Here is a 144179-nt window from a genome sequence, read left to right as displayed (position 1 = left end):
AGCTGTATACGCCCATAAATATTTCCTAGATAGGTCCGCGCAGCCATATTTGTCAGACAGTAGATTTAAACTTATTTGCCAGATAGCAACTTATTTGCGCGTTAGGTAACTCCAAACTTATCTGCAAGTTAGGTAGAAACGTATTAGTAAGTTACGAAGGCCCTACCTTATTGGCCAGACTAGTTATACGCTAAACAGGTAACTGGAAAAATATTTGGCAAATCAATAGGTCCAACATTATTTACAAGTCAGGTAGGTACAAACGTATTTCCAAGTCAGGTAGGACCAAACTGATTTGCAAAACAGCTGTCTCCCTGAATCACCCCCAAATCATCTTTTAACAGCTTATGACTCAACCAAGGCTGTTCTCCTGTACCTAATGTGACATCATTGTACAGCCATGTCAAAGATAGGGCAGGATATGTGAATCTACGACTCCATGTTGCGTTGTGCTCCACTCCGTAGACTTTGACAAGTTTCTAATTTCTTTACCACCTTTTAAAACTTCTTTTTGTTTCTCGACTGATGCAATTAGGTCCCTAGACGAAGTACAGATGTATACACGTACAGTGTAGCATCGTTATGATCTTCAGAGACTACCACAACAACATTACCGCGTAAAAGTCAAGTTGTCCACGGGCAGATGGTTAACAACTTTTGTTACTAAGTTGTACAATAGGCGGAAGGAGCGCCCTTTTACACCGCAGCCAAGTTTATGTTAGTTTGGGAACAGTTACCAGAATTGCGGCAATGTTCGTCCGATCATTTTCTTCAGATCGATAAGGGATACGGGAAGAAATGAAAGAGAAAGGTTTGGAGGCTGTTTCGGTTATCTTTCGCAAACATTCGCGTGCAACACGATTGCAAGATAGCGCCAAAACCGCAACCGCAGCAAGGAGACGGCATACTTTCCCAGTAGCTGAGGAACAGCCAAAAAGTTCGCGTTATATACTGTTTTCTACACACATTGTATTTTTCGTTGCGCTCGGAAATGTTAAATGTGCAGTCTATTAGACTCGTAGACAATCTTGTGTGAGAATTTTGTAATGAATTAAAATCTGCTGTTCCAGATTCCAAGAGGGGAGGAATACAGTCTAGATCAGGTCTCCTAAAGCGGCAATGTTGGTTCAGTCAAGGAAAACTTCGCAACGTCCAGCGGAGTACCCTTCGTTCTTTGTGAGTACTGATACTAATTCTTTGTATAGATAGTGATGAGTAAGAAAACAGATGGCGCGTGTGTTCCCGCTTAGCCTGATCAGACAACTTAACGACACGAGAAAGTGTGTGGTTTTCCCTACAACACAAATGTAATTACTGAAATGGAAAAACGCTTTCAGTCTCAGTTCATAAGTACAAGGACAGGCCTTAGCGAATGAGATACAGCATGAAGAGAAACTACTGAAAACGAAATGTGGCACTGAGCATTTTAATACTGATACACTTGTAGAATTATTTAGGGGGATCGTGGTCAGGAAGAAAACAGACGTTCATGAGTAAAGTCCTAATCCAATGTTCGGACACCAACGGGTGACGGAGAAGGAGTTAAAACGAGAAATTGTGCAGCTGATATAGTTAATATTTTCGCAGTAAAAGAAAATAGAAGAATTGATCTCTGACTCTGTGGCGTGGGCACGTACACTGATGAGCTGGAGTGCTATGAATCAAGACGTTAGGGGATTAGCTGCCATTGGGCACGATTTATACCAATCAGGCAAGTTGAAAATTTGTACCACAGCGAGTTTCGAACCCGGATCTCCTGACTACGCCGACCACTACGCCATCCAGACACAGTGGTCACCACAACTGCTCGGACTACCCTGGAGCGCCTCCTGTCAGATTTGTACCAAGCGCTATTGACGTAGTGCCGCTGTTCATTAGCCTCATTTCTCGCGGCACCTCGCCGATTGCCGTAAGTGGTCGAGCTCGGTCGAGGGGCACTACATCGGTACTGTGTGGCATAAATAGAGAATATACGTCTGACCGAAGGCACGCTAGGGTAGTCCGTGCAGTTGAGGTGACCTCTCTGTTCAAACGGCGTAGAGGTCAACGCATCTCCCTAGTGAGCAGGAGACCCGCGTTGGAATCCAGGTCTGGCACAGATTTTCAACTTGCCCCATCGATATAAATCAAAGGCACTGTCAGCTAACGTCTTAAATTCCTGTGTGTCTCGATTCATACTAGTTGCAGGATCAAAATGGCGTCTGTTCTTTCGCGATACTGAACGCCGCTTGGTGACGTTGCGACGAAGTGGAGCGGTAAGGAAAGTGTATAAGCTGAGCAGAGGTGACTGGAGAATAATTCTAGTGACGATGCGAGAGGCAAACGGGGAAACCCACTGACATGAGGAACTTGGACAAACTGCAGACTGTCACGGCCGAGCGCCTCGGAACGGCAGCTCGCAGTCGGCGAAGCTGGTCGCTGCCCGCTCTGTGCAGCAGGATGGTCGGCGACCCGCGGCTGGCGACGGAGCACAACGCCGGTGCGGCCACGAGCGCTCCGGAGCACGCTGTCCAACGCACATCCTCGAACGAGGGGTTCCGCAGCAGACGAGCTTTACGCCCTGCCGTGCTGATCCAACGATATCGTCAAGTACGACTGCACAGAATCATAGGTACCGGACCGTAAATCTATGGAAACGTGTCACCTGGTCGGATGAATCATATTGCTTATTAGATAAGGTAGATGGTCATGTCCGGATACGGCGCTAAACATGCACCCTCCCTCGGACGGCGAAGGCAGTAATATGCTAAGGGAGACCTTCACCCGCGCTTCCATCCGACCTGTGGTAAGAGTCGAAGGCACCGTGACAGACTGGAGTACACGAGCGTTATTGTGGACCACGTGCAGGTCCTCGCGCTTGATACCCTCCCCGAAGGCGGTGGCATTTTTCAGCAGGATAACTGCCCCCTTCACAAACCAGATTCGTGATACAGTGGTCTTGGGAGCACGATAGCGAACTGAAGTTGACTTCTTGGCCACCAAACTCGTCTGATATGAACCCTACGGAACACATCTGCAACGCTATGGGAGCCAGTTACGCTCCCACGAAGCAGCGAAGTGCAATTTACGGGAATTGTGTACCGTATGTGTAGACATATGGCGCCATACACTTACTAAGGACTTGTCGAATGCACACCACGCATAATCACTGCTGCATTGCTTCCCATACGTGCACCAACACGCTACTGAGGAGGTCATAATGTTTTCGCTCATCACTGTATACTGACTGCTTGTCCAATAGACTATATTGTTCCAAATTTTAACGTATCAACTGTTAATGAAAACAGCATTAATGTTGTTTGGGTTTCTCTTGTTTCAGTAACTGAACTTATCTGAATGTTGGTTTTATGTTCCCACCACCACACACATATTAAGATTCGCGTGGCTATGTCGAGGTTTCAAATGGTTCAGATGGCTCTGAGCACTATGGGACTTAACATCGGAGGTCATCAGTCCCCTAGAACTTAGAACTACTTAAACCTAACTAACCTAAGGACATCACAGACATCCATTCGCGAGGCAGGATTCGAACATGCGACCGTAGCAGCAGCGCGGTTCCGGACTGAAGCACCTAGAACCGCTCGTCCACAGCGGCCGGCATACGGAAGGATGTGAACATATTTTACAGCACTGTGTACTGTGTACAGTAGAGGAACAGACCGAGGACTGTTATTGTTTGTCTCCGTTTCATAATGCATCATGTCATAAAGCAACATCTGCGAAGCAATGGTTTCTGGACAAAAACATTCCTCAGTCCCTGTCTGAACCGCATGGAACCCCTTCGAGATGAGTTAGGATGTTGACTTCGACCCAGACCCTGCGCACAACATCGCTAGCCTCTCTAATTTGGGCTCTTGAGGAAGAATGGCTTATGCTCCGAGTGTGCCAGGTAGAGATCAAGAGATCAAGCCGTTATGAAAGCAGTGGGTGGTGTCCGGCGCTGCTGTCGTCTTGCTTCCCTCTGCCGTCGAACAGTGGACGACTTACTTCCCACTTTAAACAAATTCGCCGAACAGTGACGTCCACGTTGACTCCGCCCACTGTCGGCAGGCGGCGCCACGCTGGCCCAGTCCACCGCTGCGCAGACACGTCAGTCAGTGCACTGAGTGTGGGCGATGGAGGCTGGTGCAGGCGCGAGTGAAAAGGCCGACAAACTGTTGGGGACAGCCTATTACAAATTCTGTTCCCCTAAGTGTCTCGTCGATGGGGTTGATAGATGCAAGTGTAAGAGGAGAACGCGTACGTCTTTTGTGAAATTAAATTTTTTGTCTTGTGGTTCGCAATTAGTCCGTAATAATGAAGAGGATGAGTGTGGTGCATTAAACCGGCAGAGAGGCAGTGATATTGTGAAGAAAAAGGCTGGTGAAACTTTGTGTGAGTGCCCCTCCTGACTTCCACGCTTCGAGTTAGCTAATGACACACTCACAACTCAGGAATAAGAAAAAATAATAATGCCCCTCGATCAAGCAAACTTACGAAGTTTTCCAATAACTTACCGGAGCTACATGAAGCACTGGCGAGAAACAGGGGAGGATTTTATTGATAAGCGTCTCTGAAAACAATACTGAGGGTTTCACACGTTAAAGCAATTTGAGTTTCCTGAGGGAGTTTGGGGCTTTATTTATAGATGGGACCTTCAGAAGTTGTCCTAACCTGTTCCACCAAATATTGATAATTCATAAGTGGAAATGGAAAAACTATTTTCCGTTGGTATTTTTTTGCTCCCAAAACAAAAATATGAAACATATAAGGAACCTTTGTCCTTAATTGCAAATAACACCAACCGGAAGTTATATACATTGACTTTGAGACGGCCATTCACCAGGCAATTGCTTGCATTTCCAAACGAAAATAAAATGCTGCAGATTTCATCTTGGGCAGACATGGTCGGTAAAAATTCAGTCCTTGGGACTGTAAAATTATTTTAAGTCAAAGGAATCTGATATGGTACGTCTTCTGAAAACTTGGTTTGGACTGCCTCTCCTGCCCTCTGGCCACACTCAAGACTGCTTCGTCGAAGGCCTAAGTCCTGCAGGTCTGGATGAAGGTTTTCATTATTTACTTCATACGCATGTTTCTGCTGATAATGACATTCTACCCATTATGTGGGCCGAATTTGGTAGTAGTTCTGAACGGACTTCCCCATTGTCATTGTATACACGTAACAGGAGAAAAATATCTGTAAATGAGTCTGTATTTATTTGGCTTAAAGGAAAAATTCTAAGTCCGAATCAAGGTCACGCGCTATCGCGCTTCTATAAAAGCGAGCGAGCACCGCGAAGCGGATCACTCGCGCTGCTGCTGCTGCTGCACAGGCAACTGCATTGAACGCTGCCAAGATGCCATACAGACGCTACCGTCGTCGTTCCAGACACACAATTTACAAAACTATTGAGAACATCGAATTCACAACATCTGCTGCAGACAAGAAGAAGAATACTGTGAAGAACACTGCTGCTACTGCACTTGTTGATGGTCCGTGTGTTTTCTGTGGATGTAGACTTAATTTTAGCATTGACATTAACGATTCCTTTACGCATGGCAATGGTTGGCTTACTGTAGCCATTGTACGTGGAGGTACAGGAGTACCTACTGTTCCAGGACTTGAAAGTTTTGTAGACAGAGACATTATCGCCTATCGTACCTACCATATTGGAGAACTTGCAAATAAAGACTTTGGTAAATCTGTGTATATGTCCCCTTCCCCATTGTCATTGTATACACCTGCTGTGAGGCATTCCACTCTAAACTGAAGGCTCAGTTCTATTCTTCCCATCCCAACACATTCCATCGGCTAGAGACATTAAAATGCTTTAAAACTGAAACTTAACGTTGAAATGAGAAGCGAAAAGAAAACTATTCCCACAAAATTCGGGAAAAACAAAACTATGTAAAACAACAAATGCATAATGTGTGTCATTCAACCATTACCCGGTCTGACTATCTTCTGCTACAAGTTTCTCCCACCTACACAGTTTTATTACTTTTGCTTGACAACTGCAGCTTTGCTCGTACTGTACTCACATAATGAGAATGTCGAAAAGCCAAACTTTTTACGCATACCTACTGCATGTAGAGACTCCTACGTCAGCATAAAATCAACTTAAAGGTCGGGCAACCACAGATAAAAAACTTGTAGATAATATGAAGGACACTCAAACGATTTAAAATCAGAGACGATAAAATATTCTATATTAAACAGAGTGTAAGTGCAAATCCGCAATAGCTGTTTATTGTGTTTTCACTGTATGACGACCGGTTTATACCTTAGAGGTATATCTTCACATCACATAAAACTAATACTTCATGTGCCACGAATTCCAAGGTACAAGTGAGCTAAAAACATGTCACTCCTCGGTAAAACCTTGGATGAAACGGCAGATGGTTCGTATCGGATGTCCATCTGTTTTTTCATCCCAGTCGTTTACGAGTAACGTTGTTACCAAAAACCTAAAGCTTCCTAACTATTTTTCTAGAAATTTTTCCACGATATTGTAATGAAAATGTAGACGGACATGGGCTGCATATTTATATTGTGTATATTGAACTGGGGACCTAGAAACGACGGAGAGGCTCCGTCCCGCCGTAGCCCTCAGTGGTTCACAACCCCATAACAGGCCGCAGCAGTCCACCCACCCCACACCGAATGCAGGGTTACTGTGCGCCCCCCCCCCCCCCTCCCCTCACCCCGGCTAGACACGAGTGTAACCCCAAATGTTTGCGTGGTAGAGTAATGGTGGTGTACGGCTACGTGGAGACAATGTTTGCTCAGCAATCGCCGACACAGTGTAACTGAGGCGGAATAACGGGAACCAGCCCGCATTCGCCGCCTTAAAAACCGTCCACAGGCTGGCCGGCACACCGGACCTCCACACTAAGCCGCCGGGCGGATTCGTGCCGGAGACCGACACGCCAACCCGCTCGGGAAGCAACGCCGTAGACCGCGCGGCTAGCCGGGCAGGCAGTCTAGATTTATTAAAATTTTTACACGATACACTAATAAACATTTGGGTGGACAAAATAGGCTATAAATGTTTTAACGATAATGTACAGATTTTCTGTTAAAACAGCAAAGTTGTGTCTATCGCTTATAATTACAGTACCATTACAGATTCTCAATAGTCCGAAACTTTGTAATCCTACCCTTTCACAGATTAAAACTATACGAAATACTGCCATTGGAGCTGTGATCCCCACAGATGTAGCAGCTGGAGGGGCCTCTTTCAAGCCCTGTATACCAGTGATCCCCTCGAATGTAACTATTTATTTTAGGCGACTTCTGTCCCCAGTCAGGGTTTCGTCTGCAATAACAATAAGTAAGGCTCACGGTCCTCTAGAGGGCAGAAGAGGAAAGTGCAAGGAGGGGGGAAGGGGAGGAAAGAACACAGATTGGTGGAAGGAGGGGATGTACAGAAGGGGAGGAGATGGAGAGAGTGGAGGGAGGAGGAGATGGGCAGAGATAAGGTTGAGGAGGTGATGTACAGTGAGATGATGGGAGGAATTGAAAATGAGAAGAGGAAGGAAGAGATGGACAGGGAGAGAAGGGAAGGAATTTAGAATGTATACCCAGTATCCCATACATACGAGCAGGCGTTCAATAAGTAATACAATACATTTTTTTTTTGCTGAAAGCAGGTCGGTTTTATTCTGGATTTCTGTAGACCATATTATTTCCCACTCTTCTGGTTGGAAAACCGTGTCTTTCAACAAAATCGCCCTTCAGTGCGACGGCTGTCCGCTACTGTACTGTGTTTGCCCTCCTGGGACCACTCTACTGGTCGACGTCGGAGCCAACGCCTTGCTGCATCAGTAACCTCCCAGATGAAGTCTTAATGCGCGAGATTCGGACTCTAGGGTGGACGACGAAGACAGTCCAGTGAAGTTTCGTGAGCTCCTCTCGGGTGAGCAGACAAGTGTGAGGCCTTGCATTGTGAAGGAGAAGGAGAAGTTCGTTCGCATTTTTGTGCTGGCGAACACGTTGAAGCCTACATGGGATGACGGTGAAGTCGTTTCTTCAATTTGCTGAGGACAGTATAATACAGTTCAGAGATGATCGTTGCACCTTGCGTGTGGGCATCAAACAGAATAACCACTTCAGAGACCCAGAAGCGCGTCGTCTTGAATTTATCGGTTGAGGGTGGGGCTTTTAACTACTTCTTCGGAGGAGGGGAGGTGTGGCGCGACTCCACGGTCTGGTTTGGAGTGATGAACCCATGCTTTATAGCCTGTAACTATTTTCAACAAACACTTGTTACGATCATCCTCGTAACACGCAAGCAAGCAGTTTCTATTTAGGGTCTTCTGTTAAGCGGCGACCAACTAAGTGGGCCACATCTTTGAGCACCCCAGCTGCTCGACGGGTGTGTCAACACCACTTGCAAAGACATCCAACTGAGCAGCAAGATGTCTGATTGTGATCCTTCGATCACTGCCAATGAGAGTGTCCGCACGCTCCAACATTGCACGAGTCACAGCTGTGAGTAGCCGGCCGACACGCAGGAGATCGGGCAGGTTTACGCGACTTTGTTGCGATGATGACTGACGCCTCGCCCAACGACTGATCGTCCTCTTGTTCACCGCCAGGTCTCCGTAGATACACTGCAAGCCTGCGATGCTCTGATTTTCCCCCCAAAAGGGCTCAGCGGCAGCTCTCTGCCCGGATCTTACCTCCTGTACAGCCGCCTGAGGTGTCGGGTCAGAGGCGTGTTCTGAACACAAAGCAGCTCAATAGGCTGTGAAGTGGAAGGGTTAGGCTAGCAATAGAACAGTGCATCACCATTGACTAGACACTCATTTATTGAACACATAACTCAGGTATTACCCGAAAGGAACAATCAGTACAAATTACAAAATAATGTTCCTTTCCTTTAAGTCACTCAAACATTTAAACAGGCAAACAGCAATCATTTAACTGAAAGCCTTTTAAGAAAGCAAGACTAGAAAATTTGAATAACGAGTTAAAATCATATTTAAATAGGCTCTGACCGAGCACATATTTTAAAACGAAATACTTCCTTTAAGGAACCAGCGATCAAAATTAATTACGTAATCCTATACAACCATATTACATCCAAGAAATTTAGGATTAAACAGTAATATATAACATCAGAGAGCCGCAGTCCCAAGTTTTAAGCAGCACGTTTCAGATGGACTGCACTGCAACAGTACAATACAAGTCCCTCAGTGGATCTCCCCACACAGGAAGCTATTGCCGCAATCGACAAAATATCAACATCGTTCCATGTACAGACCTAAAACAAACTAAAAGCTCTCTTAAGTTTGGTACAGTTAATTGCCTTTCAACATAACATACATCATAAGTCTAGCCCTAGGACGCCACCGACACCCCGCAATTTAGCACGCGAAGAACTATAGCGATGCACTCATCACGTATCCTTACAAAATCCGAGAACAGAGAGCCGGTTCCCCAATAGCGGAACATTTAACCACGCGCAGCGTGCGGGTTTGCGGGATGCTGGTCTCGCCCTTAACCTCAACACCAGTTCAAATACTAGTCAGCCTACAATCTTGAACCACCATACACATTCCTTCAGTTACTGCATATAAGCCAATGTGATAGGCAAACACGCCAGCATATGATAAAAGCTTATGCAATTTCCTTACTAGACAACCCTTATGAATAGTAGCCGTAATTTTTTTTTAAACGTGAGCACACCCGCAATCAAAAGACAAATAACGCCAATCATAAGGACAGTAGCACATAAGCAAGTAGTAATGGTAACTTCTGCTTAGATTGGTTACAAATCAGCGCGTCATTTAACACACCAGAGAACAGTCTTTACAACATAACCATCAATACAATAGTAAATTACTCACACGTGTACTCCCCCATGATCTCGATTCGCAAAGCCATAGACAAAACGTGGAGCACGTATCACTTAGACCAACATAATGGTGCTCCCTCAGTTACCCCAAATAACTGACTCCCTTAGTTGGACAGCAAAGAACCGGACCTAATGAAACCACCACAGTTTTCGCCTCTAAATTGTCACAGTACAAGTGAGACTCAATCACGAATGTAATTTTACATCAGCAATTCCCGTATAGTGAATTCAAGCGCCTGATTTCCACCCGTTTATAACGGCAGGCAGCAACATCGTACGGAAAAGAGCGAAGACACAAGCTCTTACGAATTCTCTTCTCCGAAAGCAGCCGCCGCAACTCTCGGGAACCACTCGGACATCCAATGCAAAAACCGTTACTCCTTCACACAAATTACAGGACGCCCGCTTCCCGCTGCTTGCTACGGCGCCTTCCGTTCAGAGCCAACTTGTATATCTCCGTGCGATAGGTGCGGTGCCACACTCGCTGCGTCAACCCGACAACCGCCTTGCACCACGTCCCGGAGCACATCCCCCACAGGACCTCGCCTCGCTACTCCTCGCGTAGGCCCCAGAGGGCGCTGCTTACCGCCCTGACCGTGCCAGCAAAGATAAACCACCAGAGTGGCGCTATCGATATGAGCCGCCACGGCTCAACGCCATTTTAGAGGCTGCGTACAGTGCTACCACCTACCGTATCCTCATGAAACTATAGGGGCTGAGCGGAAATATTCCACGGTATTCCACAGCAAATTCCGCATATTATGAATCGCAATTGGTCGAGAAAATAAGTGTTCCATTACTTATTGAACGCTACTCGTATTGTACAGTAAATGGTATGACGCCATTAATAAATATAGACCTTAATCAGAAGCATATAGCTAAGGTAGAATATTCCAAATTTTTAGGTGTGTGAGATTAAACTGGAAGAAACACATTGATGATCTGCTGAAACGTTTGAGTTCAGCTACTTATGCAATAAGGGTCATTGCAAATTTTGGTGATAAACATCTTAGTAAATTAGCTTACTACGCCTATTTTCACTCACTGCTTGCATATGGCATCACATTTTGAGGTAATTCATCATTGAGGAATAAAGTATTTATTGCACAAAAGCGTGTAATCAGAATAATAACTGGAGTCCACCCAAGATCATCCTGCAGACATTTATTTAAGGATGTAGGGATATTCACAGTAGCTTCTCAGTATATATATTCTTTGTTATTAACAACCAAACCCAATTGAGAAGTAATAGCAGTGTGCATAACTACAATACTAGGAGAAAGGATGATCTTCACTATTGAAGACTAAATCTAACTTTGGCACAGAAAGGGGTGAATTATACTGGCACTAAACTCTTTGGTCACTTACCAAATAGTATCAAAAGTCTGACAGATAACCAACAAGTATTTAAGAAGAAATTAAAAGAATTTCTGAATGACAGCTCCTTCCACTCCATAGAGGAATGTTTAGATATAAATTAAGAAAAAAAAAGTTGTTATATTAACTTAATTATGTTGTTAAATTAACTTAATTACGTCATGTATTGGAAAATTTGACTCGTTCCACATCATTAGGAAATATCGTATTCATGATCCATGGAACTATAGTTCAATTCTTTTATCTTGGCGGCTCGCGCATGCCCGCCCAGACGCGGGAGATTGCTGCGTTGCCAGTTGCACACGACGCACGCGGCAATAGAAACAGCGCCATAGTATAGCATAGTTCGCAAGCTTACGTTTAGGGGGGGAGCGCGCAGTTCATGAAGTAAAGCCACCACGGCCGCATTAACCCTTTCGCTGCTACAAAGACGTGCTCCTTGCATTCCGCGCTGTGCACTATTTTGTCACTGCACTGCTCGCCTGTGCAGACACATCGTGTTCCAACTGCTTTGACACTCTTATTTTATATGAAATTTAGGTATCTTGTCCACATTTCATTCTCAACATTGTGGCAACTAAAATCGACCATACGGAAAGTATACGCTATGGACTTCTACCTCTGCAAACTCTTCAAAATTTCGTGCAATGTGATGTTTAAAGCTTTCCCGGCGTACTGATTGTTCCAGTTCTCCCGTGTTTTTCGTGCAATGGTTTACTACATTTAATGCTGCATAATAACTGCTTTGAACATCGAAACAAAATTAAGTCATTTATGGGGGGGAAGGTATGAGTCAAGAAGACGTGTAAAAATCTAATTTTTGGGCCAAATCGTTTTTGTGAAATCGAATGATAAGTGTGTCAACGGAGTGGGAACACCATGTGTCTGCACAGGCGAGCAGTGCAGTGATGACAAAATCGCGCACAGCGCGGAATGCGGCGAGCACGTGTGTGCAGCAGCGAAAGGGTTAATGAAGAGACAAAGCACTAGAAATTTCAAAAAATTGCATTCAAACGAATATAATTCGTGAAGTAAGGCACTTCGATATTGATTTTAAACAATGAAAATATTAACCACCGCAGAAGATTTGAACTCATGACCTTTCGCGTAGCAGCCCAACATCTTAACCATTACGCTAACGCACGTCGTCCGACTATACATCCCCATGAGGAGTATAACACGTCACGTAAAATACTGACAAATACTGTTGGTATGACTATGATTTACTCACGCTTCGTGGAAGTACAATAGGAAATAAATAATTACCGCTGTTATTTATTGCGAAAAAGCTGTTCGTGAGAGTGATACAAACACCTTTCCTTGCTATCACCTGAATTAGGAGTCTTATTGCTTGTTTGGTTTAATTAATAGAATATGAAGCAATTGGTATAAAGAATGCTTTTTCCAAACTTTCTATAAAAGAATGTCTGCTATCAAGACATTGCTTTTGTTCTATTACTTTATTTATGACTGAACGTTTCGAAAACTGAAGACACTCGTCCATGCTCTGCACTGCAGTCGAGATGTGGCAACGTCGTTCTCTGTTCATTGGCTGACTGTGTTTTGTGACGTCAGATGCGCAGAACGAACCTAAACTCGGCCGCCAACATAAATGACGCGCACTTTAGTATTAATCTAATCTAGTGTAATCTCTAATCATCAATTGTGAAGCAGCGCCAGGTTCGCTAGAGTAAAGATATGGAGCTCAGAAGGAGCTACTCTGAACTGAGGCTTTCGTTGTCAGACCGGAAGTGTTCTCGTTGAGGAACTGCATAAGGCGTGGACCACAGTTGCCCGTCAGCAGGAGCCGGGAGGTGGAGTCTGGCGACCGCGGCTGCCCTGCCCTGGCCTGCCCTGCCCCGACCTGTTCCGCTGCGCTCCGCAGCCCCGGCTGGCCCGCTGCCCGGAGCCCGCTGGACGCCGGCCGCGCCGCCAGTGCGCCTCTGGAGAGCGCGCCGACTCCAGCACGCGCCGCGCCGCCCGCCTGCGCAGCCCTCCCGTCCCTGCTCAGCCACGGCGTCTCTCTCTCAGGTAGGCCAACGGCGCTCGCTGCCTCCTGCCTCCTTCCGTTCCAAAATTTTCCCTCGTCGTGACTACAAAGACATCTCTTATATCTTCTCACTAATTTCTCCTATGATTGCCGGCACATCTTCCGGCGACACACCTACTCTCACCAAAGACTGCGCGCGGACAATAAGCGGTCTCCCTCTACGATTTTTACCCTCCACGCTGCCCTCCAATGCTAAATTTGTGATCCCTTGATGCCTCAGAACATGTCCTACCAACCCGTCCCTTCTTCTTGTCAAGTTGTGCCACAAACTCCTCTTCTCCTCTATTCTGTACAATACCTCCTCATTAGTTACGTGATCTACCCATCTACTCTTCAGCAGTCTACTGTAGCACCACATTTCGAAAGCTTCTATTCTCTTCTTGTCTTAACTATTCATTGACAACGTTTCACTTCCATACATGGCTACACTCCATACAAATACTTTCAGAAACGACTTTCTAACACTTAAATCTATACTCGAAGTCAACAAATTTCTCTTCTTCAGAAACGCTTTCCTTGCCATTGCCAGTCTACATTTTATACCCTCTTTACTTCGACCATCATCAGTTATTTTGCTGCCCAAATAGCAAAACTCTCTCATTTCCTAACCTAATTCCCTCAGCATCACCCGACTTCATTCGACTACATTCCATTATCCTCGTTTTTCTTTTGTTGATGTTCATCTTATACCCTCCTTTCAAGACACTGTCCATTCCATTTAACTGCTCTTCCAACTTCTTTGCTGTCTCTGACAGAATTACAATGTCATCGGCGAACCTCAAACTTTTTATTTCTTCTCTATGGATTTTAATACCTACTCCGAATTTTTCTTTTCTCTCCCTTACTGCTTGCTCAATATACAGATTGAATAGCATCGGGGAGAGGCTACAACCCTGTCTCACTCCGTTCCCAACGACTGCTTCCGTTTCATGCCCCTCGACATCCATAGTACGTATGAATTCTAGAAATAGACCTGTTTCAGTCTGTTGGGCATTGGGCACAGTTGGCTGCGTGTCTCGATCTTTATTTCTTCCATTTAGTCCAGAAAACAGATTCATACAGTTTCAATGATTGACTCTAGACCTCCCAAAAATTTGGAAATGTTTTTAGGGCTTTTTCATCTACACCTATTTTGGGTAAATCATTACAAACTACGTGCTTCGCGTAGATGCCATTGTGCCAATTATGAAGTATCTTTCTCGTTCTTTTTACGTATGGAGAAGAGGGAGAATAACATTTTATATCACACTGAGTAATTTCTCTCCTCATTCTGATCCCCAATGGAACGATTCTTGACTGAAAACTGATTGTTGCCAATTTCTCAGTCACCTTTTGTGGTACCATAAGGGTGTGTATTTTAGCGTTTAGCTTCATCTTTTCTATATAGTCAAAGAAATACCTCTCAGCGCACATGGCTATCCCTGCTCCTATCACCTTTACGTGTGCTCCCATAGAGTCGAGAAAATTACCAGCGATTGTCTTAAAAGTGTTTTTACAGCCAGTCTCCTTTCCAATAGGGTATCAATGAAATGAACTGCCACTTGCTACACACACGACCGGCTCTCTGGTTCCATTGTGCGCTGCCATGCGTTGTTAATTCCACATACAAAGGGACTGTGACACTGACTCATTATTCCTGCACTCAAAGATTACTGCATTTGTACGTTTCATGGAGTATGAAAGCTAAGCAGTTACAGAGTCTCGAGACGTGCAGAAGTTAAGCCCTGACAAGGCTTTCGTGAGGTATGCACGTGAGGCATAACAATGTTTGTACCTGTTTCGTTAACGTTCCTGCATTTAATCAGATCTACTACATGTACCCTCTTCATTGCCACATAAACATGTTGAGTCTCTGTGTTAATGGAAACACGAAACCAACATTCGGATAAACTTATTACTGTAACAGGAGAAGCCTAAACAGATTAACATACTTTTCCTTAACACTTTTCACCTTATAATGTCGACCCACTCAGTCTAGTGACGGAACAATAAATGTGCTCACGTCACGGAATATGACTGTATAAAAATTTCTCCGTCAATTCTGGATAAAAACTCGATCTTTCCGCCATTACTGCCATCCGCTTCGTCAGGAGTAACTGTCATCGAAAGTTTGATGCTTTATCCAGAAGTGATACGACAAGAAGACCGAGGATGTTTTGTACAAGACTGTTGTCGCAAGAAAAAAGGAAAACGTTCTCACAGAATAAGAGGTAACTACGTCAGCTAGCCCAGTATTGGTTTTACGTCTCTTGCCGTTACTCATGTACGAGTATATATTCCTACATTGCCGAATCTCACTCCTTACATTGTATTATGCCGCTACCCCACGAAAGTCTGCTTGATCCTTTACCTTAATTCCCAAAATCCTCCACAAGTCTCTCAACACCAAAATGGCTGATACTACACATTATTTTAATTACTTGTTATCATACTGTAATTTTGACTCACGCGCTAAGATATGCTTTTTGTTCTTTTATGAACTGAGATACAAAAGATTTTTCCATTTCAGTAATTACTTTTGTATTTCGAGCAAGATCACACACTTCCGCGGCGCATTAAGTCGTCTTCTCGTTTTCTCGGCCATTGTGTTGTCTGCAGTCAATACGCCACAGGTTAAGAGAGGTGCCCCAGCTGAGAGTGCGTAGTTCGAGTTACGATGACTGAATCCGCATTTAGCGCTTTAGGCGGTGAGACGTTTACAGCACTCTACGAAGAGTCCCCGTGTCAACGGCCTGCCACGTAAGACCAGTCTCTGCAACGAGGGCATGGCAGGCGCCGGTAGCGCTACCAACGTCAGATACTTTGGCGCCTCTTGGTTCGATTATTTTGCACTTTTGCGCTCCATTTCTTTCTTTGTCTCAATTTTCTTCGTGTCCTCAGTCACGAACAAGTTAATCAGCACAGTGCCTCGCTTCAACCAGTCACGCCTGTCTCACCACTGACTACTAGTGTCAGACACATACGGTTACTGTCAACAAGTATGGGCCTGAAGATCATGTTGTAACAACATCGAAACTAGTTGCCAATAAAACCAACACCTTAATACAGCTGGACGAATTTCATTATTTTTTAACATACAGATTTTATTTGCTGACGGCTTGGGCAGGTTATTCTTGTAACCGATATATTCAGATCTGAATATGGTTCGCATAGATCCGTAACACGTGCAATCCAAACAGGCAATAGTACCTGTTGTACCCCCATATGGTGCCAATTTTTTCCTAAAACGACAGTATGTTAATTTTTGCAATATGCAATGGGTGGCGGACGACGCAGCGGCGTTTAATCCTTAAGAGGTATCCTGCAAGCAAGTACAACGGTACAGTTAAGTATATGCACGAAACAGGTTTGACGGCAGCATGAAAACTGTTCACCGGACAGCATCTGCCTAGCAACGATGGTCTCGCAAACCTGAAACAAGTTTTGCGACTGGTGCTTGATGTGCCCCATCTGTTGGGCAACTGACCGCAGGCTGAAAACGTCTGAACCGTCTTTAGGTTCGAGTCCCATCTTTTGTATGGAAGCGAGACATGAGTGCTGAAACGCAGAGATGAACCGCAAATGCAGTCAGCAGAAGTGAGGTTCCTACGTGCAGCTGTGGGATGCTCCAAAAGAGAACAAATAAGAAATGAGTTTATCAGAAAGGAATTACGCGTCTACTCTTTACGAGGCAAAATCAATAGAAATCAATATAAAAAAAAGGAAAACATGACCGCAAGGAAGATGCAACATGACTTCATTCAACCAGTAACTTCGACAGTATTACCATCGTCAGGGCTAATGAAAACGAGTCACAGTGGCTAATTGACGAGGAGGACACCCCAAGTGCCATAACCAGATTTCCCAGAAACTTCGCTCAGTGGAAGACGAGCAAAAATAAGCGAACTCGTGTCTCGACTTATTCGTAGATAATCGACCGTTTCCGAGAAAACGACGACCTGGTTATTGTTTTGTTTATTTTTAATTTTCTTTCATTTTTCTACTTATGTTCGTAGAAGATTACTGCCAAAACTCTTCATCTGTTTTCAAGAAGTTAGCGGACAATTTGGTGTTTGAGTGCAGCAAGAGATGAACCAACAAGTGGAACAAGATTCGAACGTGTACGCAACACCCACAAAATCCGGGAAGCTGCCAAAAGAAACATACAGTCAATTGTTGGATAAAGTTATGCAATCGTATGCTAAAACGTAGCCATTCTTATTTATTATTGACCCGTTGGAAATTTGTGGTAAGGTCTTATGGGACCAAACACTGATCCATTGGGTAGACAGACCGATCCTTAGTTATACAACGAGAAATACCTAAATGAAGATGGAATACCAGACTGTTCGTTGGAAGTAAAGTAATCACAACTAGACGCGTCGCAATAAAAATCCTCGCATTGATTCATAATCAACTGGAAGTGCCACTTCTCGGGAAAATGATCCTTTATGCGCGATTTGCCGCGAAACAATTGCCAACGCGTGAGATCTTCAGGCGACCACGTACCACATTAGAAGGTATGTAGAAGTAGAAAATGCAAGAGGTGGACTAAAGGAGGACTACGTTTGACAAACCGATCTGGGCGACGGTAAACTTGAATTCCGTGTAAGTGAAAACTGGCGGACAACTGCACAGGACGGAAAATTGCTACAGATTATTCCTGGGGTAGATAAACAGCGGCCGACTGGTACTACTAAATCAATAAGAACTAGCTTGTAAAGTATTTTTTGATTCGTCGATGGAAAGTGATGAAAGTCAGAGTTTAGTGTACCGTCGACGACGATTCATTAGCGACGAGCATAAGCTCGAACAGGGAAGGACGGGAAGTAAATAGTGACCGTGTCCTGCTCAGGTGAACCATCGCGACATTTCTCCTTAGTTTAGAGAAGTAACAGGAAACCCAAATTTGGGTTGCCAGAGGGGAATTGAATCCCGCTCTTCCGAAATGCGAGCCAAGTGTGCTAACCTGCGCCTGTGGTGTATCGAGAGGTTGTAACAATGGAAAATTGTACTGAAATGCAGGAGGATCTGCAGCGAATTGACGCATGGTGCAGGGAATGGCAACTGAATCTCAATGTAGACAAGTGTAATGTGCTGCGAATACACAGAAAGATAGATCCTTTATCATTTAGCTACAAAATAGCAGGTCAGCAACTGGAAGCAGTTAATACCATAAATTATCTGGGAGTACGCATTAGGAGTGATTTAAAATGGAATGATCATATAATGTTGATTGTCGGTAAAGCAGATGCCAGACAGATTCATTGGAAGAATCCTAAGGAAATGCAATCCGAAAACAAAGGAAGTAGGTTACAGTACGCTTGTTCGCCCACTGCTTGAATACTGCTCAGCAGTGTGGGATCCGTACCAGATAGGGTTGATACAAGACATAGAGAAGATCCAACGGAGAGCAGCGCGCTTCGTTACAGGATCATTTAGTAATCGCGAAAGCGTTACGGAGATGATAGATAAACTCCAGTGGAAGACTCTGCAGGAGAGACGCTCAGTAGCTCGGTACGGGCTTTTGTCAAAGTTTCGTGAACATACCTTCACCGAAGAGTCAAGCAGTATATTGCTCCCTCCTACGTATATATCGCGAAGAGACCGTGAGGATAAAATCAGAGGGATTAGAGCCCACACAGAGGCATACCGACAATCCTTCTTTCCACGAACAATACGAGACTGGAATAGAAGGGAGAACCGATAGAGGTACTGAAGGTACCCTCCGCCACACACCGTCAGGTGGCTTGCGGAGTATGGATGTAGATGTAGATGTAGAAGATTTTCTGTAGTTGCTCCCATACCGTCCGTTTCCCGACACATGTTCGTAGGACCTTCTCTCCGCCATTTACGGTCAGAAATCCGTCCCTGCAGCCTGTCGGTTGTTAATGTTCACCCTGTATTTGTTACTCATTCTGTTATTTCCATCACTACTAAAGAATTGCATGTTAAAAGAAAAAAAAAAAGCTACAATGCGGGCTGCTAGTTTCTGTGTTCGAGTCCCAGTCCGACACACAGATTTTATGTGCCAGGAAGTTCAAACTGTCGCTTGCTTTAGACGCGAAAGCACGTGTGAGGTCGTTCAGCGCCGAAGAGGACAGCAGCAGAGGGCAGGCCACGCACCAGCTGGGGGCGCCCACGCCCGTAAAGTCGGTCGGCCGGCAGGTGGCGGCGGCCCGAATAGCGCGCCCGCCGGCGTCACGCGCACACCTGACCGCAGCTGCCCGCACATCCGCGTGCGCGCCTCTCCACAGGCATCTGCAAACACTGGGGCGTGTGGCGGCTACCACAGGGATCGATTCACGCACATCCGTGACGGAGACAACAGTACTGTGATCGTCACGGTACCCTGACTGTCTAAGGAACGATACGCGACGGCTGTAATATAAACTGAAGAGCCAAAGAAACTGGTAAACGTGTCTAATATCGTGTAGGGCCCCCGCGAGCATGCAGAAGTGCCGCAACACCACACGGTATCGACTCGAATAATGTCTGAACAAAGCTTTCGACAATGTTGACTGGAATACTCTCTTTCAAATTCTGATGGTGGCAGGGGTAAAATACAGGGAGCGAAAGGCTATTTACAATTTGTACAGAAACCAGACGGCAGTTATAAGAGTCGAGAGACATGAAAGGGAAGCAGTGGTTGGGAAAGGAGTGAGACAGGATTGTAGCCTCTCTCCAATGCTATTCAATCTGTATATTGAGCAAGCAGTAAAGGAAACAAACGAAAAGTTCGGAGTAGGTATTAAAATGCATGGAGAAGAAATAAAAACTTTGAGGTTCGCCGATGACATTGTAAGGACTTGGAAGAGCAGTTGAATGGGATGGACAGTGTCTTGAAAGGAAGATATAAGATGAACATCAACAAAAGAAAAACGAGGATAATCGAATGTAGTCGAATTAAGTCGGGTGATGCCGAGGGAATTAGATTAGGAAATGAGACACTTAAAGTAGTAAAGGAGCTTTCCATTTTATGGAGCAAAATAACTGATGATGGTCGAAGTAGAGAGGATACAAAATGTAGACTGGCAATGGCAAGGAAAGCGTTTCTGAAGAACAGGAATTTGTTGACATCGAGTATTGATTTAAGTGTCAGGAAGTCGTTTCGGAAAGTATTTCTACGGAGTGTAGCCATGTAAGGAAGTGAAACGTGGACGATAAATAGTTTAGACAAGAAGAGAATAGAAGCTTTCGAAATGTGGTGCTACAGAAGAATGCTGAAGATTAGATGGGTAGATCACATAACTAATGAGGAGGTGTTGAATAGGATTGGGGAGAAGAGAAGTTTGTGGCACAACTTGATTGGAAGAAGGGATCGGTTGGTAGGACATGTTCTGAGGCATCAAGGGATCACCAATTTAGTACTGGATGGTAAAAATCGTAGAGGGAGACCAAGAGATGAATACACTAAGCAGATTCAGAAGGATGTAGGCTGCAGTAGGTACTGGGAGATGAAGAAGCGTACACAGGATAGAGTAGCATGGAGAGCTGCATCAAAGCAGTCTCAGGACTGACGACCACAACAACAACAACAACAACAACAATGTCTGAAGGAGTGCTGGAGGAAACTGACACCATGAATCCTGCAGGGCTGTTCGTAATTCCGTAAGAGTACGAGGGGCTGGAGATCTCTTCTGAACACCATGTTGCGAGGCATCGCGATATGCTCAATAAAGTTCACGTCTGGGGAGTTTGTTGGCCAGGGGAGTGTTTAAACTCAGAAGAGTGTTTCTGCCGCCACTCTGTGGCAACAGTGGACGTGTGGGTGTCGCATTGTCCTGCAGGAATTGCTCAAGTCCGTCGGAATGCACAGTGGACATGAATGGATGCAGCTGACCGGACTGGATGCTTACGTACGTGTCACCTGTCAGAGACGGATCTAGACGTATCAGGGATTCCATATCTCTCTAATTGCACGCGCTCCACACCGTTATAGAGCCTCCACCAACTTGAACAGACCTTTGCTGAAACGCAGGGTCCGTGGATTCGTGAGCTTGGCTCCGTGCACGTACACGTCCACCCGCTTGATACACTGTGAGACGAGCCTCGTCCGACCAGGCAACGTGTTTCCAGTCATCACCACTCCAGTGCCGACGTTGACGGTCCCGGGCGGGACGTAAAGCTTTGTGTCGTGCAGTCATCGAGGGTACACGAGTGGGCCTTCGGGCCCGAAAGTCCATATCGACGACATTTCGTTCAATGGTTCGCACGCTGTGGCTTGTCGATGGCCCAGCATTGAAGTCTGCAGCAATTTGTGGAAGAGTTGCACTTCTGTCACGGTGAACGCTTCTCTTCACCTGTCGTTGGTCCCTTTCTTGCAGGATCTTTTTCCGGCCGCAGCGAAGCCGGAGATTTGATGTTTTACCGAATTCCTGATATTCGCGGTACACTCGTGAAATGGTCATACGGGACAATTCCCACTTCATGGCCACCTCGGAGATGCTGTGTCCCATTGCTCGTGCGCCGAATATAACACCAAGTTCAAAATCACTTAAATGTTGATAACTCTGCATTGTAGCAGCAGTAACCTGCCTGCTTACATATATCTGTATTTGAATACGCATGCGTGTACCAGTTCCTTTGGCGCTTCTGCGTAATTTTAGAGTTTACATTTGATACTTGTCTTCTAAACTTTGATAGTGGGCTTTCACGGAGTAATTGGCGTCTGCCTTCGAGTGCTTGCCAATTCAGGACTTCCAGCATGTCAGTCGCGATGCCGGGAATCAAACAAACCTTACATAGGTCTAGTATGTTCTGTAGGTCCCATTTGGTGTGGGTCGAACACACCAGAGCAATATTCGAAGGTGGGACGCACAGTGTGTGCAGTCTCCTTTGTTGGCCGACTGCATTTTCCCAGAATTCTACCAATTAGTCGATGTCAGTCGTCTATTTTACCTGCTATTGAGCTATGCGATCATTTCATTTCATATCAATACAAACTTTACACCTAGCTATTTGCATCAATTGACTGATTTTAATTATGACTCACTGATATTTAAGTCATACGACGCAATATTTCTGCATGCTGACGGCTGTATAATTTCTGGATAAGGGTAGCAATGGACGTCAATTTTTGAGACACGGCCGTCACCTTCAAGAGGGTTCTCTCAACCTCATGCCGCAAACTGGACGCATATATAAAACGAGAGTGACAACGCGAATGGAAGCCTGGGAATATTTCATCACCGCATGTGTGTGCGTGTGTGTTTGTACAGTGTGTCTTCTTTTGCCTCCACACTTCAGTGCCGGACTTGCTACGCAACCAAAGAGAGGTGATATGTCGCATTTCCCTGTAGACACACACCATCTCCACCTGAGCGTGTCAGAAAGGGATGCATGTCTGTAACACTGCTCATATAACGTGCACCTGTCACTGGCCCCTGCAGACAGACAGTGGCGATTACTTGCGACCATGAGAACGCAGCCCAGACCATACCTGGACCGCTTTCTCCCCGAACATATACACAAGAACTGTAGCTTCTGGGGCGTATGGTAGATACTCGTGCCCACACCAGGTCGATGCAACTGCAGTCGGGATCCCCCGGACCACGCTGAGGCCACTACTGTTGCGTGGTCCAGCGACGACGTTGGCAGCTGTTCACCTCCGTGTCGAGCCGTCACCAAAGGAACACCTGACGGTCGGCGGCTGGTGAAGCCTGGGCGATGACTTTCTCTCCGTACATTCCTGGTACAAATAAATTCCTGGCGCCCCAAATTCAAACCGACGGTGACCTGCCTTGCAGTAGACCACGCTCTGCGGAAGCGACATGACGTTTGTTCGTCAAACACTTCGTGGTCGCCCTGTGCGGCGATTTACGTGTTTGGAAACAGTGTCTCTGCTATGGTGAGAATTTACTCTACACCCTGCTGATCTCATAAATACGATTTTTTTTGTCATCTTCGATATGCTAAGATCCATGCGTCTTGCTCACGTTATTGTCTCGCGTTCAAAGGTGGTAACTTCGCGACGTGCTGTAATAATCACTACATACCCATCTGTAACAAACTGTTCAGATATCACGTCTACACTCGTGCCATACCCGTCATCTAGCCACAATATTCGGCCGTCATAAACAGTACATCTTCAACTTGGGCAACCGTTCTCCTGATTTTTGGGAAGACAGTTCATTTCGAAGAATAGTTTCGGCATTCTACTGGTAAAATGTTATGTGCCTACACGAGACCTTTGTCGGGATTTCCGAAATGAAATTTCAGTCCGTGTCTCCAGCAAACGTATCCAGTATCTTACCCTGTATCCTGTCAGTGATAGTATCTGTGTAGTTATTCAGTGGGATGAATATAAGAGACGAGTTCAATGAGTAATGGAACACATTTTTCTTCTGACAGGAAGTTGATTTTATTCACGATTCCAATACACCGTATTATTTCCCAATACTTTGGCTACAAAACCGTATTTTCCAAGGTAATCTCTCCTTAATGCAACATCCTTACGCCACCATACTGGGAGGGCCTGTATGCCGGCACGGTACCACTCTACTGGTCGACGTCGGAGCCAACGTCTCGGTGCATCAGTAACCTTCCCATCGTCCGATATTGCTTCCGGTGGAGTGCGTCCCTCACTATGCCAAATAGATGGAAATCCGAAGGTTCGGGATCCGGGCTGTATGATGGATGAAGAAAAAAAAAAAAACAGCCCAACGAAGTTTTGTGAGCCCCACTTGGGTGCACAGACTTGGAAAAGGAGAAGTTCGTTTGCATTTTTTTCGACGACGAACGCCCTGAAGTCGTTTCTTCGGTATTCTGAGGGTAGCACAGTACACTTCAGAGTTGATCGTTGCACCACGAAGAAGAAGATAAAACGGAGTAACCCCTTCAGAGATCCAGGAGACCGTTGCCATGACTTTACCGGCTGACGGGGCGGCTTTGAGCTAATTCTTCGGAGGATGTGGCACCACCCCGTGGACTGCCGTTTTGTTTCCGGTTCGGAGTGGTGAACCCACGGGTCGTCGCCTGTGACGACGTTCGACAAAAAATTGTCACGATCAGCCTCGTAACGCGCGAGATGGTCCTTCGTTGCTCCTATGCTCTTCTGTCAGGCGGCGAGGAACAAAGGGGGCACACACTGAGTACCCCACCCCAGCCGGTGGACGGGTGTGTCAGCACTACCTCCAGAGACGTCCCATTGTCCAGCGAAGTATTTCGACTGTGACCAGTCCATCAGTCGAATGAGGTGGTCCGTACGTTCCACCACTGCAGGAGCCACAACTGTGAGCGGCCGGCGTGCGAGCGGGAGATCGGGCAGGTTAGCAGGACCGAGGTGCGAAGATGGCAGACGCCTCGCCCAACGACTCGTTGTGCTTTTGCTCACTGAATGGCCTCCGTAGACATGTCGCAAGCGTCTACGAATATCTGTGACGCTCTGCTCTTCCGCCAAAAGAGATTCAACGACGGCTCTCTGCTGTGAACGCACCTACGTTAGGGACGCTATTTTGAAGGCTACGTGTAGCTCCGTCACCAGTCAGGACTTCGTGAGACTACGGGCGCTGAAGCGGGAATATTCCACTGTGTCCGCAATTTTTCAACCGAAATTGGCCGAGAAGAAAATGTACGGCGTGGCTTATTGAACGCCCCTCGTATTTGTGCACGTGTTTATGGAGCGTATGGTTTTGGGAGAGGAATGGCGGATGGAGCTGGAGGCAGGGTGACGAAAGTATCCGAAGCTCCCAACGGCGACCTCTGGTTGCGACCGGCAGGCTGCGAGCGGAATACCGGTCCAGGGAACCGGGTCGGCCAGCCGCCCGCTACTGGCACGGGGCCCTCGCCTTGGCCGAGGTCGAGGCGGCCTCGTTCCGCACGCGAATCACGTGGGGCTGCCGTACCGTGCAGCCGAATGGGAATATCTTAATGAAAATAAAAGCCGTTGTCTGAAACAGAGTTACGTCCTACAGCGTCGAGGGGCATCTTACAAAGAAGAAGCGTAATAAATGACAACACAGTTTAATGTTATTATGTCAAATTACTACATTATTTGATAACTGTTGCCCCTAATTGTTGCCCCAATAGCTAATACAAGTGTGTCACACCACGTGTTGCATCTCGATAATTTTATCCCATTAAGCGCGAATAATAAGGAAGAACACTTCGAATGAATGAAATTAATGTGAATTACAAAGCCTATGTTTACCCGGTGTTTGATCATTTATCGTTTAATGATACGAGAAATGTTGGACAACTCTTTACAACAAACATACACTGAGATGGCAAAAGTCGTGGGACGCCTCCTAATATCGTGTCGCACCTCATTTTGCAGCAACACCACGTGGCATAGGTTCAACAAGTCGTTGGAAGTTTCCGCAAAATATTGAGCCATGCTCCCTCTACAGTCGTCCATCATTGTGAAAATGTTGGTGGTGAAGGATTTTGTGCGCGAACTGACCTCGCGATTACGTCCCGTAAATGTTCCATGCGGTTCATGTCAGGCGATCTGTGTGGTCAGATCATTCGCTCCAATTATACAGTATGTTCGCCAAACCAAACGCGACAACTGTGGTCCGGTGACATAGCGTATTGTCATCCATAAAAACTCCGTCGTCGTTTGGGAACATGAATTTCGTGATCAGTGATCGGTTCGGTGTTACCAGAGGACCCAGTCCATTCCATGTAAACACAGTCCACACTATTATGGAACACAGCCGAACATAACCATCCCCACTCAATGGAACGGTTCGGGATCACCAGAGGACCCACGCCATTCCAAGCAAACACTGTCCACACCATTATGGAGCCACCACCAGCTTTCGAAGTGCCTCGTTGACAGCTTGGGTCCGTGGCTTCGTGGGCCACACTCAAACCCTACCATCATCTCTTACCAACTGCAATCTGGACTCAACTGACTAGGCGAACGAAAAAACTTAGTAAGTTCCAACAAACTCCGGAAAAAAGTTTATCGCTTACTATATTTTCGCTGTTCATGCAGGAAAACTTCTGCATCAGAAGTGAAGTTTTAAATTATTTTTTATTTACTGCTAAATCTAGTCGCAATAAATTTTGCAGGCTGTATCCGGATGCTCCACTGAATGTACCAGCAAAATTACGTCATTCTCGAACAAACAACTCCGGGGATATGGTGCCATGAACGCTGAGATGTACGGAACGGATTTTTGTACGTGGGAAGGCGACCCTTTAAAGAACAGGTGGGGTTCGGAACCAAGTGCACTGATTTTCAGGGCGAGTGCCTTCAGATACTCGTTGCAGAAAAAGTTCTAAAAATTCTGTCAGGAAGTGGGACCTTACAGAAACTCTGTTGGCGGCAGAAGGGAATGGACAATGATAAAGCCTGCATTCTGCTGCGCATTTCATATTGGCTGGAAGGCCTAAATATAAAAGATTTTTATGCAGTGATCTAGAGCTCGCGAAGTCGAAGAATCGGCCGGCAGACCACTTGGGATGTAGAAACCGTCTCTCCTCTGAGACGGAGGTGCTGCTCTCGTTGCGCACTTATGAAGTATTTCGGGATGAACCAGGCTGTTTAGTGCTGTACGGAAGACAGAGAGAATACGAAGTGCGTTCCTGGGCGCCGGCGTGGAATTCTGTTTAGGCGCTTTCCCGTTTTTAGCGGCAACTGTTGCTGATTGGGGAGATGATATCGAGGCAAGTGGCCGTGGGATAGAAAAGCAACTGAAATCACTCAACAAAGGGAAGGCATACGCAACTAACGAGATACCAACACGATCCTACACTAAGTACGGCGTTCTTCTGGCAGCAGTGGCCTCGAGATCTCTAGGTGGGCGAAGTGCTCTTGATGATTGAAAAATAAAGTACAGCTCACTGCCGTATTCAAGAAGGGTCGTCTAACAAACGGACAAGTTATAGGTCTATAACGACGACGTCGGTCTGTGTAGAATTTTGGGTCATATTGTATACTCGCGTATTTCCGCTGTAGGAATCAACATGTGTTCCTAAAGCAACGATCGCATGAAACCAACTCGCTCTGTTAGTCCGAGACCCAGAGAGCAGTAGATACAGACGCCGTTGTAGATATTGTGTTCCTTGACCTCCGGGAGGCGTTTGGTACAGTTACGCACTGCCACCTAATGTACAGTATACGGAAGAACGGAATATCAGACCAACTGTGTGCATATATAGAAAAATTTTCTAACAAACAGACGGCATAATGTCATTCTTAGCGGAGAGAAATCTTCAGACGTAAAAGTAATTTCGGGTGAACCCCAGGGGAGTGTTATAGGTCCATTTCACAGCATACAACATCCGAAGTTCCATGAGACTTTTCGCGAATGATGCTGCTTTATGTAGAGAAATAGCAACGCTACGAAGACCTTCAGAGGTTCGAATCTTGGTGCATGGACTGGTAACTGATCCGCCACACAAACAAATGTAACAAATACGTAAACAGAAAGACCCATTCGTGTATGATTACAAGATTGCAGAACAATCACCGAAATCAGCTGCTTCCATAAAATATTTGAGAGTATGCGTACGGAGGGACCTGAAGTGGAACGATCACATAAAAGTAATCGCAGGAAAGGCAGGGGCCAGATTTAGATTCATACGAAGAATCCTCAAAAATGTAGTCTGTCAACAAAAGAGTTAGCTTACAGAAGCTTCGTTCGACCAATAGTTGCTGAGATCATTGGTTGGCAAATGTCCACATCATTTACGGAACTGTGCCGATTTTATCAACAGACTGGAGGCTCTTCACCTGAGTAGTTCGTACCTTCTAGTGAGTTTTCATGTAGTATCTCTTTTTACAGAGGTACCTCTTGCTGATTCCTTGGCGTTAATTGGTAAACAGTTTCAGTCTGACATACCGCTTTGTTACGACACGCTCTTTCCTCAACCTATTTTATGTTTAACGAGGAATATTTTGAAGAGACTTACGGCGCCGCCAGGGGCAGCCCCTTGTCTCCCCTAGTGGCTAACTTCTTTATGGAGGATTTGGAGGAAAGAGCATTTCAATGAGCGGTTTCTGAACCACCTGGATGCGTGGATGATACTTTCGTAGTGTGGCCCCACGGAGAAGATAAGTTAATGGAGTTTTTACATAATCTTAACTCCATTCATGAGAACATTCGATTTACTATGGAATTAGAGAAAAATGGTACTTTCTCATTCCTGGATATTCTTGTTAAACGGTAGAGTGAAGGCTCTTTGGGACATTCTGTTTACCGTAAGCCCACTCACACTGATTTGTACTTGCACCCTTCAAGTTGCCATCACCAATACCAAACCACGAGTATGCCTAAAATCCTTGTACACAGGGCCCATACAGTGTCGGATGCAAAGAGTTTACCTAAAGAGCTCTCACATTTAAGGACACAGTTCAGAAACAATGGATACACGACCCGGCAAATTAACAGGGCATTCTCAGCTAAGACCAAGAACCGGGAAGCGGATAAAGAGAAGAAAGCTCCAGCAAAGTCCCTAGCTTTTCCTCTCTTCGTTGGAAATATTTCCTTCAAAATAGCAAGAATCCTTAATAATTTTCATGTGAAAGCGATATTCTGCACACCATCCAAGATTTCGGACCTGCTGGGATCAGTGAAGGATAATTTGTTATCGCGGAAGGCGGGAATTTACAAAGTACCTTGCCAGTGTGGTACGGCTTATATAGGACAAACAACACGCACAGTGGAAGAAGGTTGCGCAGAACATAAACGTTGCACTCATTCCGCAAACCAGCAAGTCTGCAGTTGCGGAACATTGTGTCTCCAACGGACATTCAATGGAGTATGACAAAACATTAAGTTTGACCATAGGAATATCATTTTGGAATTGTGTTAAAAAATAATCCGTTGAAATACGCATCGCAGAAAATCTAATGAACCGCGACGGCGGCTACCAGCTGCACAATGTGTGGAATCCCGCCGCCTCCGGGATTTGCTCCAGACAAAGACGCCAGTATACTCCTGTAACTGCGGCGAGAAGTTCCACCAGCGAGGGCGCTGCCGCCGGGCGGCGTGGTCCTCCTCTCACAGTGAGTCTGACGCATGCGCGGCAGTACTGTGTAAGGCGGAGCGGAGAGCGTCTTGGTCAGTCTTCGATGGCTCACCCGAGGATAATTGACAGGTGGCCAGTTGAAATATCGTGGAATGTAGTTTACAATGACCGGCTGCAATCTCGGAATCTCTTCGAACATTTAATCCATCGGGAAAATTTTAAATTTCACATGAATACTGCTCGTCAGTATGGGATCCGTACCATATAGGACCGATAGAGGAAATTGAGAAGATCCAAAGATGGGTAGCTGGTTTCGTTCCAGTTTCAATTATTAGGTACCACGCGTCACGGGGATGCTCAGTCAACGCTGCGAGGGAGGCAGACAGAGGACTGTCTACTGTTGAAGCTCCGAGAAGTCTCAACAGATATTTTGGTCTCTCCTATATGTGTCTCGCGAAAAGACCGTGAAGGCAAAATTAGAAAGATTCGAGCCCATACAGATGCTTACCAGAAATCGCTCTATTCGTTTTCCATTGGCGACCAGAACAGGAAAGGAGGGAAAGCGACACACCGCAAGTTGACTTCTGTCTATAGATGTAGAAGTAGAAGTAGAATTGCTCACTACGAAGAGAAACCTCAGCTTAATTGTGGTGATTACCGGTGCAGACTTCCTAGTGTGCATACCAACTGTTAGCGGTGTGCAGATTCCAGTCCACCGGTAGCATCTTGGAATCTTTCCGAAAGCTGGATCGCTACAAGTATCTTAATTATTGGCTTTGGAGTTGTGAACCCTGTCTCGCCCGCGACCGCTACTTAAACTGACTTTACATGTGTAGCACTCCAGAGAATTTATCTAGATCACCAATAAACGTTTCCCAGTAAATCTATAAAACATGAAGAAGCTAAAGAACTGGCAACATTCATGCACACAAATAAGACAACTGACGCCAGGAGCACGAATATTTTTGCTTCATAAGCCACAATAGTTTTCGTGATACTTCGTGGCCAAATGAAAAATGGAAAGTTGAACGATACAATGAATGCAGATTAAAGCTTCAGGAAAAAGATAAACGATAGAACAACAAAATGTACGCGAATATACCGAAAACGTTCGTAAGTGCGAGATTGCAACCGTGAGGACATTGAGAAAAATCGCCACGATGTGTAATATCAACTGTAATTATCGTCTCATTTGATATAAAAATCAGGATGCGGTTTTTTAAAACATCTACAATCAACGTCGATAAAACCCAAAATGTTTAACATTTCGGACGACACAGTGCAGATGCCTTTGACATAAAAGGTGAAATATGTTTGAGACAAGAAAGATCGACATCGGAGCACGAAAAATGCGTTTTACTGACACTGAGGTGACAAAAGTAATGAGATAGCAATACGCACATACGCAAACGGCGGTAATGTTGCATACACAAGGGCAGTGCACTGGTGCAACTGCCATTTGTACTAAGGCGATTCACTGGAACACGGTTCTGACGTGGATTACGGCCGCACCACAGGAATTAACAGACTCTGAACGTTGCAGCTAGACGCATAAGACATTCTATTTTGGAAATCGTTAGAGAATTCAGTATTCTGAGATCTACAGTGTCAACGGAGCGTCGAGCATAACAAATTTCAGGCATCACCTGTCACCACGGACGACGCAGTGGCCGACAGTCTTCACTTAACGACGGAGAGTAGCGGTGTTTGCGTAGAGTCGTCAGTAGTAACAGACAAGCAACACGGCGTGAAATCAACGTGGGACGTACGTTTAATCCCTGCAGAGCTCTCCTGCGCACGTGAGCATATCGATTGGACCCTAGACCACTGGATAACCGTGCTCTGGTCAGATGAATCCCGTTTTCAGCTGGTGAGAGCTGATGGAAGCGTTCGGGAGTGACGCAGACCCGACGAAGCCGTAGACCCAAGTTATTCAACAAGGCACCGTGCAAGCTGATGGTGCTTCTGTAATCGCGTGGACTGTGTTTACATGGAATGCACTGGGTCCTGTGGTCCAGCTGAACCGATAACTGACTGAAAAATGGTGACGTTCGACTACTTGCACGCCATTTCCAGTCAATGCGCCAAGTCAGCGGGCCACAATTGTTCGCGGTTCGTTTGAAGAACATTGTAGACATTTCGAGCGAATGATTTGACCACCCAGATCGCTCGATAGAAATCCCTTCAGACATTTATGGAACGTGATCCTGCACCGCCAACACTTTCGCCATTATGGCCGGCTATAGAGGCAGCACGGCTCAATATCTCTGCGCGGGGCTTGCAGCGACTTTTTGAGTCCACGCCACGTCGAGCTGCTGCACTAAGCCGGGCAAAATGAGGTCAGACAAGATGTTAGGAGGTGTCGCATGACTCTCGTTACCTCAGCTTATAGACGAATAAACAACTAACCGTTTTCGTCATGTGCTTTTTTGCTCACTCCAGTCTTCCAGTCTGCTTTAAATTGTTCTATCGCCCCCGAAGACTGTAGAGCACCTTACATACCGCGTGCGTTGTTCTCGGATATCAGGCTGGAGAACGTAATGTACGTTATGAGCAACCGAGTAGGGGTATTAGCAACTGGACAGAGGGGAGTTTCCGCAGGCGGCTTACCTCTGACGATGGTGGGTACCAGGTGGAACATGGCAGCCCGCCGCCGGCCCTGCTCGCCAGACGCACACTGCCTCCGCCCACGCGGCACCTCCCGTGTGGAGTCGGAGCTTTATGGACGGCCGCGCATTACGGATGCCACGCGCGGAGCTGCCGGTAATCGGTATGGGCGCCACGTGCCGTTAAAGCGAGTCGCCGGCCGACGACCGCCAGCAGTCCTTGAGGAGCGCCGACACGGAGATGCACACGTACGTGAGCGGACACGCACGTCGCTGCCCCAGGCGCCGCGCTCCGCCCAACCACGTGGCGGCTGCGGTGGTGGCCGCTGCCCACCTCCATTTGCCAACTGAACTTACTTCAGTGACATTAAACGGACGCAGCTCATCAGAAAGAAAGAAATGAAATAGTACGAAATGAAATTAAATTGGTGACGTACGCTATCTCATCAGAGGTGTTCGGACACCTATTGGCTGGCGTTAATATGTGGTCTGTTAACCCTTCGCCTTTATGACGGCTTGAACTCTGCTTGGGATGTTTTCAAAAAGGTGTCTCAATACGTCTCGGGGAATAGCAGCCCGTTCATCCTCAAGAGCCGAAACCAGAGAAGACAGTGATGTTGGACGCTGGGAGCCTGCAGGGAATTCGACATTCTAACTCATTCCAAAGGTGTTCCCTGCGTTTAGATGGGGAATGTTGTTGTCCAACACCCACTGTCTCACAGATTCTGTTTTACGACAGGGTACATACTCGTACTGATACAGTCAATCGTCATTCAAAAAGTGTTCCTCTGCTTTACACAGTATACAATACCGTAAAATGTCCTCTTATCTTTCTGGGTTTAGCGTTGTCTTGAGCAAAATACGGGGACCACACCTTAACCACCGCCATACCGTAACACCACCTCCTCCGTATTTCACTGTTGGGTTTGGTAGGTAACATTCTCCAGGCATTCGCCAAACCCAAACTTTTCCTTTGGATTGCTATAGCGCACAGCTCGATTCGTCACTTCACTCGTTTCCATTCCCCAGTGGCGTCGCTCCTTATACCACCTCAAGCGTCACTTACCATTGATTACAAAAATGTTTGGCGTATGAGAAGTTGCTCGACCATTGTACCCCATACTTTTGAATCCCCCACGCACAGTCACTGTGGTACCTGGACTGCTGGTGACACTTTGGAACTCACGACTGATTCCTTCCTCTGAGTTCATGCGATTGTTTACAGTCACCCTCCGCAATGTTCGGCGGTCCCTTTCTCTCGGTACATGAGGTCTGCTCGGTCTTAGGTAAGCTGCGGTTATTCCTCCGCCTTTCCACTTCACAACCACGTCACCACAGCTTTAGAACTGTTAAAATCTGCGTGATGGGTGTGTTACTCAGTCGACATTCGACGACCAGTCCAAGTCAGAGGTTACTGAGCTCTTCTGGCCGGCCCATTCTGCTGTTCCTCCTCCTCTACCGAAAACACAGTTCTCCCCGCCTCCTAATATAGTGGCTTCTATACTAGCGGGTCCCTCTCTCTAGATATCTAGTGGTCAGTTCCGCGTTGCATTGGGTATTTGCATACTTTTGATCGAATAGTGTACGTATCAGGTCGGGAGTGAGCTACCCTTCCACACCCGTGGGGTTCTTTTTTCAGCACAGGAAGCTTAAAAGAGTTCATAAGCGAGTTCGTGGGCTCGCGCGTAGAATTCTAATTAGACAGGAGTGAGTGCGGAGGAGACCTCGGCAGGCTGAGGCACCGTATCAGATCGCGGACCCGCTATTTGATGAGCGAGGCGGAGTTGCCCAAGTATGAGTGAAGCCATTAAATTCCATTCAGTTCCAGGGAAACTTAGGTATCATACTTTTACACTACTATTGATGTTTATTACGAATTTATCCTGTATCGTATGCTAACTACATTCAGTGCTTCCACGGTAAGATAAGAAGTGTGATTTCATCACCATAGCGCTTTTTGCACTCGCCGTCCGAGACCAACTAGTTGCACTGTTCCGGGGAAACATGGATAGGTCGAGGTGGACCACTTGCTCAGCCGCCAAGGTCTCCGAATTTGATTCCTTGGCTTTACATGAAAAGCCTGGTCTCACGAGAGCCCCAAACTGTCAGAAGAAGGCTGGACGAATAGAGTATGGAAGCGGCAGAAATGATGCACCATACACCATATAGTTTGGACAGAAAGTATCAGATTGACTGCGGAAAAAGAATTCGTGTACCGAACATTTTCATCATATGGATCAATTTCTTGTGGTTGTCCACGAAACCTCAACATAAGAGCGAGAGTTAAAAACCTGAGTTGGTTTGTTTTCTCTTGCATGGCCGGAACCTGGCTCTGCTGAAGTTGTCAGGTCGGATCCTGAGTGATGCCAGCAGGGCCCAGTCGGTAATGGTGCTGTTCCTCGCTCGAGTCCCGGTTCGCTACACACTACTAATCTGTCGCAAAATTTCCAAACAGCGCACACACTTATACTGAATGAAAGATTCTTTCTAATGAAAACTGATCGCTTGCAGGCACATGTCCCTATACACGAGTTAATTTACTCTCTCCTCTACAGCACTGAGCAGTTACCTCACATTAACCGGACTGGGAAAAAACCCGCCAAGGTTGTTAAAAAGGTGCGTTTCTCCCGAGGCCGTTGAAACGTCTGGAGATTTATATGAGACCTTGAGCCAAGAGTACAATCGCACATATTTCAAGCGTTTGAGAAAATCCGTACTGCGGTTTCTATCTGTTATATGTCACGTATGCAAGCAATGAATGAAGAAACGGTGAACTGCATAAAATCCAAAAGTCCGAGTTCTTTCAAAATTAGAAGCAAAGTTTAAATCAGACAGTTCATCGCTACCTTATACCTTTTTAAAATGACGTTTTATGTGAAAGTAGAGCGACCCACCGCGAAAATGTTCTGTTATTTCTATGGCGTTAACGGTGCTAAAAAAAAAAATATATGAAAATTCAAGAACAAAAAGAAATTATTGTTGTGCGCTAGTATTTAATGATGATGTTGCACAAATAACCGAGCTATTGATCACATTTTCAATGAGAATATATTAACAGTCACGTGTTTTGAGACTGTGATAGCATTCAAGATCAATTATCAACTGTGGTGAAATATGAGGAACGGGCAGATCTCCACAGCATATGAATTAAAAAATACATGTCAACCAATCAATTGCTTGGCGATCGCTGAAACTGAAGAATGATTTACAAAATATTACACTTAAAAACGAAGATGGCAATACGGAAAAATATTCAGGAGTATACTTACATTCATATATGAAGTGTATGCTGCTCGGAAGCAGTTTATGTGTAATGGATTGTAACTGGAAAGAATTCATCTGTGTTACTGATGAGTCACATTATGGGACTTGGTCTAATCGAAGTCCAGGGATTAAATCGATATCGCCTACTCTAAAGACGACGTTTATGACACCATTCGAGATTTGAATTACTTTTAAAATAATTTCAAGTTCTGTGGAGCCAAGGAACTGCTGTCTCTTTCCAAATCATCTGTAACGTAAACGGAGACAAATGTCGATTCTTAGAAATACTTTTAGAAGCGAAAACCATGGATTGTACTGTTCATTTGAGAGTTTAAGAACTGGAGCCCTTAATATGGAAAAATTCTGGTGCCTGTCATCTGAACTACGGCGAGCATGATGACGGATTATCGTAGTTCCCTGTTGAGGCAGCTGAAGTGAACATCGAGCTATGTTACAGCTAGTAAACTTTAAACTCGTGGGGGGCTATGCCGTCACTTTAGTACTGCAGCGAGTATTATTCTGTCTGTGGTGTTTGCGCGGCTCTGTTCCAGATTTAAGCAGATGAACGTGACACATTTCAACACTCTCGTTTGAAATAAATATGATTCACAAAACGTTTTACAGAATCTCTCTCTCTCTCTCTCTCTCTCTCTCTCTCTCTCTCTCTCTCTCACAGACACACACACACACACACACACACACACACACACACGCACACCTGGATATCGACTGACTGTTACTCTTTTATGCACCAAACTACCAAATGCGCCTTTGTCTGAAGATTCATCTGTAGTTGTTTGAAGACGACACGAGGAATCCAAAGCAGTTTGGCCAAACCGGGGTGGCAACACAGCCGTCTCAGCTATGGTGGAGGCGAGACGATCACCCGTGGTGCTGACCAACATAAGCATGTTTCTCTGGCACACCTACTGACTCCTTTTCTACATAGACTAATGTGTGTTTCACGGACTTACTTAGCATGCAGATAACGCTTACGAAGTACAAAGCGTAAAAGTTGTCTAACCTTTTGTTGTGCATACATATTCCACCCACTCTTACACAACAGTATTTTCCAATATGTCAACGAGTACCGGAGATTACCCCGAAATACTTCGAAATTCGTCGAGAGCCGTTTATGCACTAATTCTCCAGGTAGCAGACGAATAACGAGCCATGTACTCTAACACAACGCTAATGCGTATTGAACACTGAGAACCTTTGGAATAGGATTTATGCTCTATTAGTAAAAAGTAGCATTCCTTAGGAAGTGAACTTCTTTCGGTTTAACTTTAAAAAAACTTTGACGTTTAGACCAGATGAGAACAAGCACTAAATAAGCTCTCATATGACAAAGTGTTTACCCATTATTTTCTTCTTCAGACTATCCCGTCGTTTGTCTCCATTTACGTAAGAACCTATTAAGGAATTGGAATTTAAGAGCGTGCGAAGTACTGTTTAACGATCGAAAGCTGCTTTCATGCAGTGCAGTCAGTGGTGTGAAGTACTCCACTTCCATGGATTTCGTTCCATCATCTCAAGTGAAATGACACAAACTCGACTCACAGAAGAGGCAGAAAAACATCAGCTGCGTCAGGTCTCACTAAAGGGGCAGTCGAACGTATCATTTCATTTCCATATGCTTAAGTGGAGGACGCTGAATTCTGTTGTCCTCACTGTCTGACAGAACAGAACAGCTGTATACGACCTGTGGTTGGTTTCCTTTCGATCTCCGCGATCGTGAAAGCAGATGGTGGGTGGCCCACACACGTCTCGTACGTTACTACGACTGCAGCCAGCATGTTTGGTCTACGCGGAGCTTTGAGTCCGTTATGCACAGTAAACCACGCGAAATGTGTTGTATAAAGTTAGTCGCAAACCAATACATGAAGTGCATGATGGCAGAAAACGTTACACATTTCAGTACAGTATATGTAGAGCATACATAGCACCTTCCACTGCTGAAGTTTAAGTCACTGTTTCACCACTGCTGCAAGACGGCAACTAACCTTCACTCCACGGCAGCGACTGAATGGTTGACACGAACACTTTTCATAATCTTGCCATTGATGCAATCGACAAACGTGATCAGTAAAGTGCAAGAGAATGAAATCCACTACATGATGATGTCTTGACTATCGAAAAGCGTGGTGAGCGTAAATAACAACTGGCAGAGACAATCGATGCTGTTTATGTATTTTGGTTCATGTTATCAAGAGAAAGGTTATACGATAAATAGTGATAAAATAGATCCAGAAGAAGGCAAAGCACAGCGGTGAAAGGCTCTTCTGAATATCTGAAATTTCTGGCAGATATAACCCACGAAACAGCCAATTATTCCGAGAGTTCCGAGGAATATGAGTCTCTGCGAGATCATGCATACTAAATTTAGTGTGTACCAGAAGATAAATGACTGTGTGTCTCACTAATTACGAATCATCACAATCCCATTTCTTAAACCATTTTACAAAACAGGTCTCATAGCCAATTATGAGACAGACCTATGGTGTTACGTGCCTTTGGAATCACAGTACAATTATGTACGAGTATACCTGGCAAAATAGAACAGTGATAGACGATAGCCTGTTCAGTGGCAGAAAAAGTAGAAATAGGTAACAAGGAGGCCACGCCTTGTCTTCATCATCGATCTCGTGCAAATTTATGGAATATACCACAAACGAAAGTGCCATAAGTGGGAGCTCCAGTTGGCCAAACGTTTAGAAATGAACTGCGTTCTTGGCGGAGGTGGGCGATGCATGAGCCATTTCCACTGAGTTGAGAAAAGTCACGAGACAACGATGCGCACGAATACAGATCGCGTACACGAGGTGGAAAAGAGTCTTGCACTGACAGAGCTGCCATCTGCACTCACGCGGTTCATGTGAAAAGCTTTACGAGGGATTGTAGTCTCACAATCTTTGAACGCACAATCGTAGACGAACGGGACATTCAGCTCCGGAAATTCAGTACTCAGTGTCAAGCGTGTGCCGAGGATGCTGAGTCTCAGGCGTTACATTTCGCCATGAATTCCGCAGTGACCGACGGGCTGCACTTGACGACCGAAAGCAGCGGTGTTTGCGGTGTTTCTAACAAAGAAGCAACACTGCGTGAAATCAGTGTGGGGTGTTTTTAACGGGTCGTGGCAGCGGACGACGGACGCGAGTGCCCCTGCTAACAGCACGGCGTGGCCCGCAGCACTTCTCGTGGGCTCGTGACCACAGCGGTTGGACCCCCAGACGACTGGAGAACTGTGACCTGGCGAGCTGAGTACGGAACCACCCCCAGCCAACTGCCACCGCCCTCAATGCACTCGCTAGTGCAACTCTGCGACGCGGCATTTTTATCATCAGGTAAAGAATTTGATCAAAAAACTTCAGAACTGCTCTCAGCTCATCAAAAGAGAAAAAGAAATCACTTTCCGAAAAGATCGCACTAAAATACATTCTGTTGCCATTATTTGGAGCAATGGTACGTTACGCGGGGTTTGCTTCCGGACTGTGATGAGAGAGAACCTTCTCTGAATATAAATCAGGTTTGTTTTTGTATACAGACTTTAAATTTACCATGTAAAAATGTGGCGTTTATAACGTGAAAATTAATGATACTGCTGTTTTCACGATGAATATCACCCCCAGCGCGATTAAATCATCAACTGTACAATGAATAGTGTATCTAACTTTATATACGATGTTCTCGTGTAAGCTTACAGTCCCTTTCTGGAAATTTATTGACAACCTCAGATGTTCCTTAAGCTTCCCTTTTCACGCATTTTTATGAAAATAATAACAAACACAATCATAATTTCGGTTGCTTTCAGTATTAGTAATGTAAAAATTGAAAATAGAGACTCGATCCCAAGACCCTCGGATTACCCTTCCGAGATCTTACCTCTGCGCCAACAGCTGCCTCCAAACTACGCTATCATACATGACTCATACCTCGCCCGACCTGTGCCAAAAGTGCTGTTTTGTTTCCTAAATGCCTGGCCATCTGAAGCTCCCACTTATAACACTTTCATTTCTGGCCAAGCCATGAGTACACCACAAAGATGGACAATATCGGTGATGACGAGTAGCTGACGACCCCTTATAAGTCTCTAACCCAAAATACCTTATTGATTAAGCGTGACAGTAACACAGAACCTGCTAGATGAACGAAACTAAACAGCCGGTTACATAAATGCATGGTGCCTTTTCTCTCGAATATGTTTGAAAGCGCAGGAACGCCGCATTCATATAATGCATTCGCCTCGATGAGCAATGAATCCACCACTTTCAGTGCAGATACACAATTACAGTCGACCTCCCGCGGGAATCACAGAGTAGCGAGCGTGGAGGATGTGGTTGGGGACAGCGGACTGGTGGCGCTAGGTGGGAGGTGCGTGGAGGATTTGGTTGGGGACAGCGGACTGGTGGCGCTAGGTGGGAGGTGCGTGGAGGATGTGGTTGGGGACAGCGGACTGGTGGCGCAAGGTGGGAGGTGCGTGGAGGATGTGGTTGGGGACAGCGGACTGGTGGCGCTAGGTGGGAGGTGCGTGGAGGATGTGGTTGGGGACAGCGGACTGGTGACGCTAGGTGGGAGGTGCGTGGAGGATGTGGTTGGCGACAGCGGACTGGTGGCGCTAGGTGGGAGGTGCGTGGAGGATGTGGTTGGGGACAGTGGACTGGTGGCGCTAGGTGGGAGGTGCGTGGAGGATGTGGTTGGGGACAGCGGAATGGTGGCGCTAGGTGGGAGGTGCGTGGAGAATGTGGTTGGGGACAGCGGACTGGTGGCGCTAGGTGGGAGGTGCGTGGAGGATGTGGTTGGGGACAGCGGACTGGTGGCGCTAGGTGGGAGGTGCGTGGAGGATGTGGTTGGGGACAGCGGACTGGTGGCGCTAGGTGGGAGGTGCGTGGAGGATGTGGTTGGGGACAGCGGACTGGTGGCGCAAGGTGGGAGGCGCGTGGAGGATGTGGTTGGGGACAGCGGACTGGTGGCACTAGGTGGGAGGTGCGTGGAGGATGTGGTTGGGGACAGCGGACTGGTGGCGCTAGGTGGGAGGTGCGTGGAGAATGTGGTTGGGGACAGCGGACTGGTGGCGCTAGGTGGGAGGCACGTGGAGGATGTGGTTGGGGACAGCGGACTGGTGGCGCTAGGTGGGAGGCGCGTGGAGGATGTGGTTGGGGACAACGGACTGGTGGCGCTAGGTGGGAGGTGCGTGGAGGATGTGGTTGGGGACAGCGGACTGGTGGCGCTAGGTGGGAGGTGCGTGGAGAATGTGGTTGGGGACAGCGGACTGGTGGCGCTAGGTGGGAGGCGCGCCTCGGCCAGGAGGCGTGCCGAGGTAGTCCGCGAAACTGCGATTAACACCGTGTCCAGGTTGTGTAGTGGTTAACGCAACTGCCATATTAGCAGGCGATCCCGGCTTCGAGACCCGGCCCGGCACACATTTTCACTCGTCGCCGCTGATTCCGCATTAAGACATCAATAGTTCCTCCCCCTTCCATCCTCAATGTACATACTAAATGATGTAGCCTATTTCCACATTAGCTGTGCTCTACGTTATTCTGTTTTGGCCCCACTAAGCTATTGTGGCGGCGGAATTTCAGGTGCACCAGACCTACAGTCATGTATCTCATCATCATCATCATCATCATCCTCATTTAAGACTGATTATGCCTTTCAGCGTTCAGTCTGGAGCATAGCCCCCCTTATACAGTTCCTCCATGATCCCCTATTCAGTGCTAACATTGGTGCCTCTTCTGACCCTCTACTGCTGAATCCATGAGTCTCTTGGGTAACCTTGCTTCTCCCACGCGTGTAACATGACCCCACCATCTAAGCCTGTTCGCCCTGACTGCTACATCTATAGAGTTCACTCCCAGTTTTTCTTTGATTTCCTCATTGTGGACACCCTCCTGCCATTGTTCCCATCTACTAGTACCTGCAATCACCCTAGCTACTTTCATATCCGTAACCTCAACCTTGTTGATAAGGTAACCTGAATCCACCCAGCTTTCGCTCCCATACAACAAAGTTGGTCGAAAGATTGAACGGTGCACAGATAACTTAGTCTTGGTACTGACTTCCTTCTTGCAGAAGAGAGTAGATCGTAGCTGAGCGCTCACTGCATTAGCTTTGCTACATCTCGCTTCCAGTTCTTTCACTATGTTGCCATCCTGTGAGAATATGCATCCTAAGTACTTGAAACCGTCCACCTGTTCTAACTTTGTTCCTCCTATTTGGAACTCAATCCGTTTATATTTCTTTCCTACTGACATTACTTTCGTTTTGGAGATGCTAATCTTCATACCATAGTCCTTACATTTCTGATCTAGCTCTGAAATATTACTTTGCAAACTTTCAATCGAATCTGCCATCACAACTAAGTCATCCGCATATGCAAGACTGCTTATTTTGTGTTCACATATCTTAATCGCACCCAGCCAGTCTATTGTTTTCAACATATGATCCATAAATAATATGAACAATAGTGGAGACAGGTTGCAGCCTCGTCTTACCCCTGAAACCACTCTGAACCATGAACTCAATTTACCGTCAACTCTAACTGCTGCCTGACTATCCATGTAAAGACCTTTAATTGCTTGCAAAAGTTTGCCTCCTATTCCATAATCTTGTAGAACAGACAATAACTTCTTCCTAGGAACCCAGTCATATGCCTTTTCTAGATCTATAAAGCATAGATACAATTCCCTGTTCCACTCATAACATTTCTCCATTATTTGCCGTAAGCTAAAGATCTGGTCCTGACAACCTCTAAGAGGCCTAAACCCACACTGATTTTCATTCAATTGGTCCTCAACTAATACTCGCACTTTCCTTTCAACAATACCTGCGAAGATTTTACCCAAAACGCTGATTAAAGAGATACCTCTGTAGTTGTTACAATCTTTTCTGTTTCCATGTTTAAAGATTGGTGTGATTACTGCTTTTGTCCAGTCTGATTGAACCTGTCCCGACTCCCAGGCCATTTCAATTATCCTGCGTAGCCATTTAAGACCTGACAATCTACTGTATTTGATGAGTTCCGACTTAATTTCATCCACCCCAGCCGCTTTATTGCACTGCAATCTATTGACCATTTTTTCCACTTCCTCAAATGTGATCCTATTTCCATCAACATTACTATCCCATTCTACCTCGAAATCTGAAACATTATTGATCGCATTTTCACCTACATTGAGCAACTCTTCAAAATATTCCCTCCATCTGCCCAAGGCATCCACAGGATTCACCAGCAGTTTTCCTGACCTGTCCAAAATACTTGTCATTTCCTTCTTACCTCCCTTTCGAAGACTGCTAGTTACACTCCAGAATGGTTTTCCAGCAGCTTGACCCATAGTCTCCAACCTGTTTCCAAAGTCTTCCCACGATTTCTTCTTGGATGCTGCAATTATCTGTTTAGCTATGTTTCTTTCTTCAACATAACTTTCTCTGTCTACCTGGGTTCTGGTATGTAGCCATTTTTGATACGCCTTATTTTCCTTTCACAGGCTGCCTTGACTGTATCATTCCACCAAGCTGTTTGCTTCATCCTACTTTTACACACTACTGTTCCAAGACATTCTTTAGCCACTTCTAGTACTGTGTCCCTGTACCTTGTCCATTCCTTTTCCAATGACTGTAATTGACTACATTCAACTAACTGGTACCTTTCCGAGATCGCTGTTATGTACTTGTGCCTGATTTCCTTATCCTGAAGTTTCTCCACTCTTATCCTCCTACATATGGACCTGACCTCCTGCACTTTCGGCCTCACAATCCCAATTTCACTGCAGATTAAATAATGATCAGTGTCATCAAAGAATCCCCTGAATACACGTGTGTCCCTCACAGCCTTCCTGAATTCCTGATCTGTTATTATATAGTCAATGACAGATCTGGTTCCCCTGCCTTCCCAAGTATACCGGTGAATGTTCTTATGTTTAAAAAAGGAGTTTGTGATTACTAAGCCCATACTGGCACAGAAATCCAAGAGTTGTTTTCCGTTCCTGTTGGCCTCCATATCCTCTCCAAATTTACCCATAACCTTTTCATACCCTTCTGTTCGATTTCCAATCCTGGCGTTAAAATCACCCATGAGCAGAACACTGTCCTTGTCCTTTACTCTAACAACTACATCACTGAGTGCCTCATAAAAACTATCCATCTTATCTTGATCTGTCCCTTCACAATGCAAATATACTGACACAATCCTAATTTTCTTGCTAGACACTGTCAAATCTATCCACATCAGTCGTTCGTTTGCATACCTTATTGTAACTACGCTGGGTTCCATTTCTTTCCTGATGTAAAGCCCTACACCCCATTGTGCTATTCCTGCTTTGACTCCTGACAGGTAGACCTTGTATTCTCCCACTTCCTCTTCTTTCTCACCCCTTACCCGAATGTCACTAACAGCTAAAACGTCCAGCCCCATCTTACTTGCAGCCTCTGCCAGCTCTGCCTTCTTCCCAGAGTAGCCCCCTTTGATATTAACAGCTCCCCATCTCATTACCATTTGTTTGCCAAGTCGTATCTTAGGAGTCCCTGGTTTGTCAGTTAGAGGTGGGACTCCGTCACCTCCAAAGGTCCGAGGCATTTTGCTCTGATTGTTGCCAGCATCATATTTAAAGTACCAGGGAAGCAGGTTGCTAGTCTTACTTGCCCCGAGTCCCATTGGGTTTTACCTCTAACGGTTGAGGGACTAACCTGTGGATTTGGTAGTCTTTGCCGTATGAGCACAAAGGTGACCACGACTCAGAATATGTCCGAGATGCCCAGCCTTATTCCAAAGTAACTGGTATCCCGACTGTCGGGACCACTTACTTGGCCACTCATACGTTGCCCGTGGTTCATGAACTAGGACATGACTACAGGAACCCACACCATGAACCACAGTCATGTATCTACAAACAAAAAATTAATTACCTACTTTCTGGTTCCAGTTGACAGTTAAAAGTTAATGACGACCCCTCTTAGTGTAATAGCGCTTCCGTTAATGGGAAAGTGGTTGAATTTCCACAGTCAGCAGTTAAATAATTCCAAGTATTGTATAAACTGACGTCCAACCTCGTGATGATAGTACTAATACTTTCGATACTGTAAATTACACGCCACTCGGATAGTCTGTGGTCGTCAGACACGTGCTTTTAACTTATGAACTCTTCCTTCTTTTTGAGAAGTTTTCTAGACCAAGCGGCGTCTCTCGCATCCAAGTTTCCATCTCCTTCTATCTTGCCAGTCCTCCTCTTGCATGGCTCTGTCCTGCATCGCACGCTTCACTCCGTCGTTACAGTATATCCAGCTTCTCCCTCTTTTCTGTCTCGTGGAGGTCTCCAGCGCCATATTTTAGAAGGCCATCATTCCTCAAGCATTGTTCTAAGATATCCATACGATGTTAGGTGTTTTTCTTCAATCGTGTCTAAAATATCCGGTTATTCCATCCGTTCTTGAAGGACTTCATTTCTTATTTTGTTTCTTCTTGTTACTTCACAACTTCGTCTCCAATACTTCATTTCCACTGCCTTTACTTTCTTCTCATTGACTCTCTAGACTTCCCACAGTTCAGCACCATACAGAGCAATGCTCTCAAATATAGTTTTTGAATATCCCCTTTTTCAGCTTGTTTGAAGTATTTTTATTCCAAATAATAGAATGTAATTGCTTGAATGCGACCTTCCTTTCCCTCTCCTGTTCTATAATGTATATTCTCGATGTTTTTTACTTCCTTTTCTAATTTTTCAGTGCTACGTTCAGAAATAGTTTAGAGGGTAGGGACTAAGAAACATCCTTGTCTCAGTGCTAATCCTAAGTTTCTGTGAGAGTAGCTTCTCAACCTTAATACAACAAGCATTTTATGAATATAGCTTTCTAAAAGTTGTAAAAAACGCTTATGAATGTTATTCGTTACTTGCCAAATGCTAGAAGATGGTACACTGTCATAGGGCTTTTGCAAGTCTACAAAACCCACGTTATGTGCCGTTCTCTCGTCAGTCGGCTGTCTAATGCTGCAGGTATTATCGACACAAGACCTCCCTGCCTGAAAACCACTCTCTTCTCCTTCCTTAACTTCTCTCTCAGTTCTAGTTGTAACTGTGATCCCTAAAAAATTTGCGTAGTCATTCTTACTTCCCTTTTGAAATATGTTTGTAATGAACCCTTCTCGCAAGTCGACAGTGATTTCCTTTCCACTAAGACAGAGATTAAATAGCTTCGCGAAAAGTTCAAGCAATATGTTTGAACCGGCCCTCAACTTCTTCGTATATACAGTTCCAAGTACTGGTGTTTTGTCATTTTTGACTTGTTTAACTGTTTCTTGTTCCTCCGGAATGTAATCTCCTGGACTTCTGTGTCGTTTTCGTTTCCTGCAAAGGAGCATATATCTTCAAATTCGGATCGATATTCCTAAAACAGTTTTTCATAGTATGTCTTCCATCTGTCTACCCATATCATCTTCAAGTTCATACTATTTCTGTTGTTTGTTCTTATCTGTTGTATCACCTGCCATGTATCTTTAGACTTTGAACTCCCTATGCACTACCTATTTTCTTCACATCCAAAGTCCCACATAACATTTTTTGCTCTAATTACTGCTTTTTTGCCTCTGCTCTCCGTCTTACCTACCTACTAGTACAACTGCCCTATTACTCATAAGCCAACTGCTGTAGACCTTTTTATTCTTCAACTTTGCTGCAATATCATCATTCCACCAATCACTTCTGAATTTGCCAGACGTGTTCTAAACTACTCCGAGACTATCATAGGGTGCTTCATGAACAGTGCAAGTTAAGTTTACTGCAAGATCCTTCAATTGCCATCTTGTACAAGTGGGAAGCTAAATCTGAATGATGATACGACAGTGTATATAGTGTGTAAGACGTGAGCGTTTTAATTACAATTTCCCCTGCTGGTATTATGAGGAAGAAAGGGATTTAGCAGTCGTCGCATGATCAACATTCATTTTACTGGAAGAAGCTGATCATCAGAAAAAGAAGAAGAAGAGGAAACAACGCTGGTGGACGACCTCTTTTTTAAAAAGTAGGGAGCAGTCTGGTAAGACGAAATTAATCTGAAAGCTAAATTGGAATATGGACTATTTCATCTTTTTCGAATTTTTACTGAACAGTGTAGGCCCTAAGTTTCCAAAGATGACACTTTTAAGAGAGCTGTACCTGCAGCGGAAAGTTGGTAGTCACTCCTAGTTTTGTTTGTTTCCCTTTGTCGTTCACGGTGAAAAAATGTCAACAAATACACCATTTTCTTTTTGATATCTTGCATATCGCTTTCTAATAGCTGAATTATTTCCCTCGAAGCATCTAACCTTTTCACTTTATTTTTGTAATCGCAATTCGTAGAGGTCGATAAACACTCCCGTTCACGATAGATCTCTACCAGCTTCCATGCTCTCTCCATACTCTACTCTATACTCCGGTATTTTTAAACACAATAAGTACACATCCTTAGGCACTGCCTGCAGGAGAAACAGCTACCGTAGAAATTAAGTTTATCAGGACATCCACAAGTTGCACTCTGAATGTTTTTCTGACTGATTTCGCTTTTTAATGTAACAGCCAACTACTGTACTAAAGACCGTAAATTCCAGAGTTTCTGGTGAGGCTCTTGTGAAATTAATGACCGAAACTGGTCAATAAAATATGCTAAGTGCGACTTGTGACTGTCTTGTAAAACGTAGATACGCAGCCGTTCTAGAGACACAACAAATCACTACTGAACCGACGAACATTCGGCGCGGCGTTCGCACTAGGAGAGGAGTCTCGCGGCCAATCGACCGCCAACGCTTTCATATTACCGACTGCAGGCCGACCCACGACCGACGCCAACCGCTTCGTCAGCTCCAGTTTGTCGCCCCTAGACGATGTGATGATGATGATGATGATGATGATGATGATGATGATGATGATGATTGGTTTGTGGGGCGCTCAACTGCGCGGATATCAGCACCAGTACAAATTCCCAATCTTTACACAGTCCAATCTCGCCACTTTCACGAATGACGGTGATGAAATGACGAGGACAACACAACCACCCGGTCCCCGGGAGGAGAAAATTCCCAACCCCGCCGGGAATCGAACCCGTGACCCCTCGATGCTGCCCGTACACAACGAGCGAATCTCGGTGAATGAAGAGGTCAGCTGTCGTTCGTCGGTCCAGTGGGTGGACGATGGGCCCGTGGCTGAGCGGCGCGCTGTGTGTGGTGTGCCGGCAGGCCATGTCGGCGCCGTGCCGCTTCGAGGACACGGCGGTGCTGGGGGCGTCGTGCGGCGCCGGCTTCGCGCTCTTCATGTCGCTGGTGGAGGCGGTGCTGCGCTCGCGCCCCGACGTGTCCGACGCCTGCCGGCGCGCCGGCCGCGACGCGGCCGAGGCGCTGCGCGACGGCGACGCCGCCGACTACGTGGTGGTGGGCGCCGGCGTCGCGGGGCCCGTCGTCGCCGCCCGCCTCGCCGAGCAGCCCGGCGTCTCCGTGCTGCTGCTGGAGGCGGGGCCGGAGGAGCCCACCAGCACGCAGGTACGGGCCGCCCCGCCCCGCCCCCTGCGCCACCTCACTGCCGCAGCTTCTTACCGTCACGTTAGAATTTCGAGGCAAGTCGTGACGTGCAAATAAATGCTCGTATTTGTAACCTATCACTATCGTCTCCACCAGAAACAGGAAACGGAGGAAGGAGATGTTCTACAGCTGAGTTGGTCTTTTCCTAGTCCTCCAGAATGGCTGCGGCTGCAACACACGTGGCTGCCATACAGATTTTGGATTTCCCACTTTTTTTTCTTTCTTTTTTGTGGTTTTAGGGCGCACAACTACAGTGGTCGGTACATTCAGACACACACTCCTGGAAATGGAAAAAAGAACACATTGACACCGGTGTGTCAGACCCACCATACTTGCTCCGGACACTGCGAGAGGGCTGTACAAGCAATGACCACACGCACGGCACAGCGGACACACCAGGAACCGCGGTGTTGGCCGTCGAATGGCGCTAGCTGCGCAGCATTTGTGCACCGCCGCCGTCAGTGTCAGCCAGTTTGCCGTGGCATACGGAGCTCCATCGCAGTCTTTAACACTGGTAGCATGCCGCGACAGCGTGGACGTGAACCGTATGTGCAGTTGACGGACTTTGAGCGAGGGCGTATAGTGGGCATGCGGGAGGCCGGGTGGACGTACCGCCGAATTGCTCAACACGTGCGGCGTGAGGTCTCCACAGTACATCGATGTTGTCGCCAGTGGTCGGCGGAAGGTGCACGTGCCCGTCGACCTGGGACCGGACCGCAGCGACGCACGGATGCACGCCAAGACCGTAGGATCCTACGCAGTGCCGTAGGGGACCGCACCGCCACTTCCCACCAAATTAGGGACACTGTTGCTCCTGGGGTATCGGCGAGGACCATTCGCAACCGTCTCCATGAAGCTGGGCTACGGTCCCGCACACCGTTAGGCCGTCTTCCGCTCACGCCCCAACATCGTGCAGCCCGCCTCCAGTGGTGTCGCGACAGGCGTGAATGGAGGGACGAATGGAGACGTGTCGTCTTCAGCGATGAGAGTCGCTTCTGCCTTGGTGCCAATGATGGTCGTATGCGTGTTTGACGCCGTGCAGGTGAGCGCCACAATCAGGACTGCATACGACCGAGGCACACAGGGCCAACACCCGGCATCATGGTGTGGGGAGCGATCTCCTACACTGGCCGTACACCACTGGTGATCGTCGAGGGGACACTGAATAGTGCACGGTACATCCAAACCGTCATCGAACCCAGCGTTCTACCATTCCTAGACCGGCAAGGGAACTTGCTGTTCCAACAGGACAATGCACGTCCGCATGTATCCCGTGCCACCCAACGTGCTCTAGAAGGTGTAAGTCAACTACCCTGGCCAGCAAGATCTCCGGATCTGTCCCCCATTGAGCATGTTTGGGACTGGATGAAGCGTCGTCTCACGCGGTCTGCACGTCCAGCACGAACGCTGGTCCAACTGAGGCGCCAGGTGGAAATGGCATGGCAAGCCGTTCCACAGGACTACATCCAGCATCTCTACGATCGTCTCCATGGGAGAATAGCAGCCTGCATTGCTGCGAAAGGTGGATATACACTGTACTAGTGCCGACATTGTGCATGCTCTGTTGCCTGTGTCTATGTGCCTGTGGTTCTGTCAGTGTGATCATTTGATGTATCTGACCCCAGGAATGTGTCAATAAAGTTTCCCCTTCCTGGGACAATGAATTCACGGTGTTCTTATTTCAATTTCCAGGAGTGTATGTTACAGATAAACTTGTACAACTTCTGCCAGAACCTTTTACAGAGACTGTATTAGCGGGAGCAGGAAATGAAAATGCCTACATTCTGCTGGTGATAGACTGCCTGCAGTGCCTAACGGTTAACTATTTTCGTAGACCGTTCTAGGGGCCTTGCGAAGTCGAGGAGTCGTCGACAGAATTCGTGTGACCTCAGGGGCGGAGGCGCTGTTTTCTCAGTGTACTTCAGACGTCGGGAGGAAGTGATCCTTCGTGATCATCCGCGTTATTCTTTACATTCGGAGATCTCGAAAGTGCGTTCCCTTGAGCGGCCGCGGAATTCGTGTAAACTATTCCGGTTTTGCTGTTTCGCCAGTGTACCGACATTCTGCAGGCAGAACCCTCACATTAGGCTACGGAGCCAAGTAGATAGATGGACGGTGGTATTAAATCTTGATAACCTGCCACTGTTGCAGCATTAACCGATCTAACAAATGCGCCAGACATTTGTTGTCTGGAGCGGCGTATTCTGCCTGTTTACATACCTCTGTATTTCAATACGCATGCCAATGGCAGTTTCTTTGGGGCTTCAATGTATATCTCAAAGCACAGGAATAAATTTAATTTAATGCACAAAAAAATAATTCTTTCATTTATTTTGGAAATGTAAATGTGTCTTCTCTGTATATGTTTATTTGCATACAAAGACGAAAGAGGCATTGCAGCGCTTGCCACCGTTTGAAAGTAACAGATAAAATAAATATTAATAAAGTAACCCGTTGCGCTCCCAGGAGAAGTGGTCAATATTCAGGGATATGGCAGAAACGAATCTCTCGCAGCAGAGCGTCTCTAGTATGCATACCGTAAGTGTTAAAGAGCTGTGCGCACTACTTTATCTTCGATGAAATGAAACAAATTTCTTCTACTGCGAGCTTTTAGCTTTCCATATTTTGGGAGGAGGTAACATGGGGCGTGGCCAGTACACGGATGGGTGACCTTTCTGGAACGCCGTGTGTGTTCACAAATTTCCCTTTGCCTTTACGGCAGAGCGGGACAGGAGGGATGACGGTGTCAAGTCTCTTAGTACCAGGGTCTCCACCAATGGCCAGGATTAAATTCCGAACCTGTCCGCAGTGTTTCGTGAAAGCGAATGCGACACTGTTGGCTGTGATGCGGCCGTCGCACGGGGACTTGAAGCTCGGTGGCTCCCTCGGTGCTATCGAGAGGTGTGGGCCACGTGCTGCCGCCAAGTTTTCCACACTACATATGGCGCACGTCCTTCATCACACGGTCACCTACTCTTAACATGTACAGCTACCCACAGCCTTTCAAAAGAAAGGTGCCTGCTGGCGCGAAGAATAGGGAGAACGTTTCCAATTAGGAGGCTGCACCTGTCCTTCCGAGTCTTCCAGCTGTTCGTGCCACACGACTTTACTTATCCAAGTTTACTGGGTATGTTTTTATTCTTTTGGTCCATACTACCTCCACACAAAATGTGGAAAGCTAAGAGTTTAGAGTAGAAGAGATTTGTTTCACAGTATTGAAGATGAAGAGGTGTTTATATTTCTTAAGGTATATACACTCCTGGAAATTGAAATAAGAACACCGTGAATTCATTGTCCCAGGAAGGGGAAACTTTACTGACACATTCCTGGGGTCAGATACATCACATGATCACACTGACAGAACCACAGGCACATAGACACAGGCAACAGAGCATGCACAATGTCGGCACTAGTACAGTGTATATCCACCTTTCGCAGCAATGCAGGCTGCTATTCTCCCATGGAGACGATCGTAGAGATGCTGGATGTAGTCCTGTGGAACGGCTTGCCATGCCATTTCCACCTGGCGCCTCACTTGGACCAGCGTTCGTGCTGGACGTGCAGACCGCGTGAGACGACGCTTCATCCAGTCCCAAACATGCTCAATGGGGGACAGATCCGGAGATCTTGCTGGCCACGGTAGTTGACTTACACCTTCTAGAGCACGTTGGGTGGCACGGGATACATGCGGACGTGCATTCTCCTGTTGGAACAGCAAGTTCCCTTGCCGGTCTAGGAATGGTAGAACGATGGGTTCGATGACGGTTTGGATGTACCGTGCACTATTCAGTGTCCCCTCGACGATCACCAGTGGTGTACGGCCAGTGTAGGAGATCGCTCCCCACACCATGATGCCTGGTGTTGGCCCTGTGTGCCTCGGTCGTATGCAGTCCTGATTGTGGCGCTCACCTGCACGGCGCCAAACACGCATACGACCACCATTGGCACCAAGGCAGAAGCGACTCTCATCGCTGAAGACGACGCGTCTCCATTCGTCCCTCCATTCACGCCTGTCGCGACACCACTGGAGGCGGGCTGCACGATGTTGGGGCGTGAGCGGAAGACGGCCTAACGGTGTGCGGGACCGTAGCCCAGCTTCATGGAGACGGTTGCGAATGGTCCTCGCCGATACCCCAGGAGCAACAGTGTCCCTAATTTGCTGGGAAGTGGCGGTGCGGTCCCCTACGGCACTGCGTAGGATCCTACGGTCTTGGCGTGCATCCGTGCGTCGCTGCGGTCCGGTCCCAGGTCGACGGGCACGTGCACCTTCCGCCGACCACTGGCGACAACATCGATGTACTGTGGAGACCTCACGCCCCACGTGTTGAGCAATTCGGCGGTACGTCCACCCGGCCTCCCGCTTGCCCACTATACGCCCTCGCTCAAAGTCCGTCAACTGCACTTACGGTTCACGTCCACGCTGTCGCGGCATGCTACCAGTGTTAAAGACTGCGATGGAGCTCCGTATGCCACGGCAAACTGGCTGACACTGACGGCGGCGGTGCACAAATGCTGCGCAGCTAGCGGCATTCGACGGCCAACACCGCGGTTCCTGGTGTATCCGCTGTGCCGTGCGTGTGATCATTGCTTGTGCAGCCCTCTCGCAGTGTCCGGAGCAAGTATGGTGGGTCTGACACACCGGTGTCAATGTGTTCTTTTTTCCATTTCCAGGAGTGTATTTTAGAGGCAATGTCTACTAGACTTTTTGCTGTGTACGACTTTGTATACAATGGTAAGCAGAGGTGGGCCACTTAATGGTGCGACAGCTGTCATCGTAGGAAAGCTGGACTGGAGCCGAAATGATCAGCGAGCAAGTTAACAAACAGACGATTTACTCGAATTTCTCCAAGAGAACGAAGCCCGATTACAAAGAAGCAGCAAGAACTAGAGTTCTAGTTGTTACAACTAGGATAAGACTCGCTGCCCTAATGGCGAACGAGGGAGTTGTAGCGTAGTGGCTCGGAGCGGGAGTGGTCCGAGAGGCCGCCTTTCGCGGCGGCAGAGGGCGCTCGTGGTGGAGAGCCGCCGGGCCCGCCACACCCCGCGCCGTCGCTGTAGGCGGCACTGATACGTGACACCACTCTCTTTTGCTTCGAACCATCCCTGAATAGTGACCACTCGTCCTGGGACCCCTGCACAGACAAAATACTGATAGAAAACGACCGGTGGTGGGAATAAAGACGCAGGGTGATCAGGACGGTGAGCGCGCGCCTGTGTGCAGGTGCCGTGCTTCGCGACGCACGCGGTGGGCACGTCGCTGGACTGGAACTTCACGACGACGCGGCAGGCGCACGCGTGCCTGTCGACGGGCGGCGTGTGCCGCTGGCCGCGCGGCAAGATGGTGGCGGGCACGGGCGGCATGCACGGCATGATGTACACGCGCGGCCACCGCGACTGCTACGACGCGTGGGCGCGCGCCGGCAACCCGGGCTGGGGCTACGACGACGTGCTGCCCTACTTCAAGAGGGCCGAGCGCAACCTCGACCCCGACCAGGTGCGCAGCGCGGCTCGCGTCGCAAAAGAACAGTGGTGGGGGCGGCAGTAGGCCGGTCTCAAAGCGGACCGTGGGGGGAGTCTGTGGCGGGGACAGAGGAGCAGAGAGCTGGGGGCAACAGCCGCCGTAACAGATGTACCGACAGGGTGAAGGGGTGGGAGAACAGCAGAGCAGTCAGTGTGAAAGTTGGGGTGAGAGAAAGGGAAATACCGGGGGGGGGGCGCAAAGGGAACACCCCAACTTCAAACTAGTACGATTACTAAATGAATACAAAGCAGCCAACCAGTTGCATCAAAAGGTGTTTTTTTTTCAACCTTCAACCATATTTTCCACAGATGTAAACTCGTCTTCTTCAATAATACGTGTACCGTAAAGAAAGTGTAATTACAATAACTACAAACCCGGAAACATACATCTAAAAATCACCCGCCACACAGGACTAGATCCCCACAAAGCCGTGGGAATATCCCAATATCATAGAACGTAATCAAAAGAATAAAAATTAGTACTTACTAAAATTTCGCATTGGAAAAACACCAAATAATGAAGCGACCTGAAAATATGCTGTCAGCGCACGTCCTTGCATACAAATGTGCTGGTCTCTCTGACCCGCGCTTGCCAAAGAAGAATAGTTAAAACAGAGGAATAAAACCATTCGAATAAAATATCAGGTCACATTTTGGGCTGCACGCCGACTGACAGGGAAGGGAGAGCGTGGACACCAGGAAAACAAGGCAGGCGGCGCGTTCGCCGATACCGAAGTACGGCTAATACGTGGAAATACACTGGGGGCGGAGTGACAGAACAGTGACAAAATAACGAATGTTGAAGGACGTTATCGTACAGTAAAATATGCTAACTTACGTTAATACCTTTATATAATAACACAAGTACATTACCGTACGAACAGTAACAAAGTTAATGCCTGAACGCTACCAATGTCTTCACAAAATACAAAACGGGGGAACGAACGCCTATGCACAAATAATGTATGCTAGAATTTTGAGGAATAAGCGACTCGCAGAGGGTGCTGGCAACTGTATGAAGATTTTACGCACAGTATAGCTCTGAAGCCTTAAAAAAAATTCTGAAAGCAAGATGCAGCTGGACATTCAGTAAATTTCCGTCCCTGAGCTCCAGATGTTTAAAGATTTCTGTTTCTTCCTTAAGGTCCAAATTTTGCTCTTCGACTTCTCTGAGTAAAATAACTATGTCTTCCAAATTTTTCGGGGTATGCTAAGCAATCAGTAAATGTTCGGCAAACGTAGAATTATGTACATTCACTCCTTTCTCTTCTAACAGATGCTCAATATATCTTGTCTTGACAGCTCTACCTATTTGATCGAGGTAATAACGTGGGCAATCATTACAGTCATTGGAAAACCAGTCGCCAGTATTTTCCAGTGCGTGCAAAAGCTTTCTTCTTTAAATTGCTGTCTGTAAAGAAGGAAATATTACATTGATAATCTTTCACTAGGAGACGCTTAATCCTGTAAAAAACATTTCTACAAAATTGAAGAGAGACGAATTTGCTAGAACGTTTGTTATTATTAGAAGCAGTGTTGTTGCTCAATGTCGAGGATTTTTGAGATGTTTCATTACTGATGATGTAATCTGCAACGCCCTCGTCATATCCGTTGTTGACTGTGATAGATTTAATCACATTAAGCTCATTTTGCTCAGTGCCAAGAAATAAAAAAAGAAGCAGCACATTTAATAATGTAATCAATGATGTGCGCTGGCAGCATATTTTAATTCGAAAAATGTCGGATCGCTTCATTATTTCCTGTTTTCCAACGTGAAATTTTAGTAAGTACTAGTTTTTATTCTTCTGGTTAGGTTTTATGATATACGGATATTCTCACTCCTTTGTTGGGATCTAGTCTCTTTATGACGCTTGATTTTTGACATGTATGTTTCCGGGTTTGTAGTTATTGTAGTTACACTGTCTTCAGGTTACATGTATTTCTGAAGAACAAGGGTTTACATCCGTTTGAACTGTGGTCAGACATTGCATGAAACCACATTTTGTTGCAACTAGTTGGGTGCTTTGGATTCATTTACTAATCTATAACCGCTGTTGAAGCCCAACCATGTTCAAAATGCTATTATTAGGTTTATTTTGATCACTTATCAAATGTATTTCCACCAATACAGCCTGTAAATGACCCAGTTTGAGAATTTCAATTATTTTCAAAAATAACGTAGGAAACATGACGACGCTCTTCGTGCACACACATTTAAGATGTTTCTTTCAAGTTCTATTAAAGGGTCCTCCGAAAGAGCAATAATTTCTTGACGTATTGCAATCTTCAGATCGTTAAGTGAACCAGGTTTGTGGCACCAAACTTTGCATTTCAAATGACCCCATACGAAGAAGTCGCAAATGCACAGATCTGGTGATAGTGCTGGGCGGTGGAGATCGCCGAAACGTGAGGTCCAGTGTTGAGGAAACATTTCTCGTAAAACTGCCATAGATGGATTAGCCGCGTGGACTGCGGCTCCATCTTGTTGCAAGCACATTTCACCCGTGTTCACTCCCAAAGCCTGAAGTTGTGTCCGCAGAAAATTGCGTAGCACTGGAACGTAATATTCAGAATTTACTGTTACAGTAGCGCCTCCTGCTTATTGTCTGAAAAAAAAAGAAAAAAACGGTCCCCAGTTTGGAAACTCCACATCACATGGTCACTTTAGCACTGTACAGTGGTGTATGACGCAATTCTTTTGGGATGTCTTTTGCCCAATAGCGACGTAGCGACAGTTTTCTTTCTTTACAAACTGTCCTAGTGAAAGTCATTTCCATCGCTCATCATTAAACGAACATTATCAGTAGCAAAAACATCATGAAGTCTCTCACAAAGCAGTGTCCGTTCGTGAAGCTTCTAAACGGCCATAATTTTATGTAGATGGAAGTGTGGATGCGCTGCAGCGAGCGGCGGCATGTAACCGGACTCGTGGGGCGCCGCCAAGTGGAGCAGCGAGACCTCTGCCGACGTTTTCTGGAGTCAGCGCCGTACGAGGACGACCAGTCCATTTTTTTCTCTTCATAACTGATCCAGCTGTGCGAAAAGAGTTAACCCATCAACGTCCAGTGCTGCGATTAGGTATCGAACCACTCGCTCGACATAGAACAGTGTACGGAAAAGCTGTTGAACGGTGATAAACAGATTCATTCATTTTGAAAAAACGCTCAGCAATGAAAACACGATGCTGAACAGCCCACTGCGCCAGTGTTACTGAAAGCTACGCAACTCTAATCTATGCGTTCATTTTGCGCCACTCTGTGCTAAATAAAAGCGAAAAAGGTAAGTCAGAAATGAAACGTAAATTGGAAAAATGAGAGAACCGTTGAAACTGGATCATTGTTACAACCGACAGTATGCAAGTACGCAAGCAAAACAGGGCGTGAAAATAAACTCAAATGATGAGAAAAATGCAGCCAGTAGAGATACGGATGTGAAATGAGCGAGGTGAAAAGAGGAAGAGGGCATTATAAAAATAAAACAGAGCGTTTGAACAAAATGAAAATGTGAGCGTAATACAGATGAGGACAAAGTAAAATGTCAGCAGAATATGAAAAAAAGCCAGAAGGAAATGAACTTTTTAGTTTACGGAAAGAAATGAAGCAATAACCAGAGTACAAATGCCTAGGTTTGGTAATACGATTTAAGAAAATCATCTTGGACTTCCAGAAGCATCAAGTGGTTCACACTTTCTGAGCTTTTGGTCAAGCACACTCTGCCATTATCAGGTTGCAGACTTGTTAGGTCACCTGACTGGCAGTGAATGTCAGTTCGCACTTGATAGTGTCCTGCAGGTACATCGGCAAAAGCTTGTCGAGTTGGAACTACACTCCTGGAAATGGAAAAAAGAACACATTGACACCGGTGTGTCAGACCCACCATACTTGCTCCGGACACTGCGAGAGGGCTGTACAAGCAATGATCACACGCACGGCACAGCGGACATACCAGGAACCGCGCTGTTGGCCGTCGAATGGCGCTAGCTGCGCAGCATTTGTGCACCGCCGCCGTCAGTGTCAGCCAGTTTGCCGTGGCATACGGAGCTCCATCGCAGTCTTTAACACTGGTAGCATGCCGCGACAGCGTGGACGTGAACCGTATGTGCAGTTGACGGACTTTGAGCGAGGGCGTATAGTGGGCATGCGGGAGGCCGGGTGGACGTACCGCCGAATTGCTCAACACGTGGGGCGTGAGGTCTCCACAGTACATCGATGTTGTCGCCAGTGGTCGGCGGAAGGTGCACGTGCCCGTCAACCTGGGACCGGACCGCAGCGACGCACGGATGCACGCCAAGACCGTAGGATCCTACGCAGTGCCGTAGGGGACCGCACCGCCACTTCCCAGCAAATTAGGGACACTGTTGCTCCTGGGGTATCGGCGAGGACCATTCGCAACCGTCTCCATGAAGCTGGGCTACGGTCCCGCACACCGTTAGGCCGTCTTCCGCTCACGCCCCAACATCGCGCAGCCCGCCTCCAGTGGTGTCGCGACAGGCGTGAATGGAGGGACGAATGGAGACGTGTCGTCTTCAGCGATGAGAGTCGCTTCTGCCTTGGTGCCAATGATGGTCGTATGCGTGTTTGGCGCCGTGCAGGTGAGCGCCACAATCAGGACTGCATACGACCGAGGCACACAGGGCCAACACCCGGCATCATGGTGTGGGGAGCGATCTCCTACACTGGCCGTACACCACTGGTGATCGTCGAGGGGACACTGAATAGTGCACGGTACATCCAAACCGTCATCGAACCCATCGTTCTACCATTCCTAGACCGGCAAGAGAACTTGCTGTTCCAACAGGACAATGCACGTCCGCATGTATCCCGTGCCACCCAACGTGCTCTAGAAGGTGTAAGTCAACTACCCTGGCCAGCAAGATCTCCGGATCTGTCCCCCATTGAGCATGTTTGGGACTGGATGAAGCGTCGTCTCACGCGGTCTGCACGTCCAGCACGAACGCTGGTCCAACTGAGGCGCCAGGTGGGAATGGCATGGCAAGCCGTTCCACAGGACTACATCCAGCATCTCTACGATCGTCTCCATGGGAGAATAGCAGCCTGCATTGCTGCGAAAGGTGGATATACACTGTACTAGTGCCGACATTGTGCATGCTCTGTTGCCTGTGTCTATGTGCCTGTGGTTCTGTCAGGGTGATCATGTGATGTATCTGACCCCAGGAATGTGTCAATAAAGTTTCCCCTTCCTGGGACAATGAATGCACGGTGTTCTTATTTCAATTTCCAGGAGTGTACATGATAACGCACAAAAAATAAGACATAGTGGCGCCTGGGGTAAGGGATGGATCCCTAGTCACTGCAAAGGGATAGTGAGAGAGAAGAGTATAGGAAGAGAGCAGATACGGTCCTGTATGCCTTGTCAATAAGAGTCATGAACAGCTCTGAATAATGATTATTACCATGTAAGAAAATGCGAGAAAAGAGAGCAGAGGAGAAGAAAGAGGACTAAAAAGTGAATATAAGGAAGGAAGATTAGAGTTTAACGTCCTGTCCGATACTGAAATAAGTGCAAACAGGCAAAAGCAAGAACGCATGTGCATTAAGAAATGCATCATGGGGAAGGAAAAAGGCGGAAAGATGATAATGAGAAATAAAATGATATTCACAAGAGAATGTAACAATGATATACAAATAATAGCTGAAGGGTTAGGTGTAGTCGGTGATCAAACAGGTAGAAAGCACAGTAGATTTATCAGGCAGAAAAATCGTAGCAAAGAAAAAAAAAATGGAAAGAAAAAATGAATAATACAGTAGATCAAGAACAAAAAGATCATATATGACATGTATAGAAAGTTGTTTCAAGGGGAAACGTTTAGGAGTATAGAAATCTCATTGCAGTGCTCATTCACGACAGTTAAAAATAACCTCTTCGTTTTACTAATATCATCATTCCCTGTCTCTTATCGTCTACTGCTACAGATTCCACGCCTTGTACGTATTAACATTTTCCACACCCACCATCTTCTCTTTTTAATTTTGCAATCTTTCCGTGTGAACGTTTTCTTCTCAACTGATCCTTCCAATACCGAGTAGATTAGTACCAGATACCAAGGAAGTTGTACCATTAATCTGACCATTCTGGGCCACGCGGTTGTAGGCGCCATGTCACGGATTGCGCGGCTCCTCCCTTCGAAGGTTCGAGCCCTCCTTCGGGTATGGGTGTGTGAGTTGTTCTTAGCGTAAGTTAGTTTAAGTAGTGTGTAAGTCTAGGGACCGATGACCTCAGCAGTTTGGTCCCTTAGGAATTCACAGACATCTGAACATTTGGCCATTCCGGTAGAGATTTCCCAGTGTACATGTTTCTCTGGCATATTCCTATTAGTGTCTTTTCCTTAAGCGGTCCTCACACGGGACGAGGCGACTAACGTTGACGTGGACGCGTACGGCACATCTGACCTCACGAGAGACAGCGGCGTCGGCACACGGGGTGAGGGCGAGCTGGATAACATTTTGCGCTCTACAGCGGCCGTTTTCGGTTTTATTTGGCTCGCAAACCACACTTTTTTTTTACGAAAATGGACGCGCTTGAAATGCCTACTTTCACACTGTTAACGACTGTCGAAGAAGAGCGGGGAAAATCGAGAAGGTTCCTGAGTCGTCGATGACATGAACAAAGAACTTCTGCTCCATGAAAATTACATAATGCTGTACAGCGATCTGAGATACAAACTTGTAGAAGTTATTCGTTAACTCAGCTGAAACTTAATCCAATTTTCTGTTTGAAATTGTGTACAGTTAAGGTTTCAATCACCAGTTGTCTCCTCCGATTGAGAAAACATTTCGTGATGGCTGGGTGTTGTGTGATGTCCTTAAGTTAGTTAGGTTTAAGTAGTTCTAAGTTCTAGGGGACTGATGACCATAGATGTTAAGTCCCATAGTGCTCAGAGCCATTTGAACCATTTTTTGGGAGAAAACATTCTGTTGGCACCTAAGTACATAGGGAGAAATCATCATCACGATAAAATAAGAGAAATCAGGGCTCGCGCAGAAAAATTTAAGTGCTCTTTTTACCGCGAGCCATTCGAGAGTGGAACGGTAGAGATAGCTCAAAGTTGGTTCGTTCAACCCTCTGCCAGACACTTAATTGTGAATAACAGAGTAATCACGTAGATGTAGATGTAGAAGGTATAGCGTCTAACGTCAGTTCGTGCGTGCATAATGTCCATGTTCTCGATGTTGCATTTACTACGAACACTCTGAAATAACGTACTTCATCACACAGATTCAATGATCGAGATTCGTTTCGTAATTTTATTCTAATGGAAGAGGAGAGTTTTCCGAAGCTGCTCATCATTGAAAAATATATTTACGGGCGAGATACAAACATGAGCCATCCATTAACCAAGAAATAGGTATACACTTTACAGAAAGTTTCATAATAGCAACCCTTCCATTGTGAAACTTGTGTTTGCTTTCAGACATTGATTGTCACTCACGTTAAGATTTCTGGCCACTGGGGAAATATTTCAGTCGTCGGCATCTGCAAGAAAAATTGCCGCAAATATATTATTTATAATAAATAACATCGAATTTTGAGATAATGCTTCTATTAAGTGAATAAGAAAGACCTACAATCTCTTAGAAAAGGAAAAGTGAAAAAAAGTTAGAAGGCGGATGTGAATCTGCAACATTACTCTACACATGTCAGAGCTCAGGGCGCTATCAACTGCGCTACAACTCCGACATAGAAATTCCCCCTGTCGATATGGCCTACAATGTTTCAAGACAGTGTCTACAAGTGTCATTATTGCAAACTGTATAAGAAAGACGCTCTTCTGATAGGTTATCAGTGTACCGTAGCGCTGAAACGGTATAGACCTCTTTTGGTAGCACACACGTTGTGATACTAAAAACATCAGCTAAACAAGTCTATACCTACCGATATGTAGTTTTCTGTCATTCTGTTATAATAAATCGTAGCTAAAACGACGCACTTTTGCGACATCATCAATTTACTGGAGCTTTGAAATATATACTCTATGAGAAAGAAAACCCACCAAATACGCTATTCAACACAATACAGTATTCATTTCACTGGCCACGTTCATCTCCTCGAGGCAAAAGCGTGACACGCCAGATCCTTTATTTGACGCTCCGCAGTGTAGCGGAACGTGGAATCACATTCTGTGACGTCACCAGTCCCACGCGCGTTTTCGCGTCCCGCGAGAGGACGGCCTTCCGTAAGACACACGCACATTTAAATTGCAAGATACAGGGTTATTACAAATGATTGAAGCGATTTCACAGCTCTACAATATCTTTATTATTTGAGATATTTTCACAATGCTTTGCACACACATACAAAAACTCAAAAAGTTTTTTTAGGCATTCACAAATGTTCGATATGTGCCCCTTTAGTGATTCGGCAGACATCAAGCCGATAATCAAGTTCCTCCCACACTCGGCGCAGCATCTCCCCATCAATGAGTTCGAAAGCATCGTTGATGCGAGCTCGCAGTTCTGGCACGTTTGTTGGTAGAGGATGTTTAAACACTGAATCTTTCACATAACCCCACAGAAAGAAATCGCATGGGGTTAAGTCGGGAGAGCGTGGAGGCCATGACATGAATTGCTGATCATGATCTCCACCACGACCGATCCATCGGTTTTCCAATCTCCTGTTTAGGAAATGCCGAACATCATGATGGAAGTGCGGTGGATCATCATCCTGTTGAAAGATGAAGTCGGCGCTGTCGGTCTCCAGTTGTGGCATGAGCCAATTTTCCGCGGGCTACGCGTGAAACTTGCCCGCACGCGTTCAACCGTTTCTTCGCTCACTGCAGGCCGACCCGTTGATTTCCCCTTACAGAGGCATCGAGAAGTTTTAAACTGCGCATACCATCGCCGAATGGAGTTAGCAGTTGGTGGATCTTTGTTGAACTTCGTCCTGAAGTGTCGTTGCACTGTTATGACTGACTGATGTGAATGCATTTCAAGCACGACATACGCTTTCTCGGCTCCTGTCGCCATTTTGTCTCACTGCGCTCTCGAGCGCTCTGACGGCACAAACCTGAAGCGCGGCTTCAGCCGAACAAAACTTTATGAGTTTTTCTACGTATCTGTAGTGTGTCGTGACCATATGTCAATGTATGGAGCTACAGTGAATTTATGAAATCGCTTCAGTCATTTGTAATAGCCCTGTACTTCCGTAGCACTGCGTTTCGGATCTCGAGCGCAGCTAGCGGCTGGTGTGTTGGTGACGGGTGATGCGGCAGCGCAGATGGAGATGGAGTTCCACGGCGCGGAGGGCGCGATGCCGGTGCAGCAGTTCCCGCACCGGCCGGCCATGGCCGAGGTGATCGTGGCGGCGCTGCAGAGCCTGGGCTACCGGCGCGGCGACCTCAACGGCGCCAACCAGACGGGCGTCGCCGTGGCGCAGATGATGGTGCAGGACGGGCTGCGCGCCTCCACGCCGCGCGTCTACCTGCGCCCGCTGCACAACTGCACCCGGCTGCGCGTCGCCATACGCGCGCACGTCACCAGGTACGTCGCAGGTCGCCCCAAGGAACGCGGCGGCTGCTTCCACTAACGTGCAGAACGCGGACACAGCTAGCGTACGATCTGATTCACTTTGTCCGGTTCCAGTCGTCAGAAGAGAGTATCATCAACTGCGCTCGCGTCCGTGTCTGCTGAGCGCTCCCACTTCACCCTCGACTCCATTCCCAGAATGAACAAGAACAAGAATGAAGGGGGCAGGGGGAAGACTACAGACCAGTAACAGACAGAAAATTTGAAATAAACCAAAGTACATTGTTCGTCTAAAACAGAATAAATGCGAGCTGGTCTTGTTACACAGCTGGAACGAAATCAACCCACAATTCTGGATTATTTAGGTTGCAGCTGTCTATCTGTACGACAAGAAAAATACATGGAAAACATGATAACTCGTGCAGTCCCTAGAAAAAGGTATTTAGAAATCTAAAATGAACTCTTCCCCGTAAATACCGAGAAAGAAAAGTGCCTGCCGTGAGGGGTTACAGATAAAAATTCAAAGACAAGCGCAGGGTGACAGCCGGCCGCTGTGGCCGAGTGGTTCTAGGCGCTCGAGTCCGGAACCGCGCTGCTGCTACGGTCGCAGGTTCGAATCCTGCCTCGGGCACGGATGTGTGTGATGTTCTTAGGTTAGTTAAGTAGTTCTAAGTCTAGGGGACTAATGACCTCAGATGTTAAGTCCCATGGTGGTCAGAGCCATTGAGCAGCGTGGCAATATTTACAACGTCAGTATTGACGAAATAAAGACTCGCTACGCAAGCGGCGTAATCACTTAGTAACAACAATCCAACTTGCCAGGAACATTCTATCCCGAAGTACCCTTACGAAATGTTCAAATGTGTGTGAATTCCTACGGGACCAAACTCCTTAGCTCATCGATCCATAGACTTACACACTACTTAAACCAAGTTAAACTAACGTAGGCTAGGAACAACACACTCACCCGTGCCCGAGGGAGGACTCGAACCTCCGCCGGCAGCAGCCGCGCAGTCCGCGACGTGGCGCCTCAAACCGCGCGGCTCTCCCTGACTACAAGCGACTGGTTTTGCACAACACAGCTCGTGTGCAATAGAGTGGCGAAGGCTCTCGCACTGCTAGCAGCAACGAAGTGAGACCCTCTGAGACCTGGAGCCGTATGGGGCTAGGCGAGGGCCTCGCCACGGTTTTCTAAACTTTGACGCAGCACAGTATTTTGCCTCCTCTCAGTGAACAAGGTTTCGTAATCAACTTTAGGGCTAAGCAGACACGAAATTGTAGAGCTGCACATGAACAAGGCTCTTGGTCAGAAAATTCGCTCAGGTTTGCCTCGTGACAATAAACCAAAATTCGACCAGAGTTGCCTCGTACCTAACACGGACTGTGTGGTGGGACCTTGCAGCCACCACGTGACACAAATACCGTCACCTCGTTACAAGTCTCATCCCTGCACTCTGATCAAGACATTCGTCTATCTCCGCCTTGAAGCTACTTTCTCCCCTCTCTATTCTCCGCCTTAATACTCTCGTAAACCATATTCTGCTCACGGAGCTTCTTCAAAAAGCACAATCCACCAACGGCGAGGCGTGTGAAATGTTTTTCCGGTAACAGTTTATTGTTTTCAGTGCCTGGTACTGCCTCCCTCCAGCAGACGAGCAATCGTTTTCACCAATCCTCTCTATTGCGCCCTCCGGTACAAGCCTCGACGTCACAGTCAGTTTGCCAATCGACACACAGATTCACCAGTCACGCGCGAACACTGGCGTGGGAGCCAACACGTCCCTCAAAAAATGCAGCAGCTGTTGGAATTGCAGTGCAGCAGATGTCAAGCCGCGCCGACCCATTACGGTGACCGTAACCGACACGGCATTCCTAGGTAACCCAACGGAAGAAACATTGTCAAGGCTACCAGCGAACGCTGATGTTTACTCTCTCCTCTTCAGGGATCAGTTACGAGTGTCCCCTTTTGATGTGATCCTGCGAAGGAGCCATAAAACGCAGACACCGGCCTCTCCACAGAGATGTCCAGTGTCCCAGTAAACGCTCGTTCCTGCGGTACAGTGGGAAACCCACTGCTGCTAAGCCCCGTCCACCACAGTACCACCCAAACTGGGAAGCGGTGACCGAGACTCCTCGCCCATCACCCCACTGCATCTGAGCTCAGTCCTCGACATTCTCTAAATTCTCAGCAACAAAGTAGCTGCTCTGCAGTCTACTCCGATGACTACGACCAGCAGCAGCCTTAGCTATTCACGAGGAAGACGTGCTTCCTACATGAGCACATTTTCTTAACATCAAAACACTGCATGCGAAATTACATTACAATCGACGCCGTGCCTAATCACAGTCGATTTCCCCCCTCCCCAAGTATGAACTCTAGGGATCGATCGATGAGAGGATACGGAACAAAAAAGGTCTAGTGAACTTATTTCCGGAAACGCATGGTTTCCATGCTAGAGACCACTCATTGAATCATACTTTGGTACAGAGACTGCGGTCTAATAAGCGCTGTACCATGCAGCCACAGTTACAGTATGCATGATTTCCTCCTAAAGCGTAGTAATGTTTCTCATACGTAATGCCCTAGCGCTCTCTCCTGCCATAGTAATTGGTAACGTTGTGTCCGATTCACTTCTCTGGCTGACTCATTTCGTAGTGGATGTCACACAGCGTTGTACACAATGGTTCCGTATTTGCCGGCATGGTGTTTTCTTACGAAAGGCAAATGGCAACGAGCGGCGGGCACAAGGTTGTATCAGGAGACCTCTCCCCGCCGACAACGACCACAGCATTCAATGTTTGCAACAGTGTTTCGCCGTTTGTCTGAGACAGAGTCGTTTCAGGAAGCAGGAAATCACGAAGGACGTACCCGAAATGTACGGACACCAGACCTGGAGGAAAACGTGATTAACACTGTGGAAGGCGACCGCCGTGTCAGCACCAGGCAGTTGGCCCACCACTACACAGTAAGTCAGATGACCTTATGGAACATTCTCCATGACAATTGTTACCACCCTTACCACTTAAAGCGTGTGCAGGGCTGACTAGCGACAGAGTTTCCACATCGGGAGCAGTTTTGTCACTGGTTTCTTCACCAGGCAACTAAGATTCCGGGATTTGTGTCATCCATCCTATTCACAGATGAGGCCCCCTCTACGCGGAGTGGTTTCTTCAACTTTTGTAACAGTCATCTGTCGGAATGTATGCAAAACCCCCATGGTAAAGTGAAAATGAACCATAACCATCGGTGTAGCCGGAATGGGTGGTGCTGGATAATTGGCGATCGTATTTTGAGACCAGTCTTCCTTCCACGTCCCCTAAGAGTCGTTTCTTGAGGGTGACTTTGCCCCCCCCCCCCTCCCCTGCTGGAAGAAGTGCCATTGATGTTTCGAAGGGAAGGATTATGTAGCTGTTACATGATGGTGCTCCAGCTCACTTCGCCGTTAACGTCCGGACGCATCCGAATCGTGTCTTCCCTAGTCGATGGATCCAACGAAGGGAGTCCAGTTGCACGGTCTGCTCGTTCACCGAGTCTCAACCTGTGCGATTTCTGGTTATGGGCCCATCTAAAGAAATATGGTGTATGAAGAGCCCATTCTAGATGTGGGGACCCTGGAGCATCGTATTCGTGCCGCCTTTGACACTGTTCGGACGCAGTCTGGCTGATGTGAACGTGTGAGACAGGACATGGTACGGTGGGTACACGCACGCGTTAAAGCACGTCGAAACCATTTTCAGCACACACTGTAGCTGTGGCTGCATCGTACAGCACGTGCCTGTAACAATGTAAAATGGTCTCCAGCACGGAAACCATGCATTTGCGGACACAAGTTCATTAGACCTTGCGACCGAACCGCTGAATCTTTCCATCAGTAAATGGGGTATGTTCTCCACTGACTCGGTTGTTTTAACCCCCTCCACTGACGGAATGACCCACTTCCCAATTCCGTATGTATAAAACCAATACGAACTTGTAGCTGTCACGCCTTTGCGCTTACTGCTACGTATTTTAACTGTAAATAGCTCAGTCCCAATGGTAAGAGGCAGTAGTGAATTCACGTTGTTAATATTTGAATCCAGCAAAGCTGCCACAAGCTCAGCTCACTTTTACTCCACTCCTACCATTGCACCACATTAACTAGGCGCTACGTGGACCTTGCTAAATTGACTTGCGTATACATTTTTGACCGTTACTCGCCAGTATTTACCTAATGATTAGTACACTCCTAACCGGACTATTTCCCTAAGAGCTGTGATGATTGAACGGGTTCGATCCACGGCCTACAGTGCCCTACAGTTCACACGGTAACACTGCCTACCTGACCCACTTAACTTGGTAGTGAGCTTATGTATCCAATCACCACTGCTAGCAGCAGTGGATAATCCTATCAGCACGACGAGAGCAGCAGACTTACCGTCGAATCCTCCTGAAAATACTTATAACTATGGCCGCCAGCTCTGAAGGAGCAAAAGAATAAATCAATTTTTGGGCTCGTTTCAAAGTGAAATGGCTTGAGTTGAATTTAAACTTAATTCTGAATATTACTATTTCTGATCATTCTAGATGATTCTACAAAGCAAATACTCTCTCAATTTCTGTGAGTTGGCTTGGTAATTACTACCAAGACAGGTTATGCAACTTCGGTTAACAAAATTCTATCCTTCAACTTATTTAATGATTTTGGATATTACTCTTTGGACCATTGATACAGAATTAGTTAAGTGACTTTACTTGAAAGGCTGCTCAGAAAAATTTAAGTAACTATAAATAGGCGACTCATTCTGGTGTGACCATTGCTCTTTTCAACATTCTTATACGCTACAGTATTCTACAACCAAAAGAATTGTAAATGAAAGAGGCGATGGTGGCCTCAGTCTGATTTCACTATACTATGTTTGAGGTTACTACACTTTACAATGAACAACATGCGTCGTAATTTTACTCATTACTATATTCTGTCCTCTGCACTTGCATAAAAGGAAACTGGTATTCTCCTTTTACATGTATACAAAGTTCGACTTAACAATTGCAAGCAGTCTTGCCTTGGGTAGACGTGTCGGTGCTGGTGGTGAGATGCATGTGGCTAACGCAGCTCTTCACGCCTCATGCCCTTAATGGCGGCTGGAACTATGAGCTGTAGCACTCGTATAAGCTACTGCATGTCCGCCATAAAATCTGGGCACAGGAACTCTTACAATCAGCCCCAGTGGCATAAAGGCGGCTTCAACAACCATTCGTCGCGTTTTACTCCAAAAACGGCGACGACATTCGCCTCTTCTCTGTTGCACAATCACTTTTGCCTGAGCACAGTTACACACGTCCGATCACGTCAACACTCCCCAGGCCATTCCATTGTTCAGTCCCTGTGTCTCCAGCTACCCCTAGCTACGCTCGTATCACCAAGAGTGGGGGCGTTCCCCTACCACCTTTTTACCGAAATCATTTAGTATTTAAGAATATTTATATTTACTACCCTGGAGTTCATACCAGTCATAATAATTTACTACTAGCGCTTTACAACATTAAATTATACAGTAATAACTTATAATTACCAAGAAAAAGAATACACTTGACTCCGAGAGCTTAGTGCATTGTCTGACAGGCAGCGCTAATTCCCAGTTTCGCCAATAGATGGCATCAGGGTGCACTCCCTGGCAGTCTCACACAAGCGCGCCCGTTTCCGACGCGCGGGCTCCAAATTACTGTCAGCCCACCATCATTTCAGTTCCGTTACAACCTTTTTTGTTCTGTATCCTCTCATCGATCAGTCCCTAGACATTCTACACGGCGGAAAAAATCGCCTTGTATATAGTCCAATGGATTGGTGACTCTGCCTCCCTAACGGAAGACGAATGGCCTAATCGACATACGTTTCATAATTGTCATCAACCAGGTGAAAGGGAAACGCGCACAAAGAACTAGCCACCTTTCAAACTCAATAAGGATTGTTCCTCCTCAAATGCGGAATACGAGATACTGCACGAACTCCACTTTGTCAATGAGCTGCGCTGTTACGTTTCAGCTCCTCTAGTGGCAAACTACCGTAATGTATAGTGGGGATTTCGACGTCTTACTCAATTACAGACAAGTACCTGAAAAGAAAGAAAGAATTACCTGCGTACCTTAATTTTTTTGTAAACATTTAACAGTTCATTAGTCGGTTGTCTGGAGAAGGTAACGCAGCTGTTTGATTCGAAACGGTCAAACCTGACGGTGGCAGGAAATGCTGAAAACCCCGTCGTCAGCCGAGTGCCGTGCCCGCAGGGTGCTGATCGACCCGGCGAGCCGGCGCGCGCTCGGCGTGCAGTACGTGGACGCCGCGGGCGCCACGAGGCGGGCGCTGGCGCGGCGCGAGGTCATCCTGAGCGCGGGCGCCATCGGCTCGCCGCAGCTGCTGCTGCTGTCCGGCGTGGGGCCCAGCGAGCACCTCACCGCCCTCGGCATCAAGGTAGGTCTGCCCTGCCCTGCCCTGCCTTCCCGACACCCCTTCTCACTACGCACTGTCATCACTAAATCCGTGCAGCTGACGGCAGAGTGAGCACACTGGTTTATCGACTCGGACAATACAAAAATCCGACTCTTCAGTTTGTCTCGTATTTGTCGACAAGAGAATAACTCTCGGTCACACGGCCGGTTCTCGGTGTCCTGTTTTGGCAGACGACCACACACTTCCACCGTCGCATATACTATGTTCGCCTGTTGAAACATTGTGCCCGTTGGACATCAGGATCCGGTCGTGCGCTCGAGAATCATTCTCTCGAGACAAAAATCGATACGCGCTATCTTTCGCCGATGACAATGTGTTTGGCCAACACCAGAGCGAATATTATCCTCATTTTACTTCGTTTGTGCATAATTTTGAGTAGACTAATCACTTAATGAGGAAAAGTAGATTACTGGAATAGTCAGTTTTGGTTTCTAACAAATACACGCCAACAAAATTCATTATGTTGCCTGCAATGTTGTTATTTCAAATCCGTGGCATGAAGCTCTTTTCCAATAATTTATCCAGCTCAAATTACATCGTATGAACGAAAGAAATGAAAACACAGAAAAAGATAACGTCAACGATTCGCTGTCCGAAAGCTATAGTCCGGAACGAGTTTGTGTCACGAAAGCCTTAAAGCAGAAATTTATAAACATTTTTCCAGGGGGCTCGATAGAGGTAATCAAATAAAACATGCACACACGCACACACGCCCGAAAATACGCAATCGAGATTAAGTTTAATTTTCTCATTTGGATGACCACCTTTCGCAAGAACTATTATACCGTATAATAGTGATTATTGGGATACGCCAATTGTAGTAGATTTTAGACAGGGAAAGCCAAATATTGTTGTTAAAGTAGGATGAAGAAAAAATCAGCCAACGAGTTGCGTGACACACGTTTATTAGAACCCTTGACTAGGTTTTCATAGTTATAAAATTATCTTCTTCGGAAAAAGATGTAACGCACGGAAACTACTCATTGGCTAGAAAAGGTTCAACAAAACCCGAAGTAACAAATCCGGATAAAATACTAAAAGCCAAGAGTACACACTTATTTGTTACATCTTGTATTGACAACTTATGTTAAAATAAGGACGTTTGGCTCTTGCCAGTAAAAATTCACATCGAAACCGTAAAATAACATGTTAAGGCCATCAGGTAACAGCAGTGTGAACTTCACGGATAATACTTGTCAGATGACTAATGCAGCAGGCTGTTACGTTGGTCAGTTGACTAGTTTTGTCCGTGAAGTTGGCGCTCATCGGAAGTCGAGGTTCTGGGTTCGAGTCCACATCTGGCACATAGCTTTAATATGTCAGGAAATGTCAAAATGGCACATACCCCTCTGGAAAGCGACAGCATCATTTGCGAGTAGCATGCAGCTTGTTGTCGAATTACCATATCTAGTGTGGCGGTGACGGTACGATGTAGTGTGGTGTGGTGTGGTGTGTTTATGGGACAGACGGTGCGCGACCTGCCCGTGGGGGAGAACCTGCACAACCACGTGTCGGCCGGCCTGGGGTTCTGGGTTCGGTCCCCGGGGCCCGGCCGGCGCGCCCTCAACGCCGACACGCTGGACGCCTTCCTGCGCACGCGTGACGGGCCCATGGCCAGCACGGGGCTGACGCAGACCACCGCCTTCGTGCTGTCACAGTACGCCAAGGACGGCGTGCCTGACCTGCAGGTATTCTACTCTCCGTTCTTGTCCCACGTGATCGTGCTAGCTTTATAGGTCAAACTGAAAATCTCTATACATTCCAGTCTGCAGCTGAGACGATGTCATTTTACACGATGTCTCGACAGTTACTTACCTTTCTTCCTCTTGTATGAAACGTGACGAATCTGTAGGGGACAGAGCAAATAACAATACTGGTTTGTTGGAAGAATTGCAGGTGCTGCTGCTATGTTTGTCACTCTTCTTAGCTAAGCAGAACAGCAGACATCTGAACGAATTCTGAGGCGCGGTGCTAGGGTCGTAATAGGGCGGTACTTTCCGTACAGTAGTGTACCTCAGGTGCTTACAGAACTTACATGGGAATACTAGAAAGAAATGCGACATTGTTCCTGCAGACCCTCTCTGCTAAATGTAGAAAACCCATATTTTAGCATAACTACGAGAAAATTGTGCTATCTGCGCCACAAATCTCTCCGAGCGATTATGAGAAAAAGATAAGAGTGATTTAATCTCGATCGCACTACTCAGCAAGCAGAGTGGCCGCACAGTAATGCTGGTGTCTCTGTATTTCATTTCACGCACACGCGTGAGGCAGCGCCGGCTGCGTCTGACTGGCTACGTGAGCCGAGGGTTCTCTGTTCCACAGACCTACACCGCCCACTCACATTAATGCGACCACCGCCTGATTTCAACGTCGACGTGCAGTAACCACCCACAGACGGCAGGTTGCAGCGCTAGGAGTGGAGGGCATATAAAGTGTGTCGTGGAGACGCGGAAACAGAGCCCTCGTTCTCGTAATGTGGCACACGAGCAATTTATCTGACACCAAAAAGGGCACGACCATTGGGGCCAAGGATAGAATCATTTCAGAAACGGCGACGTTTGCAAACTGATCGCGTATCGTCGTAGTTAAAGTATACCGTGCATGGCAAAATGACGCTGTTCAAAACAGGCGTCGAGGCAATTGCGTTGCACCACGGTTCACAGGTGAGAGAGGTGAATGGCGGTCGTGGAGTCGTGTACGGGCTAATAGAAGTGCAATTGTTGAAGACGACCGCCCGTATCAACCGAGACGTTACCAACAGCTTCGGCTCAACGAGCGTCGAGCGAACGTTGCTGGGCACGAGCCTCGTGGTTCACGCACCCCTGCTGACTGCTGTTCAGCTCAAGTTTGTACGCCGATACTGCAGCTTGACGTCCAGTGAATCGCGTCATGCTCCACCGGTGGCGTGTACGGCGTGAAACACCCGAAAGCAAACACTCTGCAATAAAAGTCGGAAGTGTTGAGGCCAGAGGACATCCCTCGGGGATCTCGTCATTCCGTAACTCGCAGTGGATCAACACAAGTATGCATCTACCCTCGGGGACTATGTCCAATACAGTCTGGAACCGGGCGACCGCTACGGTCGCAGGTTCGAATCCTGCCTCGGGCATGGATGTGTGTGATGTCCTTAGGTTAGTTAGGTTTAATTAGTTCTAAGTTCTAGGCGACTGATGACCTCAGAAGTTAAGTTGCATAGTGCTCAGAGCCATTTGAACCATCTGAACTATGTCCAACCCGCACAAGCAGTTTGTCTTTCCTCGGCACAACGGCATCTACCAGCTCGACAGTGGGACGTGACACACAGCTCGACAGAGGAACGTGCGCGGTCCGAAGAGCACCACCACGAGTTTGCCGTACTTCCCAGGCCACCGAACCACCGGGATTTAAAACCGACAGAGAACCTGTGGTCGGGATGTCGCTGCAGCCTCCTGGCGCTGGGACCGGCGCGGCTGCACACCCCACACCCCTGCCGGTACGTTCCACAGCCTCGCCGGCCCTCTTCCTGCACGCCTGGCAGCGGTCTGCTACTCGGGCTCCTGACGGGAGGTCACGTTAACGCGGCTGCACAGTGCAGCCCGAGCACAACACGTGCCACATTGGCACGGCGTGCGGAAACCTCAGTCGTATCCAGGTGCCTAGACTATATCAAGTCAGCATTGCCTGCGGAAGAAACCGACACCTAGGGAGAAGATGCAAAAGTGCCTCAAGGATCGCGAGACTATTCGCAAAATAGGGTGTCCAATGTATGTTCACACCACACGTTTTGGGTCCGGTTGATTTCGGGGGAAGAGACCAAACTGCGAGGTCGTCGGTCTCATCAGATTAGGGAAGGATAGGGAAGGAAGTCGGCCGTGCCCTTTCAAAGGAACCATCCCGGCATTTGCCTGAAGCGATTTAGGGAACACACGTTTTGGAATGTTGTGTTAAAAATGATTTACATACTGAGAACATGAAATACCCCAGGAACAAATAAATGCTTCCGCTAGCAAAAACCAACAGTACCTGTAGAAGCTAAAAAATCTTTCTTACATTCATTGTGCCATCTCCCATGCAACCTTGTTGTTTCAAATGGTTCAAATGGCTCTGAGCACTATGGGACTTAACATCTGAGGTCATCAGTCCCCTAGACTTAGAACTACTTAAAACTAACTAACCTAAGGATATCATACACATCCATGGCAGAGGCAGGATTCGAACCTGCGACCTTAGACCTCGCGCGGTTCCACATTGTAGCGCCTAGAACGGCACGGGCACCGCGGCCGACTTTTACCAGTGGATCTGAAGAAATTGTCTGCCAACAAATCCTGCATCCACAAAACGTTGCCAACGATAGGGAGGCGCTGAATATCGTAGGCATTGCCATCAATGTGTGTCATTTGTCGCAGAAATGCCGGGAGGATACCCGCCCTGTTTGCAAAGCGCCCCCACGTGTTGGCTCCTTCAGTTGTGTAATGTGGCTGACGTCGCATTGACTGAGGTCTGGTGATTAGGGTGGGTGGGGGAGCATTTGCCACAAAAATGGTTCAAATGGCTCTGAGCACTGTGAAACTTAACAGCTGTGGTCATCAGTCCCCTAGAACTTAGAACTACGTAAACCTAACTAACCTAAGGACATCAGACACATCCATGTCCGAGGCAGGATTCGAACCTGCGACCGTAGCAGTCGCGCGGTTCCGGACTGAGCGCCTAGAACCGCTAGACCACCGCGGCCGGCGAGCATTTCCCACGTCCACCGTTATATACAGTTATTTACGACGCCTGTAATGTGGACTGTAGCGTTATCATGGAGTGTGACTACATTACCCAACAATGGCTGACGTTTTCGCCGAAGTGTACATCGCAAATGGTACAGCAGGAAGTTTCGTGGGCATTGAGAGTGTGGGCGTCCGTAACAGAGTGACATTCCAGAATACCGTGGCTGTCATACGCGGGAAGGAGCCTGAAATTCGTGGTTTATGCTCTGTCATCCACAGCTGCTCGTAGATTAGATCAGATTAGATTAGATTCAGTTTTCGTTCCACAGAGCCAAAAAATGACATGATTCTCGTGGGTGTGGAACATATCAGGAAGTATGACATAAAAACATAAAACATTTGAATATAACACTACCCTGATCATTTGTCAGGAGATAGTCGAAAATAAGATAATACAAAGCAGTAAACTGGGACAGCTAACATCTACAGAATTAACACATTGTCAGAATGAAACACTGTTATTCACTATTCATAAATTTATCATACCGAAAAACGTAATCTTGACTGTTGCGGCCAAGTGTTGTGAAAACTGAAATCAAACAGATATTTTTGCTTAAGCTGACTTAATAGTCTCTGTTAAGATTTTCATCCACGGAGTAGAAGGAGTTGCCCATCAAAAAGTCTTTGAAACTGTGTTTAAACCGTGCTTTATCTGAAAGCAAGTTTCCGCACGGCACTAAATGCCAGCGAGAAAGGCTATTTTGACGCATGCCCGCTGTTCCGCTCTGCTTACATTCATCTCGTAGCACGACAAAGCCCACACTGAACGTTGCTGGCGCTGGTACCCAGCCATCCTCGCATGCGTTCGCAGGCTGTCGGTTGATTTCGACACTGTTTGCCGCGATCTTTCGAGTGTACACCGAGGAGGAGCGTTTCTACATGTGAAATATGACGGCTATTCAAATTTCGCTGCAGTCGCATAAGAGTGGCGCTAGGAGCACCAGTATGAGGATGCAAATCAGTTTTGCTTTAAATATACGCTGTAACGGTCACGAGCGTTAGATACGTTTCAGATTGGACGCGGCGAGTTGCAGTTAGGCAAGAATGCCTTTAGACTACAAAGAAGCCATTACGAACAACTCACTGAATTTGAACGAGGTCGTGTAATAGCTATATGTTTCTTCTACGATACTGCAGAAAGAACTGGGAGGAATGCAGCCTCTGTACATAATTATCTTCAGCGGTGGTCGCGAGTATGTTCGATCCCAAGAAGCTCCGAAAGGGCCACGTGCCAGTACCGACAGGGAAGAGCATCGTGTCCGGCACTTCGTACTGCACTTGTAGCAGCAATCTGAGCAGCAGTTGCCGTCAGAATGGCTCAACGAACTGTTACAAATCGGTTATTTTTTGTAATAGCTTCGAGCCAGAGGTTGTGTAGCGTGGACTTTGTGCCTCGGTGCCAGCGACGGCCGTGTGCTGGCTGGGAGGGGGCCGGCTGAGGACCTGTCTGCGTGCCACCCACACACACACACACACTCTGGAGCTATGGTCTGGGGCGCGACTCCACGTGACACCATGGACACACCCTCGTGGTTATCCCACCCACCCTCAGTCTGGTGATTTGTCCCGTTCTGCTGCCGTTCACGAGCAGCATCCCGGCAGGTATTTTGCAGCAGGGTAACGCTCGCCCACACACCGCTGTTGTAACCCGACATGTCGCCTCGGCCTGCTCGAACACCAGACCAGTGTTCAGCCGAGCAGACACGGGACGTCATCGGACGCCGACTCCCGCGCCACCCACTGACAGCACTAACCGTCCCTGCATTGACCGACCAAACACACCGAGTATGCAAGTCCACTCCACAAACTAACATCTGGCACTTGTACAACACAAACATTCTGCCTGTTACACCTGTTATTAATATACTAGCATTTCACATTTGGAACTGTTCATCTCGTACTTATATTGGCTTGTGATCTTGTAATGTTAAACACTTTAAATGTATTCCCAAAAGTTGATTAATATGCGTTAAATATTTTCCGGCGTTGAAATTTTTTCCGTAAGTTTATTTATTGTGGTTATGGTGATGCCACATTTTCGCATGATATACCATGGCTGCCGTGACTTGTGAAATGGTCTTCGTGTGTAGTGAGCATCTTCAAAATTTAGTGTTAATTATACCATATATTAATGTCCATCGAAACTTGGTTAACATATCTTTGTAAAATTACATTTGATTAACTGTTTATTGGAACGTCTGTATCATCTGCAAAAAAGTAAAGACCTAACGTGAAACATTGTGGCACAGTACATACACTACTGCCATTAAAGTTTGCTTAACCACGAAGATGACGTGCTACAGGTTCGAAATTTAACCGACAGGAAGAAGATGGTGTGATATGCAAATGATTAGCTTTTCAGAGCATTCACACAAGGTTGGCGCCGGTGGCGACACCTACAACGTGCTGACATGAGGAACGTTTCCAACCGATCTCTCATACACAAACAGCAGTTGACCGGCGTTGCCTGGCGATACGTTGTGATGCCTCGTGCAAAGAGGAGAAATGCGTACCATCACGTTTCCGACTTTGATAAAGGTCGGATTGTAGCCTATAGTGATTGCGGTTTATTGTATCGCGACATTGCTGCTCGCGTTGGTCGAGATCCAATGACTGTTAGCAGGATATGGAATCGGTGGGTTCAGGAGGGTAATACGGAACGCCGTGCTGGATCCCAACGGCCTCGTATCATTAGCACTCGAGATGACGGGCATCTTATCCGCACGGCTGCAACCACGTCTCGATCCCTGAGTCAACCGATGGGGACGTTTGCAAGACAACAACTATCTGCACGAACAGTTCGACGACGTTTGGAACAGCTCGGAGACCACGGCTGCGGTTACCCTTGACGCTCCATCACATACAGGAGCGCCTGCGATGGTGTACTCGACGACGAACCTGGGTGCACGAATTCCAAAACGTCATTTAACAGCATCACGATGGTCGCATCCGTGTTTGGAGACATCGCGGTGAACGCACATTGGAATCGTGTATTCGACATCGCCATACTGACGTATCACCCGGTGTGATTGTATGGGATGCCGTCGGTTGCACGTCTCGGGCACCTCTTGTTCGCACTGACGGCACTTTGAACAGTGGACGTTACATTACAGGTTGTATTACGACCCGTGGCTCTACCCTTCATTGGATCCCTGCGAAACCCTACATTTCAGCAGGATAATGCACGACCGCATGTTGCAGGTTCTGTACGGGCCTTTCTCGATACAGAAAATGTTCGACTGCTGCCCTGGCCGGCACAGTCTCCAGATCTCTCACCGATTGAAAACGTCTGGTCAATGGTGGCCTTGCAACTGGCTCGTCAGCATACGCCAGTCCCTACTCTCGATGAACTGCGGTATCCTGTTGAAGCTGCACCTGTACACGCCATCCGAGCTCTGTTTGTCTCAATGCCCAGTCATATCGAGGCCGTTATTACGGCCAGAGGTGGTTGTTCTGGGTACTGATTTCTGAGGATCTATGCACCCAAATTGCGTGAAATTGTAATCACATGTCAGTTCTAGTATAGTATATTTGTCCAATGAATACCCGTTAATCATCTGCATTTCTTCTCGGTGTAGCAATTTTAATGGCCAGTAGTGTAGAATTAGCTACTATTCCAATGAAGACTAATTTCTTACGACAGAACTCTGTCCTCGTTTTACGCTACATAGGAATAAAACGAAGGCTGAAACGTTCGGAATGCGATACAGATATTCTTCGACGGCTTCTCGGCGCGGTGCTCGCGCACGGGCGAGGCGGGCGAGTGCGAGTCGGACGCGTGCGGGCCGGCCTACGTGTACGCGCGGCCCACGGCGGTGCGCGTGCAGAGCCGCGGCCGGCTGCGGCTGCGCAGCGCCGACCCGCGCGCGCCGCCGCTGCTCGACCCGCGCTACCTGTCGCGGCCGCGCGACCTGGACGTGCTGGTGGACGGGCTGCGGCTGGTGGCGCGCGCCGCCCGCACGCCGCCCATGCGCGCCTGGGGCGTCGCCGTGGACGACGCGCCGCGGCCCGGCTGCCGCCACCTGCCCTTCGCCTCCGACGAGTACTGGCGCTGCGTCGTGCGCGTCCACACCGGGCCCGAGAACCACCAGGTACTGCGGCCGCACTGCCAAAATGACTGAAACCTCTGTAGGGGGCGCGTTAACTGCGTACGGCTTTACGCAGTTGTTGTTGTTGTTGCGGTCTTCAGTCCTGAGACTGGTTTGATGCAACTCTCCATGCTCCTCTATCCTGTGCAAGCTGCTTCATCTCCCAGTACTTACTACACCCTACATCCTCCTGAATCTGCTTAGTGCATTCATCTCTCGGTCTCCCTCTACGATTATTACCCTCCACGCTGCCCTCCAGTACTAAATTGGTGATCCCTTGATGCCTCAGAACATGTCCTACTAACCGGTCCCTTCTTTTTGTCGAGTTGTGCCACAAACTTCTCTTCTCCCCAATCCCATTCAGTACCTCCTCATTAGTTATGTGATCTACCCATCTAATCTTCAGCATTCTTCTGTAGCACCACATTTCGAAAGCTTCTATTCTCTTCTTATCTAAACTATTTATCGTCCATGTTTCACTTCCATACATGGCTACACTCAATACAAATACTTTCAGAAATGACTTCCTAACACTTAAATCTATACTCGATCTTAACAAATTTTTCTTCTTCAGAAACGCTTTCCTTGCCATTGCCAGCCTACATTTTATATCCTCTCTACTTCGACCATCATCAGTTATTTTGCTCCCCAAATAGCAAAACTCCTTTACTACTTCAAGTGTCTCATTTCCTAATCTAATTCCCTCAGCATCACCCGACTTAATTTGACTACATTCTATTATCCTCGTTTTGCTTTTGTTGATGTTCATCTTATATCCTCCTTTCAAGACACTGTCCATTCCGTTCAACTGCTCTTCCAAGTCCTTTGCTGTCTCTGACAGACTTACAGTGTCATCGGCGAACCTCAAAGTTTTTACTTCTTCTCCATGGATTTTAATACCTACTCCGAACTTTTCTTTTGTTTCCTTTATTGCTTGCTCAATATACAGATTGAATAACAGCAGGGAGAGGCTACAACCCTGCCTCATTCCCTTCCCAACCACTGCTTCCCTTTCATACCCCTTGACTCTTATAACTGCCATCTGGTTTCTGTACAAATTGTAAATAGCCTTTCGCTCCCTGTATTTTACCCCTGCCAGCTTCAGAATTTGAAAGAGAGTATTCCAGTCAACATTGTGAAAAGCTTTCTCTAAGTCTACAAATGCTAGAAACGTAGGTTTGCCTTTCCTTAATCTTTCTTCTAAGATAAGTCGTAAGGTCAGTATTGCCTCACGTGTTCCAATATTTCTACGGAATCCAAACTGATCTTCCCCAAGATTGGCTTCTACTAGTTTTTCCATTCGTCAGTAAAGAATTCGCGTTAGTATTTTGCAGCTGTGGCCTATTAAACTGATAGTTCCGTAATTTTCACATCTGTCAACACCTGCTTTTTTTGGGACTGGAATTACTCAGGGTGAACATTAATAAAACCGACGAAGTACAGGGACGGATTCCTGACTGGAAATGCATCAAATAAGGTCCTACGAATGTGTGTCCGGCATCGGACGGTGTGCTTGCAGCGACAACAAATCGTTCCGGAACACAGTACAGTGTCGTGACGCATTCGCGTCGTTCAAAGTGACCTCCGTCATATTGCACGTGATAGGGATAGTAGCGGTTGCCGTGCGGGATACACATTATCCTACTGTGGCTTACACCGTGTTCTCGGGCCATTAGGCTGCAGTTTGTGCTAGGGTTCGCCTCAGTGTCCCGTAGATCCTGGTCCTCCACATCTGGTGTACGCACAGACCGCCGCCTCCCAGCACCTTCGTCTGTCTGAAAGGATCCGCGATGACACAAACGTCCACAACGGCCTGAAATGTTGTACGAAGTGGTCGGTGTCAATGAGAGCAGTTGTTATCGTATAGCCGTGCTGCCTCTCGACCTTTCCCATCTGCTTGGCAGTACACGAACACAATTTCAGCTTGTTCCGGACACGAAAGTCGGACCAGTCTGCTGCTTACACTACGCTGCGTCAATTTCGCAGCTTTGACTACGCGAGGAACACCCGGCACACGGTCTGAGGGACTGTCACTCGTCAGCGCCGTAGCAATGATGCGTTTCCGGACACACGTTCGTACCACTTTCCTCCATTTCCAGTCAGTAACCCCTCCCCGCAGATTATCGGCTTTGCTAATGCTCCTCCTATATAGGGTGATTCAAAGGTAACTGTAAGGTGTGTGCAGTGGATGCATCCAAATAAGAGTAAAAGTTTTTCTGAAATTTCTTTATTTCTGAGTTTTGATGCATAACCTCATTTTTGGTAGGCATTACATCATGGGCCAGTACAGGCTTTTGGCGTCTCGCGCTCGCCTTCAAATCGACCGATGTTGCCTCGTACATCCCTCTACACTGATCGCTCGACTGTGGCACGAAATACCTTCCGTTACCTGACTTCGATGTCGTATGACGTATTCTATGGCTCTACTGTAGTGTAGCGGCACCAGACGTATTCGGCGCGACAGAATGTCAGTCCCAAGGGCCCGGGTTCGATTCCTGCCTGGATCGGAGATTTCCTCCGCTCAGGGGCTGGCTGTTGTGTTGTCCTAATCATCATCATTCCATCCCGATCGACGCGCAAGTCGCCGAAGTGACGTCAAATCGAAAGACTTGCACCCGGCGAACGGTCTACCCGACGGGAGGCCCTAGTCACACGACGTTTTTACCAGACGCATTATGTACATTCATTCTGTCGGTAGTTCATGGGCTGCAGTCGTCGTCTACTAAACGATGGCGTACTCATCCGGTGATAACGTGGATGTGTACTTCCTTTACGGCGCAGTCGAAGGCAACGCATGCAGTGGTGTGACTAGGGCCTCCCGCCGGATTTCGATTTGACGCCACTTCGGCGACTTGCACACCGATGGGGATGAAATGATGATGATTAGGACAACACGACACCCAGTCCCTGAGCGGAGAAAATCTCCGACCCACCCGAGAATCGAACCCGGGCCCTTAGGATTGACATTCTGTCGCGCTGACCACTCAGCTATCGGGAGCGGACACGCAATGCATGAACAACAAGATGGCGGTATATGGAAGTATTTCCAAACAGAAGAGTACCAAACCATCAGACTTCCCAGCTGTTCAAATGGTTCTGAGCACTATGTGACTTAACTTCTGAGGTCATCAGTCGCCTAGAACTTAGAACTAATTAAACCTAACTAACCCAAGGACATCACACACATCCATGCCCGAGGCAGGATTCGAACCTGCGACAGTAGCGGTCGCTCGGTTCCAGACTGCAGCGCCTAGAACCGCACGGCCACTCCGGCCGGCTTCCCAGCTGTGGACATGTATTTAAGGGAATATAGCATTCGTGGCGTGCCATCGTTAGGTCGGCCTCAATTGGATGTTATGTCTGTTGAGGATATCTTGGAAATGGTAGATGAACATCCGACCAGAAGTACCCGCCGCGTAAGTGCCATTGTAGGGGTTCCTCAGTCAACTATATAGCGCCTGCTTCGGAGACAGCAATTCTATCCATTTCAACTGCAGAACGTCAGGAGCTGATACCTGTAGACTACCCTAGACGTCAGAATTTCTATCAGTGGTTACTGGAGCGCCTTGCCGCTGATCCACTTTTCGGGTCGTGTACTGTTTACGGATGAGAGCGTCTTTACCCAAGCGAGTATAGTTAATACTTACAACATGCGCGTGTGGGCATGTGAGAGTTCTCGCCTATATCGCCATCGGTTCGCAGTGAACATTAGGTGTGGTATACTGGACATTCAGTTACTAGGACCGCATGTTACTCCCCAGCGTCTCACTGGTAGAGTATCGACAATCTTTGGAACAGGAATAGGGTAGTCTGCTTCGTAATGCCCACTCGCTACACGAACCAACTTATGGCTTGTGCACGACGGTGACCTGCATTTTCGAGTCGGGAAGCAGGACAGTATCTCAGTGTCGCTTGTACCGATAAGTGGACACGCCGCTTGGCCTGCCACACCTCCGGACATTAACTCCCGGGACTTCCACCTGTGGCGCCGTCTCGAGGAGCTCGTGCAAGGCGCTGCAACTGAGAATGTATGGCTGTTCATCTGTATACAATGAGATGAATGGAGCCTGCAACATCAAGAGAGGGCTAAGGCGTCGAGTACGACATTGTCTTGGTTTGTATGGAAATCATTTTGAACATGTTCTGTGGTAAATGTACAGTGATTTGAATAAACAAGAATTCTTCATTGGAAAACACGACCTCTTTTGCAAATTAAATTTGCATTTGCAGGTGCTTGACTATATACAAAGGAATTGAAAGTACTTTTCAGGAATTTAGCTTCACCAGGAAACGGACAAATAAAAGCGATAAGGTCTGTGTCTACTTAGAGTCAGAAGATTAAAGGTCACAAACTTGACTTTTATTTGTCCGTTTCCTGGTGTGGCTAAATTCCTGAAAAGTACTTTCAATTCCATTGTATATAGTGAAGCACTTGAAAATGCAAATTTAATTTGCGAATCCGGTCGTGGTCTCTAATAAAGATTTCTAACAGTCGCAGCGGTCTTGCTTATTCAAATCATGGAATGTTTTGGCTGTGGTTGGCCTGTATATAAAGTAGTGCGTAAATGTAGAGTCTTAGTTGGATTTCGGCTCCCTTCTTGTCATTGCTTTCTGAGAAGAATTAATTTTGCGTTGCACATGTAATCTCTACTCTATGGCATAGCTCTAAAATAAAGCAATTTTAGGAAAAGCTTTAAATAAAATTTTGCGGTTATTTTTATGCAGACATTTCACCCACGAAGTATATAAGTATGTACAGTTACTTTTGAATGACCCTGCATAACTGTGGGGTTAGATAGGTCTAGTACATAAATCGTATGTAAGCTAAGAGCACTCTGAAAGCAGAACTACAAGGGGTACGCATTCCTTTGTAATATTACATACATACTGCACGCTGTACGACCACAACCAGACAATATTATCGTAGCGTATAGCGCTGTTTCCAGGCAGCTTTCTCAGACACTCGAGTAATAGAATTACACTGCTCTGGACTTTGCTAGAACCCTTAGGATGCGCTCCGACAAATGTACTTAACCCCCCTACCACTACTTATTTTCAAGCAGACGCTTCGTCTCTGAGCATTGACCTTGTTGTCGTATGGATATATCGAGGAAAACCATTTCTTTGAGGGAGGCAAGGTGAGGCTATTCCGTCCCTGAAGTAACTTCTGCTACCAACACCATGTTCCACTGCGTGTTTATTTCTCGTAAATAAACTCCATGAAAAGTTTCCTTCTCATCCTTCCCCAATCTGAGCTTCAACTCGGTATCTAATGATATAGGCGTCGACGGAATGTTAAACCGTGATCTTCCACCCTTAAAGCTGTGACAGAAGCAATGGAAATTCACCGGACTGGCGCAAAACCCACACAGTCAGAACAACAACACTAATTGGCCAATATGTCTATTGTTTAAAAATTTGTTGGAATTCGCAAAAACGGCGACTTCCCCACGAACGCCGTTAGGGTGTAGAGAGCAGGTTGGCGTGCCGCGCAACGTGGAGCCGGGGGTGTTCAGCTTTAGCATTTCTCCACTGTTTTTTTTTTTTCTGTAGTGACCGTTGTAATTATTAGGAATCGTAAAGTTATTTTTGAAGGACGGGAAGTTACAATAAAATGGCCGTCATCTTTCCGATTAAGATACCTCACAGTCAGAGTACAAAGCCGTCTTGGTGAAACAGTCAGGATGAGTGTTCTAGGGTTCAGAAACTACCTTGTGACGTGTTCTTATTAAACTCACTCTTCCTTAATAATGTGGTTGTCGGTGGTGACCAGTGTGTATCGAAAACGTGGTTACACTAATAACAGGCCAAAGTTCAAATCCACCCACATTGTAAACATGTCAAACATTACACGCCTATTATTCTTTGCCAAGTGGTCTCTGCGGGCTTAAGTAGCTCACTCCTTATACACATACGGGAAATACTCTTCTATTCACAGCTGAAAAAGAGCAGTTCTTTACTCACGAATGTGGAGTTGTTCCGACAACGCTGGCTGGAAGACGATCTCACTGTTGCTGCTTCCCACTCTTACCTGAAATAGAAAAGGCAGCGGTGAGACGACAGAGTAAAGAAAGCGTTAATGTGTGGTCACTTGCGGAAAACGTTACTCTTGTCTCTGTAGTTACAGTGCCTTAAGTAGCTGTACGTTTACGCCTATATGAAGGGCTCGACTGTTATTTGGGACTGACATGTAGAGTGGAGTGAAACAAGTAATTGATGAGAAATGTTCATAAAAGGTAGATATCAACGATGGAGGATAGAATGTTTGTGGTTTAGCGTACAGGACTGTAACTAACGAAGAATGTAATACTCTATCAGCTATTACCGAATCCAGCACAACTCTGAGTGTCTCAATAGGAGATTTTGAGTCTTTACTCGTCTTGAAAATTACTGCGCGTTCAAAGTCATGGAGACACAACTCTGACGGTTGCTAGAGAGCAGTTTATCATTTACCAACTGCATTTGGTGCTGCCACGACAGTAGCCATGCGTCACATAAGCTTTAAGGGAGAAACAAATAAAAAAGCTAGCCATCAGGTACGTAGATAGCCAGTTTGCTGATAAGACAGAAATGTACACTCCTGGAAATGGAAAAAAGAACACATTGACACCGGTGTGTCAGACCCACCATACTTGCTCCGGACACTGCGAGAGGGCTGTACAAGCAATGATCACACGCACGGCACAGCGGACACACCAGGAACCGCGGTGTTGGCCGTCGAATGGCGCGTTTGCTGCGCAGCATTTGTGCACCGCCGCCGTCAGTGTCAGCCAGTTTGCCGTGGCATACGGAGCTCCATCGCAGTCTTTAACACTGGTAGCATGCCGCGACAGCGTGGACGTGAACCGTAAGTGCAGTTGACGGACTTTGAGCGAGGGCGTATAGTGGGCATGCGGGAGGCCGGGTGGACATACAGCCGAATTGCTCAACACGTGGGGCGTGAGGTCTCCACAGTACATCGATGTTGTCGCCACTGGTCGGCGGAAGGTGCACGTGCCCATCGACCTGGGACCGCAGCGACGCACGGATGCACGCCAAGATCGTAGGATCCTACGCAGTGCCGTAGGGGACCGCACCGCCACTTCCCAGCAAATTAGGGACACTGTTGCTCCTGGGGTATCGGCGAGGACCATTCGCAACCGTCTCCATGAAGCTGGGCTACGGTCCCGCACACCGTTAGGCCGTCTTCCGCTCACGCCCCAACATCGTGCAGCCCGCCTCCAGTGGTGTCGCGACAGGCGTGAATGGAGGGACGAATGGAGACGTGTCGTCTTCAGCGATGAGAGTCGCTTCTGCCTTGGTGCCAATGATGGTCGTATGCGTGTTTGGCGCCGTGCAGGTGAGCGCCACAATCAGGACTGCATACGACCGAGGCACACAGGGCCAACACCCGGCATCATGGTGTGGGGAGCGATCTCCTACACTGGCCGTACACCACTGGTGATCGTCGAGGGGACACTGAATAGTGCACGGTACATCCAAACCGTCATCGAACCCATCGTTCTACCATTCCTAGACCGGCAAGGGAACTTGCTGTTCCAACAGGACAATGCACGTCCGCATGTATCCCGTGCCACCCAACGTGCTCTAGAAGGTGTAAGTCAACTACCCTGGCCAGCAAGATCTCCGGATCTGTCCCCCATTGAGCATGTTTGGGACTGGATGAAGCGTCGTCTCACGCGGTCTGCACGTCCAGCACGAACGCTGGTCCAACTGAGGCGCCAGGTGGAAATGGCATGGCAAGCCGTTCCACAGGACTACATCCAGCATCTCTACGATCGTCTCCATGGGAGAATAGCAGCCTGCATTGCTGCGAAAGGTGGATATACACTGTACTAGTGCCGACATTGTGCATGCTCTGTTGCCTGTGTCTATGTGCCTGTGGTTCTGTCAGTGTGATCATGTGATGTATCTGACCCCAGGAATGTGTCAATAAAGTTTCCCCTTCCTGGGACAATGAATTCACGGTGTTCTTATATCAATTTCCAGGAGTGTATTTAAATGAGCGCGAAAATCCTGTGAGTGCAACGAAGTTACAAAACGTATACACGTGTCGCATCCCAACAGTCCGCTAATATATAGTCTCTATGTCTTGTAACAGGGCCGGCCGCGGTGGCCGTGCGGTTCAAGGCGCTACAGTCCGGAACCGCGGGACTGCTACGGTCGCAGGTTCGAATCCTGCCTCGGGCACGGATGTGTGTGGTGTCCTTAGGTTAGTTAGGTTTAAGTAGTTCTAAGTTTTAGGGGACTGATGACTTTAAAAGTTAAGTCCCATAGTGCTCAGAGCCATTTGAGCCATCTTGTAACAGTTTGAAAGCGCACTTACTGTTACCTAAGAAAAAAAATGGTTCAAATGGCTCTGAGTACTATGGGACTCAACTGCTGAGGTCATTAGTCCCCTATAACTTAGAACTAGTTAAACCTAACTAACCTAAGGACATCACAAACATCCATGCCCGAGACAGGATTCGAACCTGCGACCGTAGCGGTCTTGCGGTTCCAGACTGCAGCGCCTTTAACCGCACGGCCACTTCGGCCGGCTACCTAAGAAAAGTTTTGGTCCTCATATACTGGCGGAAGAAGCTGCTATCGAACTCTGACAGGCTATTGATGATGAGGAGGGAGTGTGTCCTTTATTGGAGTTTTCAGTATTTGTTGTCATTGGTGGAAATAGACGTTTTGACTGGTGTTTGCTTTATTGCTTGCTACTGGTGGATACAGGCGAACTGGAAACGGACGGTAGTTACTGTTTACGTGCCAGTACTCTGTGCAGCAGTGACCGCTGTGGCCTCCCGTGCGCTAGCGTGCTGTCGTTCAGTAGCGCTGTTACTGCTCACAGCCAAGACGCCGGAAGTCGGTGCTCGTTCTCTCTATTCACGCTGGCAGGTCGCTTGGCTAAACTTCCGGCAGAGTGGACGCGGGAATAGCATGTGCATACTGAGGAGTTGCAGTGTTAGTCTATCATTTGTCACGGTCGTCGCCGATCATATGGTGATGTGGAATACTGACTGTGTTCCCCTCGTTTTGACTCTGCAGGTAGTGGCGTGCTTAGTTTACAGGTGAACAGTACGTCCAACATTCATTCTAGGGTACTACCATGCCCTGCTGACGAATAAGTACTCCTGTTGAACAAATGCAGCCACTTCAACTGTGTCGCATTATGGGCCTGCGGGAAACTGGATAGACGTATCGACAGATTGCTGCACATGTTGGCCACAGTTTATCGGTGAAGTGTCGCCGGGTTCAGCAGTGGTCTGCGGAACATTCTCCCTCACGCCCGTAGGCGAGGTTGCGGGCGTGCACGTAGTACAGGCGCACATCAGGATCGACGCACTGCGGGAGCACCAGTGGCCGTCTGAACGTCATCCAGGGAAGAAATCTGGGCAAACGCGGTGTACAACTGCCCTCCCCAGCAAGATCGCCAGATTTCTCACGAGTTGAATTCGTATGAGACACGGTGTGGTGGAAACTTACTCCTTCTCCAGAGCCTGCAAGGGTCATAACCGAATTTTAACAATCTGTGGTAGGTGCTTCGGACAATCTGTCTCTGCACCACACTGCAGACACGACCATCCTCGAAGAAGTGACAAAACGATCAGCCACTACAGAGGCGCAGAGTGACGAAAGGGGAGAGCAACGTCGCACAGCAGAAATCCACACCTTAGTTTCGCTCAGTTGTACTAAAGAAGCTCAACACGAGAATCTGCTACGTTAGATTTGTTGTGGAAGTAAGTCATTCAGCTTCAAAGTTAAGACAATGCCCAAGATAACCAGTGGGTGTAAACTTCTGTGTTGGAAATGACGTCTGTCCAGATCACAAACCAGACAATTTTACTTCTCTCGATACAGCCCACACCAACACTACGAAGATGATGTCCACTACAGAATTGCCACAGATACTATTTGTGGTTTGACGGAATAGTGGTAACTACCGGAATATGATAATAATGATTTTAACAACGCATTTTATTGCCTGGTTCCTTTCATGGACAGGTACAAGTCAAATTTGATTTCACAAGTGATGGCCAATCAAACAAACGCCTCTAAAAGCAAAGTAAAAAAAAAAATAAACAAAAAACCTGAGTGTCACCGCCACTTTTAAACTGCTTGAACTTTAAAACACACTCAAAACTAATCCAGTTTCAGGCGTTGATTTTCCGCGGACTTAGTGCAACTGAAATTATTTAAAACACAGCAGTCGCACGATTGGAGAGACAATTAGCGTTTCCATAATTATAATAGTTCTTGTTTTGTCTTTTAGGGTTTTATAGGAAAAGCTACTAAATTCTATATCGCGCGTGCAAACCTCCTAACTTAGATTGGTTCTAGCTATGTCACATACAACTGTAGGACATCCGTTTTCCTAATTACGAAGGTAACACAGGCAGTGTATCTACATAGAGATTTCCAAATCTTAACTAAAATACATCGAGGTTCACGCTGAAGTCGCAAAATAATCCCTAACACAAAATCGCAAAGTCAGCATTTCCTTGGTATTTGCTTTGACCTTCGAATCCACTAATACACCAGCGCAGAGGCAATATTTCCTTAGTGTGTGCTTTCTCCACTTTCAGATTCAAATAAAGACTTCACGTCATAACGTCCCTTATCCTCAATAACAAAATGGGAAGTCTCCATCCGACCGAGATACAGATGGTTTACAAACGGGTGGCGCTCAACCAAAACTTTGTTCAGTGACTCTTTTGGCATAAAATCACCAACCCTAAACTACAATATACCGTAGCTACTAGACCTGCCTCAGAAAAAATTCTAAATTCCCACATAAATCAATCACTTGACGCTTTTCGCCCCACAAGGCGAGATCAAAATAATAGCAGATTGGCGTAAATATCATAAAACAAGCCGATGACAATATCAGGGAATTTTCGTAAACGATTGTAGCGTTTGTTTCAAATACTCCGAACATAACCCCACATCGGACTGATCTTAGTCCGGCTACCAACCAACAACGACTTACTGAATTTCTAATGAGACAAACCAAAAACCATTTACGATGAACAAACGTGGCAAGCTAATTCTCCCTTTGAACAATAGTTGGTTTTTCTTTGTGGCTATCGTTGGAGTCTTGCGGTGGCCAGCTGCGCCGTAGATATTACCTTTGTCGCAGGCCGCTACTCTGCAGTCGTTGGTGCGTAGTAAACTCCCTGACGTTGACCGGATTCTGCTGCTCACATATTTTCAGTCGACAGTCTCTACAAAATTTTACAAAATTGCATGTAAAACCTCTTTCCAAACAACTCCTTACAATCTCGTTTCTTTTCATAACGGCAAATTTTGATAATAAGATGAGGCGACACCTACTAGTAATGCCGATGTAACACAAGACAAATTTTAGCGTATTACAGGGACCATTCGGCATTTTTACGATCGTCTGCATGCGTGAATACATGCCTGTGTTGCCGCCAGAAGGGGTTACACTGTATAACGATGCGACTGTTTGGATAGCCTTTACTGTGACACGTGTGTTTCATTTGGTCTGAGATTGTTATGATATAAGCTAGCCGGCCACTGTGGCCGAGCGGTTCTAGGCGCTTCAGTCCGGAACCGCGCTGCTGCTACGGTCGCAGGTTCGAATCCTGTCTCGGGCATGGATGTGTGTGATGTCCTTAGGTTAGTTAGGTTTAAGTAGTTCTAAGTCTAGGGGACTGATGACCTCAGATGTTAAGTCCCATAGTACTTAGAGCCATTTGAACCATTTGATATCATGATACAATAATGAACCACCTGTCACAAACCTGTTCATAAAATGATCTTGTCGTTGACGATGTTGAAATTTTCACCCAGCAGTGTATATAAGGGAAAGGAAGACAACAGAAGACGAGTGGATAGCTTTGAGAGCTAAAATAGTAAAGGCAGCAGAGAATCAAATAGACAAAAACATAAAGCCCCGTTAAAATCCATGAATATCATACAAATTACTGAATGAAATTGACGAAAGTAAAAATATAAAAGTACTATCAATGAATAAGGTTTACGTAAATGCAGACTTCTAAAAAATGAGGCTGAGCGGAAATGCAATATGGATTACAGGAGAAATGCAAACATGTAGTCTATGGGAAAGATAAATGCCACCTACAAGAAAATTATAGTAACGTTTTGAGACAGCTGTACGGATATCAAGAGCTGAGATGGAAAGCCAATACCAAAAAAAGACGGGAAGGCAGAAATGTAGTACAAGGTAAACGAACTTGAAGGCAATATTGTACAAATGAAGGAAGAAGTAGAAGAAAACTTCACGGAAGGTACGATACTACAAGAAGAAATTGTCAGAGGACTGAAGGACCTAATTCGAAACAGGCACTCAGAATTATTGACACCCTTGGAAGAACATACCATGATAAAACTATTCCACCTGCTACACAAGCTATATTAGAGAGGTGACGTAACCTCAAACTTCAAGAAGAATGTCACAATTACGATTCCAAAACAGGAACGTAAGATTACAGAATCGTTACTTACTAAGAAATACTTGCAAAATGCTACAGCAAAATAGTTACGAGTGAATGTAAAGACTGGTACCTGTCACGGTAGAAGAGAGCGCTCATACGCTACTTCCTGGACTCGGGTAGGCGCGCTGGCCCCGGATCGAATCCGCCTCGTGGATTAACGACGAAGGCAGGTATGCTGGCCAGCCTGGATGTGGTTTTTAGGCGGTTTTCCACATCCCGCTAGGTGAATACCGGGCTGGTTCCCACGTTCTGACTCAGTTATACGACTCACAGTCACCTGAACACGTCCGCACTATTTCAGGGCTTACAGTTGATGCAGACAGCTGAGGTACACTACTTACGTCCCAGGGGGTTCAGGGTGGCGGCAGGAAGGGAATCTGGCCAACCTCTGCAACTAACACTGCCAAATCCGTAATAACAAGGCCGACCCCGCGTTGGCGCGGGACACGGCCCATAGAAAGAAGGAAGCTGACCTAAAGGAAATCCGCAGACATGCAGGAACATGCGACACAATAAAGACCCAAGCACGTGGAACAAAGGCAAACCTATGCTTATAATATTTGCAGTTTTAAAGAAAGCTTAAACCAATGTTGACAGAAAACACTCTGAGACATTCTGAGGGTAGAAGAGGTAAAATACAGGAAGCGAAAAGTTATCTACACTGAAGAACCAAAGAAACTGGTACACCTTCGTAATATGCTGTAGGGCCCCCGCGAGCACGCAGAAGTGCCGCAATACAACGTGGCATGCACTCAACTAATGTCTGAAGTAGTGCTGGAGGGAACTGACACCATGAATCTTGCAGGGCTGTCCATAAATCCGTAAGAGTACGAGGGGTGGAGATCTCTTCTGAACAGCACGTTGCAAGGCATACGAAATGCTCAATAACGTTCATGTCTGGGGAGGTTGGTGGTCAGCGGAAGTGTTTAAACTCAGAAGAGTGTTCCTGGAGCCACTCTGTAGCAACTCTGGATTTACTGGGTGTCGCATTTTCCTGCAGGAATTGCTCAAGTCCGTCGGAATGCACAGTTGATATGAATGGATGCAGGTACTCAGACAGGATGCTTGCGTACGTGTCACCTGTCTTATCTAGACGTATCAGGGGTCCCGCATCACTCCAACTGCACATGCCCCACAGAATTACAGAGCCTCCACCAGCTTGAACAGTCCCCTGATGACATGCAGGGTTCATGGATTCATGAGGTTGTCTCCGTACCTGTACACGTCCATCCGCTCGATACAATTTGAAACGAGACTCGTCAGACCAGGCAACATGTCTTTGTCAGGCCAATGTCGGTGTTGACGGGCCCTGGCGAGGCGTAAAGCTTTGTGTCGTGCAGTCATTGAGGGTACATGAGTGGGCCTTCGTCTTCGAAAGCCGATATCGCTGATGTTTCTGACACTTCTGAAGGGCCCAGTATTGAAATCTGCAGCAATTTGCGGAAGGGTTGCACTTCTGTCACGTTGAACGATTCTCTTCAGTCGTCGTTGGTCCCGTTCATGCAGGATCTTTTTCCGGCCGCAGCGATGTAGGAGATTTGATGTTTTACCGAATTCCTGATATTCACGGTACACTCGTGAAATGACCGTACGGCGAAATCCCCACATCATCGTTACCTCGCAGATGCTGTGTTACATCACTCGTACGCCGACTACAACACCACGTTCAAACTGACTTAAATCTTGGTAACCTGTCATTGCAACATCAGTAACCGATCTAACAACTGTGCCAGACACTTGTCTTATACAGGCGTTGCAGACCGCAGCACCGTGTTCTGGCTTTATAAAGTCTCTGTATTTGAATACGCATTCATAGCAGTTTCTTTTGCGCTTCAGTGTACAACTTGCGCAAAAATCAGACTGCAGTTACAGGAGCCAAAATACATAGAAGGCGAGTATTACTTTAAGAAGAAATAGCACGAAATTGTGACCTGTCCCTGATTTTATTGAATCTGTACATTGAGGAAGCAGTAAAGGAAACCATGTAGAAATTTAGAAAGTGAGTTAACGTTGAGGGATATGAAAGAAAAATCTTGCAATCTGCAGATGACATTCCTGCAAGAGACAGCAAAGGACTTGGAAGATCAGTTAAACGGAATTGAAAGTGTTTTGAAAATAGATTGTTAGATGAACATCACCAAAAGTAAAGTATAGGTAATAGTATGAACTGTTATATTTGTAAGTCGATCTTCATTGATTAGCCATATACAGGGTTATTACAAATGATTGAAGCGATTTCACAGCTCTACAATAACTTTATTATTTGAGATATTTTCACAATGCTTTGCACACACATACAAAAACTCAAAAAGTTTTTTTAGGCATTCACAAATGTTCGATATGTACCCCTTTAGTGATTCGGCAGACATCAAGCCGATAATCAAGTTCCTCCCACACTCGGCGCAGCATGTCCCCATCAATGAGTTCGAAAGCATCGTTGATGCGAGCTCACAGTTCTGGCAAGTTTCTTGGTAGAGGAGGTTTAAACACTGAATCTTTCGCATAAGCCCACAGAAAGAAATCGCATGGGGTTAAGTCGGGAGAGCGTGGAGGCCATGACATGAATTGCTGATCGTGAACTCCACCACGACCGATCCATCGGTTTTCCAATCTCCTGTTTAAGAAATGCCGAACATCATGATGGAAGTGCGGTGGAGCACCATCCTGTTGAAAGATGAAGTCAGCGCTGTCGGTCTCCAGTTGTGGCATGACCCAATTTTCCAGCATGTCCAGATACACGTGTCCTGTAACGTTTTTTCCGCAGAAGATAAAGGGGCCGTAAACTTTAAACCGTGAGATTGCACAAAACACGTTAACTTTTGGTGAATTGCGAATTTGCTACACGAATGCGTGAGGATTCTCTACCGCCCAGATTCGCACATTGTGTCTGTTCACTTCACCATTAAGAAAAAATGTTGCTTCAGCACTGAAAACAAGTTTCGCACTGAACGCATCCTCTTCCATGAGCTGTTGCAACCGCGCCGAAAATTCAAAGCGTTTGACTTTGTCATCGGGTGTCAGGGCTTGTAGCAATTGTAAACGGTAAGGCTTCAGCTTTAGCCTTTTCCGTAAGATTTTCCAAACCGTCGGCTGTGGTACGTTTAGCTCCCTGTTTGCTTTATTCGTCGACTTCCGCGGGCTACGCGTGAAACTTGCCCGCACGCGTTCGACCGTTTCTTCGCTTACTGCAGGCCGACCCGTTGATTTCCCCTTACAGAGGCATCCAGAAGCTTTAAACTGCGCACACCATCGCCGAATGGAGTTAGCAGTTGGTGGATCTTTGTTGAACTTCGTCCTGAAGTGTCGTTGCACTGTTATGGCTGACTGATGTGAGTGCATTTCAAGCACGACATACGCTTTCTCGGCTCCTGTCGGCAGTTTGTCTCACTGCGCTCTCGAGCGCTCTGGCGGCAGAAACCTGAAGTGCGGCTTCAGCCGAACAAAACTTTATGAGTTTTTCTACGTATCTGTAGTGTGTCGTGACCATATGTCAATGAATGGAGCTACAGTGAATTTATGAAATCGCTTCAATCATTTGTAATAGCCCTGTACTATGACACATGTTAAATGATAGTTTGTCAAGCTCAGAAAGAGAAAAACCAAGTTTCTTGCGTCTACTCGCCCTCTCTTCGTACAACTGCGTATGGAGCACGGAAAGTTCTTTGGAAATAGGCCAAACCTCTTAGCGTTTGTGAAGGTGACAGAAGAATGAAGTCAACCGTCCGCGTTTGTCTGCCACGCAGGAGACTGCACGGCGGCGCTACTTAGGGAAGGCGGAGGCGGGGAGGTCGGCGTCAGCAGTGTGAGCCCAGCCCGGCCCGGCCCTGGAATGCGCGCTACGCAGGCGACTCACGCTGCTTCCTCTACTGGCGGTCACCGCTTCCACCCGCGCCCGGTTCAGCGGCCGATACACTGCCAAGTCACCAATCACTATGCCGCCGAAATACACGAGAACAATCTGGATTTACGAGAGCATTCACGCAGATTGGCTGTACTTCGCTATCACACTCTGGCCATCTTCAAATGAACACCATAGAACTAAGAAGTTCGTGCGTTGAAACCATTAAAGCACTTGAACTAGAACAAGAGGCCAGGCTCTGGTGTAGTTTATGTTTCGTTTTGTACTTAGTTGGCTGAGGCATTGTCTTCATCACGAATCTCCCGCGCAGCCAATATTCACAGTGCCTGCAAAACTGCGCGACTGTGTATCTACTACGTATCTATTATGCAAGCTACTCTACAGTACATCATCGTCACCACCACCACCACCACCACCACCACCACCAATCTGACATTCACAGCTACTTGGTTCTAACAGCTTCCATTAGCGCTATATCTCCAATCCGCGATGTTTTTTCCCGAGTTGACAGTGTAACGTTAACAATAACCACTGTCACAGACCATTCTTAGTTTATAATTTTGGGTTTTGTTTCTTTAACATATTGAAAACTAAGCGTATCACGGATTGGATAAAAGAGGTAGTTGTATATTACTAAAATAATGAGTAATACTCATCTTGCATGTTCATTAACATGACTACAATGGGGGTCGTAATCTCTTCACTGCAGCCTACCACTATGTGGATCTTTGGAATGTGGAACACAATGATGACATTCTAAATAAATTCACGAACACACGTATTTCAAATTTGACTGAAGTTTAATGAAGAACTAAGTGCTTTACCAAACCGTGTGAACTGAAACTACAGCGAAAAGTCTCAAATACGCTGCCTACGTGCACTTTCGTGACTTGTGGTTTGGCGGATGGAGCCACCGACCTATATTTTTAGTAATCAGTGCCAGTATAAAAAAAATTGGTTCAAATTGCTCTGAGCACTAGGGGACGTAACTTCTGAGGTCATCAGTCCCCTAGAACTTAGAACTACTTAAACCTAACTAACCTAAGGACATCACACACATCCATGCCCGAGGCAGGATTCGAACCTGCGACCGCAGCGGTCGCGCGGCTCCAGACTGTAGCGCCTAGAACCGCTCGGCCACTTCGGCCGGCTCAGTGCCAGTATACTTATTGTTAACACTACGCTTTTACTAAAGTTATAATCACTGACATTAAATACAAAACTATCAGGTGGCACCATAGCGTATACAATAAAGTGGAAAAACAGGCTTATACTCAACAAATGAAAAGTGTAACATTTTGGTTTCAAATTTACAGCATGAATATCTTTAGCTACATGGAGTAATGAAATCTTAATTTAACAAATACACCGCGAGAAGTGCATTCTTGAACATAAGTACAGATGCTAGCCAAGCCTCAAGGTTTCGCTGACGTATTTGATCGCGAACGACACTCGGGAAATGTCCTCAATACGTCGTAAGCGTCAATCGTGGTCAGAGCAGTGTTCTGTATCCTTGTGAGAGCATTGTGTCGAAGATAACCGAGTTCGAACTTGGACTAATTGCTGCTGTTCGTATGGTGGGTGCTCCCGTAACCAACGGAGCCCAAGTTTTCCGTGTTTTAAGAGGCATGTTTCTTTTTTTTTGACTCATCATTTTCCTAAGTGGTTTGATGTGGCACCATGTCGAAGATTTCTACCGCATACAGGGAAAGTGGAAATCACCCTCGGCTAAGTCACAAAGTGGATGAAAGTGTGTGACTGTTACGGACGGTCATTGAAGAGCGCTGCAGCGAAAAATACGAGGACGACAGCTGCAAAAGACACTGCACAACTAAATGTCACACTGCCGACCGCTATCTACACAAAAGAGCACGAAGATATCTCCATAAGCAGAGAATTGCAAGCTGAGTGCAATTCTAAAACCACTCATCAGCGATGTAAATGCCCGCAAGAGGAAAACATGGTGCCGAATCCATGAAACCTGGACTACGAGCCAATCTAAGAGTTTCATTTGGTCGGATCTGTGGTGTTTCACACTGTTTGCTATTTCTGGCCGATTTTACGCCCCAAGATTTCAACATGGCGAAAATCCGGTGAGGGTGTGGGCAGCCATATCGTAGTATTCAACGAGTCCCATCGGTACTTTGCAGGGTCGCACTACTGCCAAGGGTTATGTGACCGTTTTTGCTGATCGGGTCCATCCCACGGTACTACTGTGACGCACGTTGGCCCCCTGTTCAGGCAGCTCGCATCGCCTACGACTGGTTTTGTGACCGCGAGGACGAGTTGGCGCGCCTCACGTGTATCAGTATTACTGAGCCTTTGTGGCCTACTTTGGAGAGAAGGATACGTGATCGCCGTCCACCTCCGTCACCGTTACCTGAACTTGCCACTATTTTGCAGGAAGAATGGTATAAGATTCCACTGAAAAACTCCGAGATCGCCGAAAGTTCTTTTAAATGCCAACCCGTTTGCTACTCCGTATTAGGAATGGTAATGCGTGGTGTTTTTGGTGTTTCCATATTTTTCCATCCCTTGTACTTACGTCTGTAAATTTTTACTAATTTTTCTGGAGTAGTAAACGACTCATTATCTTAACGTGGTGTGTGTGCAGGTCGGTAAGTTCCTGGCAGATTAAAACTGTGTGCCGGACCGAGACTCGAATATCCTTTCTTTCAGGAGTGCTAGTTCTGCAAGGAGAGCTTCTGTAAAGTTTGGAAGGTACGAGACGAGGTACTGGCAGATCTGCGCAGATCTCGATAACGCGTTGCAGTAGTGCTCTGCCTATGCTAAAGTTGCAAATTTCTGTATCTACACAGAGACACTCGTGAGGTGCAATGAGTTGTCCGTTAGTTGCAAATTATTTTCGAAACAACTTGGTTTCTTTTCTGCTTTTGAAAAATCATGTCCAATTAAAAATTGTAAGAGGAAGGTAGGTGAAAAATGGCGCTGCAATAATAAAATAATGACTTCAAAAGAAATTACATTATAATTTCTCTTCACGTAAATAAAAGTTTCCGTTACATTTCCTCCTTCTCAGATCAGTTAACATTACACTATCATCTTAATTCAAAAATGTGTGTGAAATCTTATGGGACTTAACTGGTAAGGTCATCAGTCCCTAAGCTTACACACTACTTAACCTAAATTATCCTAAGGACAAACACTCACGCCCATACCCGAGGGAGGACTCGAACCTCCGCCGGGACCAGCTGCACAATCGCTGAATGCAGCGCCCCAGACCGCTCGGCTAATCCCGCGCGGCATCTTAATTAAACACATCGATACATTGAGACTTTACATTTGAAACATAACATTACAACTGCTTTCCCACTTTAACACAGCTAAACACTATCTGCTACTTCACCTACACGCACACCAAAGTTGATAGCCTAACCCTGCGATACAGCTTACAACATCGCTGCTCGCTCACAAGTAACAGCTCGAGAACAAAGATATGACATTATTGTTCAATCGATTAATACTCAAATGACACCTATCACGTGTTAGCACAAGTGTTACAATCGTGAATCGTGTCCCTGCTCCTTGTCAGTGTCTTCCACACGTTTTTATCCTCGCCGAGTCTGCAGACAATCCCTTCGTTCCTCATCTTCGTTCAGCTAATTTACAAAACTCTTCTATAGCAACACACCTCAAATATCTAGGCTCTATGCTCAAAACGAACATTTCCGGAAATTTCTTCCTCGAGTTACGGCCAATGTTTGATGCTTGTCGACTTATTCTCGACAGGAATGCCGCCTTTGCCTTTGCTAGCCTGCTTTTTGTGTCTTTGCTTCGCCGATCACGTGCTACATTGCTTCCAAGATAGCAGAAATCCCTCATTCCGTCTACTTCGTGGTCACTAATTTCTATGTTAAGCTTATCGGTGATCTCATTTATACGCATCTCGTAACCTGCGACTTTCTTCAGTTTACTCCACATTCATGTTGTGTTGTTGTTGTTGTTGTGGTCTTCAGTCCACAGACTGGTTTGATGTAGCTCTCCATGCTATTCTATCCTGTCCAAGCTCCTTCATCTCCCAGTACCTACTGCAACCTACATCCCTCTGAATCTGTTTAGTGTATTCATCTCTTGGTCTCCCTCTACGATTTTTACCCTCCGCGCGGTCCACCAACACTAAATTGGTGATCCCTTGATGCCTCAGAATATGGCCTACCAACCGATCCCTTCTCCTAGTCAAGATGTGCCACAAATTTCTCTTCTCCCCAATTCTATTCAATACCTCCTCATTAGTTATGTGATCTACCCATCTAGTCTTCAGCATTCTTCTGTAGCACCATATTTCGAAAGCTTCTATTCTCTTTTTGTCTAAACTATTCATTGTCCACATTTCACTTCCACACATGGCTACACTCCATACAGATACTTTCAGAAACGACTTTCTAACACTTAAATCTATACTCGAGGTTAACAAATTTCTCTTCTTCAGAAACGCTTTCCTTGCCATTGTCAGTCTACATTTTATATCCTCTTTACTTGCTCCCCAAATAGCAAAACTAATTTACTATTTAAGCGTCTCATTTCCTAATCTAATTCCCTCAGCATCTCCCGATTTAATTCGACTACATTCCCTTATCCTCCTTTTGCTTTTGTTGATGTTCATCTTATATCCTCCTTTCAAGACGCTGTCCATTCCCTTCAGCTGCTCTTCCAGGTCCTTTGTTGTTTCTGACAGAATTACAATGCCATTGGCGAACCTCAAGGTTTTTATTTCTTCTCCATGGATTTTAATTCCTACTCCGAATTTTTCTTTTGTTTCCTTTACTGCTTGCTCAATATACAGATTGAATAACATCGGGGATAGGCTACAACCCTGTCTCACTCCCTTCCCAACCATGTCTTCCCTTTCATGCCCCTCGACTCTTATAACTGCCATCTGGTTTCTGTACAAATTGTAAATAGCCTTTCGCTCCCTGTATTTTACCCCTGCCACCTTTAGAATTTGAAAGAGAGTATTCCAGTCAACATTGTCAAAAGCTTTCTCTAAGTCTACTAATGCTAGAAACGTAGGTTTCCTTTCCTTAATCTATTTTCTAATATAAGTCGTAGGGTCAGTATTGCCTCACGCCTTCCAACATTTCTACGGAATCCAAACTGATCTTCCCCGAGGTCGGCTCCTACTAGCTTTTCCATTCGTCTGTAAAGAATTTGTGTTATTATTTTGCAGCCGTGGCTTATTAAACTGATAGTTCGGTAATTTTCACATCTGTCAACACCTGCTTTCTTTGGGATTGGAATTAGTATATTCTTCTTCAAATCTGAGGGTATTTCGTCTGTCTGGTAGAGTTTTGTCAGGGCTGGCTCTCCCAAGGCTATCAGTAGTTCTAATGGAATGTTGTCTACTCCCGGGGCCTTGTTTCGACTTAGGTCTTTCAGTGCTCTGTCAAACTCTTCACGCAGTATCATATCTCCCATTCCAACTTCATCTACATCCTCTTCCATTTCCATAATATTGTCCTCAAGAAAAAAAAATCGTCCTTGTATAGATCCTCTATATACTCCTTCCACTTTTCTGCTTTCCCTTCTTTGCTTAGAACTGGGTTTCCATCTGAGCTCTTGATATTCATGCAAGTGGTTCTCTTTTCTCCAAAGGTCACTTTAATTGTCCTGTAGGCAGTATCTATCTTAACCCTAGTGATATAAGCCTCTATATCCTTACATTTGTCTTCTAGCCATCCCTGCTTAGCCATTTTGCACTTCCTGTCGATCTCATTTTTGATACGTTTGTATTTCTTTCTGCCTACTTTCATTTACTGCATTTTTGTATTTTCTCCTTTCATCAATTAAATTCAATCTCTCTTCTGTTACCCAAGGATTTCTACTAGCCCTCGCCTTTTTACCTACTTGATCCTCTGCTGCCTTCACTATTTCATCTCTGAAAGCTACCCATTCTTCTTCTACTGTATTTCTTTGCCCCATTCTTGTCAATCGTTCCCTAATGCTCTCCCGGAAGCTCTCTACAACCTCTGGTTCTGTCAGTTTATCTAGATCCCATCTTGTTAAATTCCCACCTTTTTGCAGTTTCTTCAGTTTTAATCTTCAGGTCATAGCCAATAGATTGTGGTCAGAGTCCACATCTGCTCCTGGAAATGTCTTACAATTTAAAACCTGGTTCCTAAATCTCTGTCTTACCATTATATAATCTATCTGAAACCTTCCAGTATCACCAGGCTTCTTCCATGTGTACAGCCTTCTTTTATGATTCTTGAACCAAGTGTTAGCTATGATTAAGTTATGCTCTGTGTAAAATTCTATCAGGCGGCTTCCTCTTTCATTTCTTAGCCCCAATCCATATTCACCTACTACGTTTCCTTCTCTTCCTTTTCCTACTATCGAATTGCAGGTACCCATGATTATTAAATTTTCGTCTCCCTTCACTATCTGAATAACTTCTTTTATCTCATCATACATTTCAACAATCTCTTCCTCATCTGCGGAGCTAGTTGGCATATAAAGGTGTACTATTGTGGTACGCGTGGGCTTCGTATCTATCTTTTGGCCCCAATAATGCGTTCACTATGCTGTTTGTAGTAGCTTACCCGCACTCCTATTTTTTTATTCATTATTAAACCTACTCCTGCATTACTCCTATATGATTTTGTATTTATAACCCTGTATTCACCTGACCAACAGTCTTGTTCCTCCAGCCACCGATCTTCACTAATTCGCACTATATCTAACTTTGACCTATCCATTTCCCTTTTTAAATTTTCTAACCTACTTGCTCGATTAAGGGATCTGACATTCCACGCTCCGACCCGTAGAAAGCGAGTTTTCTTTCTCTTGATAACAACGTTCTCCTGAGTAGTCTCCGCCCGGAAATCCGAACGGGGGATTATTTTGCCTCCGGAATATTTTACCCAAGAGGACGCCATCATCATTTAAACATACAGTAAAGCTGCATGCCCTCGGGAAAAATTACGGCTGTAGTTTCCCCTTGCTTTCAGCCGTTCGCAGTACCAGCACAGCAAGGCCGTTTTGGCTAGTGTTACAAGGTCACATCAGCCAATCATCCAGACTGTTGCCCCTGCAACTACTGAAAAGGCTGCTGCCCCTCTTCAGGAACCACACGTTTGTCTGGCCTCTCAACAGATACCCCTCCGCTGTGGTTGCACCTACGGTACGGCCATCTGTATCGCTGAGGCACGCAAGCCTCCCCACCAACGGCAAGGCCCATGGTTCTTGGGGGGGAAGTCCACATTCATATCATTCACTTATCATTCATCGCAATCAGCAGTTCCTGTAATTCTTTTCAGTTTACTGAGAACAGCAAAGTCGTCAGGGTATGTTATTATCGATGTTCTTTCACTCTAAATTTTAATCCCATTCTTGAAATATTATTTTATTTCCGTCGTTGCTTCTTCGATGTACAGATTTAAAAGTAGGGCCGAAAGAGAGAACATTCCTGTCTTCCACCTTTTTTCATTAGAGCACTTCGTTCAAAGTCTTTCCCTTTTCCGTGTACCCTAAACTTATTTTGCTGAGTAATTCTATCCTCTACTATTTTACATTGTCGAACTCTTTTTGTATGTAGACAAATCATATGACGTGTGTCTTGACGGCCGGCCGCGGTGGTCTAGCGGTTCGAGGCGCTCAGTCCGGAACCGCGCGGCCGCTACGGTCGCAGGTTCGAATCCTGCCTCGGGTATGGATGTGTGTGATGTCCTTAGGTTAGTTATGTTTAAGTAGTTTTAAGTTCTAGGGGACTGATGACCACAGATGTTAAGTCCCATAGTGCTCAGAGCCATTTGACCCATTTGTGTCTTGACGTTGTTAAAAATCTTGCTCCACCACCCAGCACAATGTCAGACTGCCTCGCTGGTGCCTTTACTTTTCCTAAAGCGAAGATGATGGTCATCCAACAGATACTCAGTTTTCTTTAGCATTCTTCTGTATGTAATTCTTGTTAGCAAAATTGGATGCATGAACCGCTAAGCTGATTGTGCGGTAGTCTCGCACTTGGCTGCCCTCGATATCTTCGGGATTGTGTTTATGATGTTTTCCCGAAAGTCTGATGGTACGTCTCGAGTCTCAACTTGAGTAGTCACTTATTTGTCTCTTCCCACAACGATTTTAGCACTTCCTAAGGAATGTTATATATAATCTCTGTCTTATTTGACCGCAAGTCTTCCAGACGTCGGTTAAATTCTGGCTCTAATACTGGATCCCCTGCGTTTTCTTATCGAAAACCATTTCTGCTCTATTACGTCATCACCCATATCCGCCATCCCTCTCGTAGAGACCATCAGTGTGCTCTTTCCAACTTCTCAGCACTTAACAGTGCAGTTCCCAATGCATCTCAATGTTGAGGCCTTTGCTTTTAATTTCACCGAAAATTGTTTTGACTTCGCTGTATGCTGAATCAGTCTTTCCGACGACCGTTTATTTTGCGATTTCTTCACATTTTTCTGCAGCCATTTCGCCTCAGATTCCCCGCATTTCCACTTTATTTGATTCTAAGTAACTTACATCGCTGTTTTCCTGTCTTTCCATACACATTTTTGTATTTTCTTCTTCTGTCGGTCAGTTGGAGTATTTCTCCTGTTACCCATGGTTTCTTCGTAGTCACCTTCCGTGTACCTTCGTTTGTCTGTCAAAATTCTATGATTGTATTTTTCAGTGATGTGCATTCCTCTTCAACTGAACTGCCCACTTTGGTATTCATTATCGCAGTATTAATTGCTTTGCAGAAATTCGAAAGCATCTCAACATTCTTCCGTAATCCACTTCTTTCCTCATTGATTCTTCCTAACGATTCTTTTAAATTATGTCTACTCATCGTCCTTACTAATTACTGATAATGTCAGCTTCTGGTACACTTTACATGACTTCGGAATCTCTTTTCGAAGTACACCACTTCCCCTCGTGATTTCTGAACCGTGTAGTCGCTGTCACTACCTGATATTTATTGCAGAACTGAGTGTTTCTCTATTCTCGTTCGTACTACTGAATCCTTAAATTCTACCGTAATTATACCTTCTCTTACTTGCACTACTACAACTTTCCAGTCATCTACGATTATTAGACTTTCATCTCCTTTTATACACTGAAATAAACGTTCGCTCTCTTAATATATTTGTCCTAGCTCTTCGTCTTCTGCCTGTGAATTCGATATGTATCCCTGAACTACTTGTAGGTTTTGGTTTGCTGTCGATTCTGATGAGAACAACCCTGTCTCCGAACTATTTACAGCGACTCACTCTCTGCCCTACTTTCGTAGTTACAACGAATACTTCCCCCGTTGTAACATTTTCTGCTCCTGTTGATATTATCCTGTATTCATTCGACCATTTCACACTATTTCTAGACTGTGCCTTACCGTTTTCCTTTTCATATTTTCCTTATTTTCTTACCACGTTGAAACGGTTCAAATGGCTCTGAGCACTATGGGACTCAACATCTATGGTCATCAGTCGCCTAGAACTTATAACTAATTAAACCTAACTAACCTAAGGACATCACACACATCCATGCCCGAGGCAGGATTCGAACCTGCGACTGTACGGGTCGCGCGGTTCCAGACTGTAGCGCCTTTAACCGCTTGGCCACCACGGCCGGCTGTATATTTTACTATATGTATGAAAGTACTTTTGATCTCACAAGGAGACGGCACGACCGTGGGGTCGGGGATTTGTCCGAAATTTTGCGTGGTGAAAGAGGACCTCTAACACCTCACGTGGTTAAAATATTAGGATGCACTACCCGAAAAATCCCGGGAAAAATCGATCCAAAGTTTCTTAGGTGCCTTATGAGTATAAAATGTTAGTCCATTGCCGAGCCGCCGTCTGGCGTAGATGTTTAGGCCTCGGAGTATTACGCCAGAGGTCTCGGGTTCGATTCCTCCTGTGGCACTTTTTTTCATCTCTTTCATTTTCTTTTGTTATTCCACCAATTATTCAGAAAGTTTTGCAAAATCTACATTATCTTTAACAAATTAGTTACATTGTGGAATAAAAATTATTTTCTTTTTGTCCAACAACTCAATTCATGGCGGTGGGTTTTCCATTTTTAATTGTAAATTATATGAGGGAAGACATCGGGTCTTTAATCAGAATAACAAAGTCAATTGGGAAACATTTAGTTTTTATACATATAATAATTATAAACAAGAACCGCAGTGGTAATTATCGTAAAAACAAAAAAGCTATAATTTTTGCTACATCTTGCGCAACATATGAAGGCGGATATTTTTCAATCACAGGGCGTTTGCAATAAATCTGTACAAAAACATCCCCCATTAACATTTACGAAAATGTTTTGAGTTTCTGATGATTTTGAGGCAAACCAGGAATATTGAATCATGTCTCGGAATATTGGTGACGATAATTGACGATGAATTATAGAATGAATTTTTGTACAATCTTCCAGGGAATTAATTTCACGAGTCTACTATAACAATGCGTTGCAATTTTGCAAGCAACAGAAGAAAAAAAGTGCCGCAGGAGGAATCGAACGCAAGACCACTGGCGTAAGGGTCCGAGCCCTAACCATGTAGGCCAGAAGGCGGGTCGACAATGGACTAATATTTTATACTCATAAGGCACCTAAGAAAGTTTGGTTTGATTTTTCCCGGTATTTTCCGAGTAGTGCGTCCCAATATTTTAACCACGTGTGGTGTTAGGGGTCCTCTTTCACCACACAAAATTTCGGACAAATCCCCGACCCCACGGTCGTGCCGTCTCCTTGTCAGTAAACTTCCAAACGGGCTAAGGAATGAAGAGGATTAAAAAAAATAGTGATATATCGGCAGGAGGTTGTGGCGCCGGGATGAAATTTGAAACTGGCACAAGTCACTGTAATTACGTCACTGCCCCCCTCCCCCCTGACCTACCCCCGTATCACAGATCTCAGGTACGCTTTTGGCTGTCGCGCCCTAACACGCTGAACAGAACAGACTGCTTCCCTTGAGACGGGTGACTCTGTTGCAGGCCGGCACGTGCAAGATGGGCCCCTCGTGGGACTACACGGCCGTCGTGGACGCCCGGCTGCGCGTGCACGGCGTGGCGGCGCTGCGGGTCGTCGACGCCTCCATCTTCCCGGAGGTGCCCAACGGGAACCCCGTGGCTCCCATCATCATGGTGGCCGAGAAGGCGGCCGACATGATCAAGGAGGACTGGCGGCGCGCGCACCAGCACTAGGCTCTCTACTTGTGCTGCCGCCGCAGTCACTTCCACCATCACTGGGGGCGTCGGACTCGTCGCGGTCACCATCACCGCCGCCCTCCCCATATCCCGCCGGCACCGTCGCTTCTCGACAATTCAGATAACGTCCTCGTGGTGTTGCCAACCATGCGCAGTCATCGTCGTAAACAGCACGACTCACCTCATCGTTACGACGAATATTACTCATTTAAATCCCGTCACTACTTGGAAAATAGAGAGGCAGCCTGCTTTACGGTTTCGCGTTTACTCACTCTACTACCTTGCTATTGGCCATATGGGTACGGGAGTCGCTGGTGTATCTATTTTTATTCTTCGATACAGAACAGGTTTCACGATCAAACGGTGCTCCCTGTTCTGCTTCCACAATGTGTTCTCCTTTTTCCAGTCTCTCGAAGTCTACCGTGACAGAAGCCAGAACTTCGCCCGATCAGATCTCCCAGCACTCACTACCCTTTTGTATTTCCCTTATCAGCTGATATTTTTTTTACAATTTTCAGCACAGCTACAATGTTATTCTAAATTTTATATAAATTAATTTTTCTAGGAAGGCCGGAATTTGGGGGAGAGGGAGAGATTTCCGTTTCAGACAAACACTATGGAGTGCCGAGCTATCTTCATGTACAGGGACGATTTCTAATCTTACTATAGTTGTAGAATACCAAATAATCAGAGTTGTTGCAAAAATTAAAGATTTAAGTACAACGCAAAAAAGCAGTCTCACTCTGAAAAATATCTCTCGAAATTACACACAAAGAAGCTAGTAAATTCTAATCACGAGATAAGAAACAATTTGCGGGAGTTTGTCCGTCCAAAAGTTCAGCATTATACGGTCATACACTCTCAAAAACGTTACTATTCCGCCTTTTCAGTCAACATGACAAAATGAGTGTTGCTCTCAAGGCTACTACGAGTTTGTTTACAGCGGCTTGTATACACTGATCTAAGCCACACTACCAGAAGGACAGAGCTTTCCTACGACAGACAATTATTTAACAGGATACATCACACAGTTATTACAACCATTTGGAACTTTTTATGGGTCTCTTCAGTCACAAAATAATAATCCAAAAAGTAGCAATTCAGTTTTCTGCATAATACTGCAAGTATACAGAGAACTGCGAAATATTGCATTAAGGTAACAAAATGTAAAAGTAATGACATAAAATAAATAGTCTTTCTGAAACGAAATATTTCGATTACACACAATTTTGGCAATGGTTTGACAATTTAGTTTACAGGTGAAATGGGTGAGCGACGGGATTAAATACAGACATTGCTCAGCACAATATAAGTTGTTCCTCAGTCATGGAAAGTGCCATTATCAACGGCTGTGAAAGTGTTCCTTCACGTCTCATTAGAAATTTTTCCTACTAACAGTTGTATGACACCAATGTGTGTGTGTCTGTGTCGTATCTGCAGGCTGTTAAATGTTGTGATGTTGAATGTGATGATATCTAATCATCATTGAAGCAGGTCAAACGAAAAAAAAATTGTTATAAATGAAAAACGTGTGTGCCCTACACCGAGTCCAGCCTTGGACACCAGTTTAGCGGGTAGCTCCTCAGCTCCAATCTGATGGACACTATTATGACTGAAAGAACACCGAAGTGCAGAAGGATTGACGGAAGCAGCACCACGCGTCAAAGATTAACTTTACATCGTTGAAGAACTTTCAAATTGAACCACCATAAGAGACTTCGGACAGTAAATTTTTTGTAATGTATTCAAAATATTTTTCAGAAGTTCTCAGTAAGATCAAGTAGGGAGGAATGTGTACATTTTTACCACTACCTTTCGTATCACGCGAACGTGGCAGATCTTGCAGTCGTGACAACTTTATTTTAAATTTGCTATCTTATCTCCGAGATTATTGTCATTCAGGTCCAAGATATCCTCAATAACCACTACTTTATATTTCCTAAATGACGTAAGTGTTACCATTTTACTCGCATATGCTGCACTCCTGGTTGTCTTTCTCGAGTGGAGCCATCTACATACCGTTTAGACCTTTGAGGCCAAAAACGTTAATTCATGTCCGTTCACCTGTTCAATAAAAAGTTTATTTTTCCTGCCACATAACAGTGCTATAAAATGGGGGAATATTTTTTTCGTTGAGTTGTTACGGCCTCTGTTAATATTTGCGGTTTACAACGCTTACTTGCTTCCACTGGTCGGGGATCCCAGCCAGCACTGCCCCTCTTTCTTGTCACAGCCCACACAGGCATTCGTCAGACTCCCTGTCGTCGCAGGACGATAAAAGAACATCACATTACTTACTGAGTCACCTACTCGTATACATTTATGCAAATGTCCTTGGACTGAATGAGAGGTTCGCCTACTACAGTGAGAAATCCTACATCGACGTCACCTATTTTGGAACGCAGAAAGAAGGTGCAATTTTTACGAACTTACAAAGGAGTTGACCACTAACAGGTGAGACAGAAGCCTTGACCAAGCAAGTAAAAGCATTATACTTTGGTTTCTGATTGATCACTGCGTATTAATTTGAAGAACAAACTGATCCGTAACAGGTAGGAAGGAAAACAATCGGCGTAATTGGCTCAAGCTGCAGATACGGTATCAGCCTGCAGATACGATACAACAGTCTATAAATCTATTGATCTCATTTTGTACAAATGTTTACACATAATATTTGGTGGAAGTTGTATTTAATTTCAAATACTAATAAATATTTTTTCAATAAAATGTTCAGCATTTCACATCCTGTCTCAAGAGTAAAGAAATGGTAATTTTGATGCAATGTGGCACGCATCAGTATGGATTTCGAAGATGAAAGGGAATGAAGGGTTTGTTCTGTAAAAATCTAGAACTGACATCGTCTGCTTTTAAAAGAATGACAGCAGGACAACAGCTATAATCTCAAGATGCACTACTCGGTGTGAAATTCTTGCCATGCATGAATATTATGCAAAAAGTGCAGGAGCATCAAAGCAGGGTATAACTGGAAGATAATTCTGCAAGACACAAGTTCATGTCGTGGCCTGTCCATCCACATTTAATTTTTTTTTTTTCATAATTTCAGTCAGTTATTTAAGGTAAATCTCGGGCTAGGCGGGCACAACCCGTTTCCTCTCCCATCGTTTCCCAATCCTAGCTTGTGTTCCATCCCTAACGATCTCGTAGTGGACGGGACGACGAACCTTATCTCCTTTTTCTTACTTTCAATGTCTTATCCTTTTTTTAATTACTGCTGTTAGAAGTAAACTCCAAGCAGCCTGGAACATTATTACATAAATGGGGCATCTGATGTTTAAGAGCTATTATTGTAAGGACATACAGAGGACACAGTAGCCGATAATAGACCACAATAACAATTTTTTTAGATTATTTAAAGAGAAATTTTAAATAGAGAGACAAATACGCTAATTCATTCATAAGTGATCTTATGACATATTTTGATTATAAAGTGTCTTCCAAAAGGTAACACGCAAGCAATATCTAGATGTGGCACTAGAACGTGTCAGGCAGTTCACGATAAGGAATAAATCCTCAATGTAGCAATGCACAAGAAATCATATGTGCAGGTTGGATGTCATACAACTAAAACCGTCCTCAACCAGAAGGCTCGGTTGAACACTAGTGCCTTATTACGCGTGGACCTACTGGAGGTGGACTGCAAACCACAGTGCAATCCAGTATTTTTCATACATACAAATCGTTGCCAGACGCCAAGGACAGAAAAATTTACGACAGAGTAAGAACTGGGCTTCGAAATTTTGAATGTGTAGTCTGAGTTTTGCCGTTTGGACAGAATAACAACTGATGACTGCTGGAGTAGAGAAGATGTAAAATAAAACGAAAAGCATTTCTGAAACAGAAATTTGTTAACATATACCGTAATACAAGTTTGTATGTTAGTTAGTCTCTTACGAAGGTATCTGAAGTGTAGCCTCATGAAGAAATGAAACGGACTACAAGTAGTTCAGAGAAGAAGAGAACACAAGTTTTTGAAACGTGGTGCTTCAAAAGAATGCTGAGAACTGAGTGTGTATCTCCTAGAAATATTAATGAAGTACTGATTCGAATTCGGGAAAAAAGAAATTTATAGCACAGATTGACTAAAAGAAGTGATCAGTTGATGTAACACATCCTGTTGCCTGAAGGGATCACCAAATTCATAGTGGAGAGAAGAGAGTGTGTGTGTGTGTGTGTGTGTGTGTGTGTGTGTGTGTGTGTGTGTGTGGAGGGGGGGGATGGCAAAAATTTTAGAGGAAGACCAAGGGACGAAACAGCAAACACGTCAAACTGATGCAGGACACAAAGAGGCTTGCACAGGACAGAGTAGCGTGCAGAGCTGCGTTAAACCAGTCTTCTGACTGTACGTTTTTGGAAGTGGTAAAATGGACGTTTAGATTCAAAGAGTTCATACCACTCTACGTCCAGTACGAAATGGGTTCACGATTAGACGAACAACGAAGATCTTCCGGTATGTGAAGGAAACTAACTCTGAAGTACAGCTCGTCGTCCCAACCGTGGTATTGCATGAATGTGAGACCTGGAGTACTGTGAATCAACATTTTCATAATTTCCTCTTTACTGAGCTAGAAGGCTTATGGAAAAGCTTTTGATCAGGACACGATACACTCAGTGTAGAAATAAGGAACAATGACAGTTGTTCTTTACGAGATACGCAATAGCCTCAACGCCGTAGGCCTGTATCGAGTCCTCAGCCCACGACTCTACAGTGGCCCGCAAACTTTCCCTACATTATTCCCAGGGAAAGAAGACCATCAACTATAAACAGGCCAACAGAACTTCGCAATGTTCTGTTACAAGTAGGCAAGCAGAGGAACAGAAATAGGACGCAGGGGAGGAGGATCTTCCATAACCCTGTGTGCTCTCCTTGGAATGTTCCCGACGATTGTTACACCTTACAACAAAAACGACTATGATAAGTTACTTAAGCAATTTATTTATGCAAAAAAACAATAATTGACTAAGCTTTAAGCCAAATTTCCGAAAATTCTCGCGCAGATTTCAATAAACTTTTCAACTTTCTTAGAAGCATTATGCGTAACTTGTCACTGAAAAAAATCATGATATTTTGCGAACGTAGCGGGGTTCTTGAGGTGAGTGTGTGTCTCTCTCGCCCTTCTGTAAATCTTTGCAGCTGATAATGAAAACTATCCACATATTCTTCCTTATGCTCGTACGCGCGAATACCCTGTGTGATTTAATTTTCTTACTCTTACTCTGTTATGAATCACTCTTTGGGTCATCTCTACAAGTGACATTCCGACTGTCTAACATTGGTTTCCCAGTTCGACAACATTTCCTACAGGTAAGAGTACGACAATACTCCACAAGACGAGCTGCAGCTGTAACTAACAGCTTGTTCTATTTCGTACCATAAAGTCTGACTCGTGGCTGTTCCATACTAATCTTTTGCTTAGTAAATGAGGTTAAGTGAAGTTTTACGACGTTAAGCTTCCTTCATAAAATTCACAAAGTGGTAGCATGATCTTAATGCACTGCAGCCACGAAACACTACTAGCGTCAACGACATCAAACACGAGATTGCGGAAAGAACGCCATATGAGCTTGAGTTTCTAATAACATCATCTGCAAGACCAATGATGTCAACCTTTATAGACATTTACACTGAGGAGCCAAAGAAAGTGGTATAGGCAAACGTAATCAAATACAGAGGGATGTAAACAGGCAGAATACGACGCTGTGGTCGGCAACAAGTGTCTGGCGCAGTTGTTAGTTCGCTTACTGCTGCTGCAATGGCAGGTTATCAAGATTTAAGCGAGTCTGAACGCGGTGGTGCAAACTGCGCACAAGCGATGGGACACAGCATCTCCGAGGTAGCGATGAAGTAGGGATTTCGCCGTACGACCATTTCACGAGTGTACCGTGAATATCAGGAATCCGGTAAAACATCAAATCTCCAACATCGCTGCGGCTGGAAAGAGATCCCGCAAGGACGGGTCCAACAACGACTGAAAAGAATCGTTCATCGTGACAGAAGTGCAACCCTTCCGCAAATTGCTGCAGATTTCAATGCTGGGCCCTTAAGAAGTGTCAGCGTGCGAACCATTCAACGAAACATCAGCGATATGGGCTTTCAGAGCCGGAGGCCCGCTCGAGTACCTTTGATGACTGCACGACACAAACTTTACATCTGGCCTGTGCCCGTCAACACCGACATTGGCCTGACAAAAACATGATGCCTAGTCCGACGAGTCTCGTTTCAAATTTTATCGAGCGGATGGACATGTACATGTATGGAGACAACCTCATGAATCCATGTACCCTGCATTTCATCAGGGGACTGTTCAAGCTGGTGGAGGCTCTGTAATAGTGTGGGGCATGTGCAGTTGGAGTGATGCGGGACACCTGATACGTCTAGATAAAACTCTGACAGGTGACACGTACGTAAGCATCCTGTCTGATCACCTGCATCCATTCGTGTCCACTGTGCATTCCGTCGGACTTGGGCAATTCCTGCAGGAAAATGCGACACCTCACAACTCCAGAATTGCTACAGAGTGGCTCCAGGAACACTCCTCTGAGCCTAAACACTTCTGCTGACCACCAACCTCCCCAGACTTGAACGTTGTTGAGCATTTCGTATGCCTTGCAACGTGCTGTTCAGAAGAGATCTCCACCCTCTCGTACTTTTACGGATTTATGGACTGCCCTGCAGGATTCATGGCGTCAGTTCCCTCCAGCACTACTTCAGACAGTAGTCGAGTCCGTGCCACGTCTTGGTGCGGCACTTCTGCGTGCTCGCGGGGGCCCTACACGATGTTAGGCAGGTGTACTTCTTTGGCTCTTCAGTGTATGAAAGAAAAGATTTTCTAAGATCATACAGATTATTTGGAAGAAGTTGAAAAAAGTGAAGAGAAGCTATGATCACTTTCAAAATTTACACAACGCTGTATACTGAACGTTTATCCCAGTCCCTGTGACAGCTGATACGTTGGTGCTCCACAATTTACACAATCTGACTGCGGTAAACTGACGCTGCAGCTTTCGTTTTTCGCCCGTCAGTGTAGATGGTGCCAGTTAAGTAAAAAAAATTCCTTTAATTGGCACGTTTATTTACAAATGTAAGAGGACTTCGGAATCATTCTTTGTGTGAGAGCGCTTGTCATTTTTGGCTCAATTTAGTTGTGTGCATCGTGATACGTTGTCTACTTCCCAACACTTGAGAGTGCCGCCAAAAACTCGTTCTACATTGTCAGTTGTAAGCTGAGTTTGTGCTTACAGAAACTTTTGGGAAGAATATCCTCATTCAGGAACAATCGCTCCCTACTTTCATTGTATATGTGGATGAAAAAGATATACTTTTGAGAATTTTCTTAAGTTACGTGTATAACTTATTTCGGTGTAAATCAGCGTTTACGTTTACAGTTATTGTATATAAGTAACATATCACGTCACATCAGCTTCCCCTTTTTACAGCAGTGTTTATTGTCTGCATTTATCGTAAATTAACGCTATTGTCAAATTTTTTACTGACCATAATAGCAAAAACGTTTCACAGAAACGGTACATTTTGTACCAAGTTCTTCTGTAGTCGTAAAAGGGTATCTCATTTTGGCTGTTAACTGCTTCAGTTCTAAAAGACTACTGCAATAGTTGTAGCATGTCAGAGTCATAAATTAAAAGAGAATCAGCAAGCTTAGTTTAAAATAATTTGTTTACTATTCTTTAAAATACTGCACCAGTTACGATGCAGCCCCACTGCGTTTGCCGTTTTCGGACACGGAATGATTTAGTTGCTGTTTGCAAGCAAAACTTTACAAAATAAACAAAGGCCACAAACTCAGTCTTTATGAAGAATTGGAAATTTTCATTCTTAACAGGAAACATGGACAGCACTAAACGAAAAAGTCGGGAGAGTGGCAATGAGCTCCTTTAAGAGCTTCGCAGATATACTAGATGATGTACTACCACACTTTCCACTTTCTTCTTCCCGAGTGACTTTCAATAAAAGATAATTGCCAAAGCACTGTAGAGAAACAGTAAGAATTAAATTATGTTGATGCTAAGACAACAAGTTTGTGCTTTTTATTTATTTTTTATTTGTGGTTTTACTGTCATGTATTGGCAACAGTAATGCTTGTAACAAGTTATTGGTTCGTGATCCGTGGGAAAAATTAAGTGAAAGATGAGTGTTTATGACGAACCGCAGGGATCTGTGCACTGGAACAGATTGGAAGTAACTCTATCACCATTTAAAATTTATAATCTTAGAGCCATTTTAGGCTATCAAGTGCCTGTTATAAATTTTGTAGCAAAGTGAAACCACAATATAAAATGGGTGCATCCACATAGCAAAAATGCAACACAATACCATTGTTTCACTTAAAGATGAGAGTACGAATTCTCGAAACGAGTCGTCGGATAAAATAAAAAGAGCGACTGACCATATAGATGTTTTATTTGCACTTTTATTATTCTTAAGCAGCTGTAAATCGCCTCTTGACTGCTATAAAACAACTGGGAGCTGCTGAAAGTGGGCTACCGAGAGCCATTTGTCACGGATATCACAGGTTCCTCAAGAACCGTCATCTCCTCTGCAGACTGTCTCTTCTGCAGGAAGTACAGAATTTGTCACTTCTCGTCCTCTTGACTGGTAGCGGCGTTCTAAGCTTCCTGTAGAGGGGAGACGGAAAGCAACGAGAACTCTGGATGTTAGACACTTCCGCCTAACCAACAACACTGATGTGCTGTGTTCCACAAAAACTGTATCCGAGCCACTGATAGTAACATCACCTGTTGGTAAACGTCGTGCGTCCCATGTCAAGGTGAGACAAACGCAAAAGCGTTGGGGGCTATTAATCGTCTTGAGTTCAAATGTGAGGCGAATAAAGGGAAACGGCAGCAAGGGATGGTAAAGCACGAGTGTACCTAAGAGCACCATTCTCATGTTAAAGAGGCTACTGAGGGAACAGGGTACAACAAGCTGCAATTTGAAGCGCACGTTGAGACGAACCCTGCCTGTCTTCTGAACTCTGTAGTCGTAGTCGAATAATTTCCTGCGAGGTGGTTCAGGATATCGACCTTGCTCACAAGCCGCAGCACTGTGCCCACAGAAGATCGTGGCCCTTAGTTCTGATTCGACTGGACGGTCTGAACCAGACACTGCGAAGGTTCTGTCTCAAGCTAGGCTGTGACGTGCCAGAATTGCCTTGAGAACGGTAGAGTCCCTCTAAATGAGTCAGATGTACACTACACACCACAGGCTCCTAGGCTCCTGATCACGTAACTCACTGCGCGTGGGCTGCACACAACGGTTTCTAGATATCCGGAATGAGCTATGAGTGTAAGATCAAAAGAAATGAGCCTACCCACCCCCTCCCATAGATGAGAGTATTAATGTCCTAGTGGTTAACAGCCGAAGTATTCAGAATACAGCGTCAGAGTTTGATGCGCTCAAAAAAGTGAAGCTTATAGAATATCGTAATACCGAAAACTGGCTAAACGTCGAAATTGATAACAGTGAGATTTTTGGCAAAACTTTTAGCGTATGCTAAAAGGATAGGCTAAGGGCAGATCGTGGTGATGTATTTGTCGCAGCAGACAAGAAACTCAGATCCACCGAGATAGAAACAGAAACTGAATGCAAAATAGTTTGGACATCAGGGATTGGCATAAAATTATAATTGGATCCTCATATCGATCACCAGGCTCACATCCTGATCTAATCCAGAACTTCAGAGAACACCTCATTTCGTTAGTACGTGAGTTCCCCAGTCGTACTGTAATCATCGGAGGAGACTTTCATCATCCAACAGTCAACTGAGGCAATTACAGTTTTGTTAGTGATAGCCCTGCCAAACATTACTAAATACCTTCTCTAAACACTATCATCTCTTTGAAAATGTCAACTCTTAAACTTGTATCAGTGTCCATGAAGCAGTTGTAGCCACAATGGTTACTAGAATTCGAAGGGCAACTAAAACATGCAGAGAGATTTAGATGTTCAGTAAGATAGATAAAGAAGCAGTAGTGTCATATCTCAATAGCAACTTGAAGCTTCTAGTACAGGACAGGGGTATGTGGAGGAAGCACGGCTCAAATTTAAAATAATAGTTGACGATGCACTGGATGGATATGTACCTAGTGGAACAGTTTGTGATGGTAGGAACTCTCCGTGGTATACTGTCACTGTAAACAAACTTACAAAGAAACAGAGTCTACAGCGTAATAGATGTAAAACAAAGTATACGGTCATCAATAGCGAGATGCCAAATGAAACGCGTTTGGCTCTCAAGCGGGCGATGCGTGAATTCAATGATTACTATAGAAGAAGGATGTCTAAAGATCTTGCACAACCGGGAGAAATCTTGTTCGAATATATAAGTGGGAACCAAGACACTCGTGGACGAGAGACGAACAAAAACTGAGCAACAGCAGAGGTGTCGGACTGCACTTTAAAATGCCCCTTTACAAAGCAAAACTCAGGGGTAACGCCCCAATTTAACTCTTGTACCACTGCAAAGATAAGTGGAAAAGATATTAGTGTAGCGGCGTTGAGAAACATTCGAAATGTTTAAAACTGAACAAAACCCCGGGGCCCGAAATTGCGGCTGAGTTAGCTCCTCTTTGAACCATAATATACTGTAGATCCCTCAAACAAAAAAACCGTGCCAATAGGTTGAAAGCAATCTCAGGTCACCTCCGTCGACAAGAACTGTCTCAGAAGTGATCCACAAAACTACCATCCAAGATCCTTGACATTCATTTGTTGTAGAATCTTACAACATACTCTGAGCTCGAACGTGATGAGGTATGTCGAACAGAATGACCTTCTCCATGCCAACGAGTACGCATTCCGAAAGTACTGATCACGTGAAACCCAACTCGCGCTTTCCTCAAATCACATTCCGAAAGCCACGGATCGAAGAAGTAACACAAATGCAGTGTTTCTTGACTACGAAAGGCACCTGACTGAGTACCACACTTACGCTTGTATGATCATATGAGGTATCAGGTTAAATTTGTGACTGGATTGGGAATTTCTTAGTGGGGAGGGCACAGTATGTTACCTTCGATAGAGAATCAACGACAGATGTAGAAGTAACTTCAGGTGGGCTCCAGTGAAGTGTGTTGGGACTCTTTCTGTTCATGTTTTGTATTAATGAACTTTCCAGACAAAATTAATAGTAAACTCACAGTTTTCGAAGATGATACAACTATTTACAGGATGATCGTTTTACTTTGAGACAACTAAAAATCTCGAAAACGACGCATGAATGAAGAAAACATTCTAGGTGAAAAGTTAATACTAGTAAAGCGGACATCTGTCTCTGTTACAACTGGTCATCTCGTAACTACCCCTCCTGCATTGACGGGGTCAACTTTGTATTTTCAAATGGGAACCGCCTCTCCTCTATTTTCATTGCATATTCGGATTCTATGCCAAAAAATACATACGGTTTACTCAAACCACAATTTCCCATTTGTCGTAGATAGCGGTATAACTGACAACTATCAAGTGCGACAGTTTTTGAGATTAAGAACAGACGAATTTGATTCTAAAGTTCATTTACGATGTAAATGTAAACCTTTAGGTTCGAATGCTTGATACTGATGTTCAAGCGTTACTTGAGTATTGCAAATGTGATTTTACAGCACAAATAATGTGGCGAGACATGGGGATTTCCGCCAAATAAGCTACTTGTATCGTAAAGTAGTTTTCCGTTCCCTACGGGGTGGTTGCGGTGAGTCCCGAAACCATCGGAACACTGGATTTCGATGGCCGCCCTCGACTCCGCCATGAGGGCGACTGATTTCGGTGTATGTTTCCATCCAACCGCCGTAACTCTCGCGATGGCCGCGACGCAGCTACCGGTGTAATACAAACGACAACCATTATAACAAGGTAACACGCCCATAAAGTGACAGTGGCAGGCACACCTGACAAGGATACTCAGCGGAACCGGGCGCCCCAGTGATGAGAGGCAAGAGGGCTCACCGAAATCAAGCGTCTCAACGAAACTATTACATCCACGCCGTTGTTCCTCGGTCACGCTAAACGTAGTTCCTAACCACACACTGAAACGGCTAACCATTCCATACTATACAATCAAATTTGCAACACTACAGTACATTTCGAACGTAAATATGAACCATTAGAAAGCAAAGGTTTACATTTGCATCGTAAATCAAATGCAGAATCAAAGACGTCGGTTCTTAATTGCAATGACATACACATTTGATATCCGGCGATTACAGCGCCATCTACCACGAATGGAAAACAATGGTTTAAGTAAACCGTACGTATTGTATGGCGTACAATCCGAATACGGAATAAAAATGGTGGGTTCCCATTTGAAAACACAAAGCTGACCCCGCCAAAGCTGGAGGTGTCCACTTGTAGCAAAGACAGATGTCCCCTTTCCTAATACTAACTTTTCACCTAGAACATTTTTTTCGTACGAGTTCTAGATATTTGGTAACTTGCATTAAGTATTCACAAGTGTAAAATTGTGCTCTTTACAAAACTAAAAACGTAATGTCGTATGACTTCAGTATTGATGAATCACAGTTGGGGTTCAGACAACTCATTTACTTACGTGTGTTTCACAGTTTGTACAAGTATGAAACGGAACGAGCTTATAAGGTCAGTAGCAGGTACTGTAAACCATGTGGCAGATTTCGATTCAGTCGTAGGATACTGGGAAAATGCGGTCATTCACGAAATATGTGGGACTTGTACCAAACAGAACTAAAAATGGATATTAAACGGATACACAAACCAGCAGCATAAACGTTCTCAGGTTTGTTTCACCCATTGGAGAGTGTCACGAAGATGCTGCAAGAACTGAACTGACACACGCTTGAAGACAGAGGCAAAATCTCTTGTAAAACTCCACTTGCAAAGTTTCTACAACCAACTTTGAGCGATAAGTGTAGGGGTACTCTAGAACTCCCTATCTATCGCGAAGCCAAGATTAAACTACTTACAGCGTGAGAGAGGTGTTTTAGCAGTCATTCTTCCTGTGCACCATTCGTGAATCAACCGCGAAAAAGTCATGATAACTTGTACAATAGGACTTACAGCAATGCAATTCACAGTGGTTTGCAGAGCGCATTGTAGATGCAATAGAATCAATTACCTCACTCTACGAAGATAGCAAACCTAGGAGTAGAATATGATAAAGAGACAAGTAACTATGTAAACTCTACACATTGCATCTTTGGGTTCAGTTCTCTATGCTTTCCAACATCGTTCCCAGAAAACTGGACACGCGCGTATCCACTGCCTGTGACCCAACATTAGCAGTTTAGGCCTTCTTGTACAGGTGGCAGCACTCACCGGCACGCACTACTGCGACTGGTGGCAGAAATGGGAACTCGACTACCTCCGTCTTCACTGCAATACTTAACTGAACCTTCGTTATGCTCCTATTAGAGAATGAATCAACGTTTTACTGTGCGCGGCAGAGCTCTGGCGTTATCCACACGCTCATTTTGCCACAACAATGTTACAACTTGTTTGCTGAAAGACCAACATTCGTGCCTGTTCTTGCTAGAATAGTTACTCTTTCAGGAACGTTGTTGGTTTAAGATTAAGAAGAAGAACTTTACACAGGTCACAGTTATTAGTAACCAAAATTCCGTAAAGCCCTAACAGTACATGTAATGACATAAAAAAGTTGCAAATAACAGAAAAGGTCTGACAAGTAACGGGTACTGTAAATAGTAAATACAGCTGTTCTACACAACAGCATAATGTCTCGGAAAAACTGGCGGACATCTGAAAGAATGAATTTGTCCTAAGCACGATAGATAATTTACATGGTAGAACAAGAAATTATCTGTTCATTTCCAAGTCTAGTTAGTCTTCACAGCTTTAACAAGGAATGTCGTCGTTTGATGAAATCCAAATCGCACGGAGAAGTTGAGTTATATGCTTAAATGCAGTGCAGTGGAGTGGAGTGGAGTGCAGTGTTGTGTGTGGCACAAAAAGTCACCATGTCTGCGAGACGGCATCTGAACAAATTATGGGAACGACGAGTCCACGGGTTATGTCTCTGACATAAATTGTAATGAAATGCATGACGACCTGCAGAGGATTGACTCTAGGTGGAAGGACTAACAGTTTAGCTTCGAAATAAATAAAAGGTAAGGTATTGCGTGTAAATTGCGGAAAGAACTATTAAGGTCTGATTACAGGTTTGGTGATCAGTTACTGGATATGCAGTATACTACACTCCTGGAAATGGAAAAAAGAACACATTGACACCGGTGTGTCAGACCCACCATACTTGCTCCGGACACTGCGAGAGGGCTGTACAAGCAATGATCACACGCACGGCACAGCGGACACACCAGGAACCGCGGTGTTGGCCGTCGAATGGCGCTAGCTGCGCAGCATTTGTGCACCGCCGCCGTCAGTGTCAGCCAGTTTGCCGTGGCATACGGAGCTCCGTCGCAGTCTTTAACACTGGTAGCATGCCGCGACAGCGTGGACGTGAACCGTATGTGCAGTTGACGGACTTTGAGCGAGGGCGTATAGTGGGCATGCGGGAGGCCGGGTGGACGTACCGCCGAATTGCTCAACACGTGGGGCGTGAGGTCTCCACAGTACATCGATGTTGTCGCCAGTGGTCGGCGGAAGGTGCACGTGCCCGTCGACCTGGGACCGGACCGCAGCGACGCACGGATGCACGCCAAGACCGTAGGATCCTACGCAGTGCCGTAGGGGACCGCACCGCCACTTCCCAGCAAATTAGGGACACTGTTGCTCCTGGGGTATCGGCGAGGACCATTCGCAACCGTCTCCATGAAGCTGGGCTACGGTCCCGCACACCGTTAGGCCGTCTTCCGCTCACGCCCCAACATCGTGCAGCCCGCCTCCAGTGGTGTCGCGACAGGCGTGAATGGAGGGACGAATGGAGACGTGTCGTCTTCAGCGATGAGAGTCGCTTCTGCCTTGGTGCCAATGATGGTCGTATGCGTGTTTGGCGCCGTGCAGGTGAGCGCCACAATCAGGACTGCATACGACCGAGGCACACAGGGCCAACACCCGGCATCATGGTGTGGGGAGCGATCTCCTACACTGGCCGTACACCACTGGTGATCGTCGAGGGGACACTGAATAGTGCACGGTACATCCAAACCGTCATCGAACCCATCGTTCTACCATTCCTAGACCGGCAAGGGAACTTGCTGTTCCAACAGGACAATGCACGTCCGCATGTATCCCGTGCCACCCAACGTGCTCTAGAAGGTGTAAGTCAACTACCCTGGCCAGCAAGATCTCCGGATCTGTCCCCCATTGAGCATGTTTGGGACTGGATGAAGCGTCGTCTCACGCGCTCTGCACGTCCAGCACGAACGCTGGTCCAACTGAGGCGCCAGGTGGAAATGGCATGGCAAGCCGTTCCACAGGACTACATCCAGCATCGGTACCGGAGGACGTGGGAAACGATGCAGTCATTGTTTCAATGTAAAAATGAAACGATTTATCTGACGTCCAAAAGGGTACGATCATTGGGCCAAGGCTGTAAGCACTTCCGAAACCGCTAAATTTATTAACCGTTCGCGTGCCGCCGAGGTTAAAGTATACCGTGCATGGCAAAACGACGCTATTCGAAACCGGCTCCGAGGCAACTGAGGAGCACCACAAGCGGCAGATGACATGGAGATGTGGACACGTACGGGCGAATAGACAAGCAACTGGAGAGCAACTGATTATCCAAATCAACTAAAGGGCTACCAGCACTGTCCCGGCGCACGCTGCCGCTTGTGCGCCTGTGCAGCAAGGCGCCAGTTTCACGCACCCACGGTTCCTCAACTGGGCGTCCACTGAGCGGCGACAGCTGGTTTCTTCAGGTGAACCTTGTTTTGTCCTCCATTCGCGTGGAGCGTCTGAAACCAAACATCCAGCAACAATCGTCGGAATGGTACAGAACGGAGGATGGAGCGTTACGGTCTGGGGAATGTTTTCGGGGCTTTTCTCGGGTGATATCGTCATTCTCCGAGGCACAATGGACCGACACATTAGTATCTCCACCTCTAAATGCAGTTTGCTTCTCCTTAGCACGATGGTTCAAATGTCTCTGAGCACTATGGGACTTAACGGCTATGGTCATCAGTCCCCTACAACTTAGAACTACTTAAACCTAACTAACCTAAGGACAGCACACAACACCCAGTCATCACGAGGCAGAAAAAATCCCTGACCCGGCCGGGAATCGAACCCGGGAAACCGGGCGCGGGAAGCGAGAACGCTACCGCACGACCACGAGCTGCGGACGGCACGGTGGCATCTACCAGCAGGACTATCTACATCTACATCTACATGGATACTCTGCAAATCACATTTAAGTGCCTGGCAGAGGGTTAATCGAACCACCTTCACAATTCTCTATTATTCTAATCTCGTATAGCGCACGGAAAAAATGAACACCTATATCTTTCCGTACGAGCTCTCATTTCCCTTATTTTGTCGTGGTGATCGTTCCTTCCTATGTAAGTCGATGTCAACAAAATATTTTCGCATTCGGAGGAGAAAGTCGGTCCTTGGAATTTCGTGAGAAGATTCCGTCGCAACGAAAAACGACTTTCTTTTAATGATGTCCATCCCAAATCCTGTAACATTTCTGTGACACTCTCTCCCATATTTCGTGATAATACAAAACGTGCTGCCTTTCTTTGAACTTTTTAGATGTACTCCGTCTGTCCTATCTGGTAAGGATCCCACACCGCGCAGTAGTATTCTAAAAGAGGACGGACAAGCGTAGTGTAGGCAGTCTCCTTAGTACATCTGTTACATTTTCTAAGTGTCCTGCCAATAAAGCGCAGTATTTGGTTAGCCTTCCCCCCAACATTTTCTATGTGTTCCTTCCAATTTAAGTTGTTCGTAATTGTAATACCTAGGTATTTAGTTGAATTTACGGCTTTTAGATTAGACTGATTTATCGTGTAACCGAAGTTTAACGAATGAAAAGCACCAGTTTGCTTTTGTTCTACAATATTACTTTTATTGCTAACCGGTTTTCGACTTACAAGGCAATCTTCAGACATTTACTGAGTATTATCACCAAAGAAGTTAAATGTTAGCAGACAACATTTAACTTCTTTGGTGATAATACTCAGTAAATGTCTGAAGATGTCCTTGTAAGCCGAAAACAGGTTGGCAATAAAAGTAATATTGTAGAACAAAAGCAAACTGGTGCTTTTCATTTATTAAAACGTTGTTCTACCAAGAACCGACGGAAGATTCTGTTAATATGAAGTTTAACAAGTTCCTTTTAGCACTCATGTGGATGACCTCACACTTTTCGTTATTTAAGGTCAACTGCCACTATTCGCACCATTCCGATATTTCTTCGAAGTCGTTTTGAAGTTTGTTTTGATCTTTTGATGACTTTATTAGTCAATAAACGACAGCGTCATCTGCAAACAACCGAAGACGGCTGCTCAGATTGACTCCCAAATCGTTTATATAGATAAGAAACAGCAAAGGTCCTATAACACTCCCTTGGGGAACGCCAGAAATCACGTCTGTTTTACTCGATGACTTTCCGTCAGTTACTACGAACAGTGACCTCTCTGACAGGAAATCATAAATCTAGTCACATAACTGAGACAATATTCCACAAGCGCGCAATTTCACTACGAACCGCTTGTGTGGTACAGTGCAAAAGCCTTCCGGAAATCCAGAAATACAGAATCGATCTGAAATCCCTTGTCAATAGCACTCAGCACTTCATGTGAATAAACAGCTAGTTGTGTTTCACAAGGACGGTGTTTTCTAAACCCATGTCGACTGTATGTCAATAGACCGTTTTCTTCGAGGTAATTCATAATGTTCGAACACAATGTATGTTTCCAAAATCCTGCTGCACGTCGACGTTAACGATATGGGTCTGTAATTTAGTGGATTACTCCTACTACCTTTGTTGAATATTGGTGTGACCTGCGCAACTTTCCAGTCTTTGGGTACGGATCTTTCGTCGAGCGAACGGTTGTATATGATTGGTAAGTATGGACCTAATGCATCAACCTAATTGGTATACAGTCTGGACCGAAGGATTTGCTTTAATTAAATGATTTAAGTTGCTTCAGTACTCCGAGGATATTTACTTCTACCTTACTCATGTTGGCAGCTGTTCTCGATTCGAATTCTGGAATATTTACTTCGTCGTCTTCTGTGAAGGCATTTCGGAAGGCTGCGTTTAGTAATTCTGCTTTGGCAGCACTATCTTCGATAGTATCTCCATTACTATCGCGCAGAGAAGGCATTGATTGTTTCTTGCCGCTAACATACTTCGCATACGACCAGAATCTCTTTGGATTTTCTGCCAGGTATCGAGACAAAGTTTCGTTGTGGAAACCTGTTATAAGCATCTCGCATTGAAATTTCGAGCTTCTGTAAAAGATCGCCAATCTTGGGGATTTTGCGTCTGTTTAAATTTGGCAAGTTTGTTTCGTTGTTTCTGCAACAGTGTTCTAACCCGTTTTGTGTACCAAGGAGGATGAGTTCCGTCGTTTGTCAATTTATTTGGTATAAATATCTCAATTGCTGCCGATACTATTTCTTTGAATTTAAGCCACATCTGGTCTACACTTATATTATTAATTTGGAATGAATGGAGATTGTCTCTCAGGAAGGCGTCAAATGAATTTTTATCTGCTGTTTTGAATAGGTAATGTTTCGCTTATTTTTAGAGGATTTGGGGATTAGAATATTCTATCTCGCTACGACAGGCCTGTGTTCGCTAATCTCTGAATTGGTTTTGATGCTCGTTATTCACTCAGGATTATTTGTTGCTAAGAGGTGAAGTGTGTTTTCAAAACCGTTTACTATTCGCGTGGATTCGTGAACTAACTGCTCGAAATAATTTTCAGAGAATGCGTTTACGAACGTGCAGCACAGCTCGCAGTGTACGTGTGTGGTTCGAAGAGCACCAAGATGACTTTATCGTGCTCCCCCGGCCACCAAAAGCCACGGATTAAAACCCAGTCGAGGATGTGTGGGATCACTTCGACAGGGCTGTTTGCGCCACGGATCCTCAGTCAAGAAACATAGCGCAGTGGAGTCGGCACGGCTCCGCACCCCTGTCGGTGCCTTCCGGGACGTCACAGACCCTCTTCTTGCATGGATCTGCATCCCTGTCGGTGCCTTCCGGGACCTTAAAGACCCTCTTCTTGCACGTCTCGCAGCGGTGTGCTCTGCAACAGCTGGTTATTCAGGGTTTTTACAGGTGGTCACATTAATGTGACTGAACAGTGCAATTCATCTGTGGAAGAAGTAGTGCACGAAAACGTCGTTCGACATATTTTTGAGTACTGCTCGTCTTTATGAGAGTCTTAGCTAATAGAGTTAATAGTGGAGACAGAAAAGATGCAAGTCCGCCGCTCGTGGTCTCGCGGTAGCGTTCTCGCTTCCCGAGCACGGGGTCCTGGGTTCGATTCCCGGCGGGGTCAGGGATTTTCACCTGCCTCGAGATGACTGGGTGTTTGTGTTGTCCTCATCATTTCATCATCATCCAGGAAAGTGGCGAAATTGGACTGAGCAAAGATTGGGTAATTGTACGGGCGCTGATAACCACGCAGTTGAGCGCCCCACAAACCAAACATCATCATCTTAGAAAAGATGCAAAGAAGGGCAGCACATTTCGGCATCGTTTCGTCCAGTGGGGTAGTAACAGATGGAACCACACAGTTCCGAGGAATTCTTCCAGTGCTCAGACTCGTAAAGTACATTTAGTTCTCCACTGTAGATGGAAAGTTCATTCGGCAACCGAAAACTGAAGAGACATCTATCTCTTCATTGACATCTATACTCCGCAATGCACCGTGCGCTGCATGACATAAGATACAGCTTACCAATGGTATAGATTTTCATTCTTATTCAATTCACATACAGAGCATATGCCTCTTTACTGTCTCTATGACTCTGTGCGTGCCCTATGCCCACGATCCATACGCGAGATACACGACGGTGCAGCATAATAGTTGCAAAATTATTTTCGCATATAGTGTACCTAAATTTTCCTAATATGGTTTCTCGATAACTACGTCGGTTTCCTTCCAAGAGTTCCCATTTTAGTTCCTTAAGAGTTTCTGGTCTATACGGGGCTACACATACACGTTACGGGCCTAGGAGAGCGTCTCTAAATCTGTTAGATGTTTGTTGTTATGCCTCACAAGGCCGGTTCGACAATATTTTTCCACACAGGTATCATTTGGCGCTCCCCCTATCTCAGATATCAGTTACCTTTCCTTGGCGTCTTGGTAAAGCCTTTGAAAATTTAAATCGGGCTACTGTAGAAATTTGTTTATTTTAAAATAAGTACTGCATAGATATTGCACTGTAACAGAAACAAATATCTGAATCTTATTCCAGTGGCGAATATTAAAAGAAGAAACAATTAAGTTCCATTCGAGGAAAGTCACCTGCTCATTTGAAGCTTTTAGTGAAAGCAGAAAGAACAATACCTGTCATATTGTTCTATCTTCAGTAAAATGTCCTCTCCATTATACTTAGTGACTGAATGGATATATAAAATTTCTATTACTTTTTCGTTGAATAAAAATTGCAGCATCCCCAAGGACTGCGTTCAGTGGCAGCAGGGCACGATATGTGCACACTGAGAGGTTGTACTGTTAGTGATTCATTTTTCGCGAATCTTGGTCACAACCATGCATGCCAACGAGTAAGTACTCCACTTTCAACCGTTTGAACGAAGTCGGACTGTGTGCCAGTGGGAAGCTGGATGAACGTACTGACGGACTGCGAAACACGTTTGGCACCATGTATCGTTGGTCTGTGGCTGCTTTCACTAACGTTGCGTGAAACATTCCCAGACCTACAGACCAAATTCTAGATGTCCAAATAGTGTAGAAGCACCTCGAGATCGACGTTTCGTGTGAGCATTGGTGGTCGACCGAACATTATGCAGGGACAAACCCGGGGCACATGTCGCACTTGCTGCGTCATCAGGGGCCACTGCTTACAGTGGGAATAAGATCGCGAGTAACCCTGGCCAGGCTACCACTGATTCCACGACACCGTCAATCGTGGCTACCCTGGTGTCGTTAAAGAGTCGACTGGGGAGCGGAACGGCACCCTGTTCTCATCACTGATAAGAGTAGGTTATGTTTGTTTGCGAGTGATAGAAGTACACCCGTATGGCTCAGACATTGTGAGCTGCCTATTCCAGACTGCATTCGCCCACGACACACAGGTCCCAGAACATGTTTCACGGTGTAGTGGGCCATAAGTTACAACTGGCTGTCACATTTGGTGTTTCTGTAGGGTAAAGTAAACAGTGCCCGCTACATTACAGAGTCGCGCTACTGTGATTTCTTTGACGGGAAGATGACGTGCTTTCTCAGCAGGGCAATGCCGTCCACACAAGGGTGCTTAGCTTACTCATCCAGGGCGAGAAGAACCACTGCCCAATTACAACAAAAGGCGCAAAATGTCTGGATCAATCGATCGCAGGATGCCACTCCACACCTTCATGACCGTTGACATGCGAGAGTACAGGCCTGCGTTGGCGACAAAGAGGGGTACACTGTCTAATGTTGCGACTGTTTGGGCACGTTTTACTGTTACATGTGTGTTTTCTTCGATGTGAACTAGTTATGATACACTGCTACAATGATGAACGATCTGTCACATCAGTTGTCATTTGAACGACCTCGTCCTTGAAGGTCCTGCATTTTTCCCGCAGTGCACTGTACAAATTATCTCATACTTCATTGGGAGAAGTGAAGCAGAGCTTAAACTGTCCAGTCACATCAATGTGATCACCTGTCAAAAATCGGAATAACCTCGTTTTTCAGCGCACACCGCTGCGAGACGTGCAAGAAGAGAATCATGAACGCTCCGGAAGGTATCGGCAGGGATGTGGAGCCATGCCTACTCCACTCTCGTGGCCAGCTGCGCTAGATTTCTCAGTTGAGGATTCGTGGCACGAACAGCCCGATGGAGGTGGTCCGGCAGATTCTCGACTGCGTATAAATCCGACGAATTTGGTGGCCAGCATAACACGGAAAGCTGACCCTGGTGCTCTTCGAACCACTCACTGCGAGCTAGTGACACGCTGCATTGTCCTGCTGGTAGACGCACCGTGCTCAGGAAAAACAAATTGCACGTTGTGGTGGACACGGTTCGCAAGGATAGACGTATACTTGTGTCGATCCACTGCGACCCACCAGAATGACGAGGTCACCCAGGGAACGCCACGGAAACATTCCTGTGACCATAACACCCCCTTCTTTAGCCCTGAACCGTTCCGACGATTGTCGCAGGGTGTTTGTTCTCCGAATTTTCGCCGTCTACACGCCAACAGCCACCTGTTCTACGTAGCAGAAAGCGTCATTAATCTGAGGAGACCACCCGTCGCCCCTCAGTGCATGTCACCGAGCGAGGTGGCGCAGTGGCTGGCACACTGGACTCGCATTCGGGAGGACGACGGTTCAATCCCGCGTCCGGCCATCCCGATTTAGGTTTTATGTGGTTTCACTAAATCGCTTCAGGCAAATGCCGGAATGGTTCCTGTGACAGGTCTCGGCCGACTTCCTTCCCCATAGCCGGCCGCGGTGGTCTAGCGGTTCAGGCGCTCAGTCCGGAACCGCGCGACTGCTACGGTCGCAGGTTCGAATCCTGCCTCGGGCATGGATGTGTGTGATGTCCTTAGGTTAGTTAGGTTTAAGTAGTTCTAAGTTCTAGGGGACTGATGACCACAGAAGTTAAGTCCCATAGTGCTCAGAGCCATTTCCTTCCCCATCCCTCCCTAATCCAATGACACCGATGACCTCGCTCTTTGGTCTCTTGCCACAAATCAGTCCAATCCGGTTGCTGTCGTTGGAAGCGAACAGCTGTCAGCACGAGTGCACGAACCGGGCGCCGTTCGCAGCCACGTCTGCTGCCGGTGGCCCCTTGGTTCACCCGGGCGGTCAGCTGCTCAGCGGCTGCGCGCCTGTTCGCTCGGACACATCTCTCGACAGGCGTCGTTCACAGCTGTCGCCTATAGTCCGTGTAGCGTCACAGTCGCCTCGGCGCCGGTGTTGGATACAGCCGTTCTACAATGTATGCTATACTTTAACCACGGCGGCAGACAAAACAGTTTACAAACTTGGTGATTTCGGAAATGCTTTCACCCTTGGCTTATGCCCTTTTACACGGGAGGTAAATATGTCTATTTCAACGTTACAACAACGCCTGCACTGTTTTCTGCGTCCCCCGACACGCTTCATATTCCCTTTACCCTAGCGCCGCAACGCGCCGTCTGTGAGTGCTTATTGCACGTTGACGCCGAACTTAGGCTGTGGTCGCATTAATGTGATTTGCCCGTGAACTAAAGATATAGGCTAATTTTATACGTAACTCAACGTACTGAAGAAGCGCTGTATTTCTTGTTAACGTTGACCTTGTGTCAAATTTGAGTCGAAATAGAGATGGGGAATTAATCGAAAAGTTTACATTTCAAATACGTTTATAAGCACACATTCGCAGTTCAAAGTGGAAAGCGCTCACGACTGTGATGTAACTTTCAAAATGGTAAAGAGCAGCATTCCGTTGCCGTTTCCGTTCTGGCTTTATAAGAGCAGATCCACATTTCGGCTAATAACTATCCATTATCAGTGTTAAAAATCCAAGAAGTGTATAGTCGGAGCATAATATACAAATATTACTACCCGTCACATAACCTACATCGCTTGTACATTAAACTACATACCAGTATTTCGGAGTTGTTACACATGGCCTAGTACGTCTACAGCTGTTGTTCAGGCTCTCGTCACAGTTCATTAAAGACTACTGTGTGATGAAGGTAGGCTTGGCAGGAAACACATCGGTTGCTTTCTTTTCCTTTATTCTATTTCAATGCCTCAGCTGGGGCGGGCTGGCAACAGCATATGCGCTACTCTTCAGCCGAAAGACATGAATTATACAAAGGAAGACATTTGAAAGAACAGAAAGGAGAAAATATGGTGTACATACACATAAAAAGTGGGAACAGTACGGAAGAGAAAAGACAAAAAGGTGGCGACTGTAAAATGCAGATAAAATCCGTAAAAAATTAGCACACACAAACAAAACCACACACTGGATCATAAAAGTATCGACGGACGGCGTAGCACATAACAACCACTGACCATAACACTATGTACAAGTGCTGCACACAATGAAAATCACAGCTCTGAACGCACAGGAGAACAGCACTAATCACAACACCGACGCAGTGCATTGGTGACGATGAGCAGAGAGGATCTGCAGGCGAGGGAGGAGGGAAGGAGGGAGGGGGGGAGGAGATGGGGAGGGGGGAAGACGGGAGGGAGGGGAGGAGGGGGGAGAAGGGAAGAAGGAAGGGTGGTTGGTTGTGTGGTGCCTTTTTATATGAACTACATCATACACAATCATCATAGTGAAGCAATTCGCAATTATCTCACAAGAGGCTCGTTTGTGAACCAACCATTACTGGAACGCTTTCGTTCCTGTTCTCGCACACTTTTGTCAGTTTTCGCTACTAATCTGGAAACATCCTGTGTAAAAGTTCAGCACCTGGTCGCCCCTGGCGTTCCGCTGAGCACGGTGCCTCAACCGGCCGCATGTGTCGCTGTCGCTCGAGCCTTGAAACCAGCACCACCTACTGGGTGGGACAGCCAAACACTGGAACAAAATTTGGTTGCTCCAGTGCCCTGCAAGTGATTTTCGGCACAGGTGCCCTGCACAGTCCCAGAACCGTCCCAACAAACGGAAGTCTCCCATTAGCTTTCCCTAATACAGATCTTACGTGTTGGTCTCATTAGCTTCTTATTGTTACCCCTAGGTACTTACACAATGTAACGTGGTCAAGATGTTCACCAGTGATCCCGTTATCAGATACTGTCGGGGTCTCCATCGCTATAGGCATTATCTTACATTTATCGACATTTAAAGGAAGGTAGCATTCATTAAAGCAGTTTCAAATTTTATGCAAGTATTGCTACAATTCTCTTACGATTATTCAATGGCGATATTTTACTGTGGACGAATGCTTTGCCAGCGAACGATCTTATAGTGCTACTCATAATGTCCGATAAACATAAGGGGACTCTTAACTGAAAACTAGACGTATGATAGAGAGAGAGAGAGAGAGAGAGAGAGAGAGTTAATTAAGTATACATATATTTCTTCCCTTCCGGGAACCGAAGATTTCCACCGTTTTTACCTCTTATCACCACTGATACTGGCAAGACATCTGTCTCACGGATTCTAAGGCTTTCGAGAGCGTTTTAACTTCAAATTTGAAGTCACATAACAACTGACATAAGAAATACTTTCTTCGAATGATATAATTATAAATTAACAATTTTCGGAATGTTTTCTTTACTTGGACTATGAAACCTTTCCTCTAGCCAAATTTCGTGATTCAACGTCAAGGAAAAGTAACCTATAGGTTTAATGAGTGAGTTTGCGAGTATCAAAACATGTAACATAAATGGCCGCATCTTTTGACTGCACTGAGTTAGAAATTTAATATTTTTACACCACCAAAAGACTACAGACCTCAGTATGCGACATAAATGTCAACCTGATGTGTCTACCTATTCCTTAGAAAAAGGGGTCTCAACAGACGGACGGACAGATAGATAGTCTGACAACAAACGACAAAAAAATCGTGTGATTTCATTACAAATTCAGAATTTCCAGATTTTTCCTTTGGTTGTAGTGTGAAACATCGCTTCTTGGCAAATGTCATGATTATAGGTCATAAGTGAGTTTACGAGTATCAAAATATGAGACATAAATGGCCGTATCTTCGGACTGAATTTACTTAGAAGCTAATATTTATTATAGCGTCAAGGGACTATACACCTTAGTATGTGACGCAAATTTCAAATTGGTACTCCAAACCGTTCCTGAAGAAATGGGCTTTGAACAGTCTAACAGACAGACGGACAGATAGACAAGAATGTGATCCAGTAATGGTTCCGTTTTCACTGATTGTAATAGGGAATCCTAAAAAGTAAGTCAACTGTTTAATATTCCAAAAGTAATCGCCAACAGTCAACACATTTATCCGACTGTGAGACAAGACTGTCAGTGGCTATATGGAAAAATGTTTGTGATTGCCTACGGAAACATAATTGTATCCTGCCGTGCACCCGTTCGTCTGAAGAAAATAGGTGGCCACGAATGTCTTTTTCGGGGCCCCAAAGATATGGATATCGCATTAAGCAAGATTGGGACTATATGACTGATGTCTAAGGGTCTTCCAGCGGAACTTTTGCAGTGTACACGAAACAACAGACACGTATGCTCCGGAATAGTCATGACGACCTTTTTCTTTGACTGCAAGGGACCCTTGCTCATTGACGTCCGAGAACACGGCGCCTCAATTAAAGCACAGTGGTATGTGGACACTTTGCAACAATTGAAGCACGGCATCGCGTCCGAATTCCCAGGTATGTTGATGGTAGGCATCATTCTGTTGTATTATAATGCCCACCCACATGTTGCCAAGACTGTCTCGACTTCTACATCTACATCTACATTTATACTCCGCAAGCCACCCAACGGTGTGTGGCGGAGGGCACTTTACGTGCCACTCTCATTATCTCCCTTTCCTGTTCCAGTCGCGTATGGTTCGCGGGAAGAACGACTGTCTGAAAGCCTCTGTGCGCGCTCTAATCTCTCCAATTTTACATTCGTGATCTCCTCGGGAGGTGTAAGTAGGGGGAAGCAATATATTCGATACCTCATCCAGAAACGCACCCTCTCGAAACCTGGCGAGCAAGCTACACCGCGATGCAGAGCGCCTCTCTTGCAGAGTCTGCCACTTGAGTTTGTTAAACATCTCCGTAACGCTATCACGGTTACCAAATAACCCTGTGACGAAACGCGCCGCTCTTCTTTGGATCTTCTCTATCTCCTCCGTCAACCCGATCTGGTACGGATCCCACACTGATGAGCAATACTCAAGTATAGGTCGAACGAGTGTTTTGTAAGCCACCTCCTTTGTTGATGGACTACATTTTCTAAGGACTCTCCCAATGAATCTCAACCTGGTACCCGCCTTACCAACAATTAATTTTATATGATCATTCCACTTCAAATCGTTCCGCACGCATACTCCCAGATATTTTACAGAAGTAACTGCTACCAGTGTTTGTTCCGCTATCATATAATCATACAATAAAGGATCCTTCTTTCTATGTATTCGCAATACATTACATTTGTCTATGTTAAGGGTCAGTTGCCACTCCCTGCACCAAGTGCCTATCCGCTGCAGATCTTCCTGCATTTCGCTACAATTTTCTAATGCTGCAACTTCTCTGTATACTACAGCATCATCCGCGAAAAGCCGCATGGAACTTCCGACACTATCTACTAGGTCATTTATATATATTGTGAAAAGCAATGGTCCCATAACACTCCCCTGTGGCACGCCAGAGGTTACTTTAACGTCTGTAGATGTCTCTCCATTGAGAACAACATGCTGTGTTCTGTTTGCTAAAAACTCTTCAATCCAGCCACACAGCTGGTCTGATATTCCGTAGGCTCTTACTTTGTTTATCAGGCGACAGTGCGGAACTGTATCGAACGCCTTCCGGAAGTCAAGGAAAATGGCATCTACCTGGGAGCCTGTATCTAATATTTTCTGGGTCTCATGAACAAATAAAGCGAGTTGGGTTTCACACGATCGCTGTTTCCGGAATCCATGTTGATTCCTACATAGTAGATTCTGAGTTTCCAAAAACGACATGATACTCGAGCAAAAGACATGTTCTAAAATTCTACAACAGATCGACGTCAGAGAGATAGGTCTATAGTTTTGCGCATCTGCTCGACGACCCTTCTTGAAGACTGGGACTACCTGTGCTCTTTTCCAATCATTTGGAACCTTCTGTTCCTCTAGAGACTTGCGGTACACGGCTGTTAGAAGGGGGGCAAGTTCTTTCGCGTACTCTGTGTAGAATCGAATTGGTATCCCGTCAGGTCCAGTGGACTTTCCTCTGTTGAGTGATTCCAGTTGCTTTTCTATTCCTTGGACACTTATTTCAATGTCAGCCATTTTTTCGTTGGTGCGAGGATTTAGAGAAGGAACTGCAGTGCGGTCTTCCTCTGTGAAACAGCTTTGGAAAAAGGTGTTTAGTATTTCAGCTTTACGCTTGTCATCCTCTGTTTCAATGCCATCATCATCCCGGAGTGTCTGGACATGATGTTTCGAGCCACTTACTGATTTAACGTAAGACCAGAACTTCCTAGGATTTTCTGTCAAGTCGGTACCTAGTATTTTACTTTCGAATTCACTGAACGCTTCACGCATAGCCCTCCTTACGCTAACTTTGACATCGTTTAGCTTCTGTTTGTCTGAGAGGTTTTGGCTGCGTTTAAACTTGGAGTGTAGCTCTCTTTGCTTTCGCAGTAGTTTCCTAGCTTTGTTGTTGTACCACGGTGGGTTTTTCCCGTCCCTCACAGTTTTGCTCGGCACGTACCTGTCTAAAACGCATTTTACGATTGCCTTGAACTTTTTCCATAAACACTCAACATTGTCAGTGTCGGAACAGAAATTTTCGTTTTGATCTGTTAGGTAGTCTGAAATCTGCCTTCTATTACTCTTGCTAAACAGATAAACCTTCCTCCCTTTTTTTATATTCCTATTAACTTCCATATTCAGGGATGCTGCAACGGCCTTATGATCACTGATTCCCTGTTCTGCACTTACAGAGTCGAAAAGTTCGGGTCTGTTTGTTATCAGTAGGTCCAAGATGTTATCTCCACGAGTCGGTTCTCTGTTTAATTGCTCGAGGTAATTTTCGGATAGTGCACTCAGTATAATGTCACTCGATGCTCTGTCCCTACCACCCGTCCTAAACATCTGAGTGTCCCAGTCTATATCTGGTAAATTGAAATCTCCACATAAGACCATAACATGCCGAGAAAATTTATGTGAAATGTATTCCAAATTTTCTCTCAGTTGTTCTGCCACTAATGCTGCTGAGTCGGGGGGTCGGTAAAAGGAGCCAATTATTAACCTAGCTCGGTTGTTGAGTGTAACCTCCACCCATAATAATTCACAGGAACCATCCACTTCTACTTCACTACAGGATAAACTACTACTAACAGCGACGAACACTCCACCACCGGTTGCATGCAATCTATCCTTTCTAAACACCGTCTGTGCCTTTGTAAAAATTTCGGCAGAATTTATCTCTGGCTTCAGCCAGCTTTCTGTACCTATAACGATTTCAGCTTCGGTGCTTTCTATCAGCGCTTGAAGTTCCGGTACTTTACCAACGCAGCTTCGACAATTTACAATTACAATACCGATTGCTGCTTGGTCCCCGCATGTCCTGACCTTGCCCCGCACCCGTTGAGGCTGTTGCCCTTTCTGCACTTGCCCGAGGCCATCTAACCTAAAAAACCGCCCAGCCCACGCCACACAACCCCTGCTACCCGTGTAGCCGCTTGTTGCGTGTAGTGGACTCCTGACCTATCCAGCGGAACCCGAAACCCCACCACCCTATGGCGCAAGTCTCTGCAGATGCTTTGCCGGGAAGCCCTTACACTCCACAACACAGTCCCGAATTCTCGCCATGAGATTTCTACAGCCTTGGAGACCTGAGGAATGATATTCATGGGACACGATTTGCTTCGGACGAAGAGGTGCGCGCCTGGGTGCAATCGTGATCCCGTAAACAATTGCGAATATTTTTCCATGTAGGCATTGACCGTCCTGTCTCGCAGAGGGTTAAATGTATTACCTGTTATGGCTATTACTTTAGAAATAATAAAGAATTTACTTTTTTCCAACAATATCGTGAGAAAGAAAACTGGCTTTCTACGGATCGGAGCGTGGAATGTCAGATCCCTTAATGGGGCAGGTAGGTTAGAAAATTTAAAAAGAGAAATGGATAGGTTAAAGTTAGATACAGTGGGAATTAGTGAAGTTCGGTGGCAGCAGGAACAAGACTTTTGGTCAGGCGAATACAGGATTATAAATACAAAATCAAATAGGGGTAATGCAGGAGGAGGTTTAATAATGAATAAAAAAAATAGGAGCGTGTGTAAGCTACTACAAACAGCATAGTGAACGCATTATCGTGGCCAAGATAGACACCAAGACCACGCCTACTACAGTAGTACAAGTTTATATGCCAACTAGCTCTGCAGATGACGAAGAAATTGAAGAAATGTATGATGAAATCAAAGAAATTATTCAGATAGTCTACATCTACATCTACATCTATACTCCGCGAGCCACCTTACGGTGTGTGGCGGAGGGTACTTATTGTACCACTATCTGATCCCCCCTTCCCTGTTCCATTCACGAATTGTGCGTGGGAAGAACGACTGCTTGTAAGTCTCCGTATTTGCTCTAATTTCTCGGATCTTTTCGTTGTGATCATTACGCGAGATATATGTGGGCGGTAGTAATATGTTGCCCATCTCTTCCCGGAATGTGCTCTCTCGTAATTTCGATAATAAACCTCTCCGTATTGCGTAACGCCTTTCTTGAAGTGTCCGCCACTGGAGCTTGTTCAGCATCTCCGTAACGCTCTCGCGCTGACTAAATGTCCCCATGACGAATCGCGCTGCTTTTCGCTGGATCATGTCTATCTCTTCTATTAATCCAACCTGGTAAGGGTCCCATACTGATGAGCAATACTCAAGAATCGGACGAACAAGCGTTTTGTAAGCTACTTCTTTCGTCGATGAGTCACATTTTCTTAGAATTCTTCCTATGAATCTCAACCTGGCGCCTGCATTTCCCACTATTTGTTTTATGTGATCATTCCACTTCAGATCGCTCCGGATAGTAACTCCTAAGTATTTTACGGTCGTCACCGCTTCCAATGATTTACCACCTATGGCATAATCGTACTGGAATGGATTTCTGCCCCTATGTATGCGCATTATATTACATTTCTCTACGTTTAGGGAAAGCTGCCAGCTGTCGCACCATGCATTAATCCTCTGCAGGTCTTCCTGGAGTACGTACGAGTCTTCTGATGTTGCTACTTTCTTGTAGACAACCGTGTCATCTGCAAATAGCCTCACGGAGCTACCGATGTTGTCAACTAAGTCATTTATGTATATTGTAAACAATAAAGGTCCTATCACGCTTCCTTGCGGTACTCCCGAAATTACCTCTACATCTGCAGATTTTGAACCGTTAAGAATGACATGTTGTGTTCTTTCTTCTAGGAAACCCTGAATCCAATCACAAACCTGGTCCGATATTCCGTAAGCTCGTATTTTTTTCACTAAACGTAAGTGCGGAACCGTATCAAATGCCTTCCTGAAGTCCAGGAATACGGCATCAATCTGCTCGCCAGTGTCTACGGCACTGTGAATTTCTTGGGCAAATAGGGCGAGCTGAGTTTCACATGATCTCTGTTTGCGGAATCCATGTTGGTTATGATGAAGGAGATTTGTATTATCTAAGAACGTCATAATACGAGAACACAAAACATGTTCCATTATTCTACAACAGATTGACGTAAGCGAAATAGGCCTATAATTATTCGCATCTGATTTATGACCCTTCTTGAAAATGGGAACGACCTGCGCTTTCTTCCAGTCGCTAGGTACTTTACGTTCTTCCAGCGATCTACGATAAATTGCTGATAGAAAGGGGGCAAGTTCTTTAGCATAATCACTGTAGAATCTTAAGGATATCTCGTCTGGTCCGGATGCTTTTCCGCTACTAAGTGATAGCAGTTGTTTTTCAATTCCGATATCGTTTATTTCAATATTTTCCATTTTGGCGTCCGTGCGACGGCTGAAGTCAGGGACCGTATTACGATTTTCCGCAGTGAAACAGTTTCGGAACACTGAATTCAGTATTTCTGCCTTTCTTCGGTCGTCCTCTGTTTCGGTGCCATCGTGGTCAACGAGTGACTGAATAGGGGATTTAGATCCGCTTACCGATTTTACATATGACCAAAACTTTTTAGGGTTCTTGTTTAGATTGTTTGCCAATGTTTTATGTTCGAATTCGTTGAATGCTTCTCTCATTGCTCTCTTTACGCTCTTTTTCGCTTCGTTCAGCTTTTCCTTATCAGCTATGATTCGACTACTCTTAAACCTATGATGAAGCTTTCTTTGTTTCCGTAGTACCTTTCGTACATGATTGTTATACCACGGTGGACGAACCACGGGAGACGAAAATTTAATAGTCACGGGTGACTGGAATTCCGTAGTAGGGAAGGGGAGAGAACGAAACGTAGTAGGTGAATATGGATTGGGGCTAAGAAATGAAAGAGGAAGCCGCCTGGTAGAATTTTGCACAGAGCACAACTTAATCATAGCTAACACTTGGTTCAAGAATCATGAAAGAAGGCTGTATACATGGAAGAAGCCTGGAGATACTGACAGGTTTCAGATAGATTATATAATGATAAGACAGAGATTTAGGAACCAGGTTTTAAATTGTAAGGCATTTCCAGGGGCAGATGTGGACTCTGACCACAATCTATTGGTTATGAACTGTAGATTAAAACTGAAGAAACTGCATAAAGGTGGGAATTTAAGGAGATGGGACCTGGATAAACTGACTAAACCAGAGGTTGTACAGAGTTCAGGGAGAGCATAAGGGAACAATTGACAGGAATGGGGGAAAGAAATACAGTAGAAGAAGAATGGGTAGCTTTGAGGGATGAAGTAGTAAAGGCAGCAGAGGATCAAGCAGGTAAAAAGACAAGGGCTAGTACAACTCCTTGGGTAACAGACGAGATATTGAATTTAATTGATGAAAGGAGAAAATATAAAAAATGCAGTAAATGAAACAGGAAAAAAGGAATACAAACGTCTCAAAAATGAGATTGACAGTAAGTGCAAAATGGCTAATCAGGGATGGCTAGAGGGCAAATGTAAGGATGTAGAGGCTTGTCTCACTAGGGGTAAGATAGATACTGCCTACAGGAAAATTAAAGAGACCTTTGGAGAAAAGACAACCACTTGTATGAATACCAAGAGCTCAGATGGAAACCCAGTTCTAAGCACAGAAGGGAAAGCAGAAAGGTGGAAGGAGTATATAGAGGGTCTATACAAGGGCGATGTACTTGAGGACAATATTATGGGAATGGAAGAGGATGTAGATGGAGATAAAATGGGAGATACGATACTGCGGTAAGAGTTTGACAGAGCACTGAAAGACCTGAGTCGAAACAAGGCCCTGGGAGTAGACAACATTCCATTGGAACTACTGTTGGCCTTGGGAGAGCCAGTCCTGACAGAACTCTACCATCTGGTGAGCAAGATGTATGAGACAGGCGAAATACCCTCAGACTTCAAGAAGAATATAATTATCAAATCACAAAGAAAGCAGGTGTTGACAGATGTGAAAATTACCGAACTATCAGTTTAATAAGCCACAGCTGCGAAATACTAACACGAATTCTTTACAGACGAATGGAAAAACTAGTAGAAGCCGACCTCGGGGAAGATCAGTTTGGATTCTGTAGAAATGTTGGAACACGTGAGGCAATACTGACTTTACGACTTATCTTGGAAGAAAGATTAAGGAAAGGCAAACCCACGTTTCTATCATTTGTAGACTTGGAGAAAGCTTTTGATAATGTTGACTGGGATACTCTCTTTCAAATTCTAAAGGTGGCAGGGGTAAAATACAGGGAGCGAAAGGCTATTTACAACTTGTACAGAAACCAGATGGCAGTTATAAGAGTTGAGGGACATGAAAGGGAAGCATTGGTTGGGAAGGGAGTAAGACAGGGTTGTAGCCTCTCCCCGATGTTATTCAATCTGTATATTGAGCAAGCAGTAAAGGAAACAAAAGAAAAATTCGGAGTAGGTATTAAAATCCATGGAGAAGAAATAAAAACTTTGAGGTTTGCCGATGACATTGTAATTCTGTCAGAGACAGCAAAGGACTTGGAAGTGCAGTTGAAGGGAATGAACAATGGCTTGAAAGGAGGATATAAGACGAACATCAACAAAAGCAAAACGAGGATAATGGAATGTAGTCGAATTAAGTCGGGTGATGCTGAGGGAATTAGATTAGGAAATGAGACACTTAAAGTAGTAAAGGAGATTTGCTATTTGGGGAGCAAAATAACTGATGATGGTCGAAGTAGAGAGGATATAAAATGTAGACTGACAATGGCATGGAAAGCGTTTCTGAAGAAGAGAAATTTGTTAACATCGAGTATACATTTAAGTGTCAGGAATCGTTTCTGAAAGTATTTGTATGGAGCGTAGCCATGTATGGAAGTGAAACATGGGCGATAAATACACTCCTGGAAATGGAAAAAAGAACACATTGACACCGGTGTGTCAGACCCACCATACTTGCTCCGGACACTGCGAGAGGGCTGTACAAGCAATGATCACACGCATGGCACAGCGGACACACCAGGAACCGCGGTGTTGGCCGTCGAATGGCGCTAGCTGCGCAGCACTTGTGCACCGCCGCCGTCAGTGTCAGCCAGTTTGCCGTGGCATACGGAGCTCCATCGCAGTCTTTAACACTGGTAGCATGCCGCGACAGCGTGGACGTGAACCGTATGTGCAGCTGGCGGACTTTGAGCGAGGGCGTATAGTGGGCATGCGGGAGGCCGGGTGGACGTACCGCCGAATTGCTCAACACGTGGGGCGTGAGGTCGCCACAGTACATCGATGTTGTCGCCAGTGGTCGGCGGAAGGTGCACGTGCCCGTCGACCTGGGACCGGACCGCAGCGACGCACGGATGCACGCCAAGACCGTAGGATCCTACGCAGTGCCGTAGGGGACCGCACCGCCACTTCCCAGCAAATTAGGGACACTGTTGCTCCTGGGGTATCGGCGAGGACCATTCGCAACCGTCTCCATGAAGCTGGGCTACGGTCCCGCACACCGTTAGGCCGTCTTCCGCTCACGCCCCAACATCGTGCAGCCCGCCTCCAGTGGTGTCGCGACAGGCGTGAATGGAGGGACGAATGGAGACGTGTCGTCTTCAGCGATGAGAGTCGCTTCTGCCTTGGTGCCAATGATGGTCGTATGCGTGTTTGGCGCCGTGCAGGTGAGCGCCACAATCAGGACTGCATACAACCGAGGCACACAGGGCCAACACCCGGCATCATGGTGTGGGGAGCGATCTCCTACACTGGCCGTACACCACTGGTGATCGTCGAGGGGACACTGAATAGTGCACGGTACATCCAAACCGTCATCGAACCCATCGTTCTACCATTCCTAGACCGGCAAGGGAACTTGCTGTTCCAACAGGACAATGCACGTCCGCATGTATCCCGTGCCACCCAACGTGCTCTAGAAGGTGTAAGTCAACTACCCTGGCCAGCAAGATCTCCGGATCTGTCCCCCATTGAGCATGTTTGGGACTGGATGAAGCGTCGTCACACGCGGTCTGCACGTCCAGCACGAACGCTGGTCCAACTGAGGCGCCAGGTGGAAATGGCATGGCAAGCCGTTCCACAGGACTACATCCAGCATCTCTACGATCGTCTCCATGGGAGAATAGCAGCCTGCATTGCTGCGAAAGGTGGATATACACTGTACTAGTGCCGACATTGTGCATGCTCTGTTGCCTGTGTCTATGTGCGTGTGGTTCTGTCAGTGTGATCATGTGATGTATCTGACCCCAGGAGTGTGTCAATAAAGTTTCCCCTTCCTGGGACAATGAATTCACGGTGTTCTTATTTCAATTTCCAGGAGTGTAGTTTGGACAAGAAGAGAATAGCAGCTTTCGAAATGTGGTGCTACAGAAGAATTCTGAAGATTAGATGGGTAGATCACATAACTAATGAGGAGGTATTGAATAGGATTGGGGAGAAGAGAAGTTTGTGGCACAACTTGACCAGAAGAAGGGATCAGTTGGTAGGACATGTTCTGAGGCATCAAGGGATTACCAGTTTAGTATTGGAGGGCAGCACGGAGGGTAAAAATCGTAGGGGGAGACCAAGAGATGAATGCACTAAACAGATTCAGAAGGATGTAGGCTGCAGTAGGTACTAGGAGACGAAGAAGCTTGCACAGGATAGAGTAGCATGGAGAGCTGCATCAAACCAGTCTAGGGACTGAAGACCACAACAACATCGTTTTCATTTGACAGATCCTTGTAGTTTAGGTAAGTTGAGAACTTTAGGGGTCCCACTGCGCTTGCCTTCTGTGGAACGTTCGCCATTCGGTTCAAAGTACTTGCTCTGCTATTCGTGTATTCCTCGAGGCAATCACACTTTTGCGATTGTACTACACACGATTGTATGTCGGTTGGCAGATGACGATGTGGTGCGACCGTTCCAGGGAAGACGGGTGACGCTACGGCGCAGTGTCGCCTGCGGCCGTGACCCTCGCTGTCGCGGCTGACAGAGGTCCGCCACACTTGTTTACGACGGCTGCGATAGCGGGCAGGCGACACGGCGCCCCGCGGCCGGCAGTGTGTCGTGTCGAGCCGTCCCAGTCTCTGCGCCCTGCCCGAGCCGCAGCACTTCTTCGCGTAAGCCGCCACGCGTTCTTAACTGCCATGAATTACCCGACCACGATATCACTGCACTTGGCCGATACGCGAAACACGCGGTGACATTACGGTGAGCAAGTTCAGTGGTGACTACGGAAGACGCATCGCACTGTGAACGGTCTCGAGACAGTTGTGCACATACTGTCAAGTTGTTTAGCGTGTCGTCGTGAAATATCACGATAAGCCGACTGCTGAGTCCTCATTTTCAGTTGCACTAATATTGTGGTCGATTAATACATATAATTTTATTCATTTATTTATCTACTTATTTTCATTTGAGTTTTTGTTGGATTCGGCTGGTACGGTTCAGTGTAAAACATCTGATGTAGCTGTAATATACAATCGCACCAAAAAGTATTGGCACAGTTACATTTTAGTGGTTGTAGGTTAAACGAAACATATATTTCAGAACAGAACCCATACATGTGACACCTTACATTACATAGTTTACAAATATGTCAAAATCACCTGTCCTTAAAGTAACATACAGTGTCATGAAAAAAAACATCGCTCTTCTGCACCCAAAAAAGTATTGGCACACGCATATGAATCGGACAGTGTGTTCGTTTTCTTCATTGATGTTCACCATCTAATAGCTAGTGTGCATCCCTTTAGCATCTATAACAGCACGTAAACGCCTAGGAATGCTTTGTATTAAATTCCGGGTGATATCAGGGGTAATTTTCGACCATTCCTCCAGGAGCACTTTCTCCAAGTCGTTTTTACCGGACGGACGCCTTTTTCTGACTTGTGTGTCAAGATGAGCCCACAGGTTCTCAATGGGGTTCAAATCAGGGCTCTGAGGTGGTGTTAGAACCCTTCTGGGGGCATTGTACAGTAACCACTCCCGGGTTTTCATGGCGGTATGTTTTGGGTCGTTGTCTTGCTGGAACTGAAACACCCCAGTAAGGCCCAATTTCTGTGCACTAGCGTGTAAATTACCTCGCAACACGTCAATGTATCTCATATGATCCATTGTGCCGTGAATTACAGCTAGATTTCCAACGCCGGAAGCCGCCATACAGCCCCAGACCATGATACCGCCCCCACCGTGTTTGACTGTGGGATGCATGTGTTTGATGTCGAGGTGCGTATTCGGCTTGCGCCAAATTTTCTTTCTTGCATCAAATCCGAACACATTGAACTTCGATTCGTCGCTAAATATCACAGTGTTCCAAAACTCCATCGGCTTGCTGATGTAGTCCTTGGCAAACTGCAGGCGTTTCTGCCGGTTAATTTCCGAAATGTATGGCTTCTTCCTGGGAGAACGTCCATGCATGTCAGCCTCATTCAACACATTTCGTATAGTCTGAACACTAACCGTCTTGTCGGACGTTGTCTGAACAATCTCAGCAATAGTTGCTGCACTTGTAGCAGGTTCCTTCCGAGCAAGTGCGATGATATGGCGACGCTCTCGGGTTGTAAGCACTTTTGGACGTCCAGGACGACACTTATTCACTGTTGTTCCAGTCTCTTTATATTTCTGAATGATGGCTCTTACCGTGGTGTAGCTCACAGACACCTCTGCTCCGATTTGTCGATAGCTTCTCCCTTGTGAATGGAGCAATACCACTCTCTCACGCAACGCCACTGAATGTTCCTTCTTCTTCGGCCCCATGCTGACCACTATCGCGCACTACAGCAACATACTGGCGACCGGGCCGTCAACAACACGCAGTGTCTAATGTGTCAGCAGATGGCGTTCCGGTACCTGAAAACCCAGCAATATACCGAGATGCCATGCTCTGTGCCAATACTTTTTGTGTGCAGAGGAGATACGTGTTTGCCCATAACACTGCATTTCTTTGTTAATGGTAGGCACTATGGGCAGAATTGTAATGTCTGGTATGTGAGGTAGCACGTACATGTACTGTGTACCGGAAAGTGCGGCGTTTGTAACCAGCAACGATAAATACGCACGTGTGCCAATACTTTTTGGTGCGATTGTATACGATTTCAGCAAAATTACTTAGCCGTAGACCAGTAAGGTGGGAAAATTGTTACGTTGCTACTATACCATTGAAAAGTTTAGTCCTCCACATTTCATTCTAAGGAACTCATAATATCTAAGTTATGCATCAATTAATTACCATTATTAGATATGCAGTGGTAAGTTATTTATCAATTTAAGCACATAACGTCCTTACAATGAAATTTTCACTCTGCAGCGGAGTGTGCGCTGATATGAAACTTCCTGGCAGATTAAAACTGTGTGCCGGACCGCATTTCGCGGGAAAGCGCTCTACCGACTGAGCTACCCAAGCACGGCTCACGCCCCGTCCTCACAGCAGGTACTGGCAGAAGTGAAGCTGTGAGGACGGGGCGTGAG

At 45.9% G+C, this 144179-nt stretch overlaps 1 protein-coding gene across 1 annotated transcript; it reads left to right on the top strand.

Annotated features, from left to right (window-relative positions):
- Positions 1 to 52278: 52278 nt before the first annotated feature.
- LOC126100711 (glucose dehydrogenase [FAD, quinone]-like) lies at positions 52279 to 108096 on the top strand. Its single transcript, XM_049911331.1, has 7 exons — positions 52279 to 52311; positions 52811 to 53083; positions 62344 to 62606; positions 68857 to 69040; positions 70546 to 70767; positions 77547 to 77927; positions 105203 to 108096. The coding sequence occupies exons 1-7, from the start codon at positions 52279 to 52281 to the stop codon at positions 105410 to 105412; spliced, it is 1566 nt and encodes a 521-aa protein (XP_049767288.1). The 3' UTR covers positions 105413 to 108096.
- Positions 108097 to 144179: the final 36083 nt, after the last annotated feature.

The sequence above is a fragment of the Schistocerca cancellata genome, chromosome 9, assembly GCF_023864275.1.
Source record: "Schistocerca cancellata isolate TAMUIC-IGC-003103 chromosome 9, iqSchCanc2.1, whole genome shotgun sequence".
NCBI classification, from domain to species: Eukaryota; Metazoa; Arthropoda; class Insecta; order Orthoptera; family Acrididae; genus Schistocerca; species Schistocerca cancellata.
The sequence above is the reverse complement of the archived record's forward strand: the minus strand, read 5'-3'. Positions and strand labels throughout refer to the sequence as shown.

Bases quoted from the DNA above. Each gene is read 5' to 3' on its own strand.
- LOC126100711 (XM_049911331.1), top strand. From the start codon at position 52,279: ATGTCTACTAGACTTTTTGCTGTGTACGACTTT. The intron at 62,607-68,856 runs GTACGTCGCAGG...CCGTGCCCGCAG, and splicing joins ATACGCGCGCACGTCACCAG to GGTGCTGATCGACCCGGCGA. The intron at 70,768-77,546 runs GTATTCTACTCT...AATGCGATACAG, and splicing joins ACGGCGTGCCTGACCTGCAG to ATATTCTTCGACGGCTTCTC.